The sequence below is a fragment of the Ixodes scapularis genome, unplaced genomic scaffold (assembly GCF_016920785.2).
Source record: "Ixodes scapularis isolate PalLabHiFi unplaced genomic scaffold, ASM1692078v2 PGA_scaffold8__174_contigs__length_109621045, whole genome shotgun sequence".
NCBI classification, from domain to species: domain Eukaryota; kingdom Metazoa; phylum Arthropoda; class Arachnida; order Ixodida; family Ixodidae; genus Ixodes; species Ixodes scapularis.
Window position 1 is genome coordinate 77,586,872 of NW_024609883.1, and position 144,179 is coordinate 77,731,050.

At 44.3% G+C, this 144,179-nt stretch overlaps 2 protein-coding genes across 2 annotated transcripts; both read right to left on the minus strand.

The window, feature by feature from the left end:
* Nucleotides 1-15,243: 15,243 nt before the first annotated feature.
* On the minus strand, nucleotides 15,244-69,815 carry LOC8040933 (prolyl 4-hydroxylase subunit alpha-1-like). The gene is made up of 15 exons (XM_040215268.1): nucleotides 69,805-69,815; nucleotides 67,774-67,956; nucleotides 66,981-67,135; nucleotides 55,655-55,846; nucleotides 54,237-54,397; nucleotides 50,596-50,632; nucleotides 47,075-47,229; nucleotides 45,656-45,829; nucleotides 44,488-44,549; nucleotides 37,769-37,880; nucleotides 33,484-33,561; nucleotides 22,324-22,383; nucleotides 21,029-21,097; nucleotides 17,278-17,374; nucleotides 15,244-15,332 (listed from the first exon to the last, which is right to left on the minus strand). The coding sequence occupies exons 1-15, from the start codon at nucleotides 69,813-69,815 to the stop codon at nucleotides 15,244-15,246; spliced, it is 1,635 nt and encodes a 544-aa protein (XP_040071202.1).
* A 10,361-nt stretch (nucleotides 69,816-80,176) lies between these two features.
* LOC8024821 (prolyl 4-hydroxylase subunit alpha-2) lies at nucleotides 80,177-115,828 on the minus strand. Its single transcript, XM_029975636.3, has 15 exons — nucleotides 115,594-115,828; nucleotides 105,470-105,652; nucleotides 104,957-105,111; nucleotides 101,753-101,944; nucleotides 100,530-100,690; nucleotides 99,107-99,140; nucleotides 97,052-97,197; nucleotides 94,753-94,926; nucleotides 94,367-94,431; nucleotides 92,750-92,861; nucleotides 89,076-89,156; nucleotides 88,200-88,253; nucleotides 86,419-86,487; nucleotides 84,275-84,371; nucleotides 80,177-80,368 (listed from the first exon to the last, which is right to left on the minus strand). The coding sequence occupies exons 1-15, from the start codon at nucleotides 115,611-115,613 to the stop codon at nucleotides 80,280-80,282; spliced, it is 1,632 nt and encodes a 543-aa protein (XP_029831496.2). The 5' UTR covers nucleotides 115,614-115,828; the 3' UTR covers nucleotides 80,177-80,279.
* Nucleotides 115,829-144,179: the final 28,351 nt, after the last annotated feature.

The window sequence follows — 144,179 nt, forward strand, 5'->3', positions numbered from 1 at the left end:
TAATGCGGAAAGTAGTCTGCTTCAATCAAAACAAGGTAAAAAAATACACTGAACGATTAGTACGTTTATTAGTTCTAAAATTGTAACACAGCACGCAAACGACGAAGACACCAATAGAAGGACGTAAGATAAGCGCTGACGTTGGACTGATACATTTAATGGCGAGAAACACAATCAACAGCGATAAACAACTCAGTCATGGTCTATCAACACACATCTTTTGAATGCCAATGAACCGATGTTTGTCTGATACATCGGTCTTCCCTTTTTTGTTCGGTGGCGTAAGCTTATAGAATGTTTATTAGCCACCACTGAGAAATGATCAAAGGAAGTCCTTTTCACTTTGGTCTTGTTATCTGAGTTGCTTCTGGCACATACGAAAACAACAACAGAAACGATGAACACGCAGAATCCTTGAACTATAAATATGTTGCTCCTGTAATTTTTAACAATAAGGTCATTGTTCGCGCTTCACGTGTTGAGCGGTGTCCATTGGTAGGTACACCAGAAGCGGTTCTACCAGCCTCATAGAACACTTAAAATTAATCTTAATATAGGAAAAGCTTTTTAGCGGTTTCGAAACAAGCGAGGAGACATATTTAGTGGTAGGGGGTGAAAATACACCTTCGATACAACTTTGCATCAACAATAAATCAGCAATGCGCAGCACGCGTGATTCAAGCCTCAACAATATTGGAATGTCACCAATATGTCAAGAGGAAAATTTGTCTATTCACCAGTTAATTATTAATATAATTGGAGCAAATTACAGTGAATGAATCTCTTTTTGTCTTGTTTCAAAAAGGAACTTTTACCAAATTATTACCATGTTTCGCGTACTGTATTACAGGAGCCTCAGAAGCATGCTTTTAAGCGCTGGCCCGGGTGATACCGTGATTACGGGGCCCGCGCTTGAAAGCATGATTCAAAGGTTCCGGTATTGCGGTACGTGGAGCACGGTCAGGGGCGCCGGAACAAGGGGTGCAGGGGAGCGACGACTCCCCTATTCTATCTTGGTCAATGGGCTTTTCTTTTTTTTTTTCTGCGTTTACTGACCTTGACCTTTGCCGAGCATCTGGCACCAGCTGTTTTGTGGGGGTCACTACCAGTTCGGCCGGCCCTCGCGGAAGGGCCAAGCGTGGATTAGGGCCGAGCGAGCCGGAACTGCCGAGTGCGGGGGCTAGGCCGGCGACTGCGAAAGGGCCGGGAGGGGTGTCAAGGCCGAAAGAGGGGGGAAGGCCGGGCACGGCGGCAAGGCTAAGGGAGGCGAAAGGGCCGAGAACGGGTGTGGGGATTAGAGCGATCAGCACACGCGTGGCTACTCCGGCGTCGCGGGAATTCGTTGAAAAGAAGACCGATAGATGGCGCGCCCTGTTTTTCGCTCCTTTCTGTTTGGGGACCTGTTTCGTCGGACAAGTTTAGTTTGGAAACCTGTTTTTTTTTCTTTTCTTTTTTTAACGCACAGTTTATTAGCAAAACTTTCATAAGGAAAAATATGAGGGAAACCAACCCGTCCTGGTTTAGAAACCCAGGACGGGTTGGTTTCCTTTATATTTTTAATTGAAAATCCACTCGCTAGGTAGGCCAAAGTAGCAGCCCTCTTATCCGCTAGGCCATGGACGCATGAGGTATTTTGCGTCAACTTTTTAGGAATATAAATAGAAAAAACGAGACTGCACATCTCGTGTTTTTATTTATTTCTTTTTTTCCTTTCTTTCTATCACGAATTTTAGCAATCTCAAATATACTTGCCGCAGCTAAAGGACAGCAAGATGTTTACTTTCAGTCATGATTAAAACTGTTGAGTCCCGCTACGACACCAGAATCAAAATTTTGTAATCGGTGCGAGAAGAGTAGCCGTGGTTCCAGCCGGCCCGTTACGCACCCAGGCATAACTACTCCATGGCCGATCGCACCGCTGAAGTATCGTATCGAAGGTGCAAAAACGGTCTGCTAAAACTGAGGGATCACGGATGGCAAAGCATGCTTGGAAGTCACTGCACGCTAGAGTCACAGCTTTGTACAATAACTGTAGAAGTCACCTGCGTCGCAGACGGAATCTGCGCGAGGAAGACCGATGATTCAGTCCAGCGAGAACGCGCTTGAGAGCAGACGACAGAACACATAACACTTCCAAAAAAAAAAAAAGAAACATAGTGCGTTATCTTTTAGACGATTACTGCGCCCCAACTTCCAAGCAGCACACCATTGTTTGACCAAATAGGCCCGCAAATGGCAAACATTGGCCTCCAATGTTGGCCTAATGTTGATTTTCTCGAAACCGCTACCCGATCCAACGTTGGACCATTAACTAATGCCAATGTAGGACCACGATTCAACCAATATTTAGGCTAATATTGGACAATCATTTATGCCATGGTTCGACCTCCTTTTAACCAATATTTAAGCCCAACGTTGGGCCACAATTTCACCAACACCTAAGCCATCATTGGACCACTACTGATTGTGAATCCTACAACCAATATTGGCATCAAACCTTAATCACTGGCTTATCCAATATTAGCTCCCAACCTTATGCCCTGGCTATTTAAATTTTGGCATCCGATTTCAAGAGCGGGTTGTACTATTATCGGCAGCCATTTTAGCGGACATACAGCTTTCTTTTCAGATGTATTTATAGTGGTCAGTTGAACACTACATATACATCTGAAAAGAAAGCTGCAGTAAACAAGCCACATTCATTGTGGAATTTTTTTTATCGCATCCAGGTAAATATAGAAGCATGCAATTCAAAGTGTACCGTCAATACATTTTATTAAGTATTACGATTAAAGAAAATTTAAAGCAAAAATGAGTGCCAGGATTCCCCCCTGCAAGCTGTAAACCGGGCAAGATCGTGATGGCCGGGATCCCACGCAGAGTTCTGGGTTCACAGTTCCGAAAGAAACAGAATCGGGGGCCTCGATTCAGGTGCCAGTTCTCGCTAGGCCACCTCATACCACTGTAATTTTAAATATTCATTTACCTTTCATCTTCAGTCACTGTCAGTTCTCTTTTACCTTTGTCAATTATAAATATCCAAATAAAATATAGCTTTATTAATCGTCGCCCTTTAATCAACTGTTCGATTAATTGATTCAGTTGCTCTCTAACATAAAATCTCAGGAAGGCCTACCGACTTTTCTATAATGAAAACTTTCTTTTCAAGCGAATAGTTTTCGTTATTTTGTATACAATAAACTTGAGTATTCTAGGAGATAGCAGTACTGCCTTATATAACAAATAGATGAGCAATGACCAAGTAACCATGTAGCGCTCCTCACGTGCCGTCAGCTACTTATCGTCTGCCATGAGCAACAGTTTTGACGGTGCGATGCAAAGCTGGTGAACGCTCCCATCAGCACGCGCTTAGCGCGAGGTAAGCGCTATGCTTGTAGCGCTCCGCTGCATGTGGGAACAGGCCTTTAGACACCTGGGCCGACTTGCTGGAATCAGCGTCCCAGCCGACAATGGGTGAGAAAAAGCACTGCAAAGGGTGGGGCGCGCGAGCGTCTTGAGACGAGGTGTGAGTCGCGCTCAGCTTCTGCGCTGGCTTTGGCAGTGCTTTCCCTAGTCTCAGCTGAGACGCTGTTTCCAGCAAGCCGGCATAGGCGTTAACTGTTGTTTTGTTCGCCCGACTTGTCCTAACTCAGAGCTCGACCGATCTAGTATTAAATACTGATAGTGATTAAAGAAATTAATAAAATAGTAGAAAGGTCAATCCATGAATTGCTTAGCTTTATTCTTGCAATATCATAGGGTTCCTCAACCCAATCTCACCATTTAAGATTACACCTATATCTCTACATTGATTTGGAAAAAAAAAACTTTACATTTACGGAATTTGCGGCACGGAAATATGTAGTTACAAATGTGCTAATATTTCCTTCATAATATTTACCAGTTATAAATCAAATCACTGGCCTTTTTCATCTCACTAGTGTCAAATGTACTACGAAATTAGCAGTTCAACAAATAGTCTGTTATGCGAGAGGAACATTACAGTTGAACAGAACATAACGCTTGAATCAATCAAGAATTTCTAATAAATCACGCACGTAAAAAAAGCTTGACGAGTAAAGAAAATTACTGGCACTCCACTTCCAGCCAACAAACCGAATTTTTGGAAATGAGGGTTAACCAACGCTTCTGTGGTATTCCGCTTTAGATATACTGGGAGGCAAACATCTTGCGACACGAAGACACCCATATTTTAACAGGAAAAATAAAATAAAAATGACTTCGAACATAAAAGAATAACCAATCAGAACGTCTCATACAGTCTATTAGAATAAAAAAAAATACTTACAACTAGGGCTGTATGAGGCCTGTCGGGCTGATCTCTGTGGGTTACAGGCAGGACTCGTCGAATATTCCTGTCACAGAGTTCGACGCAGTCCAAACTCATCGGATCATGACAAAGCGTACATTGCGTAGCAAGAACACATGTCCCCGATGGTCAAGAGGTCCTCTCTTTGTCACTCACATGGAAGGAAGGGCGGTTCGTCGCGTCTTCGGTCCGTCGAAGGTAGTAGTGACATGTATGCACACTACAAAGGAAGGTCACAGGTGTGTAGGGGCTGCCGAGAGTATATCCATGGTTTGGACTAGAGCCACTAAATGAGCTGCGTCTAGAGTTTCGGCACTCCGTTCGCTGACAAGGAAGCTGATGTAATACAGCTTTGCTTTGTCGCGAACTGTTTAAACATTTGTGGAGGACAAAAAAGCGTTTTCTGTGATTTCAGATAAAGCTTCACATAACTGCCAACCATGATTTAAAGCCACAATACGGCCAATGGGGTGGTTATCATTTGAGCCCGTTCTCGTTTCGACGTTCTCACTTGGCCCTTCTCAAAACAACCATTCTCAAAAAGATCTTCTCGCTTTGACCCGTCGTATTTGGCCCTTTCCCGTTTTGTCTTTTGCATTCCAACCCTCCTCATTAGGGCCCGTTCTCGTTTCGCCCTTCCCGCCTAGCCCTTTTCAATACAGCCATTCTCAAAAATATCTCACTTTGACCCGTCGCACTTGACACTTTCTATACCAAAATCGTTTTTTTAGGGTAAAATTAATACATTGATATACTTTGTGTGTGTGTGTGTGTGTGCCACACTGCAGGCGTACTCTCTCTGCTAAGGATTTTAGCAGTGCGTCGAGGTCGTCCTAAAAGGCTACTAGCTGACAATAAAACAGACCAACTATATATTGCAGCCAGATCATATTCCGAAATGTCACGTTGTTCGAGGTCTCTCAACTTTGACAATGCCGCCACTTCTATTATGCAGTGGTTCTCAAAAGGGGGTCTGCGAAGACATCCTAGGGGTCCGCGGAGCCCTAGGTCTCATCAGTCACGCACGGCAATATTAGTTCTCTTTCTTCACATTGAGAAGAAACGTTCCAAATTTTGGGAGAGTACTCTCGTGTGTATGTCAATGAGATAAATCTACTTTACATTAGCAGTTAGTTATATCTATTTATTAAATCATTATCATGATAACTTATACCTTTCTATTCCCCGCACCCCAACGGGGTCCTCCATCATCTCCGCCTTTCTACAAGGCGTCTGCGAAACATCAATGGTTGAGAACCACTGCTATTATGTATGCTATTTGTGTTCAAACAAAGTTTCCGAATTAACTGTTCATCGCTTTTTTTTCTTGGTTGCTTAGATGAAGGGAAGTAGGCGTCAATGTACGATTCTCAGTGCGTACCTCTACACATAACATATATCTGATGGTATGTTGGGAACCCAACTAAGGTAAGGCTCATCAACAAGGCCGCGAAGGCATAACAACGTTAGAAGCATGCCGAACTACTGTCATTCGGTCGTAGCGCGAACGGGCGAAATGAGAATGGGGTCCAGTTGCGAAAAACACGATTCGGACCTTATGAGAAGGTTCAAACGAGAAGGACCAAATGAGAAGGGGTCGAAATGTGCACGGTTGAAATGCGAATGGGACGTTTTGAGATACCGTTACTCTGAAGCGTAGTTTATTTAGTGGCACAAGTTTTGACAATCCGCATGTTCAAGATCGCACTTGGCATTAAGGCGGAATGCGCTGCTGGTGATTGGAGCTCTAAAAACACCGTTTTTGCCGTTTCCAGTAGAGGTAGCGTGGATGGCGAAGATGCCGAGCCGCTTCGCACGAGAAAATCAGTCCGCTAAGCAATAAAATGCACTAAAACAACTTAAAAACTGGCACCACGATGTCCTGATATGCGCACGTTGATCTTGCAATTATTTTCTCTTGAAAAAAATAGGTTTCTGCCCGTTTTCAGTTCCCGGTTGCACAACACTGTTCGCGATGGCGAACTTCGTCGAATTTTGCCGAATGTTCCCCGAACCAGTCGAACAGTCCCCACCGTCCTCCAGTCGACCCCTACCTTATCGTGTGGCCTTGGTCAACGCGACCTCATTTTCTGTGTGTGTTTCGCTGGCTGGACTCCGTCACCCCTGAGCTGACAGGATAATGGAAGCCAAGGTGTTCGGTGAACCAATCGTACGTCTAACTTTAATCATGTGATCACGCTCCTTCCCGTAACCACGCGCAGAGAGCGGGGCAGGTGATGACTGATCCGGCGGGCGCGTAGCTCCCCCTGTACTGTCAGCTTAGGAATGAACGGATTCCTTGTCGCTCAAGGACGCCGAGTCCTCTTCGCCCACAAAGGAGATTTCTGTGGGGAAAACGGGAGGGTAACTGTTCTCTCACCACGTCTCTCGCCCTTTCTGAGGGAAAGAGAGGGTGCGCCATGGAGTTTAGCCGAGCGACCTTGGTAAGGAATCCGTTCCGAGGCCGTTAGGCTCGCCCCTCCCCTGTGCTCTCCCCTTTCTCAAATACTTCCGTCTGTCTCTGCTCAAATTTGCTATCCGGGTGTCCCAATTTTCAAAACGAATGAGGTAAAGTTTGCTTATATATATATATATATATATATATATATATATATATATATATATATATATATATATATATATATATATATATATATATATATATATATATATATATATATATATATATAAAAGAAAACTCTAGAGCAAAAGGACAAAAAGCGACTGAGACACACGAAGCTCGAAACTCAACTTGAAGCCTACTGTCAAAATTAAAAAGAGACAATAAAAATAAAATGGTTACCAACGAACAAAAAAAAGGGTCGATATAAATTTCAAGAAAATTGCCGGCCTTGTTGGCGTTCCCTCAGAGCACCATTGAAGCTAACTAGATTATGCTTAAAAATAAACAAAAACAAAAAAGCATGCGCTCAAAAAAAAAAACAAAAAAAAAATTCACAGAAACATGTGGGATGCGCTACATCGGTAGTCTAAAATATCAACGACATATGGGCGATCGTACGTATGTAGCATGATAGCCCCACGTGCAGAATCCCTGTGCAAGCTTCAACCAGCATTGTTCCAATGACGGCATGATTACGTTACACACGCTCGCGTGCCCACTTATTGTCGCTTAATTAGAAGCAAAGTGCTCCGCCGTCATGGTGAGGACCCGGCCACCTTATCTGAGGATTCGCGTCATTCGCTCCTGATGAAACTGGCCATTTTAAGCAGGGGCAAAAGGACGGTGTGTCAGTCGTGGTCATTTCACACGGAGCTTTTGTCATCGGTTGCTTCCGTGCACCACCCGATCGTACATAGGTCATCAACATTCTGTAAAGCGGTCTCCTTCATGGAACTTCGAAGTCCACTGTAATAAGTGTTCGTGTGATCCTTTGCTGGATAAAACACAGATTCCGGGGAAGTAGGAATCCAAAAAAGCGGCAGAAAGTGTAAATGAGTATGACGGTTGCATGAGTGCGTCGTCACTCATTTCATCAAATAAGGAATTCAGGTTCATTTGGGGTGAGGTATAATAAAGTGTGTATATATGTTCGTTTTCTTTTTTTTAAAATAAAATTTAGTTGTTTGTAGCGCTCCGAGTGTGCACGCCTACTTCTTTGTGCTCATTTCTTTTGCGCCTTTAAGTATAAGATTTTGCATCTAACTCACTTCTGGTTAGACTCGAAATCGAAACCAACATTGTCGTCTGCTATCAGTGCCTTGACGCCATGTTGGAGGCATTCTGCGTCTTATTGTGGCAGCGGTAGTGCCGTAGTCAGAGAGCCGTCTTTTTATAATCACAATTCAGAATATAATTTTCCCTAGTCAATTGCAAAGAGGTTCCTCATCTGACACGAAATGTTGTCCATAAACCCGTAGTTGGGGTACGAAGCTTGTCTAACATAATAATCTAGAGCGAAAGTTCCATGCATTTGGCCACGACGGAATGGCGAGGCATAGACGCGTGGACATAACGGCGGCCCTAGTTGGCGGTCCCGATGAACCCATTTTGGTTCAGGCGCCTTAATATGCACAAAGAAACAGCAAACCATATATAATTTCTGTACCACGCTATTTTCTTTTTTACTTTGCAGAAATACACCTGAATCGCACGTTGACAAAATTAAACAAAGTTTACAAGCGCTCGAGTAACTTCAACTTCTGGAGGCAAAGCTAACACGCCTAAACCAGCCTATTTAAGCATGCTTCCAGTAATAAGCTAAAGGTATTTCCAGACTAAAGCGTGTTTCACATGCAGCGGTTTTGGCCCTAGAGCGGCGCGATTTCTTCCGTCCCGGCGCTTTGGCCAGCACCAGCGGTTGAGCGGCACGAGCGCCGCGACGGCAGAAATCGCGCCGCTCTAGGGCCGAAATCGCTGCATGTGAAACACGCTTACCACTGACCATTATATGCCACTGCGTTCTTGCAATGTCGATGAGTAGATTCTGCATAACCTTTATGTGCGCGTTTAGCGTGACATAAGAACATTGAAAAAGCGGGTTCAAAACTTCGATCCACGAAGTTCCTTCGGCGTGGCTCAAGGGTACTCCGGCAAGTTTTATGCTATCAGCTCCACTCAATATCGGTGACCTAAATTTTGGTCCCAAATCGCCGCTTCGCCTGTTATGGCTTATCTGTCGACGCCTTTGTATGGTAAGGGGTACCAGTCCTCCTAAAAATGGTGCAATGTCCATCGTGCCCGCACTTTATCCCAGCCTGTCTTTAGCCAAAAAAATAGGTAAGCTTTTGTCGGTGAGCTTTTGTCCGGTGAGCTTTTGTCCGGCTACCTAGTGAGCTCGTGCACAAATAGGAACTCAGCGCAACGTCAATTGCTTTCTCATAGAAACGCGGTTAATTAATCTTAATTCTTTTTTTTTACTCGCCTTGCAATTTTTTTACATCTCTTTTAAGCATCTCTGATTGTTCTTCCCCACCATGGCAATCCCGTCGCTTCTGCTTTATGGCATACCGCTCCCGTCTACGTAATCGTTCAGGATTTTCATAATAAAATTGATCCCTGAACGTTAAGCGGGGGTCACACTGCTCATAAATCCTACGAAGGACGGTCTGCGGACAGATTCGAACGCGAGTCACCGCGAGGTCCATTCTTCGAATGCTGCAGGGCAATGAGTTCAAGAAGAAACATGGCACGCGGCATTCGAAACACGGGTCTCGCGGTGACTCAATCGTGTCTGTCAGACTGTCTTTTGTATGAGGTGTAAGCGGTGTGATCCGGGTTTCAATTTAGAATTCTGTCGGGCCTTTGGATCAAAAAGGAGCAAATCCTATTCCGTAGTTCTCCTCATTTGTATTGTATCCAAACGTTTGCTTAGTAGACTTTTTCTTTGCAAATTACCTAGATCGGTCGCACAGATGATTCGGAGTGCACAGAATGTGTAATATGTGCGATAGGCTTAGTTTCCCTCGTAGGAATATATATATTTTTTTTTTTGGCCACCTCAGACATCACACATCAAGTATACTCCGAATTTATCTTTGGGATCATGGTAAGTTTATTTTTCTTCTGTTGGCTGGGGTGCAGAAAAAACTGAGGTTCTGCCTCTTGCCTTTCACTGTGAGGGCTCATAAAGTCGGAAGTAGTAGTACGCGACGAAATGAAGCTTCTGACCTCGCCGCGTGAAGACACTGCGCCAGTCAGCCTAGAGGGGAGCCAAGAGGCTTCTATGCAAACAGGGCTTGTGCCCCTGCCCTTTTGGGCAAGCACATAGAAGACAAAGATGTTGAGACAATTTAGGAGCCCCGTGTATTATAGCGAAAGCTAGAGCACGAGTTCATAGCAGTGCAAGAGGATCTGGATGCACGAGAGCTAATGCAGCGGGATTACGTTGTTTCGCTTTTCCACACTTCACTCTGCTGTGACAATCGCTCGCTCGCTCGCTCAAAATGTGTGTTAAAAAAAGAAAAGTTGTTAGGCCGCGGTGGAAGAAACACATTTTTCCTCCACCGCGCTCCACGCCAGACTCGTCAAACCAAACAGATCTCCAAACAGAAAGGAGCGAAACCAGGGCGCGCCATCTATCGGTTTTCTTTCCAACGAATTCCCGCGTCGACGAAGGAGCCACGCGTGCACTGATCGCTCTAATCCCCACCCCCGTTATCGGCCCTTACGCTTCCCTTAGCCTTGCCGCCGTGCCCGGCCTTCCCCCCTCTTTCGGCCTCGACACCCCTCCCGGCCCTTTCGCAGTGGTGGGCCTAGCCCCCGCACTCGGCAGTTCCGGCTCGCTCGGCCCTAATCCACGCTCGGCCTTTCCGCGAGGGTCGGCCCAGGGGGGATGCTGCCGTTTTGTGGCTGCCTCTCTGTTTTCGTCCAGTCAGATTTCCAAGTGTTGTATGGGTGTTTTATCCCCCGCCAGGTTTACGCTGGGGGTTTATCCTTCGGGCTAGGCCCTAAATGATCGGCTTTTGTGGTGATAACTGTGTCGAGTCTATCGTAAGGCTCTTGAAGGAGCCAGGCGTTTTGAATTACCATATTCCCTTGACGTCATGGACCACGTGATTTAGCCAAGGTGTGTCAGTATTTCGTCTCGTGTAACCACTGCTAAAAAAGGAATGTCTCAGGCCGAAACGTCGGCGAACTTTATAAATAGTATGTTTTGTACAACTCCAAACAACCGTCTCAAGTGTGTTTTTCTGCAGTGCATACTTTTTGGCATCCTGCGCAACTTTTTCTCCCGCAACATCCCTCACGTCTGAAGGAAAACGGAGTAAGCCTGTCTAAACGGAAGTCCGTCCTAAAAACCACATTAACGTTAAACTTTGCACCCAAGGCTTTTAGGCTATGAGAAAAACCATGACAATAAGGTGGTTTTTAGGACTTACTTCCGTTTAAACAGGCTTACTCCGTTTGCCTTCAGACGTGAGGGATGTTGCGGGAAAAAACACAGAGATCCCTCAGTCTCCTGTGTCACAGAGGTAGTCTACAAGATCCCCTTTGACTGTGGATTGTGTTATGTTGGTCAGACGGGGCGTTGTTTTGAATGACCGACTTGTGGAGCATAAAAGGCGTGTAAAGAATTTGGCGCAGAATTCTGAATTGGTTAATCATGTTAGTTCTTGTAATTTTTGTTCCCCTCTTTGGGAAAAAACTTATCTGTTGTGTAACGAAAAAGAATTGTTTAGAAGGCTAATTAAGGAGCCTTTATGCATTCGCGAGCGAAGGAATTGTGTCAGCCAGCTGTCCTTGGTGATCACTGATTGAATGAAAGAGTTTCTGCTTGTATGAGGGGAGCTTTGTAAACCTTGAAAAAGGGGGGGGGGGGGGGGGACCGGGAAGCGTTTATTTGGAGTAGGAAATGGGGATTAGGCTTTAGCGGTTTGGAGGTCACCATGTGTGGTGACCGTGGGGTTGTTGTTCTAGTGGTCGGCTCCCTTTCCGAAGGTTCTTGGAGCCGGGGAGTGGCTTAGGCCGTCTGGGGTGAACGCGTTGGCCGTCTTGTTTTTGCTTTTGAGTTTGTTTTTTTGCCCTTTCTCTTTTCCTTTTGTGTAAAAGTCTATTTATTGGTATGCTCCTATCAATAAAACTTCAGCTGCGTTTGAGATTTTGTTGTGTTCGTCCGTTTTTTTATTGTTCCCCATCTCAGGGTTTACAAGATGTGGACCCTATACCCCGGGCAGGCCCCCCGAAGCCACTTAGGCGTCGCACGCTCGCGGTGTTCTGGGAAGTTGGATTGACGAACAGAAAGAACCGATACGCGAGCTTCCCTCAAACGAGCGTTTTTGTTGCTCGAGCGAAGCTTTTCTCGGTGTCACCTTATAATGGACCGCAGAGGGCGCTACGAGCCATTCCAGCCAAACCAGCTCCGAGTGTCACACCCTCTCTGGAGTGCTATGCGAAGCTCAAGGTCATGTGATTCTCTCTCAGCCCTCAATGGGCAAAGACTGTCTCTAGCATCCGCTACGGTCCACTGTGCGGTGGAACGGAGCATGGTATGAGCATGGAGAATAGAAGGGGAGAGGGCATGGGACGTCAGCCGCAAAGCCTCCACAAGCCACGCTCCCTTGACGCCTCACCTCTTTCTCATTTTTCTCCTTACTCCTCACTTATCAGCCTAACATGACCACATCAATTGACCGTAGCTAGCCTTCGTCTAGCCTTCGATCTGATAAAACCTACCGGACGGGGCGCGCAAGCCTGCAAGGAATCCTTCTACAATCAACCATCCATCTCGCACGTGACATGTCACGCACACCAATCGCCAGAGTGATCTGCGGTCACGTTGGGCACATTATCGTTTAAACATTTTATGACTAGGCTTCACCTGGCGCTTGGATGAGAGGAGAAAACAGAGGGCGCTATTGGAGTGGTTCCGAAAAGACAGGTCGTGGGGCCGGGTGCGTTGCGGTTTTCGGGGCGCGTCGAAGACGCGCTGGAATCCACGCGCCTCTGGTTAACAGTAATAGTAAGGAGCGCTGCGTTGTATTAGAAGCACGAATTCACCCCTGACAGCATCGCTGGAACTCCAGCGGGGCCCCACTGGGTCTCCCGATCCAGTGACTTTAGTGGAATCGAGGCCACCCCGGGCCTCTTTCGAAGTGCGCCCCATCACTCCTCCCTTCCCCAGCCGACAGTGAAAGGGGGGGGGGGGGGGGGGTTCGAATCCCGAAACCCTCCCCCTGGGTACGGCCCTGCTTTTTGCTACATCTTACAGATCACCGCGAAACCGCACAGGACACCGAGACCGTGGCTTGGTTAGGCCTACGTCATCCACACAACTCAGCTCACCTGGACTTGGGCGCGTACCAGGGTTTAGAATGACAGTACAGTACATACCATAAGTTAAAATAAACAACACGAAATCTGGTTATATGCAGTAACTGTACCTTAAAAAAAACTGACCGCATTCCCGAGGTTTATGATAAGTTTCAAGCTGCCGTCTGCAACCAGCGACGAATCTGACGAAACTCCGAATGTGCCAAATATTCGTCGCGGGAAGTTCAGAAATTTACGAATCTGTCCGAATCCGAATCTCCGGTGATTCGTCCCATCACTAGTTGCAACCCTCGTGATGACGACCATGGTTTCAATAACGAGGAGATACCTAAACAGGTAAGAAATTGCGAATCATTTTGCTGAAAGAAATTGGCCATTCGGCTCGCATCAAGTTTGTTCAGGTTTGTTCCCGTCATTTCGCTTCGAAAAAAAAAGTATCTCTCAAGTTTTTTACTGCACCTGGTCCGCTAAATTGAACAATTTTAAGTCGCGTATTAATTGTACGTCGCACACCCACCTTGCTCGCGGACGCCATACAAAAAAAAAAAAACGAGTAAATCATTTTGAAGGATTGCAGGTGGCATTCAGTTGATCCAACGGCGTTTTAGCGAACGCCAACTTCTCTTCGACACTTTAGCGAATGGTAGGCCGCCACGAGGCGACGTTAGTCGGTGGGTTAAGTCAGAGCCGTATATTTAGAGAGTTTGGTCAATGGAAGGCGCAAGCATGCAGAGCCAGGGCGTGCGGCAGACTCGGAAAGAGGGCTTGGCATGCTCTCTTGACCAACCAGAAGCCGAAAAGAATCCCCTAGCGGTGGTAGCGAGAAACAGCTCTGATCGAAGGTCTATGTGCGTATATGCTTTTAATAAGTGCGTAAGAGTGAAGTGTAGCAACTCTTTGTGGTTGAAAATAGGGTCCACATGTTGTTTTGATCATGATCATGCAGAAAGATGTAAGAAACGAATGCGGCGCTCAACTCTGTTTTGCTCGGACAGAGTGTTGCCGCTCGGACGGCAGATTCCCGGCCCTCGGCGTTTGGCGTACGGATTATGTCGATCGTTCGGCTAGTCGCACTCTTCCACCATCATTTTTGATGAGCGTGATTGAAACATCACGTGTACCATATTTTCAGCCATCGAGAGTTACTCCAATACAGTTGTCAGGTTTGTTTCTCACGACCACCGACAGGGTATTGTTTTCGGCTTCTGGTTGGTCACATTCGAATTTCTAAAGACGCCCTGGAACACGCCCAGCCCGCTTTCGGCCAATGGCGCCTCCTCATTTGTCTCCTATACTTCCCAACCAATGGCCAAACTCTCTACATATACGGCTCTGGGTTAAGTGGGATAACATTTATATGTGCCTGTTTCTTGCATCATGATAGAATTCAAGCTAGCTGTTCGAATATCGAGCAGTGAGATTTGAGAAATTTCAGCCTACTAAACTAGTCATTCGGTTGAAAGCAGATGATCACATCGTTGTCTGCTTTCAGCAGAGTGCTTGCGGTGCTTATCGGGAGATGGAGCCACAAGCGTAATTCTGGGATGGGTATAGTTCCTATATTTGAGAGAGTGAGCAACTGAAACTATGGGAAGCGCGTGCAGATTAATGACTGCCCTTACGAGAGATAGTATAATGAAAAAAACAAAACTGGAGTGCACTTATTATCGGTCGCCCAAAAGTCTCTTTCTATGTGTGAATTTGTTGGATATCTTTTTTGTATGAATGCATTATCTTCTTAACTTGTGACATGGTCTGGAGAGCGCCTCTGTAGGCGCAATGCTATTTTGACGGCTGCTTTGGGGGGGGGGGGGGGGGAAGAAAGTGCAACTTCCGAATGAGGTTGCTTTAGAACCCAATGCATACATGGCAGCACAAAAGAAAACGCTTGACGAGATAAGTGTGGTACTAAAAGATGTTGGCAAAATGGGGAAAAACGAAGTCCCCATTTCGACAATATTTCTTGCTCATGGAAGTCACCAGTTGAGGGGTCAAACAGTGAGATTGTTTTGTTTTTTTTGTTTTTTTTAACTTAAGCATTGACACTGTCATAAGTGAACATAATTTTATTGCAAGCAGCTAGTCCTCTAATTTTCTTTTTGGTGCACGAGGAGGCCCGGGAGGACGCTGACTGCTGACGTAGGACCACAGGTATAGGAGTGAAGTCTTGTAAGATAGGTCATACGAGGGGTGCCATGGAAGCGTATCGGTCCGTGGAGCAAGGCAGCCGAAACACGTTGCCGTAGCTCCTGAACCACTTGTTGGCGACTGCGCGACAAAAGGAATATGTCATTTACGATCGATAACGGAGCCAATGGCAAAACGGTATTTGTCCACCAGTTTAACTTGTAGAAAGCTAACTAACACCATTGCAATTAATTTTGTTTTTCGTGTAAGCTTGTCCTACCGTATTCCACCTGTACGGGCTATGGCAACAAAAAAAAAATAATTATACTTTTTCATATCAGTTTGACATTAGGGCGTAATTGAGTATAGTACTTTTGAAATGTAATTTACTTGCATTTTCAACTAATTTGCTCAGAATGTAGCTAGTTTCATATAGAATTACTAGCTAAAAAAAAAAACAGAAATACCTTTCAAAAGTGATACAATTTTTTTTTCTTTTCAAGCTACGCGACATTCACGAAAATTCCCTGATAGCGTTTTTCCTCCTTAAAATGCATTTGTCGTTTCTTAGACTGATCGCTGAGGATTATTTACATGACGTTTTACATACTGGACACATTTTATTCCTGTATTCTGCCTACTTCATTAGTTGTATAGGATACGGGTTTCTTTCATTATATTATGACAGCGCACCAAGTTTTTTAGTGTTCTTTATTCTTTCAGCTTGATGGTAAAACATAATTTAATGGCTTCCTCAGTCTTATTTTTTCACTTGTTCCTGTCCCTCGCGCAATTTGTAGTTCAAAAGAATTTTGTATTGTTAGTAGGCACTCGAAGCATCTTATGTAAGTTAAAAGTATTCTAATGACTGACAAATGGGGTGACAAGGTATTGGGTGCATTAATCATTTTAGTCTTTCTTTTCTGCTGAAAATAAAAGTCTCTCTCGTTTTACGTAAGACATCTTCCAATTGTTCCAGAGTCTGCCGCGGCTTGTTGCGTCACCTACCTTCGAGTTTGCCTTTGGTCATTGATATACTACTGCCGAGACCAGTTATAAAGAAGTCAACGGGAATCAGAAATCACTTTGATATATCTGCTATTTCGTTGTAACCGACTTCGGTTAACGAAGTACAAAGGAAATGAGAAATCATGATCGCTTCGCTGTAACCGCTATTTCGTTATAACCGACTTCGTTATAACCGGTCTCGGTACTCTTTCGTTGAATTAAAGTCTTTGCGCCACTGCTACCAAGCAAACGGCAGCAGTCTACCAGAATGCGAAGCTTCTGAGCTGAGCTGTCGGGTTGTACCTTAAAAATCATCACCCTTAAACCAAATCAACCTTTATTCGCGTGGTGACGAGAACATAAAGCTCTCGAGTGAGGCAGTCTTTGGAACCGCACGTGCTTATAATGCTTGACTCACCGGCAATCTCGAAATCAATTGTGACTGCCTGCAAGCAACTCATTGGAGACTGAAATTGCATAGCGTAGGAGCATAGCCTCCTCTATACGGAGAAAGCCTGGCACATCGACGACGGAGCCATAGAGCGCGCGGCCGCTGGAAAAAAGGAGAGGAGGAGCGCGCCGAACGGTGACCAAGATGGTAGCGCAGAGCAGAAAGGGCAGACCTAGACAGCGAGCGCTTGGGTCATGAGCGGCCGCTCCCCGAACCACGCTTGTTTTTGTGTTTTCGTCACCGTCGTTTTTGTACTCCGGGAGAAACGGGCGCGGCGATTCGAAAGGGCGCAGGGAGAAACGGGAAAGCATGGACGTTGAGTTTCTCCTCTCCACGATAGCGACAAGAAAAGAGAGAGAGAAACAAAAAAGATTGTTTCTGCGTTTGGCCGCTCGCTCTTTTGTGGCGCTAGCGGGCAAGGTTCTCTCCGCTCCCGTTTCTCCGCCCCTCCTTTCCCATTTACGGCGGCCGTCTTTTCACGCGACGCGCCAGGCTTTCTCCGTATAGAGGAGGCTATGGTAGGAGACTCGCGGGTTATTTTTTTCGAAGTTTGCTTCGGTATACACTTCGTTTCTTGGTAGCGACTTTGCTATTTATTGTTTTTTTTTTAACTTTCCCGGAACTTACTCCACTTGTTTCCGTAGAACACGGGACAGCCGGCGTGTAGCGTGAGCTTCTCTACTGCACCGCTGGTTTTCAGGTTCCACCAAAACGCGGCGTCGCCCTGTGCAATAAACCTTCAGGTCAGGCCCTTTTGTTTGTTCACTTATATTGAGTAGCTTTTCTTATACTTTTTGAAATGGCGGTCATCAATGTCATTGGTGGAATCTTACACTCTAGAAAAAAGGGTGTATTCTTAAAGGCGGTAAGTTGGGCTAGTTGGTTTAACATCGTCAAACGTGAAAACAGCGCAAAAAATTGAACAAAGGACAAGTGAGAGGAGTGCACTCCTTTCACTTTTCCTTTGTTCAATTTTTTGCGCTGTTTTCACGTTTGACGGTGTATTCTTACACCCTTTGTCCCATATAAGACACCCTAACACTTCAGAGCGACGTACAGCGCACTTGCTTCAATCTGACGGCACTAACTTTCACGAAAGGCTTGATAGCCGTGTGGTACAACTTATTAAAATAGGTAATTCACGTGTTACTGGCTACAAAAATATAATCCAGGTTTTTTTGGCCCTACTGCAAAACTTCAGTGTTTTTCTTTTCTGTGGTCTTTGATACGTACTTTAGCTATTTAATAAGTTATATCCCACCGTGATCAAGCCCCTCGTAACATTGGGGGCCGTCTGTTCGACTAAAGGACGCTGTACGTGGAAATTAAGTTTTGGGGTGCATTATATGAGACAGAAGGGTGTAAGGTGATTCCCTTTTCTTTTTAGAGTGTAGAATAACCCCTCGCGTAATTAACCGCAGGCTAATGGACCAACTAAAGAAATTAATTGTCGTTCAGTAGTAGCATCACAAAGCGCGAAATGGGGTCCCTAAATTTCCTTCCCTCGACGGTGATGGCATTAATTGTAGTACCGGACGCGGACATCACGCGCTCGCAAGGAAAATCCAAACGAATCGCCGGGAACGAAATGCCGCCATACATCACAAACAACGCGAAGAACTTGGGCCGCGAGACGCGCTTGCACTCGCTTCAGAACAAAGAAGCAAAAAGGCGCCCCTTTGTCGCACTGGCGTGCCAAAAGCAGGGGCAACACAAAGTGTAATGAGTTAGTGTGGAGAAACTGTCTTCATTTGTGGAGACAGGGTGGAGCGAAGCGGCCCTGTGTCGTGCAAGGTAAGCGGGTAAGCAATCCGTGGATGTCCTAATTGTGGGCGGCATCTTCGGCAGTTGCATTGTAAATACGACTTTCTCTCAGAGCCTGTTGGAATTGGAGTAAGCGTGTTGAAAGCAGGATAATTAGGGAGTTTTAGATGACCTTGTTTACGCCTCCGCTAACCCTCCACAACGAAGACACCGCCACTGCGCCTGCGCGCCGATGGCCTTGGCTGTAGAGTTCCGGGTAGCGGAGGGTTAGCGGAGCGAGAAACACGATCTACTAAAACTCCCTATTGTAACGCGGCAGTGCAGTGCAGTGCCCTTGCACCAGCTCGCAGAAAAAGAGAACCAAACATTCGGAGCTATCTCAACCAAGGAGTATGTTGTTGTTGGTTTTTTCTTGAAGCGACAGACATCGTTTACTACACTGGAGAGGATGTCCGTTGTCAATGTACTTAGATGTTGTAGGTGTCGTAGCAGGGTGTAGGCCATCCGTCGTCGCTATCGTCAAATGCTCGGAGAAGATCGCCCGCCGCCGCGGTGTTCTCAAGATTCGATCCTGGGTCTGCAGCGTGTGAAGCCGGCGCCTTACCACAGAGCTACGCCACAGCCTCGAAAGCCAGGGGCATTTGATAAACAGAATTTGCAGGAGCCTCGTGTTGCGCCGGCTAGGTGGCCACAATTACTGTACCGCCGAGATTGAACTTTCTTTTTTGATCATTCTTGATTTATTTTAAATCTAGTTTGAGCTAATTATTAAAATTAAAAGCTTGGGCTAAAGGTAGCCGAAGCCGCCCTACAAGCTTTGGCATGTTTGTCGCTTGGCGGTGGATCGGAGATTCATAATGGTGACGTCATCGAGACACCTCGCCGTGGCATGTCGTAGCTGTCGCCGTGACTGTATACTGTCGATTCAAGAAAGGACGGCGCATTTTTAGAGCAACGCTGTTATGTGCTAGGATCTGGAAAAAAAAGGCGTTCGTGCATGTTAAAAAACAAACAAAAAAAAACTCCCGTTTACACGGCGCTCCTTCGTTCCGATTGCTCGTGGCAAGTGTCAATAAAACAGGGACAACCCGCGTGAGTCAGACTTCCTTGGCATTATCAGATATACTCGGCGACAACTTTTCTTGGCAATGCAGTGGAAGGTACAGGCCCGCGTTCCCTCTCCCATTTTGAGTGCACGCAGGCTCTCCTCCTCTCCCCATTTCCGGGGAGAGGAGGAGAGCACGCGCACACTCAAAATGGGAGAGGGAACGCGGGCCTGTACCTTCCACTGCATTGCCAAGAAAAGTTGTCGCGGAGCATAGTTAGGTCCTGTTCCCTTGATATCATCTATGGTCACCGACTTATCTCAGCTAAGAGTGCGCTGTGACGAGGCTGAGGGCAGAACGCGCCCATCTATCCTTCTTTTCTTTCGCTTCTGCGATGCTGATAAAAACACTTGGGCTCAATCGAGAAAAAAAAAAAAAAAACTGTCCTTGAGGTGTGCCTCGAAAAATTCGGTTTAGAACTTACAACGTCGTGTATCGAAAGACTTGATCGCCTTTTTGCATGTATCTGTTTTTTATTCAATCAATATAGCGATTCGCTGTAACGTCGCTGTAAAAACTAAAATAGCTACCAACCAATGGCTGCGTTCCTTTGTCTCTTGACGTAGCCATTTCCTATCGACGTTATCAGTTGCCCTTTCGACTCGCCATGGGTAGGCGGCCGCGTGTTGTTCGCTCTTGGAGGAAGAGCCCCCCTACAAGGATTGTCGGCGCGCTCAAAAGCGCGAAAGCGTACGAAAGCGTCGAGAAGCCGAACGCGCAGCGGCCCAGCCTGGTGCGGTCGATGGTGTGGGTCCACCGGCTTCGATCGATCCTCCACTCACGGCCGAAGAACGTGCCCGTCTAAAGCATCATCGGCTACAAAAGCGGGAGTTTGAACGTCGTCGCCGGGCGAAAATGACCGACGAAGATCGGGCCGCCGATGCCAAGCGGAAACTAGTAGCTTTTGTCGTAAAGATAGCAGCTCCGTTGGTCCTCCATCTTCACGTGAAGTAAATGGACTCACAATTTCTTTCTCTGTTTTTCTGTCACTCTCTCTCTCTTTCTCTCTCTTTTGCGCTCTTTCTCTGGGAAAGCCGGACGCGTGCTCGTTCACGAAGCATCATAGCGCCGCCATATGTCTCGACACGTGATGTGTTAACAACGCCGGGAGATGACGCGGAGGCTTTGTGTTCAATCAGTTCGGAGGTGAGCGCTGCGTGAGTGTTTGGCTGGCAGTCGGCCTGTCGACTGCCATTGCTGGCACCTAACCGGATCTGGTTAGGTGCCAGCCCTATAACGCATTTTATGTAAAAAAAAGAGAAAACCAAGCGTTTTGAACATAATGTTTAGACGTCATGCCCTTAAGCAAAGCGCACATGAAGGCACCCTTTAGCTTGAACAACTCGCGTACTACTTGTACAACATTATTTATCTATTTCTATTTCCCTCTTTTTCTTCCTATCTTTCTGTTTCTCTGCTGGATCTACGGGAAAATAGAAATATGTTGACGCCTAAACCTACAGGTCATTTGTGGTAAAAAACGGGTAAACAAGGGGAGAACTCTTAACCTTTTTCGGAGTCAGTCTTACTCCGAGTTTTGGAAAAACGGTGGCTCCGCCTTCTTCAACGTCACTCATCTGTAAAAAAAAGAAACAAAAATTTGCCATCAACTACAGGGGTTAATGTGAGCCGCAATTCTTCGAAAGACCGGCTGGAATTTGGCTGCTGCTGTTCTTGATTGTGGTTTTTCTCCGCTCAGTCGACAATTCGGCTACATCTCCTTGAGAAGAGCTTGCCGATTTTTTTTCTTTTTTTTGGTTTTCGGCTTTTTAAAGTTCGCGATTGGAAGCCTACAGCTGTATTCGCACAGCTTGTACACCATACAAACGACACTATGTTCGTCGCAGACTTGATCACATAATTGTCTGCTGACACGCCTAAAACTCGAAGCATGTTCGGGTTCGCTTCATGCACACCTATGCTACAAACATATGTGCAAATAGTTTTTTTTTAGCCCATGTGACATTACTAATATGCATAGAATAAAGGTGTCTGCAAACCAGGGTGTAAGATAGACAGGTGGGTAAACGAGAGCCAAATGAGCGACCGGATTGTGTCCCCCTCGGTTTTCTCTTTTTCTGTGGCGCCATCTATGTGGAGCAGCGCGAACTCTCACTCCGGGTGGGCGACCTTTGGCGACGGGCTGAACTGACGGAGATGGTTTCTCGTGGATTTTCAATGAAGGACTGTCGTGCTCTCGTTTTATTTTCCGCACTCTCCCATAGATTTCCATCCAAATCCGATTCCGATTTTTTTTCCTCTCGCCGCAGCGCCACCTGTCGCAAATCGGGGGTACCCGCAAGCAGACGAGTACACAATCCGGTCACGGCGCGGAGGTAGACTTCTATGGGCCGTTTCCCCACCTGTCTATCTGACACCCTGCTGCAAAATCTCCTTTGTACGATGAGTTAGCGATCTATATATCGCTGTAACGGCGGCTTATTGGTGACGGTTTCCGTACGTTCGCAATGAGACTACGAAGAAGTATAAAATTGGCTTATTCGCGGTCTGATGTATGCGCGGGGCACTACTCCACAGAATTAAGAAGAGTAGAAAGATTAGAATTTCAAGACGGTTTGGGCGCACATTCCGCGCACCACTAAACGTAGCATAATAAGTAAAGTACTCAAACAGGATCGGTCCCTGCGAGACAAGGTTTAGGAAGCACGAAAGAAAAAAAATTATGAAAATTGAAGTGTTGAATTATAAAACTAGATATATTCTTAATAAAAAAGGAAAGAAAAAAAGTGCGCTGCTAACAGAAGAAGCATCAAGCGTCCCAGGTACAAAAAGGACCACTTACGTAGATCATAAGCGTGGCCAATCTATCGCCATAACTCGGAACCCGGGAAAATTCGTCCGTCTGAAAAAATAAACACATTCAAGACGTTCAGATATAGATTTAATCTCTAACGAGACTATTTTTCGGCCCATCCGAATATTACGTTACCCTACGGTGTGTATAAATGGGAATAGGTGTGTAGGGTGACCTAAATTATCTTCCGTGTTTACGTAGCATTCTTTTTAAGAGCGCAGCTCTTAGCGTTTTTTTTTCGGCTTGAGCGGCGTCGGCGTAGCCGCGTGGTGCATTATGGGACGTTTCCCATGATAACGTCACACGTGACGTCACGTCCCAGGTAGCACGCCAGAAAAATGCCCACCTTGGGCAAAGTTCTAGCAAACGTAAGGGCCCAACTTTGGCCCAGTTAGGTTTTGCATCATGGCGTTCATCAGTGCCAAAGTACGTTGCCTAACTATAGCCCAAGTTGGGCGATGCTAGGGCTTGGCAAAGTTTGGCTCTTCTCTGGTCCGCCAAAGGAGTGCCGAAGTAGTCCCATACTTGAGCCAAAACTGCCAAAGCAACGCCGAATTTGGGTATTTTGGACATGCCAAGTTTGGCCTTTCTCTGGTCCACCACAGTTCTGCCAAAGTAAGTTCCAGACTTGAACCATAACTGCCAAAGCAACACCTAATTTGAGTATTTCGGCCACGCCGAGTTTGGCTTTTCTCTAGTCCGCCACAAGTGTGCCAAAGTGAATGCCAGACTTGAGCCAGGACTGCCGCAATAAATCCTATTTTGGCGATTCAGGGCATGCCGAAGTTTGGCTCTTTTCTGGCTACCCACTGAAGTGCCAAAAGTGCCAAAGAAAGCCGACAGGTCAGCCGAAGTTTGGAATATCTTCGGTCTGTCACAAAAGTGATCTTTCACGCGTCCCAGAAGAAACTTAAATTAAATAAGCGCTGGAAACACGATGGTCAGGTGCACCTCCGTTCCCAAGCAGCACGGCAATACTTTGCAGTATCGTGCCGGTACCGGCCGAAAGTCGGTTCCAATATAGCTCAAATGTCCAGTTTTGCACCACTGTTTGATATTGGCAGGTACTGCCGTACACTCGTTTTGCCCCGGCCTAGTGTTCTCGCAATATCGTGCGAATACTCTACGATGCGTCTGCTCAGTATTGGCCGAACGTCGTGCAAGTTTGTGTTTTATAGGACGTTGCATATCAATAACATACACAGACAAACAAATTTTTTTCGATCGCTCCAAGATGTCTATTAACGGGCCCTGCAATGATATTTAAGCGTCAACCTTTTTCGTGGTTTCCACGTCCCTCGGGATTCGGGCAAGCCAGCGGGCACGGAGAGAGTAGCTAAATATCAGTGCGTCATATTTTAACCGAACGACGCGGAAGCCTCCTCCACCTACGGGGGCGACCCGCGGTGCCGAAAGCGCGCAAAATGTGGCGTCTTTGGTCTTGGGCTTACTGCTGGTCAGAGCCGGTAAAAGCTTCTGTTTAGTCGAAACACAAAATATAATAGACGCGAACCGTTTCAATTATTTATAAAAGTAGTTTTTGTTCAATATTTTGGATCAGAAAAGAAACAAATGAAGTTTGGAAGGTACAAAAACAAGAAATGACCCGTCGACATACCCTCCACCAAGCGGTGGAAAAGGCGGCGCATACTAGAAAAGGGTAGTGGGATCAGGCGCCGACGCGGAAAGGTCCCGGATGTACGTGGCGGCGCTGCGGTCATATCGACTGGAGGATCCGACCAGTTCCGAGCGTTCCCAAAGCCTTCGGCGAGCAGCTTCGGCTTGTTTAGCCTTTCGGCGGTATGGCAGCACGAAGTGGCTCCCGTTCTGAACTGATCGATACCCCGTGTTTGCTGTCGTTTGTGCCCAATGAAGTGTCATGCCGAATTAGTGTTTACTCGCGCAGCAAATGCAATGCGAACCGCCCTAGCTGCCCGCTTCATACAGCCTAGCCAGAACATGCTTTAGTAGCGCCCTCTCGAGCCGTCGACACGGAGTGCGGCAGCCGTGACCGCTCGCTGAGCTCACTACCCCTCCGCTAATTCACGGCCACTGAAGCAACCAAGGACGTCATGAAGGAGGTTATTTTTTGCTTGTAGTTTTTAATTTTAATTTGTCTATAACTTTTAAAATAAAGAGAAATTCGAGGAAAGGAAAGTTTAATTAAGTTACTACGTTCAGTGCGCTCAGGTTCGGTGCAAACTAAGAACCAATAAAAAGTCCTTGTAGGGCCCCTTTAAACCACTAACATTGCACACAGCGTATTCTCGACTTATTCACAAAGGTCATACTTCTCTGTAAAGCGAAAAGCAAATTATTAAATAAAATGAACTGTCCTTATGCCAAGCAAAACTCATCACAGAAAAACCCGCCGAGATTAAGAGGAAAGCAGGACTACTATCAGAAGCATGCTTGCAGTGTACTTACTTATAAAAAATAGATATCATGTAATCTTTGATATATGCATGATCCAACTGGGCCACCCCTCAAACATTCAAAAAAGAAGGTTGCGCACATTCAACTGACGTATCGTCGTCGGCGTAGAGCAGTTTTTGTTGAAGTGCGTCCAGGAAATAGCACGATACCGCTGCTAGAATGTGTCACTCACTTCCCGCCCATTCACAGGTTATCGCCGCTGTGGTCTTTTGTACGTTGCTTCCGTCCCCCCACTGGCGCTGCCTTGCGACACGCTGACTCCGCACATCGGAGAGCGCTCGTCCTTTACATCGACACCTGGACCAGTCGGACCGTGTGCGCTTCACCCTTCTGCCTTTTTGGTTGACATCGACGGAGTCCCCTCCACGAGTCTGGCAACCACCACCACGGTATCCTCACGGAGCGAGACTACAAAAGTGGCCAGAAGCGACGTCGTACCTTGGGCAGGGTACCGCTGCTAGAATGTGTCGCTCACTTCCCGCCCATTCACAGGTTATCGCCGCTGCGGCCTTTTGTGCGTTGATGTGGGCCCCCCACTGGTGCTGCCTTCCGACAGGCTGACTCTGCACATCGGAGAGCCCCCGTCCTTTACATCGACACCTGGACCACTCGGACCGTGTGCCCTTCACCCTTCTGCCTTTTTTTCGACATCGGCGGAATCCCCTCCACGAGTCTGGCAACCGACACCACGGTATCATCACGGAGCGAGACTACGAAAGTGGCCACATGTGACGTCGCACTTTGGGCACGATACCGCAGCTAGAATGTGTCACTCACTACCCGCCCATTCATAGGTTGGTGCCTTACCACATAGTTACCGAGACTGCAATGTCTTCATGATTGCGGTATCGAGCCCACCCACCGTTTATAAGTGCTTGCTCAGTGTTCGGTCGAAGTTTGCCGCCGTAGCATCGAAAGTGTCTCTTGCCATAAACCTTACAAGGAAGCTAATTCTCTTATCAGGGGACGTTGAATCTAACCCTGGCACTGTCACGGATACCCGTGATCCTAGCGCTCCAGAGGACCAAATGCTCGCCCTTTTAAGCAAAACCTACTGTTGGCCAGCCAGCAATAATGACTGAAATCAAGTCTCTACAATTAAGACAACAAAAACCGACTCCGTTTTAGCAACCCTGAGAACCAAAATTGACGACATTGATCGAAAGGTTTTGAGCTTAAAACCAGTCAAGGCAGACGTCGCTGCCGTTTCAGCGGCTACCTCGCGAAACAGTATCACGCTTGAGAAAATGGCCCAAAGGTGCCGAGAGCTTGAAAGTCAGTCGAGACGTAATAATCTGCTGTTTTTCAATATCGAAGATAGCAGAAGGGAGACGTGGAAACGGTCTGAGGAGAACGTCATTGCGTTCTGCGAAGAAATGCTTGGCGTTAAGATAGAACCTTGCTGGATTGAACGCGCCCATCGAATTGGTTATTACAAAGACGAATGCAACTCATACAGGTAAATCATTGTTAAATTGAACTCCCTTAAAGGGATAGTGAACCGAAATTTGGTTTTCAGAAAAAACTATGCAGAAGATGTAGGCGGGACGCTACAATTCCTACAACACTACTCGTAAGGTGATATCTCGAATGAACGGCCGTATCTTGGGAAAAAGAGGTCGAGATTGAACCAGGCCGACGAGGCACGTGACCGTGAAGATACCTAGTTTCCTCCTCTCTTCGCTTCGCTCCCTCAAGGCGGCGAGGCGGAGAAGACGCAAGGCCGTTCCCTCTCCTTCTCGGAGAAACATGACGTGAACATTTCTGTCAAATGCGCCTCCTTTTCTTGAAAAATAAGTCATCCGTTCAAGATATCGCTGTATGAGTGATATTTTAGTGTATGTAGCATCCCGTTGCACGCTTTTGCCGCGTGTTTTGTGGAATCCACATTTCGGTTCAGCATCCCTTTAAAGAAAAGGAACTTGTCCTGTCAAAAGCACCTAAACTGATGGGAACAGGCTATCGCTTGAGCGAAGATTTCGCCGAATTTCGAAACGCAAGGAAAGAACTCGTTGCCTCCGCAAAGACTCAAGAAAAGGCCTTTAAGCTACGACATGATAAGCTTATCATGGGAACCTCAGGTTATTATTTTGACACCAAGACCGGTTGCGTGAAACCGACCCCAACATAGCTATTGGAAGAATCAAGGCCACCCCCGTCAGCCCAAGTGCGTCAACCGCCGCCTTCCTCAACTTTAAGTTTCTTTATCGCAAACGCGAGTAGCCTGTACTCTAAACAAAAAGAGCTACTTTCCGCCGCGCAGTCATGTACAGCTGATGGGGTTGTTGTCAGTGAAACGTGGCTGACAGCAGATATCCAGAACTCTGAATTAATTTTGAACGACGGTTTTTCCATTGTTCGGAAAGACCGCACTGAGCGGAGAGGGGGAGGGGTTTTGATCGCAATAAAAAAGTGCTTGCGTGTTGAAAACTTTGATATCATTCCAAGTTTTGAAGGCGTGTGGGTCAGAATAAAAACGCATGGTGTTTATGTTATAGTGATTGCTTGTTACAAGCCACCCGGGCTTCTGGATTTGTCCCCTTTACTTTACAAGTTTATGGAGCTCCTTGTTAGAACTTACCCGAATGACATGTTTTGTTGGCAGGAGACTTTAACTTTCCTGACATTGCTTGGCCGACCTCCCCTCCTCTGGTTTAGTCTTCCTAAACAAAGCCGTGATTTTGTGGATGTAACGCGCGCGTTCTCACTTCGTCAAATTATTAGTCAGCCAACTCGCGGCTCTGCTGTTTTAGATTTGTTCTTTACGTCAAAACCTGAGCTCGTGGGTAACTTGGGAACGCGCGAAAGTTACCACTCGTGAAGCAGGCGCAAAGCTAGCAGTAGAGAAACGCGATGATAATCAAATCATCCGCGTTCCACCACTGCTACAGCTTTGAGCCTGTTTCATGAGTGGTAACTTTGGCGCGCCCCGGAGTTTCCCACGAGCTTCAAGTCGTTATATAAAAAGTTTATTTAGTGGTTTTCGATGACACTCAGTAAGTTTGTATGTGTAACCGTATTTTAAAAAAAAACTTAAAGAACGAATTTCAATTAATTATCCAACTTAAAGCAAAGATTAGCCACCCATATAATGTCCCCCTATCCGTATAACTCACCTGCACAAACCACATAAGTGTAACTTTCACGGCTTTTTATAACCAAATCTGTTAATTTTAAAAGGAAACACCCTGTATATATATGTATGTGTGTTTGTGTGTGTGTTATGGACAGTTCGTCTGATCACACAGGTGTGCACTGATGCAACATTGCTTTCAGAAATCCTTGAAACGTGTGCTGGCCTGCACTTCGACCTCGATACACTTCACGTCGTCGCAGTACGTTATTCGGCTTCACAGTGTTTTCACCTTCTCAAATATTGCGGAAGCGAGCTCCACAGAAGGTGTTCGCGCGCTCGCGCACGCCGTGCGTAGACCGAATCTGTGCATGGGTAGTTTTCACTTCCGTAATCCCGCAGAAAGTTGAACCCGAAAATAGAAGTTTTGCCGATCGTCACCATCCTCACTCAACGCGGTCGTCTACTTCCTCAGAAAGAACCACTGAGCCAGCGTAGCCATTCTGTCGTCAGCTAGTAAGGCAAAACCAGTTGTGGAACTTTATTAAGGCCTTCTGTCGTCGATTTATAGTATTGTGACTATAACAAGTATGCATGATTAGATATTAAGAAGCCAGAATGCTTACAAAAAAATTAGTTCCCTTTTTATCAGACAATTTCTAACCTCACGTCAAGCCCCTATGTATTTGCCCATCACAACAGCCCGAGCAAATGCTTGTTTGAAGCGGAGCGCCATGTTGTGGCGTCATCACTTACGGGGTAAATTATATCCTCCTTGCGTCTGCCACATTCCGCCGCCGCCGGTGGGACACCGCCAGGATCGCGACCAACGACAGCATGACACTTTTATGACGTCTTCGGGTGGAAATCGAGGAACCACTTCTATGGAAGCCGACTCAAAGACGCGGTCACTCAGAGCTCAAGAAACACAATGGCGTGGCCTGCTATAAGTACATTTCTTTTCTTTTTCATTCGCTCTTCGGAGTTGTTATTGTCTGAGGCAGCATTCTCATTGGCTGCGAAGCGATAATAAGGTGCTCAAGACTCACTGCGCCTTGAGTTCCTTAAGCTGTTAGGGACCATAGCATTCTATTTAGGATTTATTTAGGATTCTATAATGTCCGCCTTCAGAGAGATTCAAGCAGAAACGTAAGAACTGCTAGTGACAAAGGTCCTCATCACGTTGATCTTTCACACTGCCAGCAAAAGGTAACAAAGATACGTAAGACAAGTAGAAAAATCAAGAAAAAAACAACAAATAGAAATCGTGCACTTTTTTTAAAGCTGGTTCCCCAGCATGCATTCTAAAATGGGTACGCGAATATACTTTTTTTCTGAGCAAGATGACAGCCAATCGTGACTAAGAATTCAAGGATTCCAGCGAATGACGGAGCTCAGAATACGATTAGACAAAAAGCTAACTTCCGTGCACTTAGGAATATGGTGAGTATGGCGTTTCGTTTGCTCGTTGTCCCCGTGCACATCGCATTCTTTGGGTCCAATCGTATTCCCAAGCTTAGTCATTCGCTAGCATGCTTGTATTGTTGGCCGTGATTAGCTGTCACCTTGTTTAACGAGCAAGTGAACCCACTTTTTTCGGTTTGTTGTTTGTTACGTTAACTCTTCTAATTCAGGTGGCCATTTCTGCTGGTGCCAAAGTCAACATGTTTATTACGTCACCAGTCGATTGATTGCCTAATTGTTCTACAATTCATGTGCGCTTTAGCCATTCAAACGCTGACTATTGGGATATTTCACATCGTCAGATGTTGTCACCCCTTGGCAAGCTAATTTTTTTTAAATAAATTACCACTTTTCCTGAATGCCTTGAAAGCCAGAGATTCAGGCCGAAAAATATAACGTTTCGGTTACGGTTACGATTACGGTTTACTCTTGATATCGGTTTCGTTTCGGTTTTTTACGGTTTTAATCTTTACAATTTCGGGTACCAATCCCGCGTTGCTAAAAACCGGGTTTCTTTTCGGTTTATCCAATCATTTCTTTTATTGAAATGCTAGAGAGCCGTTTTGTACTAAACGGTCCTATATACCCAACACCGGAACATTCACGATAACAAAAACTCAAAAACGCCTTAGTTTCTAGCTCCAACGCCTCTTCACTACGTATATTTGCATTTTATAGTTTGATACCCAAGCATACATGCTACCCCGCTACTTGGCGATCATCGCATTCTACCGGGTGATTCAAGGAGACGGCAGGCTCTTTAAATCGACCGGAAAATTCGGTTTCCTAACCTATCGCGCTACGACTTTGTGCAGCGTTGCCCACAAATGGTGCATTTTTTTTTTTTTTTTTTTTTAAATTTGCTAAGGGCGAACTTACCTGAGGCAAAAAGTAAAGAAAGAAAAAGGCTTAGCTCCTATGGAAACGCAGCGACGCCACCGGTCTTCAAACAACACGGCGCCGTTTCGCACGGGAAACAAGAGATGGCGCAACGAACGCCGTCAACGAACGAGCATACGGCGTCGAGAGCAGGCCTTTTTAGCAGACAATCTTTTCGACTCAAAAGCGGCTAGCGTTCCGCAGGTGGCGACAATCGCAGAAACAAAAAAGACAGGCGCGGTAACAACAAGGAACTGCAGTTCCTTGTCTGCGAAAGGGCCGGCTCTTGGCGTCGTCTGCTCGTTCCTTGGCGGCAGGTGGCGTCGTGACCGCTTGCGCCATCTCTTGTCTCCCGTGCGAAACGGCGCCGTGTTGTTTGCAGACCGGTGGCGTCGCTGCGTTTCCATAGGAGCAAAGCCATTTTTCTTTCTTTACTTTTTCCTCAGGTAAGTTCGCTCTTTGCAAATTTTACAAAAAAAAAAAAAAAAAGCACCATTTGTGGGAACGCTGCACAAAGTCGTAGCGCGATAGGTTAAGAAATCGAATTTCCCGGTCGATTTAAAGAGCCTGCCGTCTCCTTAAATCACCCGGTATATAACAAAAATAAAAATAAACATAGCTTGTTTGTTGTTCGGCAGCGTATGAAAACAACTCTCAGAAAGTTGCCACTGGGTGCTGAAAAAACAATTCGCACCTTCTCGTCGCTTTAGTTTTCTGCAACCTAAGATGTGCGGAAGAGGCTTCGCCCACACTGAAGGAAGAAACAGAACTATAGTTCTCTTTTATTAAAATACGGCGAAGTGGAATAAAGTGAAAAAATTGAGAGCTGGGCTAGTTGGTGAAAGTCAAACTTAATGTAAATGCAATAGCGCAAAAGAAGGACTAAGGGGAGGAAAGGACAACACAGAAAGCTGTAAAAACATTTCCTGTGCTGTTCGTTCCTTTCCCTAGACTTCGTTTTCATGTTTGTTATTTCTAAGCAAATGCATGTTGTTAAAAAAGAGCACAATTCTAACTGTCCGATTCTGTGACGCTAAAAAAATTGTGCAATTAGTAATATACTAAGTGGCACCATTTTTCTTCCGAGTTTGCAAGAAAAATCTTCCTTTACAGATATGTCACAACTAGGGATGTCACAACATTTCGTCGAGCTTTGAGCTGGATTCTTACGTTGAACGTCAAGGTTCAACTGTTTCAACGAACCTTCGACCTTCTAACCCGGTTCTACAAGGTTCGACTTCGTTGTCAGTGTGGCTAGACTTTGCTACAGGAGTGTCTAGATTTGAAGAGAAGGTTATTACCGAAAAGGTTGCTTTATTTTAAAAATAGTTAAAATCAACGGAACATAATTATAATAACTTAAAAGTTAATAACATAATGTAATATTGCTATGTTACCAAAACAGTCACTCAATGCTGCCGTTACTAAAAGTCAACGTTACTAAAACACTCAGTTGGGAAACTCCCATAGAGACAGCCCTAAAAATATGGCCCCAATCTGTCTCCGAGCACCGAGCTAATGACGAACACAACGCCACCATTTCTTCCGCAGCGGCCTCTCGAAGAACTGCACGTGACTTCTATTTTTGGCTTTGACAGGGGTGAACCCCCGTCTCCCCGGCGGACGCGCCGCGTTGAACTACTGAAGTTAAAATGCACCTAGGTCGGGACGCGCTACCTGAAAGGCCCGCTGAGGCATGGTTTTATAAAAACAATATTAATTGTTCCGCAAAACCTTGCGAACTAAAGATGATAAAAACATCACGCGCCCATCATTTGGTACTGAACTCCAATAAATTTCATACAAAAAGAGTCTTTTCCGTTTGTTTTTACGCAAAAACAGGCTTTCAAAAAGCTCGAGGTGACCATAGTACAGACAAACGAAAAAGAGTGGCGCTGTTGTCGCATTTAGCTCGGTCTCGGTGGACGCCAGCGGCCCAGGTTTCGACGGCGAGTTTCCCAACTGAGTGTTTTAGTAACGTTGCTAAAAGTAGAATGTTTGACCTGATAATTTGGGCATCACGATCCAATCCAAAGCAAACTGAGCCAGGCCGTCGTGCATGCGCATAACAGTCGAACCGTAGTCGCACTTTTTCGAATAGAGACTTTTCATTATAAGCTCTACCACTAAGCATACTTAGACCTAAAATTAAATTGAACGGGAATGTGTTAGCATATGCATCACTCCCTACGGTAACTCTGTGCCACTACATTTAAAGAATCCTATTCGAAGTCATTCTTGAGAAAGACTGGTATTTTTATTTTGAGGTTAACATCGGTTCGGCTAACGGTAAATAATTTACGGTTACGGTTACGGTTTTAATAAATTTCAAATAACAGTTTCGTTCCGGTTACGATTCCTGAATAAATGTCGTTCCTATACGGTTTGGTTACGGTTACGATATGAGTCCCTGCTGAAAACACTCGGTCTGTTGGAACAGCGAAAACTGTCAAACATATGCGCTCCTAAAACAACATGCGATACACACTCTGCGATACTGAAATATCACTCATTAGAAAGTATCATTTTTGAAGATGCCTCCCTAGAAAAGTAAATATACCTTAGGAAAAGACGATATTTATCTTCAAAGAGAAAATTGCTTGACCAGAGTTAAGCCTGGAAACGGGCACATGGCCAATATTTGATGACAAAGTAAATGGGCAAGCGAGCTAAGTAATGTTAGACCCGTGAGAAACCCGAGTCGAAGAACAAATTAACACTTTACTGAAACACGTTGTATGGGGGTATCATTTCTACGTTCTTATCTCGTTATGGGTTTTAACGTGTGTAAGCAGCCAATACGGTGTTTTCTGCTACTCTTGTATACTTCTTAATAGTTTGCTTTAGCCATCGTACTGAAAACTGGTTCACACATTTGCGTTCAATCGGGCACGCTTGAAAACACATTAACGCATTGGCGCATCCTATTATGTATCCTGAAAACAACTTCTGATTTGCGCATCTATTTTGTAATTATTACACATCATTCTTACACTGTGGGCTTTATATGATTGTGACAACATTATGAGAAATCATTGCTGACAGACAATGCCTGTAGATTTGATCTCGCGAATACCAAAAAAACATTCAGACTAGTTTTACGCGGATCGGAATTATTCCAGGGCTAGCCGATAGGTAGCGCCAGTGTTTCATTATTCTCTCCCGTCGCAAGCGCTTAGCAAGCGCTTAGAAGCAAACGCAACGCACTCGGGCACACTCCAATGCTAATGTGGGAATCAACCTGATCTCAGCAGCAACCATACGACAATAAAAACAAAGACCTTCATACTACTCACCTCGTCAGAATCTTCGTACACATCGTAGAGGTAGTCGTGGTGCGGCAGGTAATGCCCTCCTGTTCCGTAGTTGGCCAGCTGCCATCGACAAAAGTTAGGTTCGGATGAAATACCACAGAAAACGAGTTCACTCAAAATTCGAAGTCCAACCAACTGCGGGAAGAGGACTCGCCGATAATGGCAGGCGTGGCAGCGTGCGTCGCAAGGACTAGTTAATGAATTCTACGTGTTATGTTTCCGACAGACGTCCGTATTCATCTTCAGGTTGTTGTAATAAAGTCTTGACGGCATGAGTTCGCCACTATACCACCACGATTCTCCAACTGCTGCGCGCACGACCGCGACACTTGCGCATTGGTAAACATGTCGCCTCTTCTAAAACAAACCAGAGATTAGGAATTCTTAGCATATGTCCATTCTTATAGCAAAAAATGTACATGTGATGTTCACATAGCTTTACCATAATAGCGAGATGCGTAACTTATTTATGTTGGTTACTATGTGCCTTTGCTCATTTTGCATGTCCAGGTGTTTGTTAATCCCCCCTTTATAATGCTGTAGGCGTTGAAGGTTTGATAAATAAAAGAAAATAAGTCGATAAATAATTAGCACCGGTCATACAGTAAGTGGCCCTTAAGCGCGCCAAAAGGAAATTGCTCCTAACAAATTTCAAGCTAATAAATATCTGCGAAGTAGGTAATTTTAGTTACTACTTACTATTTTGGCAAAAGTGTCCTGTGAATTGTTCTTTTTTTTTTTTTTTTTTTTTAATCAGCATGGAATACCTTGCACGGAAGGTTTAGGCTGATCTCAAAGTTACGGATCAAAAATCAAACGAGCGATTGGGGCATACTTGAGGAGCGTTCACACTTGCAACTAGCGAAACTCGAGCGAGCAACTAGCGACAAGCGACCACCGACCTTCACACTGCGGGCGATCGGCGAGTCGCTACCGGCGAGTCACTCACTCCTCGGAAGCTCTCGGGAACCGCCGTCGATACCGTGCACCCCGCCAAGGCGATCGGTTGCGCGTTTCGCTGCTTTTCCATTTTCGTTGCCTCACAGATACCGTCGCCGTATGAGAAACACTTATTATGTTTGCCTGGGTCCTTGGGAACCTTGCAAGAAAACACAATCGCTACATCGGCGTGCACTCGCTCGAGCTACTGCGTCGCAGTACGTGGTACATATCTGTCAAGACGAAAAAAGTAGCTTCGATTTGCTGTTAGGCCGAGTTATTTTTCGGGCGTTCGTTCAAATCGCGGTGCTGCTTTTACAAAAAAAAAAAGAGAATATTCTTTATTAACGCTGTCCAAGCGCTGTCCACCTCCGTGGCTCTGTATTCACGGCCGCTATACGGCGGACCGAGGCGTTGAACCGACGTGTTGGTTGCTTCTCTCACAACAGAAGTTTGACTTAGAGGCACATCCACATCGCTTCCGAGGCGCCGATGTTTGGTTCAGCAACCGGACGCGACTCGGCGACCGGTCGCCCAAATCGGTCTGGAAGTGACTGCTCTAAACCGGTCGCTTTTTCTGGATTTGCGACTGTCGCTTTTACGACAAAAGTTGTCGCCCGACTGCTGCGACTTGCCAGTGCAAACGCGCCTTGATAGGTACCAATTTTATGCAGTCTTGGGTAAGTTACTTTTAAAAAGTAATTCGTTACGGTTACAGTTACTTTCAGAAAAAAGTAGCTAAGTTACTGGTACAGTAACTTAGCTGTTTTTTTTCACAACTCTTTATTTTGTCTACTCTGTATTTTGGGTGTATTTCAATTGTGTGTGCTTAACCCAGTAGGCTATCGAGCTGTTGGTTAGCACAAGAGAAAAATAAACATTGATTGATTGATTGATTGATTGAACAGTTACCGCAACAAAAGAGCAACTCGTTACAGTTAGTTACTTTTAAAAAGTAACGACATTACTTTTCAGTTACTTTTCTATAACACAAAAAAATTAAGGAAAACTAGGAACGCCCGTCACCAAGTTTTATGGCATAAAATTTTAAAAAAAAGTACGATTTTTACTTCATATTGTAACTTAGCACCAGTTGCTTGTCGAAATTTGTGTTTGAAAGTTTCCACGCCAGAGTAGTGGCGCAAATTAAAATACAAAACATGCGCAATGAATGCCCTCCGCATGTATTGTCGTTTCACGGTTGATACATCCGATTAAAAAGCATTAGCAAAAAAAAAACAAAAAAAAAGCACGTAGGTAGTGCTTCAAGATACTAAGATAAAAGTGTTCAGTTGCAAAGTACAAGCGTGTGAGTAAAGATAACCAGATTTGTTTTCGTCAAATCTACAGATGGCTATATTCGGGTCGTGACTCGCGAGAAAGAACGTATTCACAAGTGTGTGCAAGGCCAACTTTACACTCGAAATGTGGGAACAGACAACTTTAAAGTCCAAGGAATAGCTAGACTGCACTCGTTCATTGATATATTACTCATAATAAAAAAAAATAAAGTAACGACAAGAGTAACTTCGTTACCTTCATCGTTACCTAAAAAGAAGAAATAGAACTACAGTTACAAGTTACATTTTTAAAAAGTAACTCCTTACAGTTACAAGTTACCAAAAAAGTAACGAAGTTACAGTAACGCGTTACTAGTACGCGTTACTACTCAATACTGATTTTATGCAACATCAGGGACCAGATGAAACGTCATGCATATGGCTCCTGACGCCCCGTGACATCCGAGACCCCCTTACGTTAGGTCACGTAAAGTCGCAGTGTTGAGTCGCTGTGTCAATACCTCTAGCGGAAATTCACGTGACCCATTCTTAGTATTGTAAAGTGGCTGACGAACCCATCGAGGTCTCCATGTCGGGGAAGCCGCTTGGCCATTCTGTGTCGGCCGGTCACAGCGAACGGTCACGCAGTGTTCTCTCGTCCCACGTCTGGCATGCAATACTCAACACTCTACTAGAAGAATTCCAACAACCCTAGTGCACCTACGTTATATTATTAGCGATTCGCGTGACAAAAAACGGCCCCCAAACCCCGCCGCCGCCCCCCCGCCCCTCCCCCCATCCCCTCTGCCTACGCCACTGTGCTGAGCGTCATTGAAAACCACTAAATCAACTCTTTTTAGAAGGATATAACGCGGGGACAGCATTTTACGTTGTGTGAAAACGCTCCATTTCGACGCATTTCTACGTTTCAGTTTCTTATCGGAGCGCATCTGTGCACCTTCTGTCCTGCTCCACAATGGCTGTGACGCGCAACACACGTGCGCCCTAGTTTCCTTCATTCCACGAAAGAGGCGAGGCGGTGGCTTCGCGCCGCGATCACCAGGGAGCAGGACCGCGGGCGCTCGGATGCGCTCCGATAAGAAAACGAAACCTAGAAACGCGTCCGAATTGAGCGTTTTTACGGAACGCCGTAAAATGCTGTCCCTTTCTTATATGCTCCTAAAAAAATGTGAGTTGGTGATTTTCAATTATGCTTAGCAAGTTTCTAATTAAAACCATGTCTATTTTAACTTATTAAAAAGTGAATCAACAAAATGTAATTATTAGCCGACTGATATTTACGATTATCCCCTATACTATGCCTCACTGGCCGTGTAAGTCACCAGCACAAACCGCGTAAGTGTAGCTTTCATTGCTTTTTTAAACTAATTTGTAAAGCTCAAAAAGACACCCTGTATAATCAGGACATGGAGGGATAAAGCTGATATCTGAAATGATTGAAAAGCTGAGGGTGTTCGTACTGCTAAAGGCATGTAAGGGCTGAGGGGGCATCAAAGACTTAGGGGGTTTGTAACATATCAGGAGTGAAGGTTTTTTGTTTTTTTTTTTTCAATGCTGGTCTTTCTTCTTTCCTTTTCTGAATGTACTCTTATATACATTCATTCAATCTTAGTATTTTAATGAAGCTCCCGTGACGCATGATAATTCAGAGCTAACCTACGTCTTCCGGTATAAAGCCTGGCTGCATGAAAAATAGTAAATAAAAATCAAGCAGTATTGATTGGCTCGTTCGCCTTCCCCTCAAATGCACGGCATTACCAAACGTACACTGCGCGGCAATATTAGCGCGAACAAATGATCGCCGGTGTTGCTTGTTTTTCTCTTAAAGTCAATCGGCTATCGTCAAACCTACTGTAGTGGTGGAAAGTGCTCACTTAAAACGCCAACCCAATAAGGCAAAATGATTTGCCTGACAATACCCTTTGGAAATAAAATTGAAACTATCGCCTATGTATTGTTCCCGCTAACCGCGTCACGCGGTCCACATGCCAAACCATTCTGAAACAATAATAAGAAAACACACTCACCTGGTATGGCTCCGCTTCGAAATTGCTGTCCGAGGTACCCATACCTAAGAGAGCCCTTAGGTAACGATTCAGTCTGCTTGCGATGGTAGCATTCTGTTCAAAAAGCCAGGTACTGGCAGCAACGATAGAACAAAAGCGTTTTAAAAACACACACCGTTCAAAGTTTCGCTGTAGCTTTGGCATACAACTTTCAGACCGGTCTTTATAAAAGTTCTTGCAGATTTGCGCACTCTATGACTGCGGGGTTTCTTTTATTGCGATGGCATTCTTTAGCTACTTCACCCGGTTCTCGCAATACGGGGTCTGGCCTTAAATGAGCCGTGCGTATGTGCAGCGCGCGTATGGGCCGTTCGAATGCGGCGGCGGCGCGGCGCCTCGGCATAGGCACGACGTCCACATACACATGCGCCACGCGTATGCGGACGTCGTCCTCGAAATCGTCGAAGAGGTCGACCTAGACGTCACATTTGACGTCGTCCTGTAATACGTCCTCCTCGATGTATTCCTAGACGCCGTTATTGAGGTCGTCTTAAAATCACCCTAGGGTCGTCCTAGAGGTCCTTCTAGACGTCGTCTTCGACCTCATCCTCTAGGACGTCGTTCTCGACGTTGGCCTAGACGTCGTCCTCTAGGTCGTCTAAGAGGTCATCCAAGAAGTCATCCAAGAAGTGATTCAAGAGGTCATCTAAGAGATCATACAAGAGGTCGTCCTTGAGATCGCCCGAGAGGTCGTCATAGAGGTCGTCGTAGGCGTCGTCCTAGCGAGCATGTAAACCCGCGCCGCGCATGCACGGAGCGGCAGTACCCATACATTCACATGTGCGCCTAAGCTACGAAGCAATAAACCGATTTCACCGGCAAGTTTGGGTACGCCGCCGCTGCCGCAATGAATTGAGGGAACTTAAATATTTCTGAACGCGCCAAAACCTAGTTGTTGCTCTGCACGTGCCGAGCACTAGATGTCTCGGGCACTTCCGCCCGTCTTCTGCGAACTAAAGTTGTGGCGGCTTCACGCATGTGCCGAAAGCTTTGTGAGACCGGTCTATTATCGGTTTTAGTCGAGCTAGTTGGTAAATAGTCAATGATTGTGGTGAAACAGCTTGAACATTAAATGATTACGCAGAGACAGGACAAGACACACACACGAAGCTGTAATGATGGCGGGGAAACAGCCTGAACATTAAACGATTCCGCAGAGACTGAAGATCAAATGACTATGCAGAGACGAAGCATTCGCTCAGTTTCAAAGTGGCGCACCGCAGTCGCGCTGACGTTAATGATTGCGTCGTCGTATTCACAGCGAGCTGCGTCGTGAGCATCATGACGAATGCTATCGCAATTCATAGAAAACCCGACCTTCAACACGCGTTCTTTGCCTTCCGTCGAACCAAAGTCATTCAATACACTACTGGTCACAAAACCCCTCCGTAACGCTGGCAGAGCTTGGTACGTGACCACGCGCGGCGCTAGCGTCGACACGGAGGGCCAAGTACCGCAAATCTAGTCATCACTGCTCTGAGTCTGGCAACAAAAAAGGGGTATCCAACTTTCGAGCCCAGGTTGTACCAGCCACCAATAGATCGCAGTGATGCATCATTGCAGTCAGGGCCGTACCCAGAAAAAAATTTCGGGGGCGGGGGGGGGGGGGGGGGGGGGGGGGGGTTCGGGGACAACGGCGGCCATTTTGAAAGTGTCTATTGTCTTATTTTCGCCTATGAATCATGTGCATCGGTGGCATATAATGGAGAGTTATAGCAAACCGGAGAACCGGTCCCGGTGTGGTACCCGGTAGCCGACCGGCGCCACTGCGCGTACGCAGAGGTGGAGATTAAAATCAGCTGGCCGGAAGAGTACCCGACCAGGGCCGTACCCAGAAAAAAATTTCGGGGGAGGTCAGAACCCCTAACCCTTTCCCTCCCCCCCCCCCCCCCCCCCCCCCCTGGTTACGGCCCTGATTGCAGTGACAGCGTTTCTTGTTCTGTAAGCGTCTGCAGCTCTGCACACTGCAGTCAACTAATCAAGCTTTATTTTCAGAGACGTTTTTCAAAATAATATTATCCCTCATTCCTCTTTTTACCTCAAAATGAATTGTTAACACCGGTATCGCCGTCAAACTTAGCGCCGTGAGTAGCGCCATCAAATAGAGGCACTGTGAACCCGTACGCTTAAAGGGACCATGAAATGACCTTTTTACTTTTTCCAGATAACTTTCACATTAAACCGTCAATGTTCACTGAATGCCGAACAGGCATCCGTTTTCGTCTCGGTTTATTAACTTCTACACAAAAAATTATTGAAATATCGACTTTTTCATTCTCTCCAACTGACCGCAAAAGAAGCCGTGACGTAAACCGTTTCCGGAACCGGAAGTTCTCTCGGCAATAGGAGAATGAGAGTGTTAGCGGCAACGAGTTGGGGTGCGCCGGTAGGTTTTACTGCGCTGATGTCACCGACGTATTTCCTGAATCGGCGCCTCTCCGCATCGCAGCTGAGCGAAATTCAATGAGATATGTTGCGCTACAGCGACAGCATGGGACTAGTCCCATACGCCGGTATGCCTGTTGGGAAGTGCAGCGAGTCTTCCGGTGAAGACTCCAGAAGTCAACCACCCCGTCATTGTTGGCAGAAGGGCCGGCCCGTGTCAGTCGTTTGCAAAGCGACGTAGATGGCGTTTTTCGCGGCCTCGGAGATGCAGGAGCGAGCCGACGTTAAAAAAGATACGTTTGAACTACGAGTGTCAGCAAGAGCCACGTAAATACCTGTTTACACTCGGAGCGGACGCGCGCGTTCGATGGAAGTGCTGTATTCGCGCTGTTTGTAAGCGCTTCGGGACCGTTCTTTTACGATTGCAACTCGATACTGACGCGACACTCGGCAAAGAAAGGTTGGACCGGGGTTGTACGTATACCTCCCACGAACTGTTATAGCTCGACAGTGACGTGCAGTCTGTCAGAATAAAAATGGCATACCAATAACAAAGTGTACATACCGTGTTACGAAGGTAATCCATACGGCGTTTATTTCAGCTCTATATCACACAAAACAAGATAGAATCGACGAGAGTCCCTTTTCGACGAGTGTTCGTCAACACTGCCTCGGAAAACAAGGGGAAGAGATTGGCCTCACCTCTTAATCTATAATTGAGGTCAGTGATCAAACTATAATACGGGAAGGGTCCACAAGGGTCGCGCGGGCATATTCCATTTAGCACGCCAGCCGGTCGTAGGCAGACGGTCTTCCGACGAAGCAACGCAGCGCCGAGTCGGAATGCCTGCTAGGCCTATATTCTGAGCACCTCGCTTCGTCGGAGTCGGTGGATCCAGCGTTCTTGTTCGTCGTGGTCTGTTTTAAGTACTGTTTTCTTGCTGCTTGAAGTCGGCACGCGCGGGAAGAACACGTAGAAAAATGAACGTTCAGTCAGTCAGAGTTTTGAGAGGAAGGAAAACAAAGAAAATAAACGTTCGTCGGCGGCCGCCGCCACCCAAGTAACTGTCGGCTCGGCCCTGCCCTACTGCGCACGCGCAGTAGTTGCTTCGTTTACCACACGATAGATGGCGCTTGGCTCTCAGCATTATCAAATTTGGCAATTTTCGCCACACATCTCGAATTATGCTACAAAATGTGGATCTGAATATTATTTAACAAAACTTTTAGGAAACATTCGCCGGCTATTTATTGTTTACGATCGCGGAGCTGGTGAGGTAGGCTCTTACCCAATAGGCGACCTGGATTTGGCTGACGTGCTCCATTTCCGCGGATGCATCGTAGTGAACAGGCGAAGGAAGGAAGGCGCAAAAGAGTCCAGTTTTCTTTTAAAAGTTCTATAGCAAATAATTTTTTTTGGCTCCCTATTTTTGTGTTTTTGTGTTTCTTTTCACACTTTTTACGACGTGCGGTGGATGAAACTCGATTTTAAAATCATTTCATGGTCCCTTTAATTGCCAGGCTCTTTTTCGCTTGCAAATACACCGTTTCCTTTTAAAAATAAACCCCAAAAAAGCTTATTTCTGTTTTGTTATTAGATATAAAAAAACAGTGACCGGTGCTAGAATACTGCGACCAATTACAGGCGTAAAAAACGTCGGTGTTCGAGAAGTTGCGTTTTGTAAACAACTTGTAACCGCAAATTTTGGGAGGCTCATCAAAGCATCTTCGTTGATGCACGCAAGCATCAAGGATATTGTTACTGAAACACCTCAGTTGAGAAACTCACCCTTGAAACTCAAACCGCTCGCGTCCACCGAGGACGAGCTGAATGGGATAGCAGCGCCGCCCTTCAGCGACGAGTCGAAACTCGAAAGTTGATCTATATAGCTACTGCGAAATGGCACTGCGAGATAGCACTATCGGCGCTTGCGCGACCCAACCTTAACTGGAGTCAAAGTACCGAAACTGCAAGGCTCAATACCGCAAAAATGGCAACTGGATTTTTTTTTCTCCTGTTGTCATTATGAGCGTTTAGAAAACATGTTTTTTTTTTTTTGTTTTTGTTTTTTGTTTTTTTGCTTAAAAGCAAACGAAAATGTTTTTTTGTTGAAACTTTTTTTTTATATTAGTAGAGAAAGACAGGCACGTGATATCTCCTAAAATATTTAGTTTACAAGGTTTTGAGGCACAATCACTATTGCTTTCATACAACTATGTCTCACCGGTGATTTCAGGTAGCGCGTCCTAACTTCGGTGGCAATTCGCGGCGCGATCGCTTGGGAGGCAGGGGTTGGCATCCCTGAAGCCAGCCCGCTCTCTATGTTATGGCGCCAGCCAGATTGACCGACTAAAGCCAAAGTATTACGATCACGGCGGACACTATCGAATGCGATACTCCCGAGCCAATACAAGCAGCCGTGCGGTTCCGCGGGTGACCACTGCGGGAGAAATGGCGGCGTTGCAATCGCCATTAGTTCGGTTTTCGAGTACGAATCGGATGACACTTCTTCAGAGCAGGCTTGATGGCAGTTTTTCAGTTATTCTAGTAACGTTGATCAAGGAGGATGCTGAGAATGGTGCCACACACACTCGCCTTCGCGCCGCACACTTTCACCTTCCCCGTATAAAAATTTGAAGTAAAAGCCCAAAATAAGGCGTCGGCGAAGACGTGTGCAAGATTCGATTTGCTTTTGGGGCTTTTGCTTTAGAACAGTCACTGCTGCAGACGCCAGCGCATGCGGCACGTGAACCTACATTCCCATCATTCTCCCTCATGCTTGGGTAATTTAGAAATAGGTCTATTGAGGAGGACTCTGGTCATACTTTAGCTTCGCGTGCGCGCGTGAGGCTCAGAATACGCCGAAACGTTACCAACGGTAGGAAGCTCCCGCTTGAGGAGGGACAGCTCAACGATATCCCAATTGTGCTCAACCTTTCAGTGACTCTATGAAACTTCGTCTCACCTTAGCACGGACTAACTGCGAAGGCTGCGGAAGCGCGAGCGACTAGCCTGACTCAGACACCTTTATACAGAAAGAGTTTGGCCAACGGGCAGAGCTTTTGCCAGCTAGAACCAGCGGATTTCGCGATAACACATAATTTTGTTTACTTCTTTCTCTTCTTTATTCCTGTGAAATCGTATAGAGTTCCTGTGAGTCAGAGCCCCGAAATGGCGGACGGGAGTACTCATCCCCCGGTTGCCATCTTACAAAACTCTTTCTGCAATTGTTTTGGCCTCTTGCAAAAAAATAATGTGCAAGTTAAACACGACATGACCCAGACGGAGTCAGTACGTTACGGACATATGGAGTTATTGTGTCATACCGATATCTCGCTACATATGTATTTACTGGGCATGCAATGTGAGATTAGACAAAAAATAGGCGTCAATTGCTTAACGAACTGCGCCAGCGCAGCCTTACGACATATTGTACTAATTGCGCAGAGTGCGAAAGATTTGGTTCGAACAAGCAATCGTAAGTTTCTGAAACAATAGCTTTAAGGAGCTCGACCGCAGAAAATTAGGCGTCGGCGTCCGATGTCGACGGCGAACGGGAAAATCCTGATGAGTCGATTGGCTTATGACGTCACAGCTACATGACCTCGCGCGTGTCTCAAGCAATTTCACATTATAAAGTAATTAATTTGCCTTTCAAAAAAAGATTAAAAGAATATTAGGCGGGTGGATTCAAACAAACGAACCTTCGGTTGGGACGCAGACACACCAGCGACCACGCCACGCAGACGCGCTAGCACGGCTTGGAAACGAGCGGGGCTTTATATTTTATATACCGCGTTCCACTCCTAAAGGCCAAGCTTAAGCGTCCTCCTGTAATCTAATTTTTATGTTGTATCTTTAGAATTGCAATGCACTACTACCAGTTTGATGGAATTTAATTTTGGCCTTTGGGTCGTCGTTGTATGTACATAATAGGGAATAAACAGCTAAAAAAGCACGGACAGCGAAAAATAAGCACATACGACAGGCAAAAGTTGTACTCGCAACTGTAGAATTAGTTAGAAGAAACAGCATGAAGAAAACATACAACTGTTATCGCCGACGGAAGTAACGCCCGGTGTATTTCCGTACGTTTTCTTAGTGCTGTTTTGTTCTATTCGGTTCTACAGCTCCGAGTACAGCTTTGTACTGTCGTGTGTGTTCATCTGTTGCTGTTCGCGTTGTTAGCTCTTTATTCCCCATCGAGTAACATATGCCCCTACTTTAGAGGTATCTAACGTTATCATCACTATAATTGTACGTTTTAATGATTATTGAAAAATGAATGTTTTACTTTGAGCTTGTGCGAATTGGAGATAGTTCCATGTCATCCGAGTACGTTTTCGATATCATCAGCTGTGGTGGAAAAGACAAATAAAGGCGCAAAGTAAAACTCAAAAGAAGCCTGCAATGATAACTATCAATTTGGCTTACAAGTTATCAGACTTTACGTTAATACTTTGTCTACAGTCACTGAACGCCTAGGCAAGGCTGAGCGTAGCGCTAGACCCCAAAACAATCCCCCCCCCCCCCCCCACAAAAAAAAAAAGAAGAAAGGTAATAAAAGTGATGCTGCCGATAGCGACCTTGAGAACCTATGAAATCAGGCTGGGGAACCAGAAAATCGTAACAAGAAGATACAGCGTGGTCCATGAATGTGAGCGGGTTCCCTGACACTATTTTCTAGATCGCACTACTTTAAACTGTAAACATCAATGCCATGTTGTATCGAGAATGACACCGCATACAATGGGCCTACATTACTTAAAGCCTGTGAATAGGCTATGCTTAGAACATCGGCGTTTATGTTCGCCAATTTCCTTGTGGGTCTTTTTGGCGCTAATTACATAACGCGCGTAATTGCCTAGAGTTGCGATTAGAAAATGAACCTTCCCTCGCTTTGGATGCGGTGTCAACAAGCTCAGGGTATATTTGTTTGTTCTGGCCGCGTCTGTTTCAAAATTTCTGGCGGTCGGAAACGCGTTTTCTCTCATCTCAGATAAAGTATTAGATAACTGGGAAGAACAAACTTAAAGGCCGACGACCAGACTCGAGATTCTGCAAGGCAGAAGATCCTCCTTACCATAGGGAGGAGGAAACAGACAACGGCGGACAGGGTAGAAGGGGGGGAGAGAAGGAATTGGGGGAGAAGTGGGAACTGTGAACTGGTCGTCGGTCTTTAAGCACGAATATGAGTGAACTGGCGGAGAAATGCAGCGTTGCTTAACTAGCGGTTCTACCTTACTCAAATTAAAGTTTAAAGCAATCAACTTTGTCCTACGCCGGAGGCGTCCAACCATTGGGGCCGTTACCAATTCCGATGACTGCGCTCCTAACCAGGACATTACGCATAAGTTGAAAACGACGTTCCCTTCAATACTAACTTACGTTGCAGCTTTGGGTGCCTCGTTAGTAAATTATACGTTATTTAAAAAAATAAATAAAGGTATGGTATTTCTTGCCCTAGGCTTAGCGAAGGCAATCAATTCTTCGAGGTCTCTATCTTGGATAACGTCATGCAGCACGACGATGTAAGGCTTCAGGTTGAATTCTTCGAGCTTGATGGGCTGTAGTTTAAAGAATCCATCTTGGCCCTTGTAGTAGCGACACCTCAACTGGCTGTCCATCTTGAGTGTCTGTTGAAGGGGCACGCAAATACCTCGTAAATATACAAAGAACATGTTGGAAAGCATGACGACTAAAGACCTTTCTGGACTGAGATTGTTAAAGTATCGTACATTCCATATTCTAGAGTTCCATGAATCATAAAAAATATCGTCGGCGAATTATCTTTTTTAATCAATATTTTAATATATTTTCAAAGCCGATTTCTGCAGAGTGCGCTGTCTGTTTGAGTCGACCTCTTTCGTTTTGCTACCAATCTGTTTCGCCTGTTTTGCCTGTTTCACTTTCGGGGTATACTGTTACTGAGGATGCCGACACAAGCGCATGACACCTCCTGCTTAAATCGTATTCATGCGAAGTATTAAAGTAAGATCAACTTTTTCCGAATGAACTACGTAGGGCCGGCGTAGTTGCTTCTAAATGCAGTTGTAAAAAAAAAACACTCCGATCAAAAAACAAAAAAAAGTGGACGTCTTTACTCTGTTGGTGGTGTTGGTAGCTTTTTGACGATATCTTTCGAACACTAAAAAATGTTTTTTTTATAATGAAAATTTTTGAAGAGGTTCATTAGATTGCGCCGTCCTTGTGCGTTTCAGATAATAATAATAATAAAAAAGGTAACGATGTTGAGTCAGATTGAGATCCGGATTGAGTTATTAAAATAAACATACTAGAGCAAAAAGTGGTTTTGTGGTCCTTTAAAGAAATTAATTACACTAACTTGATGATGCCGACAAACACCGGGTAGTTGTAAATGAGCTCGGCACACGGCCATGTGTGTGCGTGTGTGAGTGTGATGCAACGTTACGTCATTAGGTCACATGACTGACACATCACGTCACCTTTTTTGTGTCACGTCATGTCACGTCACACGAGGGGCTGTGACGTCACTTTACAATATGACGCGTCATTATAACGTAAAAATAACGTCATAACGTTCTGTTGGCATATGATGACGTCATTACCTTACGTAACATAATTATGACATCATGTAATTTCATGTGAGGTCACGATGTTAGGGGATGTCATGACATCCCGGTAGTTTCCTTATAACACAATATGACGTTTTACGACGTCATAATGGCGTCGTCGTCTCACTTGAGTTCATATAGTCCTTCCTGACGGTTCTTCGGGTGGCCGGTTTTCTCAGAATTCGGCTGACAAAAAAAAATATGTTGTGTTAAAAAAAATTCGTTATTTTCCTTCGTGTGACCGTTCCAAATAAGGCAGAGGAAGAGGGGGAGGGGGACTCTTACCCTGAGCTGCTCTCCGCGGCAAAGTCGCTTGTAGTTCTGGCTATCTTGATACTCCTGCGGTTCTTCCTGGAAGAGCTCCGCCTTGTACTCTTTAGACCGCTTCATACGATCTCGTACGGGTACTCCATATGTTTGCCAAAAGAATCCTTCCCATGCTGGAGAAAAAAAGTTACGGAACCACGTACATGTGGCCGATTCAGAGTATGACGAACTACAGAAATGAGTTAACGCACGGCAGCTCAGGGCACGTAGAGTGAACGCTCAAATAGCACAACCCAAGTATCCCGGGTGCGATCGCCACTCTTGCCCGTTTCGATCTGGATAATCATCGTACCGGAGTGCGGTCTTGAATTACTACTGCGTGGGGCACCTTAAAAAGCCCAGAGTAGCGGTGGTACTGCACTGGCTGAATTTTTTATCTGCAGTGGATACACCAGTGGGGCTGACTGAAACCCCATTTACACAGGCGGCATCAAGGTACCATTAGCATAGATCCTTATTGTAACGAAAGATGGAGTTCGAAATCAAACGGCGCAGGAAGGTCCCTTTCGCTAAAGAAAGGTTTAGAATAAACGGAGCTCGGCAGACCACCCTTTACAACTACAGGGAGTTGCCTCGGACCCATGTTTTCCAGATACAAATCCAGCATATATGCTTCTGCTTTGTATGTTGCAGTGTAATAAAAAGAATATTTGCGAGGCAAAAATTATAAAATAAACGTGAGCACAAACCTGATGGAAGACGGTAGCGACAAATTTATACTCGCGACAGCGGGCAGCAGCGGTGGCCCAAACGCAATGGTGACTGTACGTGCTTTGAGTAGTGAGTACACTCTACTTTCAGTAGCGACGACGAGTCGTCCGCTCCGCCTGCCCAGAGCATTTTTGTGACCACGATTGCACTTGGTGGAAGTGTGAACTTGCGTGCCAGAACTAGCGGCACCAGTAAGAAAGGCCCTCGAGTTCACTTGTCCGAGGCAGAAACATGGTCGCTAATTTGTCTCTGGGAGGACAACATCGGCGAACTCCGGCGACAAAGCAAGAACGCCGGAGAGTACGAGACGCTCCGCCTCGGTCTCGAGAGGTTCTATATTGAGAAGAACCGGAGGCAGACGCAAAGAAGTAGCAGAGCGAACTCGGGGAAACACGGAGAGTTTTTGATCACGTTTCGCACCTTGTGTACCTCCCCCCCCTTCTTTGGATTTGGGTTAGATAACGCGGCGGGCGATTCGGCCAAACCAGCGAGACATTCTAAAGAAAAGCTGATTTTTACTCACACCATGCAATAAAATCAATAAAACAACTATTAATTCGTTTTGAAACGACATATTACACTACCAAGGAAGTAAAAATTGTGTCTCAAATCCGTTTAGACCGAAAATTATATGTTGCTCGCTCGCCCCTCGGTTTAGCCGGGCTATCACCGGTGCAATAAACATCAACCCTAGACCCTCTGTTTATTTGCCGTGCGATTCCGAACGCCTTTTGATACAGCTACTTTTATCTAAGGGACATAAGTTACAGATCCTTTAGGTAGCCCGCGTGAAGGGGGTATAACGTTCCTGTGCTATAAACAAAGAGAGCACAGATTTACTTTCATTCTATTAATTCAATTCACATTTAGACCGGCAGAGCATCGGTTGAGTGCTAGAGGACGAAACTGTGACTGTTAATACTGTACATCCCTTGTACACGTTTCCACTGCTCTTCTGTACATCCATGCGATGCGTCTGGTGTTTTGATGCAAAAGAACTACGGTGCACGCGCAGAACGCGTTCCACCGCCCACTATACGTTCGAGGAAGGCAGCATGCTGAAGGCAATTTTCGGGATGGTTCACACGAGAAGACCTTTGTTTGATATTTAATGTGTAGGTTGACTCGTTTTATTGTTTTTTCGCCATCGTCTGCGCGTTTGCGGCTGCACTGTGAAGTGCAGACAACAGCGCCATCGCAGTAGCGTGACGTGAAACACAAGAGTTGGTCTATAATGAGGTCTTGTATCTAACATACTTATTTTTTATGTAACTATATGCTTTATTGGCTGTCAGATGAGATGACGGTATTATTCTTTTCGTTTGTAATGAACACCAGATTTGGTTGAACATTTTTCAGATGGTATTAGCTATAGACAACGAGAGCTTAAACAACTCAGGTTGTGGCGAGTTCTGGGAACCTTATCGACGCTCCGCAATCAATGTGACGACAACATTTGTTGATAAGAGCGACGTGGTCCGAATCACGAGGCAAAAAGCGAGAACACGCTAAATCATTCCCGCGTTCTTTTGTTTGTTTTTTAGGCTGTCTCGAAGTATATTAGCTTGTATTATTTTGAAATATACAGGGTGTTTCAGAGAACGCAGGCGAAATCGCTCCTGCGAAAACTACTCATCGCAACGAAAAAAGGCTTATGGATTTTCGGTCCTCGGCCAAGGACCCATTTAGGGAAAGTATTAAAGTCCGGAATAATTAAGTTGTTAATTATTTTTCGTAATTAACTTTTTTAATATTGTGTTTAAGGGCATGATTTAAATAAGAAAATTGGTCTGCATCATCGAAAAACACTAAATCAACAAATTGCAGAACGATAGAAGGCACGCGAAGCATTTTACGGCTTTCTGAAAAACCGCACAAATTCGACGGGTTTTTAAGTTTCGTTTTGCTATCGGAGCGCATCTCAGCCCCGGCGGCACAGCGCCCCGTGGAGAGATAGTGCAACCAACCTCTGCTGCGCTGTCATCGAGCGACGCAGCAGAGGCTGGTTGCACTTTCTCTCCAAAAAGCGCGGTGCCGCCGGGGCTGAGATGCGCTCCGATAGCAAACCGAAACTTAAAAACCCGCCGAATTTGTGCCGTTTTTCAGAAAGCCGTAAAATGCTTCGCGTGCTTTCTATCGTTCTGCAATTTGTTGATTTAGTGTTTTTCGATGATGCTGAGCAATTTTGTTATTTAAATCATGCCTTTAAACACAATATTAAAAAAGTTAATTACGCAAAAATAATTAACAACTTAATTATCCCGGACTTTAATCATTTTCTTAAATGGGCCCCTGGCCCAGGACCAAGACGCCACAAGTCTTTTTTGTTGCCATGGGTAGTTTTCGCAGGACCGATTTGGCCTGCGTTCTTTGAAACACCCTGTATAAGTGAAAGGTAAACGAGGAGATGTTTGGTGGAGGCAGGCATTAATCAGATTTGAAGAGGGGTACGAAAAAGGGCAGGGCAATACCGAACTTCGCGGTAAAGAGCAAAGGAAAATCCCTTCTGAGTCCCTAAGCAGCGCCTCCGGTTAATTTTAAACTAATTGACGGAATACCAATTTTTCGAGCAATATATTTCAGACGAATACAATAACTGAACATAAACAATAATAACCAAAATATGAAACTAAAAAAAAGCGCTTGGGGGCCCTCGTCGACCAACAGAACTACGAAATAAATCTAAAGTAGGAAAAATTGCCTTATCAGTGTTACCAAGAATATAAAATAGTCGTTCACAAAAGCTTCACCTCGAACAACTGTCCCACCTGTTGTTTCTTGCGTGGTATCCAGATTTTCATCGTGCTGTTGGGTAACAAAATGAGAGAACAGATAAGAATAGATTCAAACCTACGTAAGTGCATCAATTTGAATTCGGCCCGTGATATTGAAACGACTCGGGCTGAAGCTCCGCTACTGCGAATGTAGCTATAGGAATTTGTGTAGTAAACCTATCAAAGGTCGGAAACTGCAGCGTATATTTGTCCGTCGTGTGTCTTTATTTCGTTCATCCAGGGATGGGCAGTATTTCAAATACTTTGTGTATTTTGCATTTTTATTTAATTACAAACTGGGTAATGTATTCGAAGTGTGTATTTAAATACTAAAATGTAGGTATTTCAAATACAATTGTAATTAAATACAATTTTGTGGGCGAAAATACATCCCTCAAATTTAATGTCACTGTCCAGAGAAGGAAGAAAACTACGTTCTGCACCGAATGCAGTGTCTCTCAATCAAGCGCAAGCGTTTAGTGACTTTGTGATTACGGTGCTAGTCCAGGGCAAGAATAGTAACGAAATCGACCTTCACAGGCAGACTGGCTAAATAAATGCCTGTGACAACTTGTGAGGCTTTCCAGCCTGATTTCCATTCATATTTTTTACTGGAACATTCTAAATCCGCGGGTCTTCCAGATTTTCAGAACTGGTGCGAGTTACAACAATAAAAAATTCTCTATCTAGTACTGCGCGTCTTGGTTGTCTCGATTCTTTGTTGGTCTATACCAAAATGTAATCGACAAAAAAGCTGCTCGAAGCTCTGTACCTTTTTTCACCTATTATGTCCAAGCTTATTACATTTTTTTTGTGATTATATTTCTATTACGTTAATAGAGCCTTGCACACTAACTCCCGAGTGTGCGATGCAAAATTAGAATCAGATACCCAGAAACCCGTTGCAGGTGCCCTGAAGTCGCTGACGGAAATTTTGAGGAATGTATTTGGAAAAGTATTTGGAGGAGACCAAATACATTAGGTTGTATTTGTATCTTGTGCTTAAATGCTTTTATGGAAATGTAATTAGATTTGTAATTAAAAACGTTTTTGACGAAGTATTTTGTATTTGTAGTTTGATACATATTTGCATGTATTTTGCCCATCCCTAATATTATGTTTAAGGTGCTACAGTTGAGGGCAGCATTTCGCACTCTGAATCATTACAGTATGGCCAACTCGCTTCGTTTACTTGTTTAGTGTTCTTTTTTCACTTTCCCTGATTATGTTGTTGCTGAGTTTTTGTTACACACGGGAAGAGGGGATGCCTGCACGTAATGTTAGCCTCCTTGGACAGGGGAAAAACTCGCACAGGCGGGGAAAGAGGGTGAGAAAAGAAGAGAAGATGGGTTGGGGTGATTTGGTCACCAATCTCTGGATGAGTAGGGTCGAACCAGACGGCTAATTTCTTGAGGGAGAGGGGACACTACAGAACTGTCTTCGGTGTGGAGATCACAAATTAGTCGATGACAGTTGAGACGAGAAGGCGTGTCTAGGTGGCGGGCCGGTGAGCTAGAGGCGCGTTGCAAGTCCAGTGGCTCAGAGGTACTCAAGAAGAGATTTATAAACAAGTTCTTTTCTTCGTCGACCTCCGGTAGGAAAAAGGATTTCGTTCTTTTAAGTCACAGTTGTGCTGGCACTTAGGATGGTGGTAAAAAAGGACCGTCGAGCTTGATCGTAGTGAGAACAATTTAGGGGGACGTGGTCAAGGTCCTCTGGGACATCACATCTGGCGCAGTTGGGTATACTATACCTGTAGATCTTGCGAAGTTTCGTTGGTGTGTAGGCGCAGTTTGCACAAAGGCGATGGAGTAGCGTGGAATCTGATCTGGTTAGTTTTGACTCAGGGTGCGATAAAGAAGGATTCCCGCTTGCAACTTCTGTATGGGGGTGACGCATTCTGGTAATTAATTTGAGCAGTCTGCGCGCTTTGCAATAACGTGGGATGAAAAGACTGGGTTTTCTTCCTTGTGTGCCTTTGAAGCAAGGGCATGGGCGCATTCGTTGCCGGTGATACCCATATGTGACGGAATTCATTGAAAAGCGAACTGCCATCCTCCCGTGCAAAGTTTTCGGGCGTTGTCGGCCACACATTGGGCCAGAAAAGGAGCCTGGTTTGAAGCTTCCAAATTGGACAACGCACTTCGAGAGTCTGAGAGAATAACTCTTGCAAGGATTGAGGTTGTGGAGCGCATCTAATGCCGCTGCTAGTGCAGCCAGCTCCGCTTTTGTTGACGTGGTCGCGAAGTCGAGGCGGTGTGACGCTTCGATTCCGGCATCGGGAATGACGAATGCCACTGCAGATGCATGCAGTTGTGGAATTCGTTGACCCGTCAGTAAACACTTGGAGCCAACCATTGTACGTGCTTGTAAGTTGGTCAGCTACAAGTGACCTTCCGACAGTGGCTAAGATAGAATTCTTCTTTTATCATGTTGTGCCCATTACCCTGATTGCCTCCTTTCCCTGCATTTAGTGAGCATCACAATCTTGTTTCGTATAAAATATTATAGATTTCAACTCTTTTTGTATTTGTCCTGATTCTGCTGTTCACTGACAACAATAGTTTATGTTCCCTTTTGCACACCTTTGTATCAAACTGCATTCAAGGCAACATCCCAAGCAGCAAGCCAGAGGAAAGCCTACCTTGACCCAACTTCCGCACTCCTAAAAGCGTAAATTGGGCCTTATATGGCTTCGCAGCAAGGAGTTAGTGAAGGTAAAATGACTTTTGTTATTTACCCTAACTAGTCAGAGAAATGTCAAGCCTGGTTTCTTTGTGGTTCGCCACATATTCGCTCAAATGCAAAACTCTGTTTCATACTTAGTGTACAATAGATGAAGCCACGCGCTCGCGCGACTAGCTTTGACAGCGTTGTATACTAAGGATGAAACGGAGCATAGACATGAGCTACATCTTAAGATGTCATTGGACAAGCGAAGAACCGGCGGTAAAGCCTAGTCCTGGCATTTGCTAGAGAATTGAGGCCCAAAGACGCTAGATGACAACCAGGCAACCAGACAGTGCAGCCTAACTATGCGCTCTGTATGGCAATTTATGCCCGAAATGCTGAGGCTCTGGTCGAAGAGTATCAAGTCTGACTACACCTTGACTTCTTTGAACATTTAGGGCTCCTAAATTGCAAAAAAGACAAAATTTTGGACGAAAACATTGTGCCACTTGGGACACGCTTTCATCTCGAAGTACCTACGCAGAGCGCAAGTTCGTCTGCTTCTTGCATACTGGTTACGATTATGTCGGAACACAAAGCTCTAATTGGCTGGAAAAAAAATAGTGGGTAGAGATCAAGCCACCTAGCATCGAGGTCTACCCACCATCCCTTCAATCAAAACCAATCGGAGTTCGACGTCGTTCTGACGTCACCGCCAATTCTGCGCAAGAAGCAGACGATTTGCTCTCCGCATACAGTCACTGGCAACTTAAAAAGGCGCAGGTTTTGGCGAGTCTCGCGCATCTCATAATCGCTCCTCAGCCAATAAGACTGCAGCATTAGCCGATTGGTATACGCCAAAGAACGGATCACGAAGCAAGAAGCGCGATTGACATAATAAGCCCCGCCCTGCGTTTTTTTAAGCGGTCGGTAACTATAAGACGAACAGCGTGGAACCTCATGACCTCTTTGACGACGGTCTCGTGGAAGGTGTCCAGTTCTTGTTTTGAGGCGGTGACGTTTCGTTCGCCGGCGGCTGTGCGTACCGCCTGCTCGACCCATTCCACGGCGCGGTCATAGAAACCCTGGTCCAGAGCCACCTGGCTGATGTTCAAGCAGTCCCGAGCTGTGTGGGTGAGAAGAGGAGAGCTGACACATGGTACTCTAGCGCAACAGCCTTGCGTCGCGTATACAAGGGCGCTCTGCTCTTTATCGCGATAGGTGAGTTACAACTTGCAGACTTGTACGGTTCTCATTACAAGTAATCGAATTAGAGGTAATTGATTACTTTTTGAAGCAATTTTATAATAATTTCAACACATTTATAAGAAAGTAATCACCAGAGTAGTTTAATAGCTTTGGGGAGTACTAAGATCACTTGTAACAGTTTCTTCTCTCATTTAACTGCGATATGTGTATATAGTAACAGTTCCTATTTGTTCCCTCCCTTGTCTTAAGGCACCTTCGTGTGCACAAGATTCCTACAAAGGAATCTTCGAATCAAGACTCTGACAGAAGAATGGTTTACCAAAATTGGTGGATTAGGAATTTAATTATTTTACAATTCGGTGATCCTAGTCCAATGACGGGCAGTACGATAGACCCGTTTTTAAACTTACGGAACGATATGTCGTTTTAAAAAACTTGAGTGATTGAAAATGTAACGGTAACTTTTTCAAGCAACAGCTGAATAATTTTCTTCTGAAGTAATCAAATATTATCATTAAATGCTTTTTAAGCAAAAGTAATTGTAATTGTAATCAATTACATTCTTTCGGGTATCGGGTAGGAGACTGGTTGCAAGTGAGATATATGCTGGTTTGTCGTGGCGCACGAATATATCATGCACCTTGAATATAGTAAACACAAATTAGAATTTAAAATTTTGAGCAGCTAAAGGTCGGTCCCCGTTTGAGGTCTGGTGATAGATACTGCTTCACGCTTTAGAAGACCAGTCTAGCCAGAGGGACCTGAGAAATATTCATAAATTCTTCAAAGGCAGACATTACTTATAGATATAGTAACTTTAACCTAACACAGTGTAGTCTAATAACGAAAGCACTTTGTAACTAAGATATTCATTCTACGCAATAAAGTACCACAGAAATTAGCCATTATTTCGGGACGCGACAAAAGTTTTACATTTTTAATTAACCTCTCGTCGAAGTTTTATACTGACTTAATTAACATTGTTCAAATAAATCGCATTGGTCTATTGAGAATGTTTGGCTAGCCGTGCGCTTATGTTGAACGAAATTTATGTCGGAACGAGATCTCGTGTTTGAAGTGCGTTCACAATGCTACGTATCTGAAGCCATCGAAAACTATTTGCTGTGAACTCGCACTTCAATTTTTGTGGACCGTGATCAATAAAGTCACGCACCGCTCAACGGAAGACGTCCAGAAATTGTTCGGCTTCGCGGAACCTCCGTACGGAGATGTCCCTTGGCCAGTTCGCTGATGTCCAGATCATACGTGTTCTGGAGTCTCACTAGTGAAGCCGCAAGCCCCCTGAAGTCCTCGTCCCATGGAAGCAGCCGTTGCTTGCGCATTTCTCTGATATCCACCAGGGAATCTGCAAGTCATTGTAATGAACTTGGTATTTTTGTCCTTCCCTTTCTCCAACGCAGATGCAATGGCTTTTTGGTAAACACAAAAAAAGACTAGCTATTGCTAGTTACGGAAGACTGATAAATTATTTTTATGAGGCTAATTAATAATATCACGCATTAAATGCTCCCGAATGACGCGAAGGTAAGTTTAAATACTCTGGTGCATGTAGTTTAAAATCTACTCTCTATAGGCGAAGTTGTAATATCGCCTGCTCTTGCGCTTCCTACACGTAAAACACCCGATGATTTGGTTCGTAGCCGATAAACGTGCAAGGTGCCGATTTTCAAAGAATGAAAATATGTTTAGTGCTGTCAGAACATACTTCGCGACTTGTGGCACGTAAAACTGTATTAAAGGTAAGACGTCGTCGAGCTTCATTCTGCTTACAGGTTCGTGGTTCATCGGTTTGAGTTGATCTAGTTGGTACGGATAGTGGGTAGTTGGTACAATGTCACTCGCTGCCTTTCTGTAATGTTTCAGTGTTCAAGCTACTTCCCCACCATCGCAGTTGATCGTATGCTGCATACAACTATGAAATAAAAAGAAATATATCTCAAATTATCTAAATGCCTTTATTATTTTAATAAAAGAGAGGAAATTTTTTGTGCTTCTCTTTACTTAAGTTTAAAGAACTCCGTGAAACGTTCACCTTTAATTCGTGCGCTACTCTTTGTACATCGCTGAGAGCAAACGCTTCAAGAAAACGTTTGTTGCGGCTGAGCTAATGAAATATCCAATGGTGTCTGTGATATTAATTTCAGTCTTTGAACGCCGCTAAAAAAATATATGTTAATTTCAAATCAATGGTGGTAGACTGCGCAATGGTACACTTAAGGATGCTTCACACACTCGGTTTTGAAAATGATCGCGTGTGCTCGGCTTTAACAAAGCGAACTGTTGGGCTAGTTGGTTAAACACTATGAACACAAACTACGCTAAAGACGAGGACTAGTAGAAGAAGTGGACATCAGGGGTGCTGACTGACAACGCACTTTTAAGAAACAAGAATTACTAAGAGGAGAAAGAAAAAATTAAGAGCGAGATAGAGAAGGAAGCAAATGAGGAAAAAAAACAGAAGGGCTGCGAACCCGGAATAAAAATTACTATAAATAAAAAAACAAGTAAAATAAATGTTACTAAACTTTATTTAACAGAAAAAAATGAAGCTTTAGAAATGAATTCGCAAACAAGAAGAAGAGAAATAAAATTTGTAAATAAAAGAAAGAAGATTGATAACTGCATAGGGCCTTGGGAGAAGAGATTCAAATAGAAGAACTTCTTCGCCGATAATGTCGCTTCATAATACTTGTAAGCGCACAGCAAAGACGAGGACGAAGGGAGGACGGGACACAAACGAGGTGCAACTTCCAACTGATTTTTATTGAAAAGACGTTCCGGCATTTGTTGCCAATCCTCGTCACAAAACACATCCCAAAACAAGCAATTCAGAGCATGCGTACAGCATTATCTCGCGCTCAGAAACGGAAGTTTCTTTTCAGATAGCGATATCGAAGGCATATATCGACACACGTATCGCTTAAGTTATCAATGCATTCAGCCTCTACAATTTCACGCGTTATCGTAGTCTTCTTCGTTTTTTTTTTTTTTTTCAATTCTAACGCACGTATGAAACAGTGGTCATCTACGTTTGAACGCGTTCTTCAAATTGTGCGACACTCGGCAAGTAATACGGTATTAAAACAACTTTTTTTCTTTCTAGCCTAATGTCTCCCGGCCGGCCACTGTTCCCTTCAAAACAGTGCTTTCGCAGAAGGCCTTCAGCAAGCGCAACAATATAGTGCTTGGAGTACCCAACTGCGGCCAACCGCATTACTTGCTGCACGAAGCCAGCAGAGCTCAAATGCTCACACGACTTGTTTAGTGCATGGGTAAAACAGAGGTTAACAATATTCGTTTTGACCAACTCTAAGCGGGCTGAATGAAAAGAAAGCAGCGGCTTCTTCGAACGTGGCTGGTAACACAAACAGATATGGTCCTCGAGAAATAAAAACGTGACGTCAAGGAAGCGGATAGTATTGTCAACGGGCATTTCAGGCGTGACATCGAGCATTCCAATGCATTCCTTAAAAGTGGTGAGGGTTTTCGCAGTCTGTGCTTTAAAAGCGTTGGTATCGGAAGTGATAAAACACTAAAAATGTGTCTATGTATCTAAAACCTTTATTTTATTCTGATTTTGGAAACCGGCTGTTAAGCGCGCTGTCAAGTTGGTTTAAAAATAAATCGTTGAGAACTAGCGCGATGCATGTGCCAATGCATAAACCTTGCTTTTGCAAGTAATGCATGCCATCTCACTGAATAAAAGTTGTCCGAAGATGAAAACTGAGTAATTCTAAAAGCCATTGCTAGAAATCCCCGACTTATTCTGAAAGGCTACCACTCCGATCTTGTCAATGCACTCCTCAACACACGATAGCAGGCCCGAATGCGGAAAGGAGTAATAAAGGTACATTCCATCGATCGAGAAAGCCCTGAGATCGTTTCCTTTGTGGGCCTTTACAAAGTGTAAAACTTCTTCAGAACACCTGACGAGGAAAGGCCGTCAGAGTGCAACATGTTAAGCTCTTTGAGATACAATGCAATTGATAATAAATGAAGATATGCACCAACCAAATCCTTATTTGAAAGGGGAACCCTAGATTTCGATACCTGCTCGCGGTCTCTTTCTTCTTCAGGGGTTGACCGCGACTATGGCCGTTGAGGAGCAGGCATTTGTTTCGTTTTCTTCTTCTACGGCGGTGTTTTCTTTTTTTTTTTTTTTTTCTACTGAGGGATTTAACATTGTGGTTTCTCCCCAACCAGAGAGATTTCTCTCAAATGCTCACTTTCAAGTGCAACTGATTTTTGAAACGTGCCTTCTTGGGAAATTATTACGCGAAAAGGCATTTCTAGTTTGTTCATTTTGGCTCTAGAGGAAACATCTAGGTATTCGCGCTTGCTCTTCTCAAAGCTTTTTACAACACTGCTGAGTTTGAGTCGTTCGCACAGCTTTCTCGCTTCCGACTTCGGTCTGAGCAGCGGTATTTTTTTTCCGCGCCCGATAAGCTCATGAACCTGTGCCAACTAACAAAGTCTGACGTGCCCGCCAAACACGGATGCAAAAATAAGCACCAACCAAAATTTGTTGACTGGACAGATTGCGTGGTATATTGCGTTCTGCTGTCCTATGGTATGCAATACGTCGTGCAGACGGGGCGCCGTCTAAATGATCGACTTCACGAGCACTGTAACAACGAGCAAAAACGCAACGGTGGCTTTCTTGTTATACACTGTAGGGCATGCGGTTGTGCCCCACTGTTTGATACATGCGTTAGAATTGTAAAAACAAGACTACAATAACACGTGACATTGTAGAAGCTGAACGCATTGATTCTTAGGCGATTCGTGTGTCGCTATGCCTTCTATATAGCTATCTAAAAGGAGACTTCCTTTCCTGAGTGCGATATAAAGCTGCACCCTGCGCATGCTCTGTGATGGTTGTCTTGAACTGTGTTTTCTGACGAGGGTTGGCTAGAAATACCTGAACTCGTTTCAATAAAATTCAGTTGGAAGTTGCGCCTCATTTGTGTCATGTGCTCCCTTCATCCTCGTTTTGCTCCGCACACACAAGTTTTAAGAAATGACCAACCAACCAACCCAAACAGCCACACTTGATAATCTCACGGAAGGTGAACTGACATACGCGTCTCCTTCGAATAGAATGGCTTGAACTTTAAATAGTTCTCTCGAGCGCCTGTCGGGGAACCGCTTCAGGACTTGAGTGTGTGCAAACAATGAAATGCATTTGTAGTCTCGAACGTGTATTGCCAGATGTCCTGCCGGAGAGGAATTGATGGAGAGAGCGTGTTCTCGGAGCCTCATACTCAGGCATCCACGTGCCTGGCCGTCATAGGTTTTTCCACATGATAAACTAAAATCTTTTCGATAGACAACCCGCCAAGGCTGTTAACGTATATTTAGCATGCTTAACACCACAGTATTGATTGGTTTTATATCTCAGAATTAATCTTTGGGAAAAGTCTTTTAAGCTTATCAGGAGCTGAGAGCCAGATTTGCACCTGAAACCTTGAAGCCACCTTCTTTAGATTGTGAGAGATTTTGTGGACGTACGGCACAATTGCTAGTCTGCGTCCTTTATCCGGGTTTCTATCTCGTAACCTTTTTGGTTTTAACAGGAGTTCTTTGATATCCGAAACGATCTTTGAGGGGTACGCAGAGGCGATGAGTTTCTGTACTAGTGCGTTGAAGCTGTCTCTGTCTAAGTGGATGCCATGCTTTTGGAGCTTGGCGCTCAAGCAGCTACTCACTCTCCCCTCTTGATAAGCTTGCAGTGCGCCAAATCATAAGGAAGTACCACTTTTTTTTTAAGAAGGAGAATATGACCAGCGTACATGGTAGTCCTGGAAGTTAAGTTTGAAGCATGTAAATTGCAAAATTCTCCTTGTCGCTGACTCGCGGTTCAACTTAAGTCCTGATTGAAGAAAGAAATCTTGAGGTTGGAAATTAATTGAGTGCCGTTTTCCACTACTCAATCCTTCAGAATAATTAGGTGGTCGTCGACATATCTGAAAGCACGTCGAAATTTGAAGGCGGTGAGACTTGTCGCAATGGTGCGGTCACTTAGGTACGCAAATGTCACATAGGATAGGGTCGACACATGATCTAACGCACATTCCGTTCTTTTGTAGGTAGGATTTGCTGTTAAAAGTAACTATAGTTGAAGTCGAGTAGAATCTGAGAAGCTCAAGAAAAGAGTTTACATTGATGCCACAAAAACTTAGCAGTAGCTCAATGGAACCGCTGCTTGTTGTTGTTCTATTGCTCGTTTTTCTATCTGAAAGTTATTGTTCGAACTGTTAGAATTGCTCGTTGTTCTCTTTGAACCTCTGCTCTTAAATCTATAGAATTATCAACCTTCATCTTTGAATTATTTGTAACTTTTTTTTAAATTTCTTTTCTTCTACCTTTTTCCCACTTCATTTTTTGAAGCCTTTCTTTCTTTTAGTTCATTTTTGTACAGTAAGTTCTGTCATATTTATTTTACCTTATATTTTTATGGTACTTCTTATTCCAGATTCGCAGCTTTGTTTTCTTCGTCCTCGTTTTCTAACTTTTAAATCTCCCCCTTACATTTTTTGTCCTCTTCGTTATTCTTGTGTATCGAAACGTCAGTTAGTCAGCCCCCGTCCTGTTCACTTCTTATACTAGTCGTCGTCCCTAGTTTGGTTTGTGTCTATAATGTTCGGCTTTCTTGTGGTCGGTTACTACGATAGAACACACTGGAACGCTGGCACTTTCTATCATCCAGGTTACTCTGGAGCTGCCCACTATTTCTGAGAAACAATATATGTACTAACAAAGAAAAATGATCGCTTATAAAGATTGTCACGAGATTTTCTAGTCAACAATAAAAAAGTGAAGCACAAAACGTTAGAAAAAATATGCAAATCACAAGTGTTCCAGGGCATACCCCACAGATAGCGCGAGTGCCTTCTCTCGTCTAGAGCAGCGTTACTGGAGCAAGCTCAGTTTCACAACTCCGCCTGCGACGTGGGCTCAGTGGCGGTCACGAGAACTAGCAGCGCTGCAGTCGAGTCTTGCTTCCGGATTAACTATCCCGCTAAAGCGCGAGACACATGGACGACAGAATCGTCCGATCCGACGTCCGATCCGACAGTCCGCACGCCGCTCCGAATTGCCGCACGCGACAGTTTGAAACACACGCTTCCGACCTTGCATGCGACACGACGATCCTTTAGGCTCCGCCCAGGAGATCTGAGCACTCCAGCGGAGGTCCGCGTTCATAGATCCCTGGTCCCAGATTGACGGTTTAGCTTGCACAAGCGAAGTTATTAGCTTGTTCTCGCTAGCGCGTGCGTTCTTTGCCGGGGTCATCTTTCTCGAATGGGTCGGCGGGATCCACGCGTCCGGCTTCCCCTCGCCCGTTCCGTTATCGCGTTCGCTTCGTCCCGCCAGACCCAGTGCGTCATCATGACGTTCGCTCTGGCTGGGCTTTCATTGGCTGGACGCATCCGACGATCCGTCCGCCGTGCGAAAGTATCTGGCGCGTTGGACGCACGTCGGATCGCCGATCCGACGCCTGAAGCGACCAAATTTTTCGGATCAGGCAGTCGTATTGCCGGATCGGACGTCGGATCGGATGGATTTTTCGCGCATGTGTCTCGCGCTTAAGTTTGAATAGCAATACTTGAGCTTGGGCGAGTTGGTGATTCATACTAGCACTTCACAACGCAAGGAAACAGACGCACACAAAAAGAACTTTCAAACACAAAAAAAAAACACTCACAATGCGCTGACTCTTATCTTTGTGCTGTATTATACTTCATCCTCATCATCTCTTCTTCGCTATTATCCAGATGGAAGTAAAAAAAAAGGGCGAAAAGAAAAAGAAAAAGAATTGCTCCCAACGCAGTGGTAGCAGACAACGCGTGAGACAGGGAACCAAGATCCGACTGCAGCTAGTTCTCGTGACCGCCATCTGGGCCACTCGCCTCTGCAGGCGAGAATAGGGAGCTGCGAAACTGAGCTTGCTCCAGTAACGTTGGTCTAGAGTTCCTGTATGCATATCGAAAAACTCTACTCTCGTCGCTAAAGAGCCTCTAGTAAGAGAGTGTTAAACTTAGGGTGTAACATAGGTGGGAAAACAACCACTAAAACCTGCCGCAGCCGTTCGACTAAAGGCTTATTCACACGATGCATCTTTCCAACGCGCCGAAGTTTAGCGAAACCAACATTTCGGGAAATCGGCCTGTTCACACGTGGAGCTTGACGCGCGAAACCTGTGACGTATTGACTCCCGAGAATTTCGCCAAACCTTGTCCGTTTCACATCAAAATGATATGAAGAACGCACAGTATGAATAGACAGTCTGTTTTATTAATACCACTTAATGACCTTGGTCAGATTCGGCTCACTGGGTGTACTAGTCTTGCCAAACGCGGGAAAGAGCGCGAACGTCAAAGAACAGGCAGATGATCTCGAAGCATTTTGGACATTTTTTGCACCGTAATAAAGAAAGTTATCCCGTCATCATGTTTATATGCGGTGCTTGCACTCGTCGCGACTGTTGATGAATCTGCACCGCGCCACCAACCCGTACCGTAGGCGCCGTTCACACACCTGCAACCGAGTAGTACCAAGACACGTCGCCGCACCGCTTCACCGCTTGTCGCTCGCCATGTTTGTTTGTTTTCTTTCGGCTTTGGCTCGGATACGGAATCGGCCGAAAATCAGACTGTCCCCGAAGCTCGCTCCCCCTTGAAGGTCAGACGTCATAGCGAGGTCGAGCGGCCATTGGCAGAGTCCGCGTTTCTCCTTCGGGTGATTGACAGGCCTCGGTGAGGTTTCAGCGAAAAAATGCTCGAGAAGCGAGGAACACGCGCCACTTTTTTCTGAGGCGCGCCACTTTTTCGGTCGCATTCAGACGGGGGAATCTGTTTCCCAAAACCTAGTTTCGCGACACAAGATTCGCCAACAAGATGCATCATGTGAATAGATCCTGGCTGCTTGCGCTTGGCAGGTGCGTCAGCGTTACGATAGATGGCGCGGCAATATACGGAAGGCGATGGCCTCGGGTTTGAATGGAGCTCTGCGATAGAACGCACCGTGACAGCAACATTATTTATTTGAAAGTAGCATTTAGTTAATCCTGCCAAAGTAAAATTATTACACAATTATCTATTAATATTTTTCTCAACTTTAACGCCCTTTCCAAGCCTTCCAAGCCGCGTGAGCGGAGTGAGCAGCCCGAGGCAGCCGGTAATGTGAAATATTCTGCAAACAGTCTGATGAGCTCTTGGTTTTTCAGTTTGTTTTTTTTTTCTTCCAAACGCGCTGGTAGTGGACGGATTTGGCCACAGCAGACGAAGTTGGTATCTCTCGACGTGTTTTGGCGCTGTGTTTTGGCGCCTGGGGACGGTCAAGATTGTTTAGGCATGGGCCATTACTGTTGTGTTCCGCACTTTTAGCCTAGTTATGGTCTGAAGAAAAGAAAAAGGTGATATTTAACGCGGGCAATGTTGATCTTGGGTTACTCTGCCGTGCTGGGTACCGTGCGGTAGCAGTGTGGTGCGACGGCGTACCGCTGGCTTTCAATGAAGTCGAACTAAACCTTATTTTGCTTGCACGTAAACAGTGGATAGGTATGCGCTAGATCACCCAACATACCAGCAGGCGGAGTGGAATCGACGCCGTTAACGCAATCACATTACGCATCAGCTGCTCGTCCGGCGGTGTTCGCCTTCATTTTTTCACGGACCGCAACCCCTTAATTATTTTAGCGTGTAATGCAAAACGAAAGGTAAATCTAGCCACTAAATAAGCTACGCTTCAGGGTAACGACACGTGCCCATTTTGGCGCTCAAAATCATGGTTGTCAGTTATCTGAAGCTCTACCTAAAATCACACACACCAAAAAAAAAAAAAAGAACGCTTTCCGTTTTCCACAAATGTCTAAACAGTTCGCGACAAAGCAAAGAAATATATTACATGAGCTTAATAGCACCGAAACTAATTCTGAGGAAGTCGCACTTTTGAATCATGACGATTGGCAGTTGCTTTTGCTTTGTACTAAGCACCAGAGTACTATCGGGGAAAAGAGTGCCGATACCCTAAGCGTAGCTCATTTTGTAGCTCATAGGTAAAATGAAGCCTGTATCTTAAATATATATCTCATTTTGCTCTATTAAACTTGCGTGGTGCATGCCTGGTTTACAAAATGAATTGCCAGTGGGCGACGTTGCCTGCAAACTGAACTAGAATATTTTATTTTTCGTTTTTTCTTTGCGTGCACTCTAAAAAATTCTGTGCGTCTACTTTCACGCACAACACTCGGAGAACCAATCAGCGCAACTTACGGAGGCAGCTCAGCGAATGACGATGCCGAAACATATGTGTAGACCAAAAAAACGTAGTCTGAGTTGTGACATTAAGTAATGCAAGCGTGGCGTTTTGCATTGCTTAATGTCACAACTCAGAGTGTTTTTTGGTCTAAACATATGTTTCGGCATCATCATTCACTGAGCTGCCCCCGTAAGTTGCTGTGATTGGTTCTCCGAGCTTTGTGCGTGAAAGCAGATTCACAGACGTTTTTTAGAGTGTGGCGCCATTTGTGTGGCGTACTGCGCATCGGGACGCATTCAGATCACCCAATCTGATTTCTTTCCTCACCCGCCTATCTTACACCCTGGTTCAACTGCTCGATTACTCTTCATTGGTCAATATTTACCACATGGTTTATTGCCGCCATGTTGAGTCCGATTTTGCTAAGGACTTGTAGAGCTACATAGTTTGTTTTTGACCTTTTTGATTTTATACAAGCCTGGAAACGATTAGATATTTTATAAAACACATAAAAAGTACCTTTTTATTTCAATCAGTTTGAGTTTGATACACTAAGTAATTTTTAAACGCAAATATCTGTTAAATTTTTTTTTTTTTTTTTTTTTTTTTTTTTTTTTTTTTTTTTTTTACATTTTGTTACGTATTTGTTAGCAATGGTTCCTGCTCCGCTTTGGCGCCAGGCAGTGGCCACGGTGCTTGAGGCCAGATTAGACGCCCGAACCCGTTGGTCATAATCATAGCAGTCGCACTTGCCAGGTTCACAGGCGGCGAGCTAGCGAGAGGTATTGTTGACCAGTCTGTTTCCGTGAGAAGCGGGTTGAGCTTGTTACGGCTGTTACCACCATGGTTCTGCCAAAGTGCTCGCCGCTCACTGCTACTGACTGCCCGCCGCTCGCCGAGGCCATCGACGTGCAACTGGGAGAGGTTATGATGTTTCATTTTTCATATTTCGTTGTTTGGAAGCAGTTACGGCTGATACTGCACGCCTTTCTGTCGCGCCTGCGCTTACGAGCGGATTCAGGTACTACGAAGAGCGGCACATCGCACTAAGCAGAGGAGGATTGAGGCATCAGTCTATTTGCAACGCGCTCGCTCTGTCACCTCTTTGAACGTATGAATTTGAATAAATATGTAATTTTTTTGTATCGCGTCTCATTTCGATATTGATAGGCATTAATAAAAGCATCGACTATTTTTCGCGTCTGCAGACTGCCGCGCACGCTCTTGTCCGCTGCGATACGAAACCGTAACGCACTTGCCTTTCACTCATTTTAATATAAACACGCCATGAAATCGAATACTGCCCTCACGCCATCGCCTGGTCGAGAAATACCGAACATCGAGAATGTTGTGTGTCGCACAAGAAGGGTATTGAACTTACGGACAGGAGCGCTGGTAAACCTCGCATCGCGAAGTTTACAATGTGACTGATTCTATGATTCCTTTCGTAACCGTTATGCGACCACCGAGAAACTGTTAGCAACCCACGCACTGGTTCCGAACTCCGAACCGTCCGGGCGGACAGGTTACGAACCACGACCATATCTCTTCGAACGGGACCGTCCGCAGGGCCTGCAGCAGCCGCAGAGCCGGCAGAGTGGAAGGACAGGGGAAAGGGCAGGGCGCCTCTCGGACGGCTCTAGACGGCTCAATATACCCGGCCAGCCAACAAGCCACCCAAAGCCTTGTGACCAAACGCTTCCATGTTTTCAGTTGCCGTCTCTAACCATAGAGCTTCTCAACTCGTCGTTAATCGCAAGGAAGCAGAACGTGCTGGCTTACTGTCAAACTCACGTGTATGAACTGCCCTTATATCCTAAAGGTCTTTACAAAATGCATTTACTGTTCCATTATCATTTTGCGCTTCTGTTCAGCATCTGCTAGACGGTACGCTTCCACCGTGTTCATTTCAAGCCTCAAAACTCTTTTTTAATGTGTGCTTTTGGACACACTCCATTGCTGAGAGGAGCCCTGCCCCCTGTAACAAGAAATAATTTTCTTGACCTTGATCCCTGCTACAGCACAGTACGACCTGCACAGTCTCTAGAGGAGCAAAGTTAACGACTGCTTGGATCTTTTTCGGCCCCATTATGCGGTGATCAATTTATAACCCTGTCTAGGAAGAGGTCACACCAGAAGTTTGCCGCAGCGAATGAATTATGTTGCTCCCCATGTGGTATCCTCGTATATTCTTGGTAAGAAGATACCTGACCCACCAAAGGACTGCATCCTACGGATCTGTGTTTCTATGTCGCCCAGGCCAGCGGTCATCCTCTTGATCAACTGGAAGGCGTGCACCGGGTGCTTGAGGTAGTCAAAAACGTCGGACGGTGTCGCCAAGTCGTCGTAGGGCTGGCTGTCCTGGACGAAACTGCCGAAGATGTATCAAAAAAAGAACGCTCGCGTGAAACATTCGAAGCTGAAACTCAAATATTCCAGAGCGAAACTCAAGTATTTTTTATGTATATATATTTTTTTACGAATATCCATGGAAGCCGCCGTTTGGTCTGGCTTCCAACGAAAGAACGACAACAGGGCGGTAAAAAATACCTTAGTGAACGGTAGCGAGAGCATTAACCGTAGAAACCTCTACTCTTAGCGAGTGGACTTCAATTAAACAACGACAAATGCCGAAAAGGGTATCTCACCCCTTTCAATACATTTCATGAAAGCGTGATGAATTTGTTAAACTTTTTACACGATGTACTAGTGGTCAAAATCATTACGCCATTTGCATCTCCACTCCTTTGCATTCTAACTCATCCTGTCATGCTGGTTCGCGTGTCCCTGTTAGTATTGCCCACATACAATGACAACGTAAGAAACGCAGGGCGTGGGCAGTCCTGACCCTCAATCGGTTCGCAGCCAATGAGAATGCGGCATTAGAACGTCAAAAAACCAATCACGAAGTAATGAGTTTGGACATGTATAAGCCACGCCCTAGGCTTCCTAAGCTGTCACTGAGAATAATATGAATCCCGATCGTCCCATAAAGCCGACGATACTCACTTGAGGACACTGTCTTGTACAATCTTTAAACGTTTCGTGTAGTACAAGAGACTGGCCTTGACTTCTTTTTCCATCTGGATGAGATCGGAGAGCGTGGACACCGTTGTGTAGAAATCGGTTTTCCCTTGGCCGCTTGAATGCGTCACTAAGCGGAACAACAGCGCGGCCGTAATCCAGCACCACCTGACGGGACATGAGTTGCTTATATCAATGATTATGTATCACCCCCCCCCACCCCCCCCCCCCAATCCTAGACCCCACCCCTCTGGAGTGGTTAAGTAAACAAATATATTGATAGAAGTAGAGGTTGCTGGAATTTTAGTCCTGGGGAAAATACGTTGCTCCCAGCTGGCTCGCAATACCGAATTATCAATCAAAGGTATATCAGAGCACATTATTATCCCACAATTTGAAATATAACCTAATTGTGAGTGATTTTAAGTCGACATTGCTATAAGCTTAATCCAAAACGTCTACTCCAGCGGCGAGTGCCTGCGTGCTTCCTTCTGCTTGCGGGCGTAAATCTTTTGTGCGAGATTGTTTTAAGCTATTTTATCTTTGAAATAGACAGGACGTTAATATACAGGGGAAGATGCATTGTATAACACCGCGCCGTCGTGGTAATTTTTATATACAAATATTATAATAAAAAAAAGATGTCGATGTGTTGGTGATACCATGATAAAATCTTATCTGCGCGGAACTCCTTCACTTTATTCTAGATATATTGACACTATAAGAGCACCCCTCGACGTGATAATCGTATCCCGTGATCATCAGCAGGAACTCAATCGCACGAGCCCATCGCAGTGGCGCGTGCACCTCAGGTCATGAATCAACTGGCATTCTCACCTCACTCAATGACCGTATGATTCCGTCAACCCACTTTAATTTGAGCACGTTGAGTCTGATGAGCTACTTTTTTATGGAGCACGCAGGCAAGGTTGAATGTCTGCAAGTATCTACCTGGGCGGAGATTGTAACGGCGTGCGGTCGGGCAGTCAACTCTCAGTGAAGTCACACACTACACTGTAGCCACAGGGCAGTGAACAGGAGGCGCCACGATCGGCTGCTAGTCAGCGCGGCTGGTGCCCAGTAGGAGCAACTTTGGGAAGGTCATGTCACCGAGCGAATGGACTGCAGCTCTGCGTCGCAGTTTGGAACGGCGCGTAGAGATTCGAGCTCGAAATCGGGTCCAATGATCGCGGCCGCGGGTCGTCTCAGAGAGTTGCGAAAATTCCCCAGAAGATGGCGCCACTTGCCAAACAAAACTTCGTTGCCCGCAGGGTATTCCCCTTCTCAGACCAAGTTTGCGCGCCACCGATCCGATATGTCCAATCAAGCAGTGCCAAAAGTGCAGTGTCACGACGCTCGTCGTTTTTGTGCATTTAAACCAATCACGCAGCAACAACAAAACAAAAGCGCGGGATCACGGCACATTTACTTTTCGTGATTGGTTAGGCGGGTGACCGCAAACGCGCAAAGACGTCAAGCGCCGTGACGGTGTAGTTTTAGCACTGATTGATTGGCTCGATCTGATCGTAGTGTCGGCTGCACACGGACTTATTCTGAAGCAGAAAAGTGCCAGCTTTCCTTCCCACACTGTTTGATCAGTATTGCCGAATCCGATGATCAGATCGACATCTTGATGGGTATATGTCCACAGAACCCAAGTAATTCATTGATAGAGGATTGACTTCCTTTCTTCCGAAACTACTTAAAAATGTCCCTTAAAAATGCTCGAAAAGTGTTATCCGGAATACAGAATTACTCTATGCCGCGCAATTGGAAAATTGTATGTGACGCCACATGTAGGCTAATCCCAACAGAACCACCAAAATCAGTGTAGGTATTACTTTAAACCGTCATCGCAAAATGTGGGCCTAATATACATACTAATTTGAAATTAACTAGATACATGTATGGCTCGACTTTGCCGCCAGAAAAAAAAATTAGACATATCATCACGCAGTGTTACAAAACATTTCGCAAAATAGTTCAACATTATTGCGATGCAAGTTATTTACTCACGTCTTTCTCATGTCGCACTTCTCCGCAGGGGCTCTGAAGCAAACTGCAGGACGCTCCCTCAAAAGTCGTGGTTGCTTCAGCTGCCGCGATGTTGTACGTGGCTGCAAGTTGGCGTAGACCCAGACCAACTGCCTATTGACCGATTGATCTGTCAAAGTAGACTGAAAAAATAAAAAAAAATTCCCCGAGTTCCATTGTTACTCTTCTATGATGGTTCTGTTGTCATTTTTTTATATATCGTCCGTTTTCTCTGCGCTTTTCCAATAACTGGTACGTTTATTTATTTTTTTCTTACGGTTTTCAATTTTAGGTTTTTTTTTTATATATATATATATTTGTATTATACCGGAGGGACCCAAGGCTGCATCGAACAAATGTTCCGCAAGTAATATAAAAAACATGTGTATCGATGGGCTTTGAAAATATATCTGGCGATAAGTTACAGCCTGACGAGAAAAAAAAAAAAAAAAAGAGCCTCAGCCTGAGTTGCTGCGTTCAAGCTTCAATGTGCCCTTTGGGCAAGTTTGCTCGCTCCCTTTCTACTTTAGAATTGGAAAAAGTCTGTCCTTCCTGACGGCTAGAACAATTTTTCGTGCATTGTTTCGTGTGTTTAGACGTGTAGATGACATGGCGCTAAAGGAGGGGTAAAAAAAAATGTCTTAGCCACAGAGTTTGCATTCGTGCTTCAATGTGCCCTTTGAGCAAGTTCGCTCGCTCCCTTTCTACTTTAGAATTCGGAAGACTTGTTCCTTCATGATGGTGCGAACATTTGTATAGATTGTTTCGTCTGTTTAGACGTGCGGATGACATAAACGGTAAAGGAGAAGTAAAAAAAAAAAAAAAAAAGCCTCTACTCACCCGGGAGTTTGGAAGCTTTTTGACAGAGAAGTAAAACAGATCAAGAGATTTGTGATTACGTTTGCGTGTATGAGATCGTGTTGCACTGGATCAAACTTCGACGACATTAACGTGGTAGAAGAGCAAGAGGAAGAAGGATTATCTCTTCAATTCGATACACCCTTGTCTCATCTATGCGGAGCACATCCTGAAGACTGTAAGCTGATTCTCTAAAATTTTCTCACAGCTAGCTACACAGGCTCTGTTATCCTACGGCGCCCTCCCTTCCCCTCTCCCGTTCCCCTTCTTTTGTCATGTGACACACCAATTCCGTTTCCCCGTTCCTGCCTTCTCCCTTCCCTCTCCCCCCTCTCCAAATCCCTCTCCTCACCGGCCTACGGAGCCTTCTCCTACTCTCCAGTTGCCTCCCTGCGCCATTCCTCGTCACGTGACACGCTAATTCAGCTTCCCCAAAATGTATTTTAAAGAAAATATATGTTTCACTTGCGGAAAAATTGTTTTATTGTTTTCAAAACTATTGAAACAATCGTTCGTAAATTCTGCATTTCGTGTATTCTGGACCCTAAAAATAAACGTCCCTGCAAATTTGTTTTGTCCGAATTTCGCGACGTGTCTAGGGTGAATTAAACTCGGGAATTACTTTCCCAAGAAAAATATGTCATCAAAAATAAAACGTTCAAAACGTAATTTAATTATTTTATGTAATTATACAGCTAATAAACTAATTTCGCCTGTTTTCTAGTAGTCGCCACGGCCACCAAATTATCCCTAGACCCCCCCCCCCCCCAAAAAAAAAAAAAGCCTACGTTTTTTTTTTAGATTATGAAGTTATTGAAAATAGATAAAGAAACGGCCTGTATGCTTGTAAGCAGTGTTGGCAGTAACGCGTTACTAGTAAAGGAACAACGTGTTTGTTTACATTTTCAATACAGCAACGGGTAACGTACTTACGTTATATATTTAAACTAACGGGCAATGTAGTTGCGTTACTCATTACTTCTTCCCAAGTCTTTAAATGGCAACTCCAGTCAATAATTTTGAGTTGAGGAATAGTACTGTTTTCCACTAAAGCAGTATCCCTGAATTACAAGGTAGAATTACTGTTTCCGTGTTATGTGGTGTTTTATCAATATCACTGCTCAAAATTTGGTTTCGGGCATCTACTGCAAAACCGAATCTATCTGCAACAGGGATGGCAGCACTGATTATCAGCCGTATACAGCTGATATAGCAGGGGGCAGGAACAGAATAAACTGGGAGGAGATCGAGGAGCATTTAGAAAGCGAAAACTTTGCAGTGTATGGGTTAGCAGAAACACATCTGAGGGATATGGAAGAACTACCATACATACAGGGCTGTCATTGGATAGGGTAAGACCGGGCCAATGGGGAACGCAAGGGGGGGGGGGGATTAGGGGTGTTAGTGAAGGGGCAGGAATGGGGAAGGGAACGAGATGGCTGCAGGGAACACACGGGGATCAAAGGCAATATTGGTGGCTTGGACACAGACCTGGGTTTTGTGTATTTAAAAACAGGGAATGATGCAGGAAAATTGGCATTAAAAGGCAAATAATTATCTTTTGGTTCATGAATGCGCATTTGGAAGACTTTGGTGGACATACGAATACAACAGGGAAAATGTTAGAGGAGTTCTGCGAAGCTCTTGATCTGGTATTGGTAAATGCTCACGTAAAATGTGATGGTAAAATAACGTTTGAAAGAAAGAACTCGCACTCGACCACTGACTACTGTATAATGTCACGGAAGTTATACAACAAATTATGAGGTATGAAAATAGATGACGAAGGCACAAAACGTCTGGAGACGATTATAGGAGAATCAAGGTCAGATTTGGCACAGTAAAACCAGAGATAGAAAATAAAAAAAACACGGAGGTAGAAATAACTTAAATGATACGCAATGAAACACAATTATACACAATGATAGGAGGTATCTAAGTGAATCGAGAACCTTAGTATCTAGGAAACCCAAAAAGGGAATGGACATATGAAGACTTAGTGTTTTCAAAATAGAGCTACAGAAATATCAAATCAAACAAGGAGGAAGAAATCTGAAACGCTAGCTCAAAAACTGGTGGGATAAAGAGGTTTAGGCAGCAATATCGAGACGCCAAGCGGCATCTAGAGAATACAAATGGGCAAAAGGAGGCCCACCAGCTGAAGTAGCATCAAAATGTGAGGACTTGCAGGAAAGAAAGTGGGAGGCATCAGCATTAATACAGGCCAAAATAGGGAGGGCAGGGGTCCAGTGGATGATAGTAATAAACCAGAAGGATAGGAATGCGGCAAAATGGTTCTGGGAACGCACAGGGAAAAAGATTGAGGGGTACCATCAGACACTAACCACACTGGAAAGGACAAAGGTAGAGGAGGAAGAAGCGAGAGAAGACATTAGAAATACAGTCGAAGCAGCATTTTCAGAGTAAGAACCAGATCAGGCCGTAGGGAATGAGAGCGTCTACACAACTCAAGAGGAGGATCATACTGAAGAAGAAATGACCATAGGGGAATGAAAAAAATGGCAAAAGGAAAGGTTCCGGCTGGAACGGCATACCATTGAGGCTGATAAAAGTTCTAGGCAAAACAAGCAAATTGAAACTAAGGCAGGTGATCGACCAGATACTTATGAGAAGGGAGGTACCCAGTGACTGGAAATTGAGCAGGATGAAATTATTATATAAGGGCAAGTGAGACAAAGGCAGTACCACGTCATACCGACCAATCACAGTAACTTCAGTAATATACAGACCAGCTATGCAGATAGTAAAAAGAAGAATGGAAGAATGGGCAGAAAGAAAGAAGATTCTGCGGGAGCTTCAAAACGGTTTCAGGAGGAATAGACGACTAGATGATAACTCATTCGTAATCCCTCAGTGCATAGGGATAGCAAGGACAAGTCAAAGGCCATTATGGGTACCATTTTTGGACATCAAAGGGGCATATGACAATGTGAATCAGAAAAAGCTCTGGGGCCAACTGAAGAGATATTGGCAAGGGTTAAGTTTCTAGAACTGGTTTATACGGACAATAGGGTGGTTATAACATGGGAAGCCTAAAACTACAAGACCAGCAGCAATAAAAAGAGGACTTAGACAGAGTTGCCAATCGTCTCCCATGTTCTTTATGATATACCTCAGTGTGGGGGAAAAGAGATTAGAGCAGTGCAACCTAGGTTTTGTCCTGACATACATGGAGGGAGGACATAAAGTAAATCAAGTGTTGCCAGGATTAATGTATGCAGACGTCATTGTACTTATATCAGAAAGTTGTGAGACAATACAGGAACTGATCAGGATTTTCAGCAGAGAAGTGGACAGTTTAGGACTAAAATTCAGTAGGGACAAGTCGGGTATAATAGTTTTCAACAACGATAGAGGGGAACCCCTGGACATTCAGGACAAAGTGATAGAACACATATAGAAAAGTACAAATATCTGGGAGTATGGTTAAGTGAGAGAAGAAAGTATCTAAAAGACCATGAAGATATTGTAATAAAGAGGGGGAAACGAGATTCAGCTATTATGAAACACAGGGCACTATGAAATTATATTAGATATGAAGTCGTTAAGGGGTTGTGGAAGGGAGTCATGGTGCCAGGATTGTCATTTTGGGAACGCGGTATTGTGTATGAGGCCAGAAATGAAGGCAGGTTTAGAGATACAGCAAAGGAGTGTGGGTAGGTTGGCACTGGGGGCACATGGGAATACACCAATTGAGGGAGTACAGGGGGATGTGGGTTGGCAATCTTTTGAGAGTAGAGAAGTGATCAGTAAAATAAAATTTGAACAAAGTCCAGCTGAAATTTAGGATAAACGATGGGCAGCGAAAGTGTACAAGTATCTATATATGAAAAGTCTAAACACTAAGTGGACACACCGAACCCGCAAGCTGACATCTAAATATATTCAACGAGATGGAGCCGATCAGAGCATTTCAGTAGAAAAAGGAGTAAAGAAAACAGGAAATTATGGGAAAAGGTAATGCAGGGCACAAAAACGAAATAAAGAAATAACAGTTGTATGATAATTCATTGGGGAGCTCATTGCTGTTTGAAACTAGAATGGGGGTGCTAAGAACAAAAACATATAGGGCTAACTTCCACAAAATTGACACTCTATGCAACATATGCAAGCGCGAACTGGAAACTAGAAGACATGTAATTTTAAGGTGCATGGGGCTTCGTCCCATCCTCTTGGGGGGATGACTACGGATTTGGAGAGGGCACTGAGTCTCGCAGACATGGATGGACAAATGGATAGGGAAAGAATTGCGGTAACTAAGAGGAGATTGGAAGATCGGTGGAAAGGATCTAGGGAGGGATAAAAAATGCAGATAAAAATAAACAGTGGAAACATTTAAAGGGGCGGGGGGGCGGGTCCTGATGAAATAAAATTCACGGCTATTGTCACTCACAGCAGCAGGGTGGGGCCAGTCGGGAGCATCTAATTATTGTTTTGCAGCCATCCAGGTAGCGGCGTTAGCCAGCAAGAGTTCCGTAGAAGAAAGCAATCAGCAAGAAGCGCGATCGCAAAAACCACACCCTGCGTTTCTGAAGTTGTGAATGTCTCAAGGTATACTCTTATGACTGGAGAATATCCCGCAAAAGAACCCGAATTGGCCGGCACTCTTTCTCAATATGGAGTCCGCCATCTGTCGGCGGCACTTCTCACTACGCGTGCATCGTCGGCAAAGCGGCTCGTAGATTGCCCAAAAACAGGTTTCTGTTGTTTTGTTGTTTTTATTAATGAGGTAAGAACTTCTCTTTTTCCACTGTAAACTTCTGCCACCTGCTTGCACCTCTGTAGTAAATTGTAGCGTGATACGTTCAAAAACCGATTTTTGCGTGCCGTCTGAAACGCCTTAAAGGCGTTAGATTACATGATGTAGATTAATATTTTCAAAATAACAATGGTGACAGATGTTACAACTTCACTTTCAAACCCAAAACCCTCATACACAGTGGCTGTGTTTGAAGATGTAAATGCGAGCGGACGTGATATCGCTATGCATATCTTTCTCTTTCTTTTTGTTTTGTAAACATATTTGCGGATTTATTGCATAAGTGCGTAATAAACTCAACTTCATGCGGGGGACGTTCTTTTTTTTTAGTTTCCAATAAATTTAAGAAATAAAACAACAAAAGTGATGAAAAATATTTTAATATAGTCGGAATTTGGGTGCATACTCTTAGCTACGTCTTCACACAAGTACCTCAAAAATTAAGGCAAATATTATGGCGCGGCACAGGCATTTGGACGCCCTCACCAAAGCGAGTTTCCGCCGGAGTTCTCAGTCGTGGCGTCATGCGTCAGCAGGACCATAATTACCAACCACAAACGTGTAATGCGTGTAGAAGAAAGTACACGAAGCTTCGGGAAGCACGGACAGATCGTCCTTGATGATGGTGGTCAGGAAAAAAACATCTCTGGTGAGTGACCGTCGTGTTGATCTTCTGATCTTATAATTAAAAACCAGAGTACCATTCCTTTTTTTTAAGATCATGCAAACTGTATCATAATGGCTGTCTAACCCTGCGCGGTGGTTATTTAGAAAAGTAGGCAGAGTATGCCTCCACATTGTGTCCATAATTAAAAAAAATCGCAATTGGATTTAACTTAGTTTATCGAAATGAGAAAGAAGAACTCAGAACCAGAGTAAAAAAAATTATGATTTTCTTTTTTAACCTAGTAACTTGGATATATTTTATTTAAGTCATATGTATATGGTTTAAATTTAACTTACATGATTTAAATAACAACAGTTAGAAAACAGCGAGTATTAACCTTAAATATGCAAGCTTTGGTGGTTTTTTTTTGTTTTTTTTTTTAATTAATATCTAACAAGAATCTTTCCTGCTTGATCATTCTTTGCTTCAAATAAAAAAATAATCGCCCGTTTGAACCAAAACCTGGAAGAAAAACGCTAAATAAAAAAAAACTTCATTAACTTTTTTAAGTGTTTATTATATCATTTTATCCAAATCGGTTTGATTTTAGTTGTGATTTTAATCGTGATTTAAATCACAATTTGTATCATCTTGAATTTTGCTCTCCGTTCTGCTAAGAACCCTGTCGAGAACCTTCTTTGGGAGGGGCATCCAAACGCTTTTCTCGTAATATTAACTGCCTAAATCTATGTGGTGATCACGTGGAGAAGTAGTTGTACAGTGTGTCTATGTTGTGTGTATATTAAAAAATATTTTTTATCAGTTCATCAGAACTTAAAAAAAAAAAAAAACGAAGAAAAGACTCGAAGATACCCTAAGGTTTTTGAAGCACCTGCTCTCCCAGAAAGCACTTGAGAGAGTGAATCGCTGCAATCGACGGAAGGTGACGGGGCGGATATGATGTGTAGAGCACGGCATGGCAGTAAGCATGGCGTTTCACTGTGCTTACCAACACTGCGCAAAAAGCCAGTTTTTTCTATTTTTTTTTTTTTTGGGGGGGGGGGGGGGGTTGTCATTCGCCGAGAGCCGTCCGTAGATTGGGAACAGCTGGCGCTCCATATTTTCTTGGAATTGAGGGAATTGACTTATCCAACAAAGAAATTCGTTACCTGAATCCGACGTAATTATATTTGAATAAGGTGGTGAGTTCGGCCAGTTGGTTCATAGCCAAGGAAAGCATTGCTCAAATAAAGCCAGTGCCAAGGCAAGAGGGACAAGACAAGGCGCGCCAAGGCGCCTAGGGAGGCGCCTAATCTTGTCCTTCTTGCCTTGGCCCTTGGGTTGTTTAGGCGCTGTTATCCTTACTTACTTATATTTCCTCCTGTTTTAATCTATTGGCCGCGGCTTAGGCTAGGAAAGACATTTCATTTCAAAAGGTTATCGTACAATAAAAGTGCACTATTTTTCAAGATAAAGAAATTTCGCCCTTCTCGACGTGTTATACCTCTGTCAGACAGGCACCTAAAAGGACCTTTACGCCAAAAGCCTTTCATACGATCTTTACGTTCTTCCGTGTCAGACAGCACAAGTAAATGTCATTCAGGCGATGTTTACAGCGATTGAAATCTCGTAACTTGTTCAAACGCATAAATCACATTCACGATAGAAAAATAATATTTTGTCGATATAACTATTTTTTTTTTTTGTTTTAGAGCGCAGCTCTTAGGCGCCCGTTCCCGGCTTGAGCAGCGTCACCGTCAGCGTCGCCGTGAACGCATAAATCACGTTCACAATAGAAAAATTATATTTTGGCGATATAATTAACTATTTTTTTAAGTTTTTCTTAAACAGACAAAATTTTAAACAATACAAAATGACAAGTTTAGTCGAGTGATTACAACAAAGTCCATTTTAAGCCCAAGCAAAGTGGTTTTTTGGCAATTAGCGGCAACCCTGAGCGTTTCCCGCTCACTCACTCCCAACGTTACTAAAACACTCAGTTGGGAAACTCCCATGGAGACAGCCCTAAAAATATGGCCCCAATCTGTCTCCGAGCACCGAGCTAATGACGAACACAACGCCACCATTTCTCCCGCAGCGGCAACTCGAGAAACTGCACGTGACTTCTATTTTTGGCTTTCAGGGGTGAACCCCCGTCTCCCCGGCGGACGCGCCGCGTTGAACCACTGAAGTTAAAATGCACCTAGGTCGGGACGCGCTACCTGAAAGGCCCGCTGAGGCATGGTTTTATAAAAACAATATTAATTGTTCCGCAAAACCTTGCGAACTAAAGATGATAAAAACATCACGCGCCCATCATTTGGTACTAAACTCCAATAAATTTCATACAAAAAGAGTCTTTTCCGTTTGTTTTTACGCAAAAAACAAGCTTTCAAAAAGCTCGAGGTGACCATAGTACAGACAAACGAAAAAGAGTGGCGCTGTTGTCGCATTTAGCTCGGTCTCGGCGGACGCCAGCGGCCCAGGTTTCGACGGCGAGTTTCCCAACTGAGTGTTTTAGTAACGTTGCTCACTCCTAACGTTGCTCAGTGCTCCCGTTCCTTTCCGTCGTTCCTCCTCCGTCGTTCGACATATCGCATGACGCGAGAGTGAGATACAGAAATATAAATGTACAAAAAACTGTTAGAAATACACTATTAAAGGATGATCAAGTATGAAATAGAGAAATAAAAGCTAGATAACTATGGTTGTAAGGAAAATCGAGAGGAGGAAAACCTAAGTGCCGAAGCGGACGATGCGAGCAGGCGAGCATCGGGACGACGAGGTCTACAAGATATCTGGGGCCATGAGTACAGAAAACTATTAGTAGAGCGAAGTATGTACAAATATACGTCAAGCACACTTTTTTACAATATTAAACGTACAAAAACATTGATTTTAAATATCAGTGTACGCTCGTTTATTTCAATTCGCTTCTCTAGTGAAGACCGCTACTGATGAGAGTACGCCTTTAGCAGCCGTAAAGGAGTTGCAGGAACTCAGGTTCACGAAAAGGACTTTTAAGCTAAATGCCATTATAGTTCCCGTGTCGCGCTGCTTAAATGAAATTTACAATAAAGGTCCATTGGCGTAAAGGTCCTTTCAGGTGCCCGTCTCACAGGGCTGTTAACACTGACCAGTGTAACATATGTCCCATTGTGCGTTGAAAGAACAAATCCACACTGCTCAAGATTTACTGGAATGCTATTTTAATATCAAGGAGGATGCTCTCCCTTCTAGCAATGTGTTTTAATGCGATTCAGTGCATACCTTTAGTGAGATTACTCGAGAACGGTCTGGGCCTATTTGTTGAACTTGTACGTATCTCCAGTTGTTTAAAAACGTTACAAAACACAGCACTGACGTCTATTCAGACCATCCAGTCTTTTGCCCTGGTGTTGCAGTGATTAGGTATAGTCTAAATTAAATAAAATAAAAAACAAATCAGATTGATGTGTTATTTTTGTTTGTAGTGGATTACAGAGGCACGGAATAACGAGGGTTAAGAAAACAAAATCTTACAATAATTAGAAGATGTAACTCGAAGAAACCCACATCATGAAGACAGGAGTGGAGTCAAGCCGGTTGGCTTTCAAATAATATCTTATAACAACAGCACGGTCCTAATAAAGGCACATTCTAGAGAAAACGAACGACGTATTGTCGTTTGCCTCTTACCTTAACCTCCTTCAAACTTATGCAAGTTTGTCATGAGGCGAAAAGCAAGATGCAGAGTAAGTAAGTAGAAGGGATAGTCCACTTTGGTATACCGAAAACATTTTTGTCTGCTCGCAGATTAGCCTGTAGAATTTGTTTCAAAAGTCAATTAAAATGTTTTATACTTCTCTAAATAGGTTTCTGCGGTAATAAGCATTAAATTATAAGTGACCGAACATGTGCATAGTTAGCCTTGCAATGTTTGTTGTATTTCACATAATAATTGCTCAGAGAAGCAGCTGCTCCACTTGAAGAGTTTAAATGTGGTATACGTCTTAATTTGACCTTGTTTAGTTAATACTTTCGATTAAATTTTTAGCGAAGCATTAAACTTTGTTTTCCACTGAAATCAGGTAGTTTGACACCTTGTTAATTACCATAAAACCCATGACTGTACAGATCTTTATTGGAAGGAGCGATTTTTTTCGAGAGCCTGGCGGCCTCCGAATGCTGACGTATGAACACGGCGTAGAGAAAAGCGCGAAGCGTTCGGAGTCAGACGAGGGGTCCCAGGGAGGCCTCCTGGTCGATGAGGCAGGGCAGACGGAACATGTTGCTGTTGGAGCGAAACCACTTGTTGGCAACTGCAAGACAAGGGAGTATCAACTTTAGGAAGGCTGAACATAACCCAATGAAAGATGGTTTAGCATTCGTCTATGTAAATTACACCAACAGTTTATCTTTTTTTCTATTTACATGCATTTGTATATGTGTTGGGCTTCAGCTGCGGACAGAGTCTATCGGTGGCGTCTGCAAAATAAATAGCGAATGAGACGTCAAAAATATGAGACTGCTCGATTAGGCTTGTTCACAAACTTGCGACTATACTTACGACCGAGTGCATTATGACTTCTTGTAACCTCTTACGACGAGAGAACATACTGACGCCATTTGTGGGCCAGGCGTGGATCACTTGCAACTTCCGTATATTCTATCCCTTTTTTCACGCAGAATTCTTTCTTTAAGAAAGAATTCTGCGTGAATTCTTTCACGCAGAATTCACGCGTCTTCTAAACGACAGTAAGTGCGCAGGCGAGCTGGTGGTAGCTAATCATGTTGTTTAATACCTGATACTGTGGTTCAGAAAATGAAAAAAAATATATATTTTTGTCGAAGGAACAGACACCAAAGTGAACGTCCCGAACTCAGCTAACTGGTTTATACCTTAGGCATCTTATATATACCAACTCAAAGGTACGCAGTCAAGATTTTGATTCGGGGGGTGCGCCCATGAGAAAATGCTGTATGAGGAAGACGGGGAGAGGAGGCCCCGGCAAAATAAAAAATTTCGGGGGGGGGGGGGGGGAGGGACGGGCATCAAGGGCCTCCCCCCCCCCCCCCCCCCCCCCCCCGATTTGGATACGTGCCTGCCCACACAGTCACTTTCAAACACCTTCTACGCAGATATCTCCTTTCGTTGAAAGCATATTCAATACTATTTCAATGTATTTGAAAATTCTTTCATCAAAGGACATATCTGCGTAGAAGGTGGTTGAGAGTGACTGTGTGGTTGTATATAAAATGCTTCATAAATAAACCAGTTAGCTGGGTTTGAGACGTTCCCTTCTGTGTCCGTTCCTTCGACTAAAATATTTTTCTTTCTTTTCTGCACCACAGTCTTAGGTGTTCAACGACATGATTCTTTCTCTATCGGCTTTAAAAACAATTGTTAATATTATAAACGACAATTTCTTATAAATAGTACGTACTTTTGATTTCGCAAATAATGCAAAATCGTCGTTCTAGAAAAAACGTTGCTCAAGGAACACCTAATGAATAGCGCCAGCGTGCCAGTGTGTTGTATTATCGTAAGAAATAACAAAAGCTCGATCGGAAGCAAGCACAAGACTTCGAACAAATCTTTAATCCACGTTGTGTCGAAAATATAATACTCTGCAGTGAGGGCCCAAATACCATATATTTAAAACGCGAAGATCGCAACAGAGGCTCGTAAATTGAATACCCTCACGAGTTTCCTTTGTGCTCTGTTCTGTGGGTTCTGTTCCAAGTGTTCTGTTTCAATTGGGGATGCCGCGAACTTTTTTCGAATCGAAGTTTCGATGATCGAATCAAGCGTTTCGAAAGGTTCGAAAGATTTCGATTTTTCGAATTGTCTATATCGTAAAATTCGACGGAGGTCGAATTTTCGAACTTGTTAAGCTAAGAAGTTCGACACTTTTCGAACCGTCGAACTTATTACGCTAAAAAATTCGATATTTTTCGAACTTTCGAACTTATTGCGCTGCAAGGTTCAATGCTTGTCGAACTTTCGAACTTGACTGACCAAAAAATTCGATGAATTTCGAACTTTCGAACTTATTTATCAAGAGAATTCGAAAAGTTTCGAACTTTCGGATTCTGAAAAGTCAGAAGTTCGACGAACTTCGAACTTTTAGGGTAAAAGTTCGACGTTCGTCGAACTTCGAAAGACCGGCGGACGGTTTTATTTGATTTCAAGTAGTGGGGTACATTCGTAATTTTTTTTCTCGAACTTTTACACGCGGTGCTGCGTTCCTTACGAAAGACAATGTCGTTTATTTCAATGTTCTGGCATGCTTAGGTTTAAAGAAATAAGTCCCCGAAGGGGCGAGGAAGGACGACGGGTTTTTGACGATTATCGTTTGTGCCAGATTTGAAGCACGCTGCAGTCGGAGCTATTTATGGTAGATATGTTATGCTTTTTTTAAGAATTATCTATGTATAGCCTAGGTAAGTGCCGTCTTAAGATGTGATTATTGTTATTCAACGTGAGTTTCGAAGAAATGTCCAAACATGTATCTGCATGCAATTATAACCTAAACTTGATATTTATTTTCGTCTAAGTTGTTTGAGGTATCGCATTTAAATTAACACCACAGACAGTACATATCATTGCCATCTGCAGAATACGAAATAATATATTTATTGTTTTTTCACGTTAAGGAATAAATTAACTCATGGGAGAAGATTTCTAATAGTGTTCAAGTTCAGCACGTCATTAAAAGAAAACTTTCTTTTTTTTTCGCTTCACGTTCCTGGGACGTGTTTCTTTTAGCCTGTACACATTTTGCTAAAAGAAACTTGTTTCGAAGTTCTGAACCTCTGAATATGCAAGAATAGAACACTTCCGACGAATTCTTGATAGTTTTTTTTTCTCCTGCTTTTTATTTCCGCATTTATTCTTTTTTTTTTTTTTTTTTTTTGTTACTATCGGGACAGGTGTTTAGGTCGAAAAGACAGCTTTGAACTTCCGAGCCACTAAGCATGTGACGAGCAGTGCCTTCTGACAACGAGTTTCTAACAATGACCATCTACGCAACTTTTATGCAGTGAAGAGCGATAGTAGCTATACATATGCATAAATAATTTCAGATTAAAATAAGCTCGACCACGCCCTCATTCCCCGTATTGTTTTCTTTAACAGTTCGAAATACCTACAAGGGGGAGAAGGAGGCTGAAGCCCCCCCCCCCCCCCCCCCCCCCGCTACCCTCTTTCCCCCCGTTTTTCCTCTTCCGACGCCACTTGTATGGTAGAACGCTCCTCGACCTCGAGTTGTGTCGGCTTTTGTGCTTTTTGCGCGGCGATTCCTCCGTCCCAGAAAATAAACCTCCAGGACAATTGTAAATTTCACCGGATCGGATTACTACCAGCGTGCAAGGGGTGGCGAGGTAGTTTGCCAGGTCGCTTCAAGGTTTTTCTGAGCCTCAACCTCCTGCTCGCCCCTGGCCCTTTCGAACTGGATGAGTCTCGTAAAACAGTGTGTTCGTGTGATCACTACTGCGTGATGCAGGTTAAAGACCCCCCCCCCCCCCCCCGGGGGCTGGCGGTCACAATTTTGCACTGGCAAATATTCTAGCACGTCCGGGACACTCGTCGTCTCATTTAAATGCCTGACCAACTTCGCAGAATCTATATCTCACACCCTAACTTTTCTAAACTTGATTTCGTGAAAACCAGTGAGTCGTGAAAACGTTATTTGAAACTGAAACTGTGGAAAAACTTGAAAATCGGACTTCGAACATTGAAAACTTGGATTAGAAAGAAATTCAAAATCTTCAAAGTTTTTTTGTTTTTTTTTTAATTTAGCGTTAAAAGGGAATCGAAGCCTTCGAACTTTTCGAACTTTATGCAAAAAGAAATTCGAAATCTTCGAATTGTTCGAACTTCATATCTATAAAAATTCGAAGCGTTCGAAGTTTTCAATTTTTTTTTTTTTGCAAAGAATTTCGAGATCTTCGAATTTATCGAACCTGAAGTAAAAAAATATTCGAAATAATCGAATTCGAAATTTCGGAAACCGTGAAAGCTTCGAAATTTTCGAATTCGAAACTCCGCTGTGGTCAAAAGTTGCGAATTTTTGGAAATCGAACCTCGGTCGCTACGAAAATATCGAAATTTTTCGAAATCGAACCTCAATTCGCTTCGCAAATATCGAAACCTTTCGAAATCGAACCTAGGGTGGTTCGCGACATCCCTAGTTTCAATGTAGGTCAACTCGTTCGGTACTCACTCCACTTGGAGCCATAGAGGACAGGGCAGCCTCCGTGTTTCGTGAGCTTCTCTCCCTCCCCGCTTGTCTTCAGATTCCACCAGAATGCTGCGTCTCCCTGCGCAAAGAACAGTTCTGTTAGTCATTCACGCTTTGTCACCATGTGTCTTTTTTGTTTTTTTAAAAAGCATCGGCGCTGATGTTACCGGGCACACGTTAGAACGATGTGTCGCACATTTACGGCCCGTTCAAACACTCGCGTTTTTTTAGGATCGTGTGCCTTAAAAACTGTTAAAATTTCTTGGGACGAGTCAACACAGAAAGACCATTGTATGCTTGCGCCATCTTTGATGTTACATTGGAACTTCATTCCGCTAGAACAAAGATTTTTCTGTATATTCAAGATCAGATGTACATACTCTCTGTGAGAAATGGTCCTTCGTAACATTGTCAAATGTTTTTCAAGAATGAAAAATACCATGCACTAAAACAATTGAAAATATACAGGGGTACACGGCTACCCAATAGGTGGTGTCAGTGTACTTTCTCGTTGTAAGAAATTTTAAAAAGAGTTTAAGGCACACGGTCATAGAAAGTCGCAAGTCTGTAAACGAGTCTTTGTTGATAAACCAATAAACCAGTTCCCAAAAACAGGTGGCAAACGGTAGCAATGACAGTGAACTTCGTCGTGGTCATGCGTGTCATAAGTAGCAATATGTCATTATTTTATTTTAGTTGTATTTGACTCTAATATATTGTATTATGCAAACGTCTTTACCAAGTCCTTATAATTTTGGGTTACATCTTTGCACTAGAATGCCCTCAAGGCATTTGTACACATTTCATAAATATACACCGTATATTATATTCCTAATAATCCTTTGATTCGAAGGTAGCCGGTACCAAAGTAGAGAATTAAAATCTTTCCTTATTCAGAAGGCATTGAATGAAATTGACATCAGTTCGCGCAACTTCGGAGATGGAGTGCAATTATGGCTTTCCTTCCGGGCAGTTCGCCTTCTTAGCCTGGTAGACCAAAACGCAAGATTTGTTGTCATATAGATTTCCGTATCGTACGGAACTTGAAATTGTCAGGTCTTCATAAAAGGCTACGACGAACCCGCACAAAGCCTACTCTCGTGACAAGTGGAACGCAGTGTCTGGACAGGGAATAACATTTTATGTGATCGACAAGACAAAGTTAGGGTAGCTAATAACACGTACCCGCGAACAGCTGCCTCTAAGCGTCTATAAACACGAGACCAGATATCGTTTATCCAGTCTGAAGGCCGGTCCACAGATTTGCCACTGCTTACCACAGTGTGCCTTAAGACCCCTAAAAATCTCTTACGACGCAAGAACAAACCGGCGCCATCTGTCGAAAAGCCGTTGAACACTCTGTTCCGTATGTTTTCTATTTCTTTCGCTCGGAAAAAAGATGACAATACAATAAAAGACTTTTTCTCACAGTTAATTCGTACACTTTATCTCGCAAATGCGGCGAGACCTTCCTTCTAGTCAAATCCAGTTCCAGGGTCGCGTCGTTGATGGCGCCAGCGTACTTATGTATTCTCTCGTCGTAACAAGTCGTAATAGCTCGCTTAATGCAAATGGTAATGTGTAAACGGGCATCTAGAAATTAAAAAAAAAAAAAGTCATCTGGAGTTCCATGAGATTTTGTGGGGCAATACACGTTGGTGGCTTGTTGTGTGGTGAAAAGCCTATTGAACGAAGGTGACATTGGCCCTCTATTTCGATTAACGACAATGATGCCCCATGTATACTGCGAAATTTCCCGTATGCCTACTTCCTTGCAGACGATGCGAAGACGCATGGTCAAAGGGGATGGCTAACGATGTATGACGATCGACGATTTATTTATTAACAACAAAAGTACATGCTGCGATGGCGCACTGAGTATCAATATTTATGAGCGTAGGTAGCAAGCCATTTTTCAAGTGATCGGTTATTTTATTGTTTATCCAATATTTAAATGTATATATAAGAATGAATAAAGGTAAAAATAAAGTATTTTAAATATAAATATAATTAGAATTTATATATAAGTCAATTGAAAATGACTGAAGTATAAAAAGCATTTGCTTTCCAAATGTCGCATGAGCATATGATAACGGAGAAGCCCGGGATTGGTTTGGACTTATCACCTTTTTGGGTGTCAGCCTTACGCCGAGGCTCGGAAAGACTGTGGCCCCACCTTCTTCGACGTCACTCATCTGTAAGCATTCAATCCAAGGAATTGGGTGTCATCAAAAGTAATCAAAATTACACGTTTCAGCCCAATTCATGAAAGAACTTCCGCGATTATTTATACCAAATATCTTAGCTGCCTCGCACGAAACCGGCGACATCGAAGTAGGCAGCGTACCCATAACAACCGGCTTTATTTAATACCCTACAAGACCTGCCCATGAGGTCACAGCGAGTACATCACCCCTACACGCCCCAAGCGGAAAACACGCTAAAGCTCGACGAGAGTGGTACAAGACACCACCCGATTCAAAGGGTCCAGCCTCATCCATCCATCCATCCATCCAGTGATGACATTTGAGGAGGAAAGGTGCAGGACTTCCCTTCCAGGTGGTATCGTCTTATTGTGCTCACCTTTTGAGCGTTCTCAATGCGGAGAGCAAGTCGTCTGCTTCTTGCGCAGGGGTTGCGGTGACATCAGGACGACGCAGAGTTCTGATTGGCTTTGATTGGAAGGATAGTGGGAAGTCCTCAATGCTAAATGCCTTGAAGTCTACCCATTATTTGCTTTAGTAAGCCAGTAAGAGCTTGGCGTTCTGACATCATCGCAACCCCTGTGCTAGAAGCAGACGAAATTTCGCTCCGCTTAAGAAAACTTGTATATAGGAGTGGAAGTCTGATATTGCGGACAGGCCCTGATCAGCCTGAAGCGTCAATTTTTCGAAGGTACGAGAGCGCAATTTCGTTCGCTACTTGCGCAGGGGTTCCGGGGACATCGGAACACCGACCTCTGATTGGCTCCATCGGAAGGATAGGGAGTAGACCTCAATGCTTCCGATGGAGTCTACCCACTATACTCACAATCTGAGCCAATCAAAGAGCGGCGTCACCTCAAACCCCCCCGCCGCACAATAAGCAGACGAGCTTGCGCTCCGCATTGTCACTGACAGGTTAGCAAGCCCAGGGTGTGGCATATTATGTTCAAGTTTCTTGCTTCGTGGTTTGTTCTTCGGCGTTCGCATCGGCTAACGCCGGAATTTTATTTACTGTAGAGCGATAATTAGAGGCTGAAACTCGCCACGCCCCGCGTTCTCTAAGCTATCAGTTAGTCAGATCTGTTCTGCGTCTATTTTTGTTTTGTTTCTGTCGATGATTTATTCTTGTAGCTATATTGGCTGGCGTCAGGGAATATATCTTTTTCAAAAGACCGCGCCAACGCCTGTCCGCCATTGCTTGATCGCACACTCTGAGCACGTATTGGACACGAGTGCGACGTCAGCGTTCGGCGAGGACTCGGAACCAATCACGCGCTTCATGTCCTTGCGATGGCGACCGCGAATGTTACTCGATGGAACTTTGAAAAGTGTCTATTATGGAGTGCAACTGCAATGCTAAGCATTTAAAAGACTACTAAAATAAAAATAAATGTGCCAAACTCTCGACGGCCTTCAATTATGCTTTGTCTCTCTTTGTGAGAATGATTGCATTTTGAAATAATCCAACAGAAGACGTAACTTAACTCAAGATGTTGATCATTTTTTTTATTTTTTGACATTTTAAAACTTGTTTTTTTTATCTCTCTTTTTTTTGTTCTTAGCTAGAACTGAACACATGCTACGTATACAGAACAGGCGCCATTAAACGACACATAAAAGATACAAGTGCTGAATTCAAAAGTTCGGGAAATTAGAAATGCATTTTCTGAACAGTGACAAAATCCAAGAAAAGGAACACTTACATAAACCATGAGCGTTGCTATTCTGTCTCCAGATGTCTTTTCGAAATCATCCGTCTGAAAAAGTAGGAGTATGCTTGTCGTCGTTGTCAGAGTATGTATATTCCCGAAAAAAAAAAAAGCTCTTACTCATAGAGTTTATCTGGCACTGTGTGTCGTTGGCCATTATGATTGCATATTAGAATATTGATTATCACGACGAGTACAAAAGTCGCTTCAATCTTAGCGAATATCAAAACTAAAGGTAGAGAGAGCGGGTAAGTTTTTGTGCCGATTTCCTGGTCTTGTGCCCCAGGCTTATACCGCATATACGTCCATTGAAGGACGATTATTAGCAACCCACTGTATCTTCAGTAAATAAAAACCTAAAAAATTAACCAAACTGTTATATGGTTGTAACTTTGAACAGTTCCGGAGCAGAACCCTTTAATTGTTATTTAGCCGTTTTGTACTTACCCATGTCTTAACTAAAGAAAAAAAATATAGAAGGGAAGCGCCCAAACGCGCAAGTAAACAATTCTCATCATGCTGGTTTAGGCCAGTCGTACAAGGAATCATAAGGTAAGATATAAAAAAAATTGAGAATGGAGGAAGAAAATAAAAACATTGAAGATTTTTCAGATCGATGTTTTTTAATCATGTTTTTATGTGATCTGTACAAGTACACTGTGCGAGCGTGCGTTTTCTTTTAGGTTACAGGCCACAAAACCTTTTGCTTTGCTCCCTCATAAATGGCAGGACTGCCTGAAAGTGTTCGCATTTATGTACTTGGGAGCTTGAATGCACTACGCTTGCACATGGCAAGCTTGGTTTCGATAGACTTTTTTTTTAACGCTGAGCATTCATTTCGCATCTACAGGGTATCTTTAGATTACTCACCACTCTGTTTGGGATGTGATAGGTGTCTTGAAGGTAGTCGTGGTGCGACATGTACTGCCCTCCAATCCCGTAATTGGCCAGCTGCCGGTGTCACAAAGTAGGCTCAAATCAAAACATATAAGAGAACTCAGTCATATACAAATCGCATTTATATTTTTGTAAAAGTGTTCGCTGATTGCGGCATTCATTTGTCAAACAGCATGTGATTTTTTTTTTTTTATGAAGGACGAAATACGAAGACCATATGTGCGCTTCTCTTACAAGAACCACAGTTTGCGGTTCTTGTAACTGGTATGAACAACGTTCACCGTCCAATTTTAGGCACGTGTAGCAATTGAAACGGCGACTTGACGACTCACTTCACTGCGTCGCTGCTATATTTCTTAATATTCTGCGTGCACAAGCGCGAGACTCGTACATTGCCCCGCTTGTAAAAATAAGAAATGAGTCAGTGGGTGCTAACATGACCAAACACAACTACAAGAAAAGATTGTACGAAGTTGAACTTTTACCATATAAACACCTGTTCCTGCTTTTCTTTTTTTTTTCTTTTTTGCTGACAAGTAATTAATGGCAGAATATTTAAAGGAGTATCAGGCACCGCAGCGTGCTAGAAATTTCACGCTAAGGATATAGAGTTAGCAGTCCTGCCGCTCTAGCAACAATATACTGCCCTTATGCAGTGCACACAGTTGGCACTATTTAATATCCGGCCGATTTCATGCATGCAAAACAAAAACAAACAAAAAAAACACTAACTCGGAACTTTGGACTTCAAAATAGATAGGCTTTTTGTTAGGTACTGCTTTCTGATAAACGGTGACGACTTCTAAAATATTTTCAATTAACTTGTTACTTGTCGCGTGTGATCAGACGCGAAAAAAAAAATTAGTTTTTTTTTTTTTTTTTTTGTGCAGAAAAGGTAGCATGCGGCTTTAGTTCCAAATAGCGTATATATTTTTTGACATCGCTTTTCATCTGCATTCGTCGTTGCTGGTCCTCATCTTCCAATTTAGTTGTTCAGAAAAATATAACCTGAAAATTACTTAAAAAAACGTACGCAGGGGGTTCATTCTCGAGCGTGTTTATATACCTGTATCGCCAGCCTGCGTGTTTTCTTTCCATTTCATTAAAAGAGAGGTGATGTTGAGATAAAGTGCAGGCTATACAGAATCTATATACACTGTCCTGACTTCCCATAGATCACAGTGGACGCTACGAGCAATGCGGAAAGCAAGTTCGTCTGCTTCTTTTGCAGGGGTTGTGGTGACGTCAGCACGCCGAGCTCTGAATGGCCCTGATCAAAGGATAGTGGGTAGACCTCGAAGCAACATGCCTTGAGGTCTACCCGCAATCCTTCGATCAGAACGAATAAGAGCTCGGCATTCTGACGTCCCAACAACGCCTGCGCAACAAGCAGACTACATGCGCTCCGCATTCTAATGAATCCAGCGCTGTCGATGTATGACGTGATTAAGAGCCCCGTGCGTCGCTGCGCTCCTCCCTACTTGTGACGCCATCTCCCGGTAGGTACAGAGAGCAACCGACGCACTCTGTTGTCTACTCGCTGCAGCTATCGTGAAATGGCGCGACAAGTAAACAGCGTCTCTGCACGGGGAGGACATAACGTCAGCCACGAAGCTTCCTCAAGCCATCCTCTTCTGTTGCTCGCCTCTTTCGCGCCCTCCTCGCCAATTTCCCTTTCAAATATGAACCACACGTGACCACTGAATGGTAGATGGTTCCGTCTATGAACTAAGTTGTACAAGGTTCTAGCACGGTTCTGTTCCCAATCGTGGCAGCTTAATGCGCCTGTTGCATTTTATTTTGTCTTGTGACAATAAATTTTAAAAAAATAATGTTTTTTTTTTCCACGCCGTTACCATCATGCAAGTGGATACCAGCGTTCTAAAGATATGCGAAGTTTTGTTCAGCTTGAGGAACGTGTTCTGCTTCGATATAAATTGAAATGCTTCCGAATAATTGACCGCTATTATTTTGTGTGCGCCTAGTGTGAATGGATTTGTGGAGCGTTCACACAAATTTACAATACAGCTGGGGGTGTTCTTGCCATTCATCGTAATCAACACTGAAGCACGCACTTGAGTTTGATTTGGGTGTTTTATTAATATGTATCGTGACCACGTTGAACGTCCAACTCAATTTGACTTGTCAGGGGCACATATATCCCTGGCACTACTGTCGAAGTCATGAAATTCGAAGTGAACGACACTCCACTTCGATGAAGTCCATTCACTGTACAACAAAGGGACGAAATCCTTCCTTTGAGCAGCTTGTTGACTTTCGGAAATCTAAGAGAATCTCTTATAAGTTCACGTAACTACGAAGTTCAGGACGTAATCCAACAGGGGCGTTACGGTGAACGAAACTCGCCGCAGAAGTTTTCTACAGCCGCTCACACTGCAAAGCCCCATCTTATAGTCTCGGTAACGTCGCACGCTTTCGCTTACTCAAACAACTAAGCGGCTCGGCTCGTCCTCTCGTCGTGGTTCATCGTCCACCGGGCTCCACCCATCAGGGTCTCGCCGGTCTTGCCACAGCTGAGACGTCGCGCATAGCGTCTGCTCTTCGAGTTTTGTTTGGTAAAAACGTAAAACCTTCCAAACACACGACGAACCGCGACGAGCTGATCGCGGTCAGTCGTCTGCTCTTCGGGGTCTCGCCTACACGGCCTCGCCTAGGGAGCCTTCATGTGCGCTTTGCTAGGGTGATGCCACCCTTTGTAATACCACTCGCCGACAAACCAGCAGCCATTTTGTTCCTCGGCGATAATTCGTGGGGCTTATAACCCTCCCGGAAACAAGCACCTTATCTCAGAAGTTCGGAGCAGCGTTGTGGAACCCACGGAGGGAGGATTAGCATTTTCCCCTCGGATGGGATTACCGATAAACACAAAGGCCACTTTCCGGCGCACGGGGAAACAATGAGAGAAACAAAATGGCGGTGGAAGAGGGTGTGGGAAAGGGAAACAGGCAGTTGGCATCACTCTATGCGAAGCGCACATGAAGGCACTCTAGCCTCGCCCACCCCGACTTCGCTTCGCTAACGTAAGCCCTACCGGATGGAAACAAGCGCAATGCTACGACAACATGCCATACAACCAAACACCCAACTCGATTGTGACAGGATCACGTGCACCCCACGTGGGTGCAACTATCGTTTAAAGTTATGGCTGGGTATCAAAAAAGTCACGTGATGCCCTCCCCGTGCGTCGCTAACTCGGTCGTCTGCGAACACTCCCAAGCTCGACTTCAACAAGATTTTTATTCTCATTTTTCTTTTTACGGAAAGGGAACTGCGTTTTGAAATTTCACACCGTAAAACAGATTAATAATACGATTAAATGCAAAGTTGTAATCGAGCTGAACAAGAATGACGAAAACAATCCCTGGAGAAGGGGAACGAGGCGGACAAAGGGCAAACAAAAATTTCCAAACTTTTCGTTTGTCCTTTGTCCCCTTTGTTCCCCTTCTTCAGGGATTATTTTCGTAAAACAGACCTGCTCAGTGCACACTCGGTGGAAGCTTGAGCTTTTGTGTGCAGGTGACGATTTTTCGGACTCGTTTTAGAGCGGAAAGTCCGCTTAAACACGCTATATATTGAAATGCTAAAGCTACGTACCAAACTACAAAATAAAAATAACGATCACTAACTTGGTACTGCTCCGCTTCGCCACCCAAGTACGTGGTACCAAGACCTAAGAGAGAACGTAGAAACCGGTTCAGTCTGGTTGCGACTGGTGCATCCATGTCGTTCAACCAGGCACTGGGGAGAAAGGAAAGATTAACGTTTTGAAAACACTGAACGTTGAACTGTCGCGGCTTTGGCTTATAAACTGGCATACATAATGACATGACCGTATTAATAGTAATTTCAGTGACTAACGGACATATTAGCTCCATAAACTTTTACTTTTTTTTCAAACGCAAGTTTTGAGGAGATAAATGATCACATTTAATGACACAGAAGGTATTTCATTGCATTTCTTTTTCAAAGTTATGTTATTTATTCGGAAAACATTAACACACTCTCAATTTTTCATCGTTGAAACCTAGATCCTCTTTTAATATTTCTTTTTTTTTAGTTAGATTTTCTAAAAATGCGACAGTTACTACGGAAATTTGCTTTTACTTTACTGTGTCACTATAATGCAGTGTTATATTTTAGAATTTCCTGATCACTGCGTTAACGGGTTGGAAAGATAGTTGCTAATCCTCGTCAAAGTGATCTTCTACATTGATTGTTTGGTAGCCTATATTAAGTCATGTGACTAACGTTGCTTTAGAAAAACTGCCTCTAAGACGTCTGAATCGAAAGGTAGGAGTGTTCTATAAACGGCTGGCGTTGCGATCTATTGATTTCACTTAATTTTCACAAAAGTGCGAGGCGTCAGGTAAGATTATTTTCCATGTAGTAAATTTACTTCTACGAAGAATACTAACAATTCAATATACAACATGACATCAACGGGCAAAAGATTTTTTTTTTACTTTTGTACATAATTAAAGCAGTTAAATATGAAGGAAGAGATGTTCTTTGCCTCGCACGTTACTTCGGCGTTGCATTAAACGAATTCATAATTTATCAATAAAACACGACATCAACGGGAAAAAGTGTTCTGCTTTTGGTACCCATTTCATATAGCTAACATTGAACGAAGAGATGTTCCTTGCCTCTCTCGTTACTTCGGCGTAGCTTTCCAATACGTTACATATGTGCCAATGTCCACCTCCCGTTGATTTTCTGCTTTTGATATTAACCTGACATTTCCAAAATGTTTGATCAGGCTACTCTAAACTAGACTCGTTTTCATCTCAAGGGAAAAAAATGCAGTTTTGCGCGTTGTTCATACACCGCGTGAAGTAGTTCTAACAAGATTTAGTTGTCGGAGGAAGAAGCGGTGCTTTTGGTGTTTGGAACGTGTAAGTCTTGGTAAGCCAACATATATCTAACCTTAAAATGCACCTGCGCTCATCTTAATTCTCTGTATAAAGGGGGGAATTTTTAATGCTCCGCGAGGGGCCTGACCTTTTTTTACTACGGTTTTTGAGGCAGAAACGAATATAGTTGATATATAATAATGTAATTGTCGTTCAGAAAAAAATATCAACATCTGTCAACTTGGAACATGCAACCGTGTAATGCAGTTACCATTGACGGTTAATCAGAGTTACGATAGCGGTTTAGACACATTCAATTATCAATCATAATGCCTAGATCACAACGAAATAAATAAGTAGAACTAAAAATTAAGAATCATGACTCCTTACTTTGAGCTAGTACGAACTTGGGACGCCTCCATTCCACGCACTCCGTAGTGAGTGGACCGTTGCAACTGCCGTCGGAAAGTAAAAAACGGAGATAAGAACAAAAATAAAGACCTCGCTGTAAAGGTTTATGTCGGTTTGAGTAAATATTCATCGCTACTGAACGTATAACCTTGTCCCCGCCGCCTTAAAACGATTGCAGCTAATACACGACGGGACTGTTGAAGTGAATCATCACCAATTCCACTAACTGCACTGCTAACTAATACTTTAGAGCAAATACTCAAAATATGCTAACTTCAGCATTAACTTGTATCCCAACATTTAGAGCCTAAAAAGAAGGGAACTATACATCTCTGGAAGTAAAATGGAGCTTGGTTCTTTCTTACCCGTGGCTTAGCGAAGGCCATCAGATCCTCAATGTCTCTGTCCTGAATGACGTTATGCATCACGACGATATAAGGCTTGAGGTTGGCTTCTTCGACCTTGATTGGCTGTAGTTTAAAGAAGCCATGCTGCCCCTTGTAGTAGCGACACCTCAGCTTACTGTCCATCTTTGGCGTCTGTTGATAGGAGACAAATCACATTTGTAAAAACTGAGGAAGAACGCCTGCAACGCCCGCTCACTGGGCTCACTGGGAAGACCTGGTCTATGGCGTGTTTCGAGCGCCAGGCATGTGAAGGTCGAGGTCACTTCAGGAATGTTAAGAATGTTCATGTATAGCACGTTTCAATATCGCTTGCCAATATGTCTTACAGCGAAGCTGTATATGACTCGTTGCAATGGTTGGGTTCTTTCGCGTCCTTCGACAGAGAACCATCGCGCTCGTCTTATCACTGTTCGCGCGCGCCTTACCTCTTCTCATCTGGTTTTGACACTTAACAATAAGAATCCACAAAACATCTGTCAAAACTACGTGATAGATGATAATCACGTAGCTCTCCCCGCATGCGTTTTATCGGTAAAGATTGCTATAGCATAAGCTGTCCCGGCAAAGGCATAGTACGAAGTGTGGAGTGACGTCACTAGACTCGCTAACAATGCGAAGCACGTGGCGCTCCCCGCATGCGTTACTCGGTAAGGATTGCGGTTGCATAAGCTGCCACGGCAGCGGCAGCGTGCGAAGTCTATTCTATATAAAATCTTTCAGCCTTTCCACTTTGGTGAAGAAGGAAGACCAGCGGAGCTGTACAATAGAAAGTAATGGCCGGCCGCAAGTCGGCAAGCCAGAGTGGAAAGGCTGCCGCCATTTATGAGCGAGGCGGCGACCAGATACGTAGCTTGCCGCCGTCGCCCATAGATGGCGGTAGGTGTCCAGAGTTCGGTGTCTTCATCTCTTTGCGGGGGACACGATCCTGGGGAAACTAGCCCTTAACAGCTCCGCTGTAAAAACGTTTTGGTATAGTACATTTACTTTTCTTTCTTCAATAGTTTCGTATAGACCCTTTTGCTGTTTACAAACATTAACTGTCGCTTGCGTCCCAAACGACTTCCGGTCGCACCGTCTTTGCAAGCCTGTTGAGCTTGCTTATGTCACCAGTGCTAGAAAGCATAAATGCTATGCGGACAACATAGTTGGAGATTTAACGAAGGCCTTTGGCAGTACAGTATTACATCTGAAAGGAGGCAAGTTGGTTTACAAGAATACTAAAAACGTTTTAACAGATCTCGCACTCCTTTGTTGTTGTTTTTTCGTGTTTTTTTTGTGTTTTTTTGCGTACACCTGAAGAATTGGTGGTTAAACATTTCATCTACATTTCAAGCAGCGGTGTTAAGGTGGCCTTTGTTCATTTTTTTTATAAACCGGAAGTTCTCTGGGACGTCAAGGATTAGAGCACCACCTGGTGGCGTTTGTTATAAAAAGGGTCCGTACTGCAGTGGGAAATCGCTGCAGGTGATACCACAGCTTCGCTGTCCATCCTTCTTGACAGCATTGTTTGGAGCCTTAATTTTTTTTTCTCTTAATTTCAAGTTCTACACTACCATTCGCTGGTCTTATCCACGTACGTAAGAGCGATTTGCTGAATATGCTTATTCTCGTTATATTCAAAGGTCAATGTCGTTTGTGTTTATGTCAATTGTAACCGTTTCCTTACTTTTTAAGACACCTCATATTCACTAACTTCTGTCACTTCAGTTTATATCTTCTTCTGAAGCAGTCTATGACTCTCTGTCTTAAAGACTGTGTTCAAAAGGTTTGTGTTTTAGTCCCTTGTTTGGAGGTTGAAACTTTAAAATGGCTGATTATTGTAATTTGCTGGCGTTCACGTTCTTACTCGTTACATTCTTAACAAAAATCTCCTCTTCATAAATGAAATTCCTACAAAAATAAGAAAATAACGAGGCAATGTTAGAAAACGGTCTGTTGAAACAAAATGTTTTATCACTCCCAAAAAGTTTCTACGTTGTCTACTTTCAAATCAACAACGGCACAAACGGCATGCTCAGTTAACACTTCGGAGGATAAACGCACCAAAATTGCAGCTAACAAACAGCTTACGGCGGGGCTTCGTGCATGCAAGCAAAACAAAAGCGGATAGTATTGCGTTTTGCGTTCAAAAATATATTTGTCGCTATGTGTTAGACAGCCCACGCGTGCGGTGTATTCTTCAGACCAATATGTTCGCAATCTGTTTCGAACATGTTTGTTAGAAAAACGAAATGTCGTGTGAGTGGAAGACATGTACCCTTAGCTGTTCTCCTCGGCAAAGTCGCTTGTAGTTCTGTGTCTCCAGATCCAGCGGCAGGTCCTCATTGAAGAGCTGTGCCTTGAACTCCATGGACCGCTTTGTTCGGTCTCGTACAGGTACTCCGTATGTTTGCCAGTTTCTGCCTGCCCACGTGGAAAGAAGCAGAATCGAATCAAAATTACCTTAGTATATCTCAGAACAAATAATCTGAAGGCCCTCCTGTAAATACGTTATTTCACTCGCAGATGGACAGACTCGAGGTAATGTAGGATGAGACAGAAGTACGAAGACAATTATTGGACTCCTGAAATTGAAAATTGCCCGCATTCACCACCTAATAGTGACCTATTAGCTTCCTTTCCGATTAATTTTGCGTGAGCGTCGTACTTGAGTAAGCGATGGAGCTTAAGAAATGGTAAAAAGAAGCCCAGGTAGCACGCCAGAAACAGGCCTAATTATATAACTTGGACGAAGCTTGTCAGTCCTGTGTGCCTAACTTGAATCTAATACGGATTTACTCCAATGTATTAGTTAATGGCAGTGTACTTTTACTTTTGCGGTTTTATGGATTTTCTGTTTAAATTGCCAAACAAGTGCTACATTTTTCTGCTGGTTCTTTGGTTTATGCTCAGCGTCCTTTTCACAAGTCTCGCACTTTGGGGCAATTATGTAACGAGCATTCGTTACATAATTGCCCCAAAGTGCGAGACTGGTGAAAAGGACGCTGAGCATAAACCAAAGAACCAGCAGAAAAATCTAGCACTTGTTTGGCAATTTAGGCTCAAAGTTGCCACATTCGAGCCGAAGAACCAGAAGGGGAAGCCTAACCCCGGCACTTGTTCGGTGATTTAGGCTCCAAATGTTGACAGCCAAACTACCAGCAGTAAAGCCGAACTTTGGCACATGTTTAGCGAATTATGGCCAAGGCACCCCGATTCTGGCCAAAGAAAGTCAATTTCAGCTCTACCTTGGCTTCTTGGGGGTTTCTAAGACCTTGAATTTTCGAACCAAACTCAAATTTCGGTCCAAAACACCGTGGTAGCTGGGAGATCGTAGTAGCTGCCAAGAAAGTCAGCTCACTTGTCACTCATAGTGAGAGGTGTTTAGAGTCTGCATTTAGAAAGTCGAGCAGAACAAACACTTATTGTCGAATAGTATTTAAACCATGGCTATAACAGAAAACCTGAGGTAGCACGGAATGAAACGCGAACAGTGGGTGCATGGTTTTCGCTAGATGCTGCACCACTTGAACCAGATAGGAGCTGCAAGAAGATGGCTCTTCCTTCGATGTGTTAGACTCTTGCTCAGTGCATCCAAACCTTCGGTGTTGCGTCTCTAGGTGACCCAGCGTGGGTCGAAAACCATGTGCTCCATGTTCGCGTTTCATTCCGTGCCGACTGTACGTGCGTAATGAATGGAATGTATTCTAACAACTGGCGGTGTCCTGTTCGAGACACCGCAAAACATTAACAGAGATCGCTCATTAAAGTCGTTTTCCTGGCTGCTTAAGACGGGACGCTACTGCAGTCCTGATAAAATAATCAGTTGATTTGGTTTCACTTTAAAAAAATGTCCATAAGCAAAATTGTTATGATTAAGTAGCAACCTAATCCAGGGTAAAGTATGCAATGTTAGGAGGTGGAATTTATTTTCTGCTGTGTACTATGGGCCACACTCAATACCTGTGCCTGAAGTATAAAAACTCTATTTGATTATGTAAGTGCCTCTAAATTGTCACGAACTATGGACATCAGACTGTAATGACATACCCACGAATCTATCGAAACACTTCAACCCCAGAACTAACAAATAAAGCATACAGAGTCCTAGGCTCAAAGTCACGCACGCATCAAGATACTCGTCAACCACTAAACACAAACAAGCACTCTAGATATAAAGAAGAAGAAGAAAATAAATGGCGCTATGGAAAATTCAGCACCCTTCAAATGGCGCCGGCTACTCCAACGCTAGATATGAATAATGAGTCACCGCGTCATCAGCGATACAGAGGCCAGAAAGAATTGCGTAAACAAAAACAACAAAGTAGCTCACCTGTTTCTCCCATGGTTCTGAGCACCTCGTCATGCTGTGAAAAAAAAAAAGAACAGGACGAAACAGCAAGAAGTTTGTTTTAAGTGCGACAAGTCCACCATTTTAAACTCCGCCCTGTGGTGCCTTAAACGACTTATGCTTAAGCTTCATAGCTGCATAGTTAATGCTGTTTCAGACGGTGGGCGTCAAGGCATTTTCTCGTGAAGAATATTTGCACTGTCACAACAAAGTTGGCCTTGCGTATGCGACGCCACGATGTCCGCAAAGTTATTGCGCGGGAGGGAGGACTCTGGTGAAACTTTGGTTTTGACACACTGTGAAGTTTCTAGTAACACTAAACAACAACAAAAAAAATCAGAACGCGACAGTGAATTTAATTTTTACTTCAGCACAATCAATAACATTTCCTTCAAATTTCTTAAATTCGTTACTTCTTTTTTGTTATGAATATCAACCTATCGTCGAGCTTTTTTACCACAGGTAAAAAAGGTCAGCCGATATCAACTCGAGTGATGTCTCTAATGAAAGATTCAATAATGAAGGTGGTAAAGCTCTGCTTCATGCTCGATCGACAGAAGCTGATTCACGTTTAAACCTTCAAAACCTGGTAATTAATTAATTTTCTGATTTTCTTCAGTATTCGGTTTTCCTTTTGTCTTCTCAATATTTTCACAATTTTACGACCTCGGTTTTCTCCTTCGCCAATCTTTGCTGAATTCTTATTTATTTGTAACATATGCTACCAAAGCAAACTTTTTATGTATATATTTTTTTCACTTGTAAAGAAACTAATATATCTGGGAATAGCTCACCGTTCTGCCAAAATATTCAGTTTTAGCAAGACTTCTACTCAGATCTTATTTGCATCGTAACGCTCAGGAGCATGTGGTTCAATCTAGCTGAGCACACAGCATTTTGTGGGTGATATTTTTACTCCTTTCTCATCGTGACATTTTACAGGAAAACGAATAGAGTTTCTTCCAACCGAAAGGAATAGTTTACGTAACGCTGAATGATCTATCTCCGTCCAAATGCTGCGCTAGTGCTCTGAACCAGATGCCAAAGTTCAGCTCGAAGTTATCTGATCCAAACGCTATAAGCGATTTTCTAAAACTTTCAATAATAAAGAGTGGCCGGCCAAGCCCACAAATACATAGAGATGAATGGCATCAGCTGATCATTCCCATTTTCTCATTGAAAGTTTCACAAATTCACCTAATTATTGATAACGGCTGGCTCTGAAACTTTGGGATTCGCTCCAAACAACTAGTGTTATTTTTGGGCGACTGAGCGTTGGACAATTCGTAGTTTATTTCCGCGGTGAGAAATAGCACTCATATTTGGAGGGGGCACGCTGTGCAAAGGGTTTATTAGATCCTTTACCTCGTAATCCACAACATGAAAAGTATGTTAATCTATTCACCTTTTTGATGACGGACTCGTGAAAAGGGTCTAGTTCCTGTCTGGTGATGGTAGGGGGTTCCTCGCCGGCGGCCTTGCTTATCGCTTGCTCGGACCATTCCACGGCACGGTCATAAAAGCCCTGGTGCATAGCCACCTGGCTAATGTAGAAGCAGTCACGAGCTGTAAACGACGAACAAAAGAGAGCTGACAAATTACATTTTAACGCAACCGCCTTACCTCAAGGAAATGACACGTGATTCTTCCTATCAGTACGCGAGTCTGTAGGGTCACGTGTGGTTCTTCTTATATTTAAAATAAAATTAAAGAACACATCTTATTGCTCATATTTCTTTCCTTTGAGAGGTTAAATACTTTCTTAACATAAAATATTTTCGTTATCTTTCATTTCGCGGCTTGTCTGGTAATTGATACTTATCCGCGTTTGGGTACGCAGATCAAACGTGCCTGATGCAAGCAGCGCCTTCGTTGCCTGTACAGTCAAGAGAGCTAGTCCGCGCTTCCTTTTTTTTTCTGCTCCTTTTTTGTCTTCCCATATTCTCCCTCTTTACCACTTATTTTTCAGCATCCCCCCTCCAAAAAAAAAATAAATAAAGAAAAGCACCTTCTTTAAACACCACCATTCCATAGCAAGCGCTCAGCAAGGTTTGGGTCGAACTCCCGTTAACTGTTGACTGTCTTAATGACTGTCCAAACAGGAACCGTTTTCTGCAATTTGCAGTGTTTGCTTTACCGGAAAATGAGCTCTTGTACTAGTTCTGATCTGCCTCAAGACATTTTTTTTCCTTTTTTGCCAGAGGGAAATTTTTTTTGCGCTTCTGTACTTGTTCAGAGCCTTGGAGCAAGCTCATGACGTAGGGCAGGACGTAGCCACTCATACATACTGCTGGCTATCGTCATCGCCTTCGCTGTTATTGTCAGTCCCCAACCTCCCGAAAACAAAACGGAGGAGATGACAGTGAAAAGGTGAAAAGGAAAACCATGCTGATTTGCCTGGTTGATGTCCTCATTGAAAAAGTACTCTCGCCCTGCAACGTCCACGTTTTCTTATAAGCGTCACCGCTTTTGTTTTTGTTTTTTAGCGTGCACGACATTTGCTATGTTCTGTGTGAACAGCCCTTTAGATTCCCAAGCAACTTGCGCCAGGAGCTATACTAAATCGTTTAGGATCGATTTTCTAAAACCACATATAGTAGTGCTTGATTAAGGACGAGTGTCGCATACCGCTCAGCGGGAGGCGTCCAGGAACTGTTTGGTTTCGTGGAATCTCGGTGCGGAGGTGTCCCTTGGTCAGTTCATTGAGGTTCAAAGAGTACGTGTCCTGAAGTCTGATAAGTGATGCTGCAAGCCCGTTGAAGTCCTCGTCCCAAGGAAGCAGCCGTTGTCTGCGCATTTCCGTGATGTTCACCAATGGATCTGCAAAAGATCATGCATATAGTATGGGTATAACGATCCTGCTAAATTTCCAAGGTTCCCTTGGTAGTTTTTTATGTCTCATAGCAACAAATTCGTCAGCTCCTTAATGACAATTTATAAATTTCTATTGCAAGGAGACTAGTATCCATTATAAATTAAAAGGTAGTTCATAATTCTGGCCTGGGTGATTTCGAGTTGGATTCTTTAAAGGCATTATTTGGATACATGTAGTCCTCTTACCGCTTTTGGTGTGGTAAAACACGTAATGTGTTGTAAAACACCAAACGTTTCAGTGAACGTGCGTGAAACAGATGACTCCTGAATTCACATAAGTTTCGTATTTTAATAATGTTACTGGAGCATAGAAAAGGAATCTTTCTTCCAGCAGGCTGTCTCTGGCTTGCAGTATCGGGCTCAGTTGCATGCGGAATAACTTGATAAGATCACAAGACAGAGATGTTTTAAAATGTTATTTATTTTTTGCTTTGAAGATAGTGGCGGCCAACTTTTTAAGGTCAAGACTTGATGTGGGTAGAACAATAAAAAAGTCAGCAAAGCAAACAAACACACATAAACATTCGTAAAACGAGTAAGAAGTTTATTCCTTGGAGTTCTATTTAATAGAAAAACAAAGTTCATCAATTGCACTAGAAAGAGTAAAAGAGACAATACTATTCACGCTGGGGGGAACTCGTTCCACTCGTAAACGGAACGTGAAAAATAAATATTTTAAAACAACTTTCTATCAACGAAACTGACGAACCCGTTTCTCGTGCTTCTGTTTTGTGTAATGGCTCACGTTAAACTGAAGATAGACATCAAGCCGTAAACAAGTTTTGTAATATATTATCCTATGTACAAAACTTTAGTCGTTTTACTTTCCTTAGACATAACAACTCAGGCAGTCCAGACGCAGCATACAACGGTGGAACATGTGACTCTTTTCCATAAGAATTATAAATAAACCTAAGTGATATTTAGAGCCTCGTCCACTGTTCTATATGCGATTTTAAATAGGGGTCCCATAAGATGTCAGCATATTCAGTAGACGACGGATTGGAGATTTATACGGCATTAGCGTCGTTTTACGGGTGCAATGTATCATAGTCCTTCGCAGCGTCCACAGCTTTCTAGACTCTTAAGCAATAACCTGCCCAATGTGAAAAGTCGAGCTTAAGCTAGAAGTAATTTGAACACCTAGTGACAAGTACTCATCGACTACAGATAAAAAATTGGAGTTGATAGTGTAAGGAAAAAGGAGCAGTCCCTTCCTCAGCCGTATTGTCATTTACACGCACTTAGTGCAATTGCCACTTTTGTCACCACGACCAGAACCTATGAAGGCTACCATCTAAATATGTTTGATAAGAAACGCAATTTATTTTGAAAAACAATTTATGGTCATCGGCGAAAAACTGACACTACATGGTGGGTTTATCTCCAATCATATCATTAATAAGAAAGCAATTTTCCGCGCACCGAGCCCTGGGGCTACGCCTGGTTGAACGGTTACTTCAACGAAAATAATCCCTGGAGGAGTCGGAACAAGGAGGACAAAGAACAAATACAAAATCTCAGAACATGCTGCTGTACCAGGCTTATCGTTGTTATTGTCCAGCTCGCTTGTCCCTCTCCATTAATTGCATGATCATCATAATTCAATGGAATATTTTTGTCCGCGAACGCGAACTCTAAGGTAAGAGTTTAATCATTTTAGGTTAAAGGGGTAGGGGTGAGAGTTTAACCATTTTAGAAAGTGGTCAGTATGTAGTACCAGCCTCAGGTAATGTAATAGCTTGCGATGCGAAACCCTGTCGAACGCCTTTGCAAAATCTACAAAAACAGCATTGATTTGACCATCATGTAAGGCTCTAGAGGCCTCGTCAAGTCAAACAATTTCGACTTTTTGCTTTTGCAGCCTATATCACTATCTGATAATGTAAATAAAAGTGATTGATTGATTGATTCATGAATTGATTTGTTTGTTGATCGATTGATTGATTGATTGTCAATTACTGTAGCAAAATTAAGGACCATGTGGAGAAGTTGTGTCATCGAGCACCCTCTGCTAAACCTTTGTTGTTCATACTTAGAAACGCTGTAGATTTGAGAAAAGTTATGATGTGCTTTAAAATGAAACACGTAAAATGTCAGGTCAATCTGCAGATTTATGGAAGAACCTGCATCGGTTTTCTTTCGTCTGCCTTCATGCTAGTAGCAGGGTACAACAGCATAGAACTATAAATTGGCCCTGAAATAGAGTTTACAAAGCTTTGCGTGGCACCTACCTAAAAACACCTGGTTTATATATTCGATGTGAAACCTTCGGCATTCGTTTAAATATTGTGGTAACTACTGTGCCTCCAAGCCGAGAGGTCTCTGTGGGGTGTGTTCGTTGTTCACCATAGCTGCACTCTGCTCTTCTGCTCTTGGGCATCTGCATGATGGTCAGCACCCACTATATTTATTTCCCACCCTACATCTTGCTCTTGACAATGGATACACCACTTTACTTTTTAATCGCAAGTGAAAAATTTCTATACATCCCAGCACATTAAGGCGAGGTGTACATGCGTTGCACAAATTTTAAGTTGGTGCCGAGTGAACATCCTCTTGGCGAATAGATCAGTGTTGTTTGCCCAGTCACGGGTGACAACTCTAAAGGTTGAGCATTTTGGTAAACTCGGGACGGCGGAAAAAGAGGCAAGGACGGAAACACAACTGACAAGGACAAGTTTGTGCGTGAAATGTCCGTGTCATTTATGTTTCCATCCTTGTCTTTTGTTTCTCCAGTCTCGGATTTAGCAAAATGCTCCATGTTCTCCAGCTAGCCTGCACCCTAACCGTTGTCCTAAAGGTTACTTGGTGGGCGTGTTTGTAACCTGCGTTCAGCGGCCGCTTGACAACCCTGACCACAAATGAACAATAACAGAAAATGACGACTGTAAATTAATTCGGCTTTTGTTCACGCAGTACCCTCGTGTACTTCATTGAAGAATGAAATAAACTCACCATACTGTCGCATGGTATGGATGTGCGATTCGATGGTCCCTAGGCCGACGGTCATTCTCTTGGTCATATGGAAGGCATGCACTGGGTGCTTCAGGTAGTCAAAAACAGCGGACGGTGACGTCATATCTTCGTAAGGCTGCCTTTCGTGGACGAAACTGCCAAACATAAAGCCCACGATGGAGCATGCTTTAAAAGTGCGAAGTTAAACATTGAACATAAAAGACACTCTAAAACCCGAAGATTGTAGGGAATGCTGTCAGTTGTAGATTGCAATAACGGAGATCCTACTTGTACCATCTTATATGGTACCATGCTTCCATCCTCCTGTATCTCAATTCAAAGTGTCATTGATATATAAAACACTCTATGAAGTGTGCAACCTAGTACAATTGTTTCCTACCTAAATATATACAATTCTCCCCTCCCCCTTCTTTCTCCTTTGGATGCTGCTTGCGAAAGCATGAGCATTATGTAGCATGTGACCAGATTATCACTGAAAAAGGTAAGACTTACTTGAGGATGCTGTCGTGAACAAACTTCAGATGTTCGACGTATTCGAGGAGGTTGGCCTTAACCTCTTTTTCCAGGTGGATCAGATCAGAGAGAGTGGACACTGAAGAGTAGAAGTCCCTCTGCCTCTGGCCGCTCGAATGCGTCGCTAGACAGCATAGCAGCACAACCAGGCTGAAGCAGCGCCTGACGGTACGGGGAAGGTGAGCGTGGCGTTATAGCCTTAATAAGGAGAAGGTTTAGTAAGTTATAAACTTAAAAATTAATATCACTGAAGAACTAGACGTTTTTAGTATTATGAAATCATACTAATAAAAAACCATTCGTGAGCAGTGAATCAGAAAATATGAACATTAATATGAAACTGCCTATCGCACAACTATTTTTCCGCAGAGAAGAGAGACACAATACATGCGACCTGCGGAGCACCGAACAAATTATACTGTTTTTTTTCCCGCAGTCACTGATATTAAATGTGAGGGAAAAAAATGTGCATACGTCTTGTGTATATGGGCACTTTCATCGCCGTTTTTATTATAACTATGATTTCCTCTTGGTAGAATTATGTGCCGGCCTTTGCTGAACAAAAAATGTACTAATGCGCGATTTTTTTTTTTTTAACAGCTTGGGTAATGGGGCATTTGATTGTGACATAGTTATGAGCAGTGTGAATTCTCGTATCACTTTCTGCGTTCATTTCACATGTTCATTTCACGGACGGAATTAACATCTTTACGTTCATTCTATCTGTGAGCAGGCACGTTGCCAGGGGGGTGGCCCATAGGGCCCGCCCCCCCCCCCCCCCCCGAAACCTTCCATTTTGCTAGGGACTCCTCTCCCCCCCTCCCCCTCATACAACATTTTGTCATAAGCGGCCCCCCCCCCCCCCCCCCCCCCCCGAAAGAAAATCCTGGCTACGTGCCTGCTGTGAGGTCTCGCCAATCTCACGTATGCAGACTCAATTTAATAGGAGCGCTTCGTCTAGCTTAGGCGTCTTCAGTTATCGTGAATTTTTCCGCGACAGGCTGGTATATGTAATACCAAGTATGTAATGTATATTATACGAGCCATGTCTATCTTTCTTTTTCCCTTGTTAACTTGCACTTTTATGCGATCTTTGCTTGATATAATTCCTATTTTAATTTGTGAATTAGAAGTCAATTTTAGGCACATAATTAAAAAACTATTATTTGTATTATTATTCAGGTGGACAACCTGCACCAAGATAGGGGGTGAGTATAAGTTGATGACTCCAAACGTCTCTTGCATAACGCGGCATTTTAAAAAGTCATTTTGTTTTTAGGAACGTCTTGTTCTGAGCATGCTCATGGTGAAAGAAAGTAAGAGAATGTTTTACTTGAAATTATCTGTATTTGAGTTAATACGGTAGCTACATACTATTGGCCTTTAACGGCACTGTCATACTGATGGAAACCTCAAAGCAGGGGAGATATGTATACTTCGTACGTGAAGATAAGAAAGAAGTTAGAGATCTGCCCATCTGTGATTATAAATTTTATGTCAGAAGACGTCGAAAGGAGGTTCATTGATATCACGAAAATATAAAATGAAAACTGCCTCTGAGTTTTTTTTTGTTTCTCTAACTGAAATGATTTCCTTTTAACCGAGCGGATGCTATTGTTGTCTGCAGAATAATTGGCGTAAAGCCGACATGTTGTAGGCTGCGCCTCTTTTCAGATATTTCACTATAATTGTGAACAAAAAATTATTATTTTAGTAAAAAAAAATAAGTATTGTCTATCACCTGGGCTTTTCATCTCTGATGACAAGGCTCACAAAGCTTTTGATCACATGTGCTAGATTATGCGGCAATAACAGCTGTGGAAGTGAGTGGCCCTTACACCACATTTAAGTAGCATAGGTGTTCGGTCATACACATCACCACTCGAGTAAACACAAACACCGAATAAAAAAAATGACCTGTCTACTCTATTCCCCATGGCTTCCAATGTCGATGACTAAAGGCCCGTTCACACTCTTGCGACCTCTTAAAACTGGGTTCCTTAAAACCTCTTACAACGAGAGGACACACTGGCGCCATCTATTGGGTAGCAGAGTAAACTTGTCGGTCCGGCATATTTTCTATTTTCCGCGCATTATCCTTTCTTTCTTGGCTCAAAAAACTTTTGTCGACGTTATAAATGAGCTTTTCTTATAAGTATTACGCACATTTGACCTCGGAAATCCCGCGAAACCTTCGCTCTTGTGAAATGCAGTTCCAGGGTCACCGCATAGATGGCGCCCGAATGCCAATGAGTTCCCTCGTCCCAAGAAATTTGAAGAAGTTTTAACAGATCGCGTCTCTCTCGGTCGTACTCGGTTGCAAGAGTGTGAACGGGCCTTAAGGTATAGCGGGCCCAAGTGTCATCTGCTGCGTAAAACAGCAAGGATACGTTGTTTTAAACGAACCATTTTATAATCAGTTCTCATGCGCAATGCTCATCTCTCTGGCTACTATACAATTTCTTTACGTTTTAGTGACGCGTCAGATAATCAGATACTACAGTAGGTGGGTAGGAGCGAATTTTGAAATCATTGTGATATTGTGGCAATAAATTGAATTGATCAACACTTAGATTCCCGCTCAACAATTAGTGCAGACCAAATAATGCAGGCATGATATTGAACAACAAGGGATTTACGAAAATGATTAAAAAATTAGCCATACTCAGCCTGCTATATCTTAAAACTTCTGTTGACCAGACTGTCTTAACAGCGCTCTTCGAACGCGGTTGCTGTCCCAAAAATCACTGTTGTGCAGGTTTGAACGTGTCACATCAGTTCAGTTTGTGACTGCGGTGTAAGAAACAATTGCCGTCCCACTTGTGACATGCAGAGAAAGAGGAGCAGCGCGCTGTAATTAACTTCTTTGGATCTGAGGGTGTGGCTGGTGCCGCGCAGTGTAAAACGTGTTTTGTCGCAAAGGAAGTGTGTCTAAGTGGGTACAAAACTTCAAGGAAGGACGCAAAAGTGTAAGTCTTGAAGAAGGCGTCGGACGACCATTCGCGTCCACGACTGGTGACAACAATGAGCGTACAGGTGAACTGACTCTTTCGGATGTATGAGTTACGATAGATAATAATGGAAAATCATTTTCAAATCAGCCAAGGATCTCCCAATGCAATGATCCACAACAAACCTGGATTTCGAAACATTTCTGTGAGATGGACACTGAAACATTTGTGCTGATATTTTTCTTTAATAACCCTCGTATTAACCTACCCACAACGTGGCTAGTGCAAAAAGTACAATTCTTTTTGAACATTTATTGGTAGCGAGGATTTTGTCATCGACATATCTACTTCAGAATTCTGCGTGACTGAGGAAAATACTCGTTAGATTTCATAAGGTATAAATGGCCACAGAAAGCTCGAGTTAATTGGGAATATTCAATTTACTGTGTTTATGTCATTCTGGGCGGGGCCTCTAGTAAAAAGATTAATTGCCTTAGTGACGATGCGGTACAAAAATAACTTTCTAACTTCTGATCTCCATGCAAGTCGAAGTTATTACTTAGAAAAAATATAATACTACTCTACGAAAGTTGAAACTTCTTAATAACTCGAGTAACGTAAGAAATGAAGCTAAAATTTATGAAATGCAAAAAATGCGCGGAACGTAATGAATTGCGACATAATTTCTTTAAACTAATCACTTTTAATCACGGATGTTATATATATTTTTCGTAAGTGAACTAAATGTTACAGTTAATAAAGAAATATTCAACGACAAATAATTCATTTCTCATCAATTTCTCTAAACATTTCGACTCCATTTCACTTTAAATTTTGCGGCTCACTCAACTCGAGCCGATATGCTAAAGAAGGTAACGCCACCTCCTGGCGCGTTCTTTCATTTCGCAGCGTGAGAGGGTCTGAGAAGGCCAGGAAGACTGACGCCATCTGGCAATGGCTTTTGAAACCGATCAAACTGGTTTAGTACAAATTCTAGAACTTCCCAACAGATGGGGCACTTGTTGCGGAGAACGCTTTCGCTACCCACGTGTATTAGAGAGCGTAGGACCATGCTACTGAATTTTCTGGATTATAGCCTGCTGACGGTACATGCTTATAAGTTTATGTTATACGTTGTGCGAGCTAACTAAATGTATTAACTATATAGTACAATAATGTCTTTTTCAGCATCGCTCGTTATCAATGCGATTCTCGCCCCGTGCGGTTGTGGAGATCACGGTGTTTGTTAGTCAGCAATAAAACTTGAGACACTCGGTGTGTCGCTACGCCCTTGATGCTTTCCTGGGTGACGCGCAAGGTAGCTGCACCCAGGGGAAGAATGCGGATCAAGCTTGATTTTGTATGGCACAAACATCTATCGGTCGCAATCGCCAAATCAAGATTACAAGATTATAGAAAGAAGATACATTTGAATTCCTATTGGTTTATTAGTCACCATGTAGTTACTTATCGGGGAACTAACGGCCTATCATAGTTAACAGGAGTAAGACATGGAAAATAAAAACACGTAATGTGGTCAGTGCTGAAAGTGCGGACTATCTAAAAAAAAAAAACTTTTTCAGCCCAAACTTTGCTTTGGTAGACTATACTGTATGTGGACTACAGACCGGCAAATATGGTCGTTATTCTTGCGATGCAAATTTGCGTTCGCCGTCAAAAACAAAAACAAAAAAAAATTGAATTAAGGTTTTGCTTATGCAAGTGGAGTTAAAATGTATGTTATGGACTTCTTGTAAGCTCGTTCCCTGAGTCAAAATATACTTTTAAAGTCAACGACAGGTACGTTTTCACACAATGTTTATTTCGCATCAACCCTATTCTTCATTAAACATAATAATAATAATAATAATAATAATAATTTTATTCGGCTTGTTCTTTCTTTAGCACGTACGAGGCGGGTCAGTCGAAGCCAGGGTCGGCTTGTGCGACTAGGCCCCGTGGTGATTAGTCGGATTGTTCTCAGGCGCGAATACAAGACAGTTATACACAATTTAAAGTTTCACGGGTTTCCACACAAATAAATGAGTACTTGGGCATATATACACAATTTAAAGTTGTTTCACGCGTTTCACACACAAATAAATGAGTATTTGGGCATATACACAACATCGAGTGCACCACAACGCATATAGACGTCCAAGACTAGATCTACGCGTAAATATACACTTAAATACGTATATCTACATAAACATCATGCGGGCATATAGGCTGATGGTCGAACAGTCACTCACATGGTAACAATACCTAGCCTCCTGTCGGTCCTAGAGAGATTCCAGTTGTGTATATTTCAATAGGCGGCTACTAGCACAATTCTTTTATGCGTTTTTTTAAGACACGCTGAGAGTCAATTTGATCAAGAAAATCTGGTGATTTGTTAAATATGCGAGGAACATAATACGACCGAACACATTTTCTATATTTAGTGTATACACGAGGAATTATAAAGTGTTCACTGTTTCTTATAGAGCGCTGGGCAGTTCGAGGTATTTTAAATTGACTGAGCCAATAATGTCTTACGATGACACATCTATGAAAAAGGGGTAGAAAACGCGGCAAGCCCACATAAGAGAATATATCATCGTCCTGGTTTAGATTCGGATTATATGCAACGTTTTCGCGATGTTCCTCAGAATGGCGTCAATTTTTGTTCTCCAGAGGGTTGAGCAATTGGCAAAGATAGTAATTCCATAGCGAAGAACTCCGTAGGCAAGGAGCATTCACGACTGTCTTTCTGACGGAGATTGGGAGGAACGTTTTTTGTATGGTATAACAGACAAGATACACCTCGTAGGCTTTTAGCCAGATAATCAAGGTGTGTGTTCCAGGAGAGATCGCTATCGAAAAAAAGTCCCAAGTATTTGACTGTATAGTGGTATGGAATGGGTGTACAGGTGCAAGATACACAAGATGAGGAATGTAATATAAAAGGGATGTCGATGCACCGTCATTTAAGTGGACTGCGGAAACAAATAAGCTTTGTTTTTTGTACATTCACTCTGATTTGATTGGCTTCAAACCAGTTCATGACTTTCGTAGAATTTATTTGTAGTGTGTTTATTGCACTGCGCAGGCTGACATGAGTGGATAACAGCAGTGTGTCATCTGCGTATTGAAAAACTGAGCATCTTGATGTTAATCTAGCGAGATCGTTGACGTAGATATTAAACAACAGGGAGGACAAATCAACGTAATAAACATGATCTTTGCTATTTGGGAAATGTACTAAGATTATTAAAACCTTGGGAGGAGTATCCATTGTTATGGCGGAAATTGAAACGTTGACTGGTTACGGAGTCGCGGTTTGCTGAATGACAGTATCAGAAGATTTTCAATTAAAAGTGCAAATAATGTTCGTAATCTGGCATTTCGGACCTCACTTCACTCTCACTATGAAAAGGGGGGAGGGGGGGGGGGGCAAGAGCGATCTCCAAAAGTGAACACTGATTTTGTGAAAGCGTCATGTGTTTCTGCTTTTACAAACCAAAAGTACTAGCTCTTGTCTTCTGGGGGAACTATATGAGAAAAAAACAAACAAAAAAAAAACATTTAAATTAAGTCTTATTTTATGCCTTTAAAATAATTCTCTATATCAACCCCAAACAATTTTTTTCTTTACGATAAAAACTCGATGTAATTGCTCTCATTCATATTGTCACTGTTTGAATATTTTCTTTATTGATTTAATTATAAGGTAAAAACACGTGTTCGGTTAATTCAGATAATTTATCAACATACTGATATCATGTGAAGCCAAAAAAAAAAATGCAGCCTAACAGAAATCTTTCGAGTGCATCGTTGTCAAGATTTGGACCTCACGGTTTGATAGGAACTTGCTTTCAGTAGCCTGGCGGCTACGATGAAATTTTCTAAGTATTTTGATTGCGGTGTTGATAAGCTTCCTTGTAACGAGCATTCTTAGATACCGACCGTTAGTGAGTAGTCTACTCAACCCAATACTGTACTTTTTTCTTTTTTTTTTGAAGGACACATATTGAGATAATATTTTATATCTTCATAGATTCGCTACATCAATTGGGGAAACTTTCTAAACTGCCGAGATTAAAAAAAAAACTAATCGGTATCTTCAAACAAAAAAAAAACCGCCCGCGAATTCACCTGCTTTTAGCAATCCATTACATTTTTTTAATGTCGCGTAGGCGAGAACAGTTACAAGAAAAACCGTTAGTGATACTCATGCTCCATCAAGCCAGTAAATTCGCCATCACAATATATATATATATATTTTTTTTTTTGTGATGGCGAAGTTATTGTTTTGATGGAGCATAAGGATTACCAACGGTTTTTCCTTCTAACCGTGCTCGCCTACGCGACATTAAAAACAAATAAAACAAAAACATGCATCACCAAATGAGAAAAAAGAACGTCCACCATGTAGGTTGGTGTGTAGGCGCGGCTGTGTGAATATTATATATATATATATATATATATATATATATATATATTGTGCCGCTGCGGACGCTTTAAAGCAAGAGCATGCAGCTAGCTATGTATGGCATTAAATAAAGACGTTTCCTCAACTCAACTCAACTCAACTCAACCTGACTCGGCTATATCGTTTTGTCGTTTTCCTTTTTTTTTTTAACCAAAGCATAAATTTGTGTCAAAACACTCAGCAGTTTGACACCAAACGCCAACACAGATGCCAGCCCGATGAAACGGAAATCATCAAAATACAAGCGATTTCTTGGTGATGGGCGCCTCAGCACCCTCTATATGTCAGTCGGCTAACTATTCAAAATGGTACCTTAGCACGGCTTCATCTGAATGTATAAATGGCGTGGCCGAAAACGCCTCATCTGTTAAGCACTTGCTCTAGTCAGTAAGAGTTTGGGAAACGTGGAGCTTGGCTAGTTCCGGCCATCTTGTGGTCGCTCCCCAGCCAATCAGATCGCAGCATTAGCCGGTAAGAATGGAGAATTACGAATCATGGAGCAAAAGGTGTGAACATATAATAAGCCATACACTGCGGTTCACAAGTTGTCAGTACTATAGAGGCGAGTACAGTGACTACTTATGCGGTGCGTTAAGTATGTTATTTGTCACATTAATAATAATTTTACGTACCAGAATATGGGAGTGAACTCGAAAAAATAATGTGAATGCGTGAGATTTTGTATCAAAATTTTAAAGTCAATTTTTGAACGTATGACTCTACGAAATAGCCATAGAATTAAGAAAATATAAACATACCAAGCTTGCGAGATTCACATTTGGGTTTCTTCTTTTAAGAATCTAACAAGCATAGTATTTGAATGTAGAATACTTCATACAAATGTTCAACGGAATGTAAGATGGTCCGTGAAGGTATTTAAAATATTGGAATCCTAACTTGCATAACTTTTTTATTCAATGCATTTTTAGGTGTGCGTGTGCTATTTGGGATCGAGACAGAAAATTAGTCCGAAAGGCGAGCACCATTAAACCGGGCTGCAATATAGTATATTTCATACAGTCAGGACAAATGGCTAATATAGTAGTACTTAAAAGTGGAAGATGCTCTAAATTGACAATTATAACAATCTTCCAAAAGGGGGTTAAGGCGTCCTTCACTTTAGCATTTTCATAAAATAGAATGTTGAGCTTTTTTAATAAAATCTCTCCCTCTGTATTGAATGAGAGGGCGCACTGCGACACGATCTCACGTAAAGAAACAAATATTGATATATTATAATATTTCATGAACGTTATTACAGGGCTTGCGCTAGGGTTCTTTTTATCTCTGACGCCACGTTAGTGGGGCCATTTCTATCATTAAATCAAAGCGAAGTGTGTTAACAAGTTAGCCATAGGCAACTAAAATATTTCGTTCAACTTTTTTACATTTTATTTTGGGAGGGATAGGAGAATCGACACTCGACGCCAATACTGTCTAGCCGTGTTGTGAAACCCTACTAAAAAAAAATTGATAACTGGGTGCTACGGGGCGAGAAATTGTGCACGGACTCAAACCAATACCGAGCGGGCAAAGAGCGCCGGTGACGTCGATTCTTCCGTCCACTTCCTGTTCCCTAAAGCGAAGCCGGCTCCGACGGCGTCAAGCCACGCGTCGGCATGAAAACAACGTTTTTTTACCGCTTAGTTTCGCTTCGAAGCCGTGTATTAGGGTGACATTTCTCGTTCCATAGTATCACTACACATTCTTAATCAAAATAATACGACACGGCTAGATTGCATTGAGGTCCAGCTTTCGTTCTCTAAAGGCGTTATGCCCACAAAAAATAAACATGAAGAAAAGATTAAGGATTTTTGTTAACTTGAAAACTAATTATTTTACTTCGTCTTCTTTTTATTGAAGAACCATGGCCACCAACTTAGCCCCGTGGGCTAAAAAAATTAAACACAAAGAAAAAACGAACGCGAGTTTTACATTAAAAACAATTCCAGACTGGCTAAAATAACACCCTGTGTATATGTCCATAAACACCGTCACGCCAGATATTGTGAAAGGCGGAAGCACTTCTGCAAATGCAACTTAGGTAAGTTCAAAAGTTTCTCGGAATTCCGGAGAGTGAAAATACGGGAAGTCCGGGGAGATTCGGTTGCGTGACGACAAGTCAATCGACAAATTCAGGCTTTCGCGTTTCACTCAATAACAATAAATTCACTAAAAAAAAGGAACACAGAGAACTAAAAAGAATAGTAACGCAAAAAAGAGCGTATTTTCGGTTGCTATAAAACTAAAATAAAAAGTAAACGAGCAAGTGCGCCGATCTTGAAGTGAAAAGTGAAAAGAAGATGACCCTTGAAGCACTGGAAAAGTAGGTTAAGAGAAATATGCGCCAGCGTTCGCTGGTATTTCCTTTCTTTTTTTTCTTGCATTTTTCCTCTTTCTTTGGTCTAAGAAGGCATGATGTGGAAGCTGAGGTTAGACCGCAATGGGGCACGAACATAAAAAAAAAATAAAAAGAAATATAGAACAGAAGCAACAGGTAAAAGGAAACAGCGAACCCCGAAATTCTTGAGGTACTTGAAAAAATAAATAAAATAAAATAAAATAAAATAAAATAAAATAAAATTACAAAAAAAAAACATTTTAGCGCGCGAAAGTAATGACAGAAAGATGGAAGTCGTACCGAAATAACGCCAACGTACCGAAACGCCAATTCTCACCTGTCGGGTCCGGCCCACATCGCTTTTTCCTCTCGATCGCCGCTCTTGTGAACACTTCGTCGGGTGCGTCGGATGTGTCTAAGGAACTCTGTTGCCTTCCGGATTAGCACCTGGATGAGATCTTCCCTCTGCCTTGTTTCAGGTAATCCCAGATTTGTCTTTACGTTCTTTGTAATCACTTGTGTCCGCTAGCTGAGCGGAAGTTAAGGCGATGTGCAGTTATATGGCCTCAAATGTTTTTATTGTTTTTTTCTCTCCTTTGGTTGAAACAGAATAGTAGATATATAAAATTGCGGTTTTCAAAAACACTACGCGTAGTCGCTTTTATGTTTATTTCTTCCCTTGTTCTTGTAGTTTGTGGACTGCAGTGCTTGGGAAGTTCTTCGTACCTATCCTACTTGATTTATTCGTGGTTCCGAAAGCGCCTTGCTTGAACTCACCTAACTGAAACACGGCAGTCTTTTGAGTACTGCAAGTATTCGCGAGTATCCTCTTGAAGCTCTAACTGCTAAAAAAAGAAAATTGTTCCGCGAAACTTTTTATGCAGCTTTGTCTATGATGTGGCTTATGTTCGCTCTTTACACGCGTCAATCCTGAACTCGTCGCAGGTTCAGTTTCTTGCTGCACTTAAGAGATAGCGTAGGAGCATCGATATAGAGAAGAGATTTGTTTTCCATGGAAGGGGGATTTGACTAAAACTCTTGTCGGATGATTCTCTTCTCCTTTCGCGTATGAAGAGGGATCTCGCTTCATTGATCTCTGGCTGCCATTTCGTGGGAGCTCTTGAAACTTCTAGTCTTTGTTGGATATGTTAGAACGGGAGAACTGGACACGCTTTGTAGGTATGAGTCTACTTCTGACTGGATGGTGTTCCTCTCGAGGGTGTATCAAGTTTTTCGAATTCTTGAAACCCTTGGAATAATCAAAATGGCTGCGTTATTGTAAATAAAGGCAGATCCAAGTTGAGATTGCTCACTTGCCCAAGCCGTGACTTGACCCGCACGCCCGCCTCCTGTCTTATGGTTCACGAAAAGAGATTAACAATATTGCATGTCACTCACACGGTGGTCGATCTCTGTTGTCTGTCACAGGTCTGGCAGTAGTTCGATGCGAATCGCCTTTAACACTCGGCAATTACGAAGGTGTGCGGAGTTGAATAACTTCTCGATATGTTGACCCGACGTACACCAATGTGGTCGCACGGTCGTTGTCTGCTTGGAGCATTCGAAGAGGGCAGACGCTCGTTGCGTACTCCAACTTTTAAACTAGGCTGACCTTGAAAGCTTCGATGTCCAAAGCGAATTCCGGGATATCCTGGTTCACCGAAGCGATTCGCACTGCCGGAGGACACCGATCACCTCCCCAAGCTGGTGACTCGTCCCACACTGACGCTGCGACTCGTACTGTTGCCTCTTCTTCTCCAACCCCTCGCCGCGCACTCCCTCGCCGCCTTGGGTGATGATTTAGGGGCTAGTTTAGCTCCCGGAGTTGTTAACGATGAAGTCGGGATGGAAGCGAGCTAGACAGCGTGCCGCTTCTCCAAGTACACAAACACACAGGCCGAGCAACGATCGGCGGCAACGAAGTCGCCAGTTGAACGTCTTCTGTCGTGCCTAGCATTCGCTCGCGTTTTTTTGGCTTTCACTGGTATCGGAGCAAGGTCAGCAAGAAGTTCGCTCGCCACGTCGGTTTTTAAATCTCCTACTGACCCCCCCGGCTGGAGAGTCGCCGCGCGGACCGTCTGCTTGCGACGCTTCCGTGAGCAGATCAGATGGTGTTTCGCCAACTCCGTTAAAACCCGCAGGCTCGACTGCGGTAGTCTGCGACTGAGCTATCTATCTTGTGCCCACATCTACGCGACGTCGTTACTGTCACCCTCACTCTTCGCATCTTCGCTCTTCAGCAACAAAGTTCTATGAGGTTGTCTTTTTCTTTAATATTATTCTTACTAACGATGTTCACACCTTTCCTAAGCTTAGTTTTTGTTGTTGGTGTTTTTTTGTAAAAGGTTTTTGGCTGTTGTTTCGCTGTTTACGGGTTTTAAGGTTCTGGTCCGGAGGAGCTTGGTCGGCAAAAGAGATTTCGTCGTGGGGTGTTATAAGGTGTCGTCTGTGTCTTTTTTTCTCCTCTTCTGGAATTACGCTCGGCGAAGCTCGCTTGCGTGACGCTTGTGTCGAGGACGTGTCCACCGTGAATGACGAGCCACGACCTCTATTGTAGTTGTTGTTGTTTTCTTTTCTTTTTCTTTGTGTTGCTCCTATTTTTACTTATTTTTAATTTTGTTTGTTTGTCGTTTGTCGTCTTGTCTGAAAGGTGCGTGTCTAAGAAGACGTGTCGGTTCTGAGGTCTTCGTGACAAGAAGCATTTAGAGACAAGTAGTCGTTTCTGGTTTTTACTCCATTGTATCATTTAGTTGAAGTTCGTATCAAAAGAAAATTATATTTTAGTATTGTTTTCACTACGTTTCGGGATGCAAATAAATAAAAGATGTATATCGATCAATCAGACATATGTATTACCCTATTACAGCCCATATTTATCACTTTTTTGTTTCTAAAAGTAACTTCTCTTGCGAGAGCCTTGTTTTGTCTTTCGGAGGCTCTTTTATCTGAATTTTCATTCGAACGCAGGGTTCACTCATCTACATATTTCGACATCTACCCTATTATACACATTCAGAACAAGAAGCTTTGAGAATACTGATCGGTGGTTCTAAAAAAACATTTTGTTCATACAGAAACATCGAACATTAGAAAAAAGTAGTGTTTTGCACATAACAAGGGGAAGCAGTAAAGGAAGTTGAATGTTCCCATCCCGAAAACTACAGAAGGCAATAGCCAAGTCGAGCAAAATTATATATACGTAACGATTTGCATATGTACCTGCGCTAACCGTAAACTTATTTGACAAATAGCCTCTACTATCTACGCGTAAAATACTTATATCACAAAGCACGATTCGATTCCGAAGAGTGTTTCATCGTACGCAACCTACACACTGCAAGGTAAACAACAGATCAACTTTGCACTGTCGAGATCACAAATGGCAAAGCGCTCTTCCATTCAACCTACTACTCACTCACGAGTACTATTAATATAAACTTACCTATAAATTTAATATAAAATTTAGTTTGAACCAAACAACAACATTAGAGTCTCTCAAGCATTTGAAATGGGTTTCATTTCGTGTGATATTGCGAATAATCATTTTGATTTTTTTGTAAGAAGATTCTGATCGATCCCAAAATCGTAAAGATGACAAACTGAAGTAGAATAGACTAGACCGAATTTCTGTCTAAGTAATTGCTTAAGCTATGTTTTCTTTTTCTTTTTTTTTTTTTTATTTTTAGTTTGCGCATCTTTTCGGTGTCTAGCCACATGTCATGGAGCCTATGCCAGAAATTTATGTGTTACGCTAGTTCTACGCTATTTTAATTTCGAACTTGAAAGCTGTTTCAGCCTTCATCAAGGACAGGATCTCTTGGCTGCTTAAAATTCCAGACGTCGTATATTTATTCCTAGCTGGAAGGTTGCCTGCCCCGAGTAGTTTTTCAACAAATGCGATATTTTATTTTATCAGCTACTATGACCTTGTATTGGTAACGTTCTTGGCTGGTTTGGCGTAGTATAGAGACGTTTACTTTATTATTAAACGCGGTGTTTATCCGTATCTATAGTCCACATGAATGCGGCTTCACCATATAAAACCTACGCGGGATTCAGTGTGCTCAAAAGAGAGTGAGTTAAAGTGACATAGTACAGGGGATTGAAACATTACTTTTTTTATTGCTTAATTTTTGCATTTGTAAGTGCATGCACATAACCTTCCCACAATTTATTGTTATAGAATTTTTATCTCAAACTTTGGCGCCAATATTTAGTGCTGAAAGACACAAGAAAACATCGTAGGACCGGTCGGCTATTTAAGCAACTGAATGTGTTTTATACCTTAAGGAGTAGTAGTATCCACACTTTATGAATATAAACTGTACCCAACGCATTTTAGGTAATAACACATAGGTACGCACCAGACAATGGGTCTCATTTTTGTTCCGTTATTGTCTTTTCTTTTACGCCAGTCTATCAGGAAACACTTCAATCTATGTTAATCACTTGTCCCAATTTTAATGCGATTCTTTTAGAAAATGTGCTAAATTGTCACCTAAACGCTTTATGGATTCCACGTCTAGGCCAGCAGTATCCGTACGGGGTCTTAGTATTAGTACACGGCGAAAGGTGTCCTAACACTTTTTGTTTCTACTTAAAATGTACACGACGAACATACTCCGGCGGATCATTCTGCGATTAAGACAACAAAAATTTAGTATACATTTTTTGTAAAGACATGTTTGGAAGACTCGCCCGGCATACTTCCAGTGCGAGAAATAGTGTTCAAAAGTGGGAAACATTGCAAGCACTGTATTAAAGAACCGTCATAATATATAGGTTTAACTACGCTCCCCTTTTTTTATCCTTGTTTCTTACGCCCTCATTTTAATAAAATGCTCTGTTTTATTTGAAGTTCAACCAAAGCCAGCGCTACATTTCAAGGTAATCAGTCGAGCATTGCTAAAAGTTCATCCCAACGGCGCTCGTTGTCTTTTTGGGTTTTCTTTCACCAAGTGAACCAATCAAGCTCAGAAAAAAAACGCAGGACTGAGCGCATTTGTACGTTCTTCGCGTGATTAGTCTAGGCGCTGATATCAAACACAGGGACAACGATCGTCAGGATGATTCACTTTCGACGCCGATTGATTGGCTCCACAATTAGATTGTAGCCTTGACTGCGGTCGGATTTAAAAGTGAAACGAAGTATATTTCACTTTTGCGTTCACGCGTAGTTTTTGCCCCGCTAGAAAAGATGCATGACAAGAAATAGTATTTATTTGATATTTATTTATTGCGTGCCCAAAAACACCATAATGGTTTTGACATTGGTGCACAGAAGTCAGATTCCTATGAAACGTGCAAACATATGGAAACCACAATAGTCATATTAGAACAGTCAGCATAATAAAACAGTCATAACAAAGTACATAAAATACACATCAGGTGTTAAAGGTAAAATAAGGCATGAAAAAAAATCGTGCTGGACAAGGAGGTTGCATGATGTCTGAATACGATAGATTGGTGACTCCTTTAATCGCATGTCGGGGTAGAACATGCCGCACTGTCGCGTGAATTTCGTTGGCACACGTAACTTTTTGCTGCCCAAAAGGTCAGGTACGTCAATTACACCCTGGATAAGCTTTTGTAGAAAAGCCGCATCTCGGCAATGCCTTCGGTCATCCAAAGTGCTGAGATTCAAAATCTTAAGCAGAGAATGGTGGTCGAAGTAAAGTCTCCTGTGGAAGTATCGATCATAGACTATGCGAACCAAACGCCTTTGCACCGCTTCAATACGTCTACATTCAGTCTCCGTTAAATGGTTCCACACGACAGAAGCGAATTCGAGCCTGGGCCTGACCAGAGCACAAAATAAACGTACTATGGCCTCAGGTGCTTGGAAGTGCCGAGTCAAACGGGAGATCATACCAAGCATTTTGAACCCGGTACCACAAATAGTAGTTACATGAGAACTGAACGTCAGTTTGCAATCGACTAACACCCCGTAGTATGAAACATACTACAATGTTTCAAAATATTCGGCAAAATTTTTTTCTTTTTAATAAAATGTTGGGATTTTGTCGTCCCAGGCACTGTTGTGTTTTTGTTTAGACAGCGAGAAGTGGGCGTCTGATGTGTCTGTTGTAGATGAGAAATTTTTCCCAATGCAGTATCACTGCTAGCCTTGGGTCATTAACTGGCGTTAAAGGGCAACTCCGCTCCTTTTCCAGTAGTGCAAAACTGGAAAACTTTTCCAGTAGTGCAAAGAGAACTATACAGTTCTCTTTGCTATCATCTACAAAACCCCCATGGCAAATATTACGACGGAATTCCGCCTAGAAGTTCATTAAAATCGCTCTCAAAGTTTGACAAGCACGAATCCGCTGGTTTTGGATGAGACGTGCGGGCCAGACAACACTGCCCGGCTGCATTTCCGCTTCCTCCAAATTCCTTCTCCCGACACGTCCGCGACGTCATCAAGCATGTACAGCTTCTTTTTTTTTTTTCAATTTTGTTTCCTTTTTTGGGGAGAGCACGGGTGGCGCTAGCGCCGTAAAAGACGTGAGTGACGCGCTCGGCCGGCCCGGCGCTTGACTATTGATTCTACTGATAAGCCGATCGCCTCGTTGAGCGCGGCTTGTGTGACATCGCATACTTTTGAACACCAAGTAAAAGGAGGAGAGGGAAGCTGCTTTTGTAAGAATTTTGAGTGACAGGTTAATCTTCTATAATCTTCTGGGAGGAGAATAGCGACACATGTGCTAATCCAGGAGGCACAAAGGAGGATCCTGATAAGAGGAGAGCTCTTTCTTCCCCTTGTATATCACGTGGGTGTACATGCTTAGTGATGCCGAATATACAATGTTGTCCGGCTTTGCCACGGTTTCGGTTTCAGTTTGTGATCATGGCTATACTTCGTTTCAGCTTCCGTCCGAGCGCAGCCAAAGGCTGAGGGACGATTCGCAACTTCGAGAAGAGCATTCCTACGCACCACAAAGTAGTTCACAAAAATAATTTCTTTTAAAATAACTGTTTTGGGCGTAAAAACTGCACAATGTTCCAGATGTGTACTGCTGAAAATGATTTGCAACTAAAGGAATCAAATCTCTGAAGTTTATGTTTCTATTAATATATGTAAATGCATGTGGTTTGGGGAAAACATGTGCAGGGTGTCACAAATGAAAATTTACATGGTCTTTTTTACCGCTAAAATAAACTAGGCATCGCCGAACGCTCATTCACCGCCCAAAGGAAGAGCTAGAGGTCACAACCAGATGCCAAAGTTTCAGCCCGATCCGATTACTTAATCAAAAGTTATAACTGATTTTCTGAAAATTTCAATGGGGAAATGGAGCCCATTTTTGCTCGTTTTCGGTTTCTGGTGCCATAGAGCCCCATGTGTTCGAAAACTCCGTCGGCCACCATTTTCCCATTGAAATTTTCAGAAAATCATTTATAACTTTTGATTAAGTTATCGGATCGGGCTGAAACTTTGGCATCTGGTTGTGACCTCTAGCTCTACCTTTGGGCGGAGAATGAGCATTCGGCGATGCCTAGTTTATTTTTGCGGTAAAAAAGACCGTGTAAATTTTCTTTTGTGACACCCTGTATATCCGCTGGCAACACGGCTGCAGCGCCCGGTTTTTCTGTGATTTCGTTCCCGTAATCGCCGAATCATGTGCTTCGCTGCTTTCCTCATCGATGGTCGAATCGCTTCAAAACGCCCTTCGCAAAGGCACGTTTGGGCGTCAGGCGCGAGAAGTCGTGCTGAATGTCTACTTTCAAATTCGGCAGGAGGCTCCGGCCGCGTTGTACCGCGAATGCGTTGTAAACAAGCAAAGCGTCCGGTGCACTACAATCCACTGATACGCGGCGAAATCAGGGCACCCCTTTACCTGCCAATCACATTGAACGCCGAGAAGCTGGTGGAAAGGACTGCGCCTCGAGCCCTGGTATATCCAGACAATACGAGGAAACGTCAACGGCCGGGTCATCGGGGACCTTGCAACGTGTACTCACAACTCGAAACTATGCCGAACAGGTGGAAAGCTCGGACACAAATGCCAGCGACCAGCGGCCAGCCTACGTACTGACATCCCCTGTGACTAAGTTTCAGAACGTGAAAGGGCACTTTTTAAACCGTCGCAGACGATACAGTTGGTACACCCGTAGCAGACGAAATACTCGGCGAGAGCGGGCGGCGCGGCGCGGCCGACCGGCGGCGCAGCGGAGTGATACAAAAGTGCAGGCGAGATCGCGTGACCTATTGCCGGCGTGTGATTGGCTCCGGCCACACGTAGCTTTGGCTGCGCTCGGACGGAAGCTGAAACGAAGAATAGACTAAAATTACACGAAAAATATTTTATTTTTCGCGAAACAAAAGATTGGGGATTGTTTTTGAGTGCTTCAAAAAGCAAAATCGGCCACTATCTCAAAATTTTTGAAATTAAGCGGAGTTGCCCTTTAAGCAGTGACATTACGCGACCATACTCCGGTGCAGAGATGGCAAAACTACTTTCAAAATGTAATTAAATTACATTACTAATTACTTTTTTGAAAAGCGCAATATTGGAATTGAATTACATTACAAATTACCACAGATTAAAAGTAATAACATTGCATTACAATTACTTTTCCAAAGTAATTAAATTACTTTGACATTACTTTTTGATACATTGAAGCAGTAATTCGTGATTACTTAATTTACAGCGTATGCACTAGAATTCAGATCTCCCTGTTTACACCGTAACAGCTTTAAGGCCTCACAGTGAACTATACGAAACAGTCGTTCCGCTGGCGCGCATGACGGAAATGTTAAAAGCGATGAATGGTTTATTCTTTAGATGTGACTCAAAGACAGTCGACTCACAGGTTCCACTCTTAATTCATCGGTGAAGGTACTTAGTTAAAGGGTAATACGATTCCGTATTTTAGAATTTGGCGAAGTAATAGTCATTGTCAGTAGCTCTAGTCCGACCATGAAAGCTCGTTCTTACAAGAAGTCGTCATGTTAAACCTTTCCCTTCCGATTCGGATGAAGTCTAATCCTTTTCTCCCAAGATTACTAGTTGACGCATTCTCGCGCATTCTCTCGAGAAGTCCTGCTCCAAGACACCCGAAAAACCCCAGTTCTTGCATGTTGCCATACAAAGGGGCTGGATGTTTGTTGGGAAGAGGAGTCGTCAGTTGCGGAAAAGTAGGGCGAGAGCTTTATAAATGTGTACTTTCCCAACTGACGGTTGGCGATATCTCCTCCATATTTATTCCCGACCAGACTCCCCAAGGAAAGGCGGAGAGGTAAACCGCGTGCGGCACCAGCTTTGCTTCATTTTCGTCTTTTTGGACGAAAAGCATCATTACTTACCATGTCCAAGGCTAGGCAGGCAACCTTCTGTGGCATTGTTAAGGCAATTGAGATTAACCGTTTATTCCGGGTCCTACGGTTTGACATTGCTTGACGAAAGAGTAAGAAGGCTGAAGATCTTCATGTCCTAGGTGTCCTTCGAGGTTTTAAAATGTGTTGATCTCACTGGTGATATGCCCTTCGCATCGTAGCCTCTAAGTCGTTCACCTCTACGCTGACAATGCGGTCGAAGCTACGCTCGTTGGTCCAGTCACACGTCTACATTTCGCCATGTAACCACGCTCTAGCTTATCCCCACACACACAGAAGGGATCAGGAGAATGAAGGAAATGGTTGTCTGGTTCCGTTGAGCTCGTAGCTCCCACCGCGCTGTCAGCTTAGGAATGAGCTAAATATAGTACCGTCGTGATGACGTGCTGCCGTGAATCTACATCGTCTGGTGTTCTTGAGCCGTGACCTTCCAGTGATGTCTTCACACAAAAAGCTTTTCTCCATCTCCTTCGCCTCTCGAGCCCGCCTGTGTGCGTCTGGCGCGTTCTTCGTACGATATGCTTTGCAATAAAATGGCCCTTGTTTATTTGCTGTGACGTCTCTCTCACGACATTTAACCACACAAAATAATTTTTCTACTTTTTTTTTAAAGTTTCCGAATTAACTTTTTTTTTGTATCTGCCACAAAAGTAATTTAAAAAGTAACGAGTAATTTTCTAGAAATTACTGCTTGAAAGTAATTCATTGCATTACTAAATTACCCCGCAAGAAAAGTAATTCGTTACACTACTCATTACCACAGAAAGTAACTTAACTACTGTAATTTCAACACAGTCATGTCCTTACTCCCATCTCTGCTCCGGTGCGATGCTCATCCATATTGTCACGACTTTATGTGCAACACAAAAAGAGTTCGGCTTCGTGGAAAAACAAGAACTTTAACTTCTTCACTTCAGTGTCAAGTCCCAGCGGAGTAGATGAAAAGAATGTCCCAAAAAACAAAGCTCACAGTCACGCGATGGCACGAGCGCAAGACGCTCGTGCGACCGGCCCGTGCGTCTGGTGTGCGGCACTGCCCAATGTCACGTGCTTATCTTAATGCGATAGCCTGTGCCATCCGCCGGTGTGTCTAGCTCGTGGCACTGCCCTCCCCTTCCGATGAAGCATCGTCCCGATGCTTAAACAGAAATAAATGCAGAGTGAGAAGTTTCTACTGTCTGGCGTAGTAGGGCTTTAGCCGGACCACGTGGACGACCTCAGGGCGTGCGGAGCGTCGGAAGGAAAGATGCCCACTATCCGGAATGACTTCGTATGTGAGGTCACTCAGGCGACGAAGAACCTTGTAGGGGCCGAAGTACTTTCGCAAAAGTTTTTCACTGAGTCCTCGACGCCGGATAGGTGTCCAAACCCATACTTGATCCCCCGGTCGAAATCGGACGTCCCGGCGGCGCAGGTTGTAGCGGCGGGCGTCGACGAGCTGCTGTTGGCGGATTCGTACTCTCGCCAGTTGACGAGCTTCTTCTGCACGTTGCGCGAAGATATCAGCGTCGGCATCCATCATGTCCGGGAAGTGAGGCAGCATGGCGTCCAACGTAGTCGTTGCCTCGCGTCCGTACACTAGTCGAAATGGCGTGAAACCCGTTGTTTCCTGTGGGGCCGTATTATACGCGAACGTGATGTAGGAAAGAATCTCATCCCATGTCCTGTGTTGGACGTCCACGTACATGCACAGCATATCGGCGATTGTCTTGTTGAGGCGCTCTGTGAGGCCGTTAGTTTGCGGGTGATATGCTGTAGTTTTTCTGTGAGTCGTCTGACTTAGCCTCATGACGTCTTGCGTGAGCTGAGCTGTGAATGCGGTACCACGATCTGTTATAACCACTTTTGGGGCGCCATGACGCAAGACGACGGTGTCGACGAAGAACTTTGCCACCTCTAATGCGGTTCCTTGGGGGAGTGCGCGTGTCTCGGCGTACCGCGTCAGGTAGTCCGTCGCAACGATGACCCATTTGTTACCTGAGGACGAGGTTGGGAAAGGGCCCAACAAGTCCATTCCGATTTGTTCAAATGGTGCTGACGGCGGGTCAATTGGTTGAAGAAGGCCTGCGGGTTTCACAGGCGGCATCTTACGCCGCTGGCACTCGCGGCATGTCCTTACGTAATGGTGTACAGCAGCGTACATTCGAGGCCAGTAGTACTTCTTACGGACTCTCGCGAGTGTGCGGGCAAAACCAAGGTGTCCCGACGTTGGCTCGTCGTGGCTGGCGTAAAGAATTTCGTCGCGAAGAGCGGTCGGAATGACAAGAACGTATGAAGCCGCGATTGGCTGGAAATTTTTCTTGTACAGAACACCGTCTTTTAAGCAGAAAGAACCTTGACTTCGAGAAAATATGGTTGGTACAGGTGTATCACGGCCTTCCAGGTGCTCAATAAAAGCACGAAGCTCGGGGTCTGTTCGTTGCTGTTGGGCCATGATCGCAGTGTCAATAGCTCCGAGAAATGCGTCGTCCATTTCATCGGTTTGCGGAGCAGGGTCAACAGGAGCACGAGAGAGACAGTCCGCGTCGTTGTGTTTTCGCCCCGACTTGTGCACGACGGTGATTTCGAATTCCTGAAGTCTCAGGCTCCAGCGCGCGAGACGCCCGGAAGGGTCTTTGAGGGTGGCCAACCAGCATAGAGAATGGTGGTCGGTGACCACCTTGAAAGGCCTCCCATAAAGGTAGGGGCGAAACTTGATGGTGGCCCAAATGATTGCGAGACACTCTTTTTCCGTGGTCGAATAGTTAGTCTCTGCTTTGGACAGTGAGCGGCTGGCATACGCAATCACCCGTTCGACTCCATCTTGCCACTGGACTAAAACAGCTCCGAGGCCAACGTTGCTAGCATCAGTATGGATCTCGGTCTCTGCGAGCTCGTCGAAGTGTGCGAGAACTGGTGCCGACTGCAGGCGACCTTGAAGCTCTTCAAAAGCACACTGCTGCTCTTCCGTCCACGTAAACGGGACATCGTCACGCGTGAGTCGAGTGAGCGGTTCGGCGATTTTGGAAAATTGCTCCACAAAGCGTCTATAATAGGCGCACAGTCCCAGAAACTGTCGTACGGTCTTCTTGTCGGTGGGAGCAGGGAACAATGCGACGGCAGAAGTCTTCTCAGGGTCGGGCAGAACGCCTTCTGCGCTCACGACGTGGCCTAGGAATTTGAGCTCTTTGAATGCGAAGTGGCACTTTTCCGGCTTAAGCGTGAGGCCAGCGGTCCTTATGGCTTGCAGTACAGCTTCTAGTCGATTCAGGTGTTGTTCAAAGCTCGTGGAAAACACTACGACATCGTCTAAGTACACAAGGCATGTTTGCCACTTGAGGTTGGCAAGAACACTATCCATCATCCGCTGGAATGTGGCCGGCGCCGAGCATAGTCCAAACGGAAGGACCTTAAACTCATAAAGACCATCGGGCGTAATGAAAGCGGTCTTCTCTCGGTCTCTTTCATCAACTTCGATCTGCCAATAACCTGTTTTGAGATCCATCGATGAGAAGTACTTCGCACCACGCACCCTGTCCAGAGTATCATCTATGCGGGGCAGCGGGTATACATCCTTCTTGGTGACCGTGTTTAGCTTACGGTAGTCTACGCAAAATCGTAGTGTACCATCTTTTTTTCTCACAAGCACAACAGGCGATGCCCAGGGACTTTTTGATGGCTGTATAACGTCGTCATGGAGCATTTCTTCGACCTGTTGCCGTATCGTTTCTCGTTCCTTATGCGAGACCCTGTACGGTGGCTGTCGTTTCGGCGTTGTTGCTTCATCCGTGATGATCCGATGTTTGGCGACAGTCGTCCGGCGCACCTTCGATGACGATGAAAAACAGTCATTATACCTATGTAAAAGATCCAGCAGATGTTCCTTTTCTTTTTCTGGGAGCTCACGATTAACGTCAAATGTTCTTGTGGAGGTTGTCGTTATCTTGCCTGGCAGTGAAGCTTCTAGTGAAAAGGACCCACTGACATCAGCGACGTCCTCAAGGTAGGCGATGGTAGTTTCACGGGAAATATGCTGGTGTTCGGAGCGAAAGTTCGTAAGTAATAACTCAGTTTGTCCGTCGTGGAGATGAACGAGACCCCTGGCTATGCAGATTCCCCGTTCCAGCAGAAGAGAAGAGTTCGCCTCGGCGATTCCTGAAGAGGCAGTCTCGTCGGTTCTTACAGTCACGAGCATGCTGCTACATGGCGGGAGACAAACCTGGTCATCCGTTACTCGGAGTGGAGAACGCCGTAGTGTTGAATTCTCCTCTTCAACGCATCGTGCAGTGGAGAATGTGATCATTTGCCTACGTAGGTCTATGATTGCGCCGTTCTCTCCGAGGAAGTCCATTCCGAGTATAACTTTTCTTGAACACTCCATGAGAACGACAAAACTGGTGATGAACGTAATTCCTCGTATCTGGATTCTCGCTGTGCACCTGCCGACCGGTGTAATTAAATGACCTCCAGCCGTGCGGATTTGTGGCCCCTCCCAAACAGTCATAACTTTCTTCAGTCGAGCGGCAAGATTCCCACTTAACACGGAATAATCGGCGCCCGTGTCGACTAGCGCAGTCACTTCGTGTCCGTCGATAACCAGGGGGAGGTCGGAGGTAGTTAGTTGATCGTCGCCGTACGGTGTCTCCATGTCGTCGTCTTGTGCGTCTCGCGTCGTTGGAGGGTCTTCTCGGATTCGGCGGCAAGCAACTTCACCTCCCGAAGTCGCCACCTTTAGTTTCCCCGGCGTGGACTTGGCGACCGTGCCCTGGGAGCGTCAGGGGAGGAGCGGCGTCCAGAATACTCGTGACGTCTCGGTGACGGAGACCTAGACTGGCGTCGATCAGCTGAAGCACCAGCCGGTTGGTTGAGGTAGTCCTCGATTTCGGGTGGTCGCTGGTCGTAGCGCGGGCGGGGAGCATCAGGTGAGAAGCCTCGAAGTCCCATTTGGTGGTATGGGCACTGTCGGTACACGTGCCCTGCTTCGCCACAGTGGTAGCAGAGCGGCCTGTGATCTGATGTGCGCCAAACCTCGGTCTTCCTTGTCGGCGGGCGCTGTTCGCTAGGGCGTCGAGTGAACTGCCCTGTTGGCCGCGGATAAGGCGGAGCTTGCCTGGAGAAGTCAATGAGTGGTGCGGAATTCCTCACGGCGGCAGCGTATGACAGAGTGCGCTGTTCCGAGGCTTCCTCCTGTACTGGTGTTATGCCAAGGGCGTTTTGAACTTCTTCCCGGATGATTGCTGACACAGGGGCGACGGTGGGTTGAAGTACCGGCGTCTGTAACTTTTGAAGTTCCTCACGGACGACACCTCGAATGAGCTCACGAAGGACGTCGCTGGTACTACCGAAAGCCGTTACTAGATGGTCTTGCGAGGCAGTCGGCAACTGGCGTTCGTACAGCCGGGAGCGCATCTGTAGCGTTTTCTCGATTGTAGATGCCTCTGCGACAAACTCAGCCACCGTCGAAGGAGGATTCCTCACGAGGCCTCCGAAAAGGTCTTGCTTGACGCCTTTCATCAGATGCCGCACCTTCTTTTCTTCGGTCATGATCGGGTTGGCACGACGGAAGAGGCGAATCATCTCTTCTACGTACGCGACGACGCCCTCATTGGGGTGCTGCGTTCTTGCCTGAAGCAACTGCTCAGCCCTCTCCTTGCGCTGTGCGTTGGCGAAGGTCCGCAGAAGCTGGGACTTGAATTCGTCCCATGACGTAAAGCTTGTTTCTCGGTTTTCAAACCAAACGCGGGCTGCGTCCTCAAGCGAGAAGTAAACGTTCCGTAACTTGAACGAATCGTCCCAGCCGTTTAGTATCGCTACCCGATCAAAATGCTCGACCCAGTCTTCCGCGTCTTCGTAAAGGTCCCCGTGGAAAGCCTTCGGTGTTCGTGGAACCTGGAAGACTATTTGACTCGGGGCAGCAGGGGAAGACATGATCCCGGTGCCTGAGGTCTCGGTTCTTGCTGAAGCCTTGTCCGAAAGAAGCCCGAACTCCGCTGGTAGGCCTTGCTGTCGTCGGCTTAAGCGAACGTCGGTGCTTAACGACGTGCTTCCTTCGATGTGGGCGTCCCTAGCTGGGCTGGGGTCACGGGTGTTCGAGGATGTACTAGACGTGAGCATGTGGAGGACATTACCCCGCACCTCCACCACTTAATGTCACGACTTTATGTGCAACACAAAAAGAGTTCGGCTTCGTGGAAAAACAAGAACTTTAACTTCTCCACTTCAGTGTCAAGTCCCAGCGGAGTACATGAAAAGAATGTCCCAAAAAACAAAGCTCACAGTCACGCGATGGCACGAGCGCAAGACGCTCGTGCGACCGGCCCGTGCGTCTGGTGTGCGGCACTGCCCAATGTCACGTGCTTATCTTAATGCGATAGCCTGTGCCATCCGCCGGTGTGTCTAGCTCGTGGCAATATCAAAAAGGGACACCAGTGGTGATTGAGCCCAGGATTCCAGGGCCCTGCAGCGCGAGCTTTTACTCCGTGTGCTTCAAGTCGCCGTGCACTAACATACACGACCGCCGATTCGTTTTCGCCCCAGGGTTTTGTGTACTGATATTAAAATATTGAGTACTCACTGCTGGCTTAATTCTATAGTATATTTGATTTTAAAAGAAAGGCTAGGGTTGAATTAAGAAATCTTGGTTAATTTCCATCACCACGGCTAATTTGCTGCGCACCATCTACCCGTGGAAACACTCCTGAGGGGCAACTTGACACCCTCTCACGTCCGGAATCAAGATCTCAAACATTCGAAATCTCGCGACCCACGCGACGCCCAGACAGTCTCGGAGCGACGCAGAAAAGCCGGGATCGCGACCTCTTCATCATTGATTGATGTTACTACGATTTTGCTTTCCGCAATTGCAATTTCTTTTTCATGCTACTCTCTTCCTCCCTACACTGCCCTTTACGCTTCCTTTTGTCTCCTGTCTTCTTTTTAGGGGTTGCCAATTCCATGAACATTCATTTTCCGAAAAGATCTGGCGGGTATTGCTTCACATCTGGCTCATACGCCACCTTTCGAATAAAAGCCCTATTGCTCACTTGACTTGTTGGTTTTGCGAATCCTCGGTAACCCGTTGATGGATAACCGAACTATAGACACGTGCAACGTCTCACAGACAAAACATCCCCCCTGAAGAGACGTCGGGGACGCGAGTTGAAGGACAGAATCTGCACTGTTCAGCGGGGGTTCTCAAGCAGTGTGCAAGTAAAACGGCCCGGCGGCAACTGGAAGAGAAACCTTATACAATCTTGTGCGCAGCAAGGACGAGGACAAAAGAAGAGAACAGGACACAACAAGGCGCGCTTTGTTGTGTCCTGTTCTCTTTTGTCCTCGTCCTTGCTGCGCACAAGATTGTATAAGATGTCAAAGCAACTCACCGAAACAACCACTCTTCTGGAAGAGAAAATATCGACATCGTGCATGATCCTTTTTGGGACCCAGAAAGAAAAGTTCAAGCAAAAAACCACAGTGGTCGACGCTGGCAGGAAGAGCATGAGAAGGTGCACATCATGGAAGCCTAGTGGCACCTGGCAATGGGCTGAGGGGCTGTGAAGAACCTAAACCTCTCTTCAAAGCGTCGGTGTCCAAGCGAAAGCTTATGCGCCGAGAAACTAAGGATTGCCCAGAAACTAAAGCTAGCTAACTTTGTCTTTATTGCACTCGTCGAACGCATTATAACACGGAATGGCGGCGTCCGGCGTTTGGCTTCAGCCTTTAAAGGAGTACTACAACGAAATTTCGGCGCTCATTTTTTGGTCTATGTGTGTTCAAAGGAGCACCATCATATCGAACATACCAATATCTTGTTAAAAAAAAAGTCACGAAAAGGAATTTTAAAACGAATTAAACGATTAGCAAAGAGCACCTGGTGGATGTCGCTAACGCCTCGCTTGTAATGCCCGTCTAGGAACCTTGACAGCTAGTGACGGAGGTTGTCTCGCCTCCGGCCACGACGAGAGAAGAGGGGCAGGAGAAACTGCCCTCTTCCCGAGAATGCCTTTTGTGTGTCGCAGAAGGCGCTATTGTCCCCCTACAAGATTACAGAAGATTAACCCGTCGCTCAAAATTCGTACAAAAGCAGCCGCTTCGGCGGCTGGAACGACTAGGCTATCCTCTCAGCCTCGCCTTTGCTTTGCTCGTCCTGACTCCTGAGACGACTTACGTCACGATTGCGTTGGATGTCACGTGGTCTCCGCTGGGCCTTCTCTGAGCGCTTGCCAGAGTAGGCCGTTTATAACGAAAAATACCGCCACCAGGCTCAAAATACAAACGTGCGATTGTCATTTACGGATATCGTGGAACATATTCAACCTATCTTTGAACACGACGGGAATATTTCAAATTACGTTGAAGTATCCCTTTGAAGCGTTCGACGAGTGCGGTGGAGATAAAGACAGCTAGCGTTAGCTCTACCCACTAATCCTTCCAATCAGAGCCCGGCGTTTTGACGCCACCGCGCGCTCTTGCAGCCTCCTCTCCCTTAGTTTCTCGCCGCATAGGAAGTTTCCTTTTCAAACTTCTGATGCTGTCTAATTATAGTTGATTAGAGCACATTAACTGCTTAAAGGAAGGCTAAAGACAGTTCAATCATTATTTTTAAAGATCTTGTTTGTCGCTTGGTTGAATGTTCAATGTGCTTCTCAAGTGACTTACAGAATAAGCAGAAAAATTGCTTTTCCATGGCAAATACGCGACAACTTGGGTTAAGTCTGATTGCAGCCAGAGACAGGATACTAGATATTAAACCCACAAAAAAGATCTAGAACGTGTAATAAAAGAACCCTGAGAACGAAAAGAAGTCAGAATTGTGCCTGACGTAGATTCCTAGGCTCCTCTGAAGCCTTTACCTCAAGCCCTAGATGGTACGAACCGGCAAACACGCGTGAGCTTGGAAGACACCGCGAGAAATACCCCGGCATTTCAGGTGCTTCCAGAAACGAAAACAAAAGCAAAATATATAAAACATAAAACGAGATATACCAAAAATTTCCGCTACCTCAGTCCGCAGTGGCCAACGAATCGGAAACGAAGAGTTGCCGAGGAAAGAGCCCCCCAACAAAACTTTCCTTCTTCAAACATGGATTAAAGCTCATCGAGTCGGGAAGAAAATCGGGCGAGGGAAAAGGGCCTAATCCGAATTACGGTCTCTCTGTCGTATAAATTCTCTTGAGATGGTAAACTCGATTTGATGTTACAGCGCTCACGTCGTATTCGTTCTGGATGGTGCCCCAGATTATCCGGACCTGGCATTAGGAGCGGCCTGCCTCCAACGTCGAGAGCATCGACCAATCAGAGAGCAGAGTTGGCCCCAAATGTTGATAGGCTGGCAATGATAATAACGATATTTCAAGAATAAAACCTTGCCCAGGGGGCCTGGAACGTCCGGTGCCATTCAAATGGGCAATCTCGATCTGATAGTCGCGCGAGCTTTTGGTGAAATACTTTTTCATTGTTCGGCGCTTGTCGTGCCTCCGTGGTTCCTTGACCCCTTCAGCGTTACTTATGGCTTCGCCTTTTAGTCGCGGCCGCCGCGATGTTGGTTACTGGCGCTCGTCACGCGCGTTTCCACTTGCGATGGCTGGTTGCGCGTGTCCAAGCCAAGGTTACGGCTTAGCCTCCCGCTGAATCGGGGTTCCGGTGGATTTATATAAAGTGAATGTTTGCCGGCTTTTCTTCTTTACTGCCGTCGTAAATAGGCTGCACGGGATATGAATGAAGGATAAAAAATAGGTTAATCGCGACGAGTAACGAGTTGTCCTGTTTGGCTATTTAGTGTGAGGGAAGGAAAGAAAAGTTGAGTAATTTGTCTGGAATTACCATCACATACACTGCGTTTAAGTCAGATATATCGCCAGACCTCTTGGACAGGCATTGGTATCGTCACGGCTCACGCTTCTTGCTTCCTGATTGGCTCTTCTGTGTCCTTATCAATTAATGCGGCAAACTCATTGGCTGAGAGAGCCATGATAAGATATGCTCGTGGCTCTGACAATAATCATCCGAATTGAGTTTAGTTTACCAGAGGTAAAAGCTTACAAGAGAGCACTTTAAAAAAAAAAAAAGATATAGTTGCTCACTAATTAAAAAAAAAAAGGAAAGAAAACGAGAAAAAAAAAACACGAAAAACTCTAATTCACAAACATGTCCTGTTCGGAGCGGTTGGTGGCGACAGAATGTTGCTAACAAGGTGCCCTTACAGAATGGAGGGTGATCGCGCAGGCGAACTGATGAACGATCATAGTGAAAACCCCGGAAAGGAGGGGGCAGAAAAAATGTGAAAAAAAAAATTGTTTTCCGCTTTTTTTCTTTTTCTGTGTGTGTGTCCTTCGTCTTCGCTGTTTTACGAAAGATGCTGTTGACACGTTTGCAAGTGTTTGGTGTTTGTCTTTGAAGTCGGGCAAGTCTCTTTAGAAGTAGAATCATTGAGGCCATATTTTCTTTCCGTCGAGGTGAGTGCCGCCAGTTGCAACTGACTTTCGTCTACGTGTCTAAAGAAGAGCGCGCAAAGCGCTTTTCCTCGTCCAGCTTGCTAAAAGAGCTCACGCCGCAGCTAAACGGTATCTCCCCCCAGTCTGCGAACGTCGGATCTGGAAGCAAAGTATCGTGTTTCAGAGCGCCGTCTATCACTAACAGGCCTCGTGAAGCTTCAGCAGCCCTCACGGGTCGCCGCGTTGCGTAAACAATGAACCTCGTTCGAATAACCAGCGCCGTTTGGGGACTTGCCGGAAAGCTAGAATGTCTCCGGACGTCAGAACATATTGGCATCTTGCCGTTGTATCGGGTTCTCATTATAATGTATGTCGTATATAACCGATAGAAAAAAAAAGAATTGTCGAAAATGGCGAAATATACGAAAAGATCTGCTGATAATGTAGGTCGTGATGAATGGTGCCCGGCCGAAATGGCGACAGTGGAAAACAAACCCAGGGTAGAGGGAACACATAGGCGGCGAAGCTTATATTGTATTGCGTATTCAATAATATTCCTGGGTGAATCCATTCGTCAAAGTCGGATAGCTGAATACCTGCACCTGGAGTTTTGAAAGACCTCAATGTGCAACTGTGGTTGTAATCCTCTCAATTATAACTCAACTTCAACCATTTTGGCTTATTCTTTCATTCTGGTTTCTCTTTCCTTTTATTTTCGTTCACTTTAGACATTTTCGTTTTGATTTGTGATTTTTATTACCTTAAAGAACTTGTTTCTAGCATTTAGTGAGGGCAATAGCTGAGGTTTCGTAGGACATTCGCGCTATGCCGTCTTCCTCGCCCCTCTCTGCTTACGGCAAGTAACCCGGTAGCCTCTAGTTTGTCTTGCCGCCTTTCAGCGTCAAGAGTAAACCACCCCGCCTCATTTTTTTTAAATCCACCCTTGCCCCAGTATATTCATCTAAATAGCTGTCTTAAGCTGGCTTTGTTTTATTTGTCGCTGACTAGTTTATTCGCTCTGTTTTAATCAAGACAGCCTGACTTAAGTAACGAGCGCCATTTTGACAATCAAACATCAACAACTTTTAAAGTTTTTTTTTAGGGTTGGGGAAAAAAAGGGGGTGGGGGTGACAAGCTGCCGGTTGATATAAAAAACACAAAGTGACTGAGCGCAGCACTATCGTATTCGTTGTAACATATTGGATCGTTAATCGCGTTCTGAGCTTCATGGAAGTCAAACTTATGCTCCTATTGGAGGAAGTCAAAGTATCTTACAATTATGCACCCGCTGCAGGAGTGCCATTTGGTCACTACAGTCGATTGCTAATGTATCTACTCAACGTACACATTACACCGTAATTATCACATGAATAAAACTCGAAACAACACAAGTTTATGTTGAAACGGTCAGGAGTTGGGACTAAGCTCGCGTCAACGCGCGAAACTAATTTGCTCCGGCATATGTAGTCCACGGTGATACGACTCAATCCTTAGTGTTTCTGACACCTTAAAGCGCGCCCGTGGTCCCGCTTCCTCGCGAACAAAACACTTTACTCGACGTCTCATATCGCAAACCGCTATCATGTCTCCGCCATGTTCAGACAATGTGCGAGAGCTTCGCACCTAAACTAATAAGAGAAACAACAACCCTCCCCGCCTCATTGTTCACGACCCACCTAGGTACGTGTGCCCAACTCACAAAGACCCAGCCTGAGGGCAAGACGCATGTCTTCGGCAAAGAAGGTCCTTCATATCAGGAAGACCGATCAGCCCGCAGTGGGCAGTTTGGACAATACCGCTTAGAAGATTAAAAGAAAAGGCCTTCGTCTTTCCCCTTAAACGTCATCGCCGGTGCATCCGCCAAGCGCCGCCTGTAGCTTGAGCCAGCGTCGCCGCCGGCACTTCAAGCAGCGTCTCTCAACGAGTGCGATGCGAGCTTGTGACGAGGCCAAGACTGGCCGCGTTAAAATGATACTGAACCAAACATTTCAGTGTCCATAATAAGTGGCGCACGATCTCTCCAAGGGCCAGCAGGCACCGATGTACGCGAGCACACACAACGAAATTGATATCAGGATCCTCCAGTCACGCTTAAGATGGCAGTAAAATGTATGAGCTCCGCGCAAAAGGAGAATAAGGACATGATTTTCATCTCCACGGGTGAAAACTGCGTCCTTGTCAGACCAATTAGTTTCCTACCTTTTACACCCGACCCCACAGTAGTGATGAAAAGCCTGTTTTTATTCCCCTTTTCCCCGGAACCGACACATTTCACTGTCATCTTATAAGCGTGAATGGAAGATCATGGCATCAATTTTGGTTGCGTTTGCTCGCGCACACCGGCGGCTGCTCGCCCGTGGAAAGTATGTGCGCCAATTAATATGGACACTGAACTGTTTGGATTAACATCCCTTTAAGTCGGCTCACTCAACGGATAGGAGCGCCGCCGGAGACTGACACTCGAGTGCGCTCTTCGTGCACCGAGTATTTCTCGGAGCGCGAGTGACTTCTTTGCGCTCCGCGACGTCACTTCCATAAAAAAGATGGCTACGCTTACTGAAACATTGTCGAGACGAAGGGCACAGAGTACCGTTGCCCCTTTTCAGTCAAATAGGGCTTAATTTAGCAGGTAGAAACGATATGATATGAAAATCAAGACAGCAATTTGCGTGCCAGAGAAGCTTTGTTTGTGCATCTTGCCTGAAAAATAATTCATCTATCAAACGGTAGCGCGCCGATATCACAGCGACAGAAGAGTTGTCGAGAGAAGACATTCGGACCACTTCCCTTTTTAAATGTTTACTTCAGCGAACAAAGATACTTCAATTGGAAAACCGAAACATCAGTTAGCGTTGCAAAAGAGGTTTTTTCATGCATATCGCCTGAAAGCGAATTGACGTGCTATCTATTGAACGGTGGTGTGCCGGTATCGGCGTAGTGCATCGACTGGTTCCGTCTTACGCTACAAAAAGAAGACACTGAAAATCGGACAAGTTTGACAGTTTCCTCCGCCGACAAGCGAGTTCAAGAATGTTCTTTCATTTAATTCTTGACAGCATGCACGGTCAACAAGTAGGTCGGTCAAGGTGACTTTCTACATATGTGATTGAAGCGAGTCTTCAAGCATTTCAGTAATATTAAAACATTCGAAAAGAACTTTCTGTCGTCACTGTTCTTTCTTTCTTTACTTTACACTTCGTTATTTTCTCAGAGGCCTTACTTAATTTATCTTCGAAATAACTTTAGCTTCCGCCACCCGTATCCACGAGATGCCGGGTTCGTCATAACCGTGCAGTAGGAAGTCGCTTATGCGGCTCGTCGATTTTTAGCTGTGTCGCGCTCACGTACGCTATGCATGCATTAAACGTACGTTTATAGTCCAACGTAACGTCGACGGGCGGGGCGTGGCGTAGCGCGCACAGATACTGATTGGTCGCAGATATTGAGTTTCTGGTTGGCGGCCCATGAAAGGCACGCGTTTTGCAATACGCTGCATTCGCTGCGTTCAACGTCGGAGTATGAACAGCCCTTCAGTTGCTGTGCTCGGAGTACGAGACTCGGAGCGTCGGAGTAGGAGTAAAGGAGCGCGGACTTAACGCGGCGACTGTCTGCCGTTTTGAGGGCGACCGTTTTCGATCTTCAGCCTGTTTTCCGCTTGGGGCGCGTCGGGTATCCACCAATGATGACGTCAGGCGCAGGCCTTATACTTCTAGGTCGCGTTGGTCTGAAACGCGACCACGGCTCGTTATTTTTTGGGGGGACTGCGGTGCCGTCCGACGCGTCCCGCACCCTAGCGTCCATCTTGCCCTACCTGCCACTGATTGGAAGAAAGAACGAAGAGTCTTGACGTTCCCGCGCTATTGTCCTTTCACGCTCCGACGTACTTTCATTGTGCGTTGCTTCCCCGCTCGCCCACAGCCTGCGTCTGCCGCAGCGTGCCGTAGCCTGCCTCCCGTGTACAAGAACTGAGTGACCCAAGAGTTAATTGTAAGTGCGCCGGCGCTTGTGCGCGTCCGGCGGCGATCCGTTTCCCCACCGCCCTAGTGTCTTCTGCTCATCCTCCTGCACTTCATTGTGGTCGTTGTCTCGGAAGCGAATCGTGACCTGCCAGTTTGCGCTTTGGAGGGCTCGGCGTTTTGTTGTGAAGCAATGTTGGACTCATTGAGTTGGTAAGTGGGCACCTTTTACAGCTCATCTTTTTATTAGTGACCGAGATATGAACAACAATAGGATCCAGAGTTTTTCATTAAGCATTATATGGCCGCCATTTTTTTTTCTTAGAATATTGGCCTGTGCAAAAGTTTTAGAAAAACAAAATACACATAGTAGGACAAGACCAGCACATATTACGTACTTTCCTTCTTTGTTTAAGTATTTCTGTAGTTTATGCGTTATGCCAATGCGCTCACCTTTGAAAGTGACCTGTGATCATCTTGTAGTTTTTTTTTTTCTTATGCATACTACAGGGTCCGATCGAGAAAAGTGAACCCTACGTTTCGGCCCGCGTAAAAAAACTACGCATCGCAGAGCGCTCAAACTCCGCCAGAATGTAGCCCTAGCGGTTCAAGCAAGATGACAAAGTTTCAGAACACGAGCTTACCTGGATCAAAAGATAAAAGAAAAAAAGAAAAAAAATCTCTACGGGGAGGCTCCGACCACGCAGAGACGCAGACGGAGGCCGTCTGCTTTGCGTTGCATCGTATAGGTGGTGCCACCAACTATGCGGGTTGGCAGGTTATCAGGGGCATCTGCCGGGCTTGGCGGCAAATTCGGAATTGTTCTTTGTCATTTCTGAAGTTTCACTTACGCACTGCTTTTCACTGCAACGGAAATAAAGATTACGCGCTCTAATTTGTGATACTTTGGTGCATTTGCTCAGGCATTACATTTCTTCATGCTAATTATTTTAGCAGATGTGGTCTGCTTTGCTCTTCGCAAACCCGAACACCGGTTTTCCCGTTGATTACTTTTAATCTCTACCGTGTGTCGCTGCACTTTCCTGCCTGATGAGGTAATTAACCCAAAAGCAACGCGCGGACGTCGTGGTTTGGTATTTAAAGCGCAGAAGCCTTTAAGCCTCTACGTTAGTCAACTTTAAGTATGCTCGCCGCCGATACCGTCGAGTGCACCGTTCCAGGCCGCCGTCAAAGAAAACCATCTGGAAGTGGGTCCAGCGTTTTGGCGCAATGGGCAGCGTCGTGAACAAGAAGCACGTCTTCGCCAGCACGCCAGAGAAAGAGCAGCTCGCGTACGGGATCATGGGTGCTTTCGAAGCGGACCCGCACCTGTCCACGAAGAGAGCGGCGAGTTTGTTTGGAGTTTCAGATTACACTGTGCACCAGATTATTCGCCGACACAACCTGCATGCCTACAAGGTTCACGTTCTCCACGAGCTGAAGCCTGAAGACTATGAAAGACGACTCGATTTTTGCCGCGAAGAGATCCTAAGGATCGCGGCCAACCCCTTCCATCTGGACTTCCTTCTGCTCTCAGACGAGGCCGTCTTTCGCCTCGACGGAATAGTCAACGCTCAGAACTGGCGGTACTGGAGCAACGGCAACCCGCACTGGACAATGGAGAAGTCTCAGTACTCTCCCAAGGTAACTAACTGTCTGGTGCGGGATCTGAAAAAAGGGTGTTGTTGGGCCTTTTTTTTTTTTTTTTCAATGAGTCTGTGACGAGGAGAAGTTATCTGCGCATGTTGAAGGAGGGGTTGTTCCCGAGCTCGAGGTCCTCCGCATGCAACGACAAGTTTGCGTATTCCTGCAAGATGGAGCGCCCCCACACTGGTGGACCTCCGTCAGGAAATGGTTAAGTGACACCTTTCCTGGACGCTGGAAGGGAAGAGGCTCGCCCAGCATGCCATGGCCACCGTGATCCCCTGACCTAACAATCTGTGATTTTTTTTGTATGGGGTTTCATCAAGTCACAGGTCTACACCGGCCGAATCTCCACCCTCGACATCCTCAAGCAACGCATTGAGGCTGCGTTTCCGCTCATTATGGACGAAATGAGACCTGCGGCGTTTGCCGAATACGGGGCGAGTCTTGGACGTTGCATTTGGCAGCTGGGAGGTCACGTTGAGGCAGAACCGTAGGACTACGGTGTTGCCTTCCAGTACCTGCCCCTGACGCACTTCCCATACTTTCATCTGGAAGCAAGAATAGCTTCCGCCATGTGTGCGGTCTTTTCCCGTTTTTATTTCGTTTACCTCTGACAAATGGCCCTTTGTAGGGCTGCCAATTACGGTTGTCGGCTGCTGAGACACTGCTGCTCAGCGCTCTCCCGTGTCTCTCTCATCTGGTGTCTCCGGACCACGCAAATGGTGAACCTGGCTCTTTGACGGAGCAGCTTAATTGTCCAGGATTTAATCTAAATGCCAGCAAACCAAAAGTACTGAATTCCTTTAAGAATATTAATAATTATAAATTCTAACGTGTTCGAGCCTCGACATAATGAGTAAGCCGGGTCACAAAGTCGCTGACTTGGCATTTTCTGCCTCTCCCTTTTTTTAATTTTCATTGCCAACAAAAAAACAGAAAAAAAAGGAAAAAGAAATAAGTACGCAAACATAAAAAACGGCATGGAAGTTAAAAAAGGAAAATATATTGGCCCAGCTGAAGTTTATCTGCAACCGAAAAGAGGCTCCTCTGACGGCGGAGTTCAAATCTTGTAACTTAAAAAAAAATTAACAAGGTTATAATCGGTTTATTGGCAGTGAGCAGACTTGGCCACTAGAGGAAGCTACACGTCCATACTGAACTTCACATAATCTGCAGTACCAAGTGTCGAAGGAGCTACCGAACGGGAAGAATAGGTGCACCGCGGCGTTCGGGTTTGCGAAGAGCGAAGCAGACGACATCTGCTAAAATAATTAGCATGAAGAAATGTTACGCCTGAGCAAATGCACCGAAGTATCACAAGTTAGAGCGTGTAATCTTTATTTCCGTTGCAGTGAAAAGCAGTGCGTAAGTGAAACTTCAGAAAAGAGAGAGAACAATTTCGAATTTGCTGCCAAGCCCGGCAGATGCCCGTGATAACCCTCCAACCCGCATAGGGTATGGCGCCACCTATGCGATGCAACACAAAGCAGACGGCCTCCGTTTCCGTCTCTCCGTGGTCGGAGCTTCCCCGTAAAGATTTGTCGTTGTTTTTTTTGTTTTTTGTTTTCTGTTTTTATTCAGGTAAGTTCATGTTCTGAAACTTTGTCATCTTGCTTGGACCGTTAGGGTTACATTCTGGCGGAGTTTGAGCGTTCTGCGACGCGTAGTGTTTTTATGCGGACCGAAAAGTAGAGTTTACTTTTCTCGATCGGACCCCGTATATTCTTTAGCGTCCGTGCCCAGATGCTCATAAAGAACGCCATTTAGTTATACAGTTGTTCTGAACATAGGTCTAAATAAAACTGTTGTAAATTCTAAAAAAAAAAAAATTGGTGTTTAAAAATTGTAATCCTAACTTGGGTGAGGGGAAATTAATCATATTAATATTATCATTGACAGCAACATCATACTATACGGTAACTTTGATGTAGGAACATCAATTTTGCTCATATCGCTCCAGTAACATCACCTACCATTAAATTCATAAACAATAGTAAGAGAAGAAAAAAAAATAGTACATTGCTCCGTGGGTGCACTTTAAGCGCCCCAACTGTTAATCGAAACCAGTTTCGACAAAGGTGTCGGCGAAACCCCACAACTTCTTGCTTTTTCCAGCTACTAACACGAACGCGGAAGTTCATGAAGTGGCGGTTAATTATAACGGCCCTCGAAGTTCGTTAGCTGCTGCGGTCGTTAAGATTAAAGACAAGCCTACTTTCACCTTCCTTCGTGCGCTATAGTGGCAGCTGATTCCCGCGGTTTGCTTTCAGAGAGCTAACTATCGGCCTGCTTCTCTTAGCCAGTGGGCGCGAGAGTGCCCGTAAGAACTGCGTAAGACCAAAGCCACTGTAAGACGCACCCATGTAATGTTCGCATCGAGCATGATCGAGCATGAAGCGCCATTGCAGCGTTTGGTTATGCACGAGCCATGGTCGCTTACAAGCGTCCTTCAGCATATGTTAACGTGCGGTTCGAAAACGTTTGAAAGAACTTTTTAATGAACAAAGAAATGTGCAGCTCGCGCTGTCCTATCAAGACGATAATAGTATTTTTCTTTTAGCTGTTTTGTTCTCGTTGTCTTTTTTTTCTAACTTTTTATCCATCAGTGGAATTCTGCCAGGTTAGCGTCTGTGAACGTAAAAAAAAGTGCAATGACGCGAAACCAAAACGCGCCCGAAAGTTATTCGATTTGCTCGCCAGAAACGCTGGCCAAGCTTGAGAGCAACAGCCCTATAGGATGCCAGATGCTCGCAATAGTGGCTGGACTTATAAAAAAGCGCCCACCGCGCTAACATCTAAATGGACACTGCTTGCACAAATTTATAACTGCTTATGCACGCAATCTGTCTTACCCTCGAGTATGGACAAGTGATAGTAGAATGTCTTTGCTTCAATTTGTAACACCGAAGATTTTACGGGCGGCCAAAGAAACTGAGTTCGCTCTTTTGATGAACAGCATGGTGATCGCTTGTGTACTTAACGTGACACATGCCAACTAGCGTGAGGCGGTATCACGTGATTTTAACATGTAAACGGTCCTGCCACAGCCACCAAAAAAAAAACTAAGCGGGAGCAAAAGGAAAAAAAGATTGAGTGCGTTGGTATGATTAAACTGTGGAAGTCTGTACGTTTAAGTAATGTCACCTTAATTATGAAAATGAAGGGTGAAGATTTAGCCGAAACTTCGCACTTATGGACTACGGCAGCGTAACAAAAGGACATTGCTAAAATCCGAACGTCATAGTCGCGTAATGCCAACACGAGGTTCTTCGATATTATTTTGCTTAACAGATCTTTATTGCGTAAAGACAATGCCTGGACGCTCGATTACTATAATGAATCGCTTTGTGCCGTCATTGGCAACCCCAGTGACGATTTCACAGGTCCATGTATCGTTGACTTTCGTGAAGCGGTCAAATCAATAGGATATCCTACGACTGCTGCGGTTAATGACTGCATGAAAAATTAAATCTTTACAAGAACAAAGCAGAGCTAAAGGAAGGTTGTTTATTCTAAAAGCTGTGTGCGCAAAAAAGAGGTGCATAGATAACTCTAGCCATCACATTCCCTT

Excerpts from the sequence above, each read along its gene's own strand:
- LOC8040933 (XM_040215268.1), bottom strand. Across the intron at positions 55,847-66,980 it reads CCGTAGGATGCAGTCCTTTG|ATTCCCTGGTGGATATCAGA; the intron begins GTGGGTCAGGTA and ends AATGACTTGCAG. Across the intron at positions 47,230-50,595 it reads TACCACGCAAGAAACAACAG|CATGGGAAGGATTCTTTTGG; the intron begins GTGGGACAGTTG and ends TTTTTTCTCCAG.
- LOC8024821 (XM_029975636.3), bottom strand. The coding sequence starts at position 115,613 with ATGTGGGCCGGACCCGACAG. Across the intron at positions 100,691-101,752 it reads TGGACGCCTCCCGCTGAGCG|CTCGTGACTGCTTCTACATT; the intron begins GTATGCGACACT and ends CGTCGTTTACAG. Across the intron at positions 84,372-86,418 it reads TAAGGCTGACACCCAAAAAG|GGAGACGCAGCATTCTGGTG; the intron begins GTGATAAGTCCA and ends TTCTTTGCGCAG.